Source organism: Myodes glareolus, chromosome 26 (genome assembly GCF_982192425.1).
Source record: "Myodes glareolus chromosome 26, mMyoGla1.1, whole genome shotgun sequence".
Taxonomy (NCBI): Eukaryota; Metazoa; Chordata; class Mammalia; order Rodentia; family Cricetidae; genus Myodes; species Myodes glareolus.
The window spans coordinates 11,269,768-11,404,299 of record NC_142051.1 but is presented as its reverse complement, the minus strand read 5'-3'; the positions used below and the strand labels follow the sequence as shown (position 1 = coordinate 11,404,299).

The 134,532-nt window shown below is 50.3% G+C and overlaps 9 protein-coding genes, 4 long non-coding RNA genes and 1 pseudogene across 35 annotated transcripts in view; 8 read left to right on the top strand and 6 right to left on the bottom strand.

The window, feature by feature from the left end:
- The window catches only part of Pip4k2c (phosphatidylinositol-5-phosphate 4-kinase type 2 gamma), a 15,155-nt gene extending 11,517 nt beyond the window's left edge, over positions 1-3,638 (top strand). Inside the window, exons 7-10 of the mRNA XM_048418107.3 lie at positions 304-417; positions 793-1,060; positions 1,294-1,397; positions 1,542-3,638. Of these exons, the coding sequence (XP_048274064.1) occupies positions 304-417; positions 793-1,060; positions 1,294-1,397; positions 1,542-1,622 (567 nt within the window). The 3' untranslated portion in view covers positions 1,623-3,638. The remainder of the gene's footprint in view (positions 1-303; positions 418-792; positions 1,061-1,293; positions 1,398-1,541) is intronic.
- LOC148117731 (uncharacterized) lies at positions 3,548-5,557 on the bottom strand. The gene is made up of 3 exons (XR_015736718.1): positions 5,351-5,557; positions 4,449-4,526; positions 3,548-4,309 (listed from the first exon to the last, which is right to left on the bottom strand). It is a non-coding gene; the product is annotated as an uncharacterized LOC148117731 (long non-coding RNA).
- Dtx3 (deltex E3 ubiquitin ligase 3) lies at positions 4,645-9,908 on the top strand. Of its 3 annotated transcripts, none has more exons than XM_048418105.3 (6): positions 4,645-5,121; positions 6,343-6,404; positions 6,562-6,632; positions 7,010-7,739; positions 8,685-8,902; positions 9,234-9,908. In XM_048418105.3, exons 3-6 carry the CDS (start codon positions 6,604-6,606, stop codon positions 9,307-9,309), a joined length of 1,053 nt encoding a protein of 350 aa, XP_048274062.1. In that variant the 5' UTR covers positions 4,645-5,121; positions 6,343-6,404; positions 6,562-6,603; the 3' UTR covers positions 9,310-9,908. The 3 variants fall into 3 exon arrangements, with proteins under 3 accessions (XP_048274062.1, XP_048274063.1, XP_087758071.1); XM_048418106.3 differs by having other exon boundaries at positions 4,650-5,121; positions 6,991-7,739; XM_087901945.1 differs by lacking the exon at positions 4,645-5,121 and adding an exon at positions 5,305-5,378.
- On the bottom strand, positions 8,347-18,805 carry LOC125389556 (uncharacterized). Of its 3 annotated transcripts, XR_014999821.2 has the most exons (4): positions 18,534-18,803; positions 16,036-18,020; positions 15,157-15,861; positions 8,347-8,486 (listed from the first exon to the last, which is right to left on the bottom strand). It is a non-coding gene; the product is annotated as an uncharacterized LOC125389556 (long non-coding RNA). The 3 variants fall into 3 exon arrangements; XR_015736719.1 differs by having other exon boundaries at positions 15,157-18,020; positions 18,534-18,805; XR_015736720.1 differs by lacking the exon at positions 8,347-8,486 and adding an exon at positions 12,387-12,525 and having other exon boundaries at positions 15,157-18,020; positions 18,534-18,805.
- On the top strand, positions 10,249-18,049 carry Arhgef25 (Rho guanine nucleotide exchange factor 25). Of its 6 annotated transcripts, none has more exons than XM_085683451.2 (17): positions 10,249-10,422; positions 10,680-10,794; positions 12,312-12,395; positions 12,989-13,203; positions 13,328-13,423; positions 14,001-14,077; positions 14,239-14,305; positions 14,485-14,588; positions 14,810-14,879; positions 14,985-15,074; positions 15,173-15,265; positions 15,934-15,984; positions 16,166-16,243; positions 16,430-16,630; positions 16,758-16,938; positions 17,204-17,319; positions 17,625-18,049. In XM_085683451.2, the coding sequence occupies exons 1-17, from the start codon at positions 10,324-10,326 to the stop codon at positions 17,730-17,732; spliced, it is 1,845 nt and encodes a 614-aa protein (XP_085539577.1). In that variant the 5' UTR covers positions 10,249-10,323; the 3' UTR covers positions 17,733-18,049. The 6 variants fall into 6 exon arrangements, with proteins under 6 accessions (XP_085539577.1, XP_085539575.1, XP_048274053.1 ...); XM_085683449.2 differs by having other exon boundaries at positions 10,250-10,422; positions 17,204-17,415; XM_085683450.1 differs by lacking the exon at positions 10,249-10,422 and adding an exon at positions 10,504-10,569 and having other exon boundaries at positions 17,204-17,415.
- Positions 18,806-19,915: 1,110 nt separating the features above from the next.
- LOC125389550 (solute carrier family 26 member 10) lies at positions 19,916-27,564 on the top strand. 7 transcript variants are annotated; one of them, XM_048418095.3, is made up of 18 exons: positions 19,916-20,294; positions 20,740-20,850; positions 21,512-21,669; positions 21,874-22,038; positions 22,255-22,407; positions 23,225-23,307; positions 23,437-23,584; positions 23,683-23,796; positions 25,185-25,262; positions 25,352-25,447; positions 25,861-25,967; positions 26,079-26,148; positions 26,215-26,331; positions 26,453-26,486; positions 26,564-26,646; positions 26,736-26,790; positions 26,888-26,994; positions 27,405-27,564. In XM_048418095.3, the coding sequence occupies exons 1-18, from the start codon at positions 19,931-19,933 to the stop codon at positions 27,441-27,443; spliced, it is 2,082 nt and encodes a 693-aa protein (XP_048274052.3). In that variant the 5' UTR covers positions 19,916-19,930; the 3' UTR covers positions 27,444-27,564. The 7 variants fall into 7 exon arrangements, with proteins under 7 accessions (XP_048274052.3, XP_085539574.2, XP_048274051.3 ...); XM_085683448.2 differs by having other exon boundaries at positions 26,456-26,486; positions 26,888-27,564; XM_048418094.3 differs by having other exon boundaries at positions 26,888-27,564.
- Positions 27,565-27,641: 77 nt separating this feature from the next.
- B4galnt1 (beta-1,4-N-acetyl-galactosaminyltransferase 1) lies at positions 27,642-34,908 on the bottom strand. 4 transcript variants are annotated; one of them, XM_087902112.1, is made up of 11 exons: positions 34,566-34,908; positions 33,859-34,077; positions 33,153-33,317; positions 32,944-33,050; positions 32,496-32,536; positions 32,164-32,344; positions 30,198-30,296; positions 29,890-30,080; positions 29,291-29,431; positions 28,869-29,109; positions 27,642-28,329 (listed from the first exon to the last, which is right to left on the bottom strand). In XM_087902112.1, the coding sequence occupies exons 2-11, from the start codon at positions 34,074-34,076 to the stop codon at positions 28,112-28,114; spliced, it is 1,602 nt and encodes a 533-aa protein (XP_087758238.1). In that variant the 5' UTR covers position 34,077; positions 34,566-34,908; the 3' UTR covers positions 27,642-28,111. The 4 variants fall into 4 exon arrangements, with proteins under 4 accessions (XP_087758238.1, XP_087758237.1, XP_087758239.1 ...); XM_087902111.1 differs by lacking the exon at positions 34,566-34,908 and having other exon boundaries at positions 33,859-34,313; XM_087902113.1 differs by lacking the exons at positions 33,153-33,317; positions 33,859-34,077; positions 34,566-34,908 and having other exon boundaries at positions 32,470-32,536; positions 32,944-33,007.
- Positions 34,909-54,624: 19,716 nt separating this feature from the next.
- On the top strand, positions 54,625-60,039 carry LOC125389880 (uncharacterized). The gene is made up of 2 exons (XR_007228554.3): positions 54,625-55,303; positions 58,477-60,039. It is a non-coding gene; the product is annotated as an uncharacterized LOC125389880 (long non-coding RNA).
- A 4,177-nt stretch (positions 60,040-64,216) lies between these two features.
- Positions 64,217-64,413, top strand: LOC148117730 (Nuclear RNase P; annotated as a pseudogene).
- A 9,668-nt stretch (positions 64,414-74,081) lies between these two features.
- Positions 74,082-102,040, top strand: Os9 (OS9 endoplasmic reticulum lectin). 2 transcript variants are annotated; one of them, XM_087901922.1, is made up of 15 exons: positions 74,083-74,285; positions 74,697-74,873; positions 75,559-75,622; positions 75,745-75,821; positions 76,050-76,148; positions 97,231-97,441; positions 97,536-97,637; positions 97,825-97,922; positions 98,079-98,133; positions 98,867-98,955; positions 99,138-99,419; positions 99,549-99,738; positions 100,624-100,788; positions 100,938-101,050; positions 101,318-102,040. In XM_087901922.1, the coding sequence occupies exons 1-15, from the start codon at positions 74,112-74,114 to the stop codon at positions 101,441-101,443; spliced, it is 2,022 nt and encodes a 673-aa protein (XP_087758048.1). In that variant the 5' UTR covers positions 74,083-74,111; the 3' UTR covers positions 101,444-102,040. The 2 variants fall into 2 exon arrangements, with proteins under 2 accessions (XP_087758049.1, XP_087758048.1); XM_087901923.1 differs by lacking the exon at positions 100,624-100,788 and having other exon boundaries at positions 74,082-74,285.
- Positions 102,041-105,878: 3,838 nt separating this feature from the next.
- On the bottom strand, positions 105,879-122,055 carry Agap2 (ArfGAP with GTPase domain, ankyrin repeat and PH domain 2). Of its 3 annotated transcripts, XM_048418568.3 has the most exons (19): positions 116,539-117,828; positions 114,875-114,933; positions 114,048-114,135; positions 113,804-113,889; positions 113,508-113,655; positions 111,978-112,112; positions 111,543-111,652; positions 110,930-111,088; positions 110,687-110,773; positions 110,499-110,603; positions 109,942-110,104; positions 109,681-109,800; positions 108,609-108,737; positions 107,759-107,818; positions 107,385-107,533; positions 107,209-107,299; positions 106,839-107,061; positions 106,487-106,742; positions 105,879-106,365 (listed from the first exon to the last, which is right to left on the bottom strand). In XM_048418568.3, the coding sequence occupies exons 1-19, from the start codon at positions 117,686-117,688 to the stop codon at positions 106,123-106,125; spliced, it is 3,561 nt and encodes a 1,186-aa protein (XP_048274525.3). In that variant the 5' UTR covers positions 117,689-117,828; the 3' UTR covers positions 105,879-106,122. The 3 variants fall into 3 exon arrangements, with proteins under 3 accessions (XP_048274525.3, XP_048274527.1, XP_048274526.3); XM_048418570.3 differs by lacking the exons at positions 107,759-107,818; positions 116,539-117,828 and adding an exon at positions 121,786-122,055; XM_048418569.3 differs by lacking the exon at positions 107,759-107,818 and having other exon boundaries at positions 116,539-117,829.
- A 3,314-nt stretch (positions 122,056-125,369) lies between these two features.
- On the bottom strand, positions 125,370-125,981 carry LOC148117729 (uncharacterized). Its single transcript, XR_015736779.1, has 2 exons — positions 125,843-125,981; positions 125,370-125,552 (listed from the first exon to the last, which is right to left on the bottom strand). It is a non-coding gene; the product is annotated as an uncharacterized LOC148117729 (long non-coding RNA).
- A 110-nt stretch (positions 125,982-126,091) lies between these two features.
- Positions 126,092-129,079, top strand: Tspan31 (tetraspanin 31). The gene is made up of 6 exons (XM_048418208.3): positions 126,092-126,282; positions 126,849-127,016; positions 127,355-127,435; positions 127,695-127,826; positions 128,005-128,118; positions 128,209-129,079. Exons 1-6 carry the CDS (start codon positions 126,220-126,222, stop codon positions 128,281-128,283), a joined length of 633 nt encoding a protein of 210 aa, XP_048274165.2. The 5' UTR covers positions 126,092-126,219; the 3' UTR covers positions 128,284-129,079.
- On the bottom strand, positions 129,080-132,450 carry Cdk4 (cyclin dependent kinase 4). Of its 2 annotated transcripts, XM_048418207.3 has the most exons (9): positions 132,248-132,450; positions 131,966-131,992; positions 131,566-131,802; positions 131,293-131,428; positions 131,012-131,179; positions 130,749-130,858; positions 130,167-130,217; positions 129,898-130,033; positions 129,080-129,443 (listed from the first exon to the last, which is right to left on the bottom strand). In XM_048418207.3, the coding sequence occupies exons 3-9, from the start codon at positions 131,781-131,783 to the stop codon at positions 129,351-129,353; spliced, it is 912 nt and encodes a 303-aa protein (XP_048274164.1). In that variant the 5' UTR covers positions 131,784-131,802; positions 131,966-131,992; positions 132,248-132,450; the 3' UTR covers positions 129,080-129,350. The 2 variants fall into 2 exon arrangements, with proteins under 2 accessions (XP_048274164.1, XP_048274163.1); XM_048418206.3 differs by lacking the exon at positions 131,966-131,992 and having other exon boundaries at positions 132,248-132,448.
- Between the last annotated feature and the right edge of the window lie 2,082 nt (positions 132,451-134,532).

Below are 134,532 nucleotides of genomic sequence, written 5' to 3'. Positions count from 1 at the left end.
CTTGTTCTGTGTTGAAGGTTCGGGGATGGGGGTACCAGGTGTGAAGAGCAAAATCCTCATCTCCGTCTCTCTCTGAGCTCTGTGCTCAGGTAGCTGTCTTTACTGAGAAGGAGGAGAAAAGTCAGTCTGGAGGGTGTTGACTGCAGTCCATGAGCAGACAGTGGTGGGCGTGATGGGAGGAACAGCTGGTGGAGTCCAGGCAAAGCTGTGGGCAGCTGCTCCCTTCGGAGCCTCCGAGCTAGAGAGTCCTGGGTGGGGCAGGGTTCTCTGAGACCTGGGTAAGGGGTATATTCCCTCTTCTAGGTTAAAGAACTGCCTACTCTTAAGGATATGGACTTCCTCAACAAGAACCAGAAAGTGTATATTGGTGAAGAAGAGAAGAAAGTATTTCTGGAGAAGCTGAAGCGCGATGTGGAGGTAAGGATTGGGTGCTTCGAAGTGCCTTACTTAATACAAGAAGAAGAAATGCCTATTGTTTTTTAGAACAGTTTGCTTTTTGTCTTCCATTCATAGTACAAGGTTTTTCTTGCCTTTATTTTTGGGTTCTCTGAATGGGGGTTGCAGATGAAATAGGGAAAATCCCTAGTGGTGGGGCAGCGAGTGGGATGGGGCACTGGCTGGGAGTTGTCCGAGGTGCTTCAGGACTGGGGCACTATTCGTGGTGGTATGCCGTGACCTCAGTTCATATGCTCCTTTCCCAGGAGGGCCCAGAGATTCAAGGAAGGAGATGCGTGGGTGGTAGCTGCAGCTGGGTGGGAAATCTGGGGTTTCTGATGTGTTCGTGGGTCTCAGTTTCTAGTGCAGCTGAAGATCATGGACTACAGCCTTCTGCTGGGCATCCACGACATCATCCGGGGCTCTGAGCCAGAGGAGGAGGGGCCCGCACGGGAGGACGAGTCAGAGTGGGATGGAGACTGTAACCTGGCTGGGCCTCCTGCTCTGGTGGGCTCCTATGGCACCTCCCCCGAGGGCATTGGAGGCTACATCCATTCCCACCGGCCCCTGGGCCCAGGAGAGTTTGAGTCCTTCATCGATGTCTATGCCATCCGGAGTGCTGAGGGTGAGAGAGACCCTGGAAATGTTAAGGGGGTGGTGGGGGTCCTTGGGGGACAGAGACCGGGGTGGTGAATGGAGAAGCTGATTAGCTTTTCATAACAAAACTGACTCCAGGGGGAAAGGAATTGGACTGTCTGTGCCCTGTCCTCATTGCTTCTCTCTCCCCGGGGCCCCCAGAAAGGAGGTGTATTTTTTGGGTCTCATTGACTCCTGTCTTCATTGCTTCTCTCTCCCTAGGGGCCCCCCAGAAGGAGGTTTATTTCATGGGTCTCATTGACATTCTAACACAGTATGATGCCAAGAAGAAAGCAGCTCATGCAGCCAAAACCGTCAAGCATGGGGTGAGAGTTCCCCTAAGCCTTTCCTTTCTTGGCCTGACTGTCCTCTGGAAAGAAGGCCTCTGGTGTGAGGCCAGCAGCTGAGGGAGGACAGAGGTGGGGAAGGTGGTGGGTACCTCACACATTGTTCCTTATTTCTTCTCACAGGCCGGGGCAGAGATCTCGACTGTCCATCCTGAGCAGTATGCTAAGCGATTCCTGGATTTTATTGCCAACATCTTTGCCTAAGAGCCTGCCTGACTCCGTGGTGATTGCTGCTTTATGTTGAAGGTGGCGGGTTCTGAGAGTCTTGGGGGAACTGAATTTGGCTACTACTCCTTCTCTTCTTTGCTAAATTCAGGCTGCAGGCTCCTTCCCTCCAAATCATTCCATCTTGGCGGATAGGCTTTTCCTGCCCGAGAAATACACTCTCCTTTCTCCCCTTGTCTGCTTTCCTGCCCGCTCTCCCTGCTCCCAGTAAGCCCTCTTGCTTCATTAGAGTGTTGTTGTTGACTCTCCTAAGTGCCTTGATCTTTGAAAAATATCTTGTTTCTATGAAATAGGAGGAGCTGGGGGTAGGGGTTGTTTGCCATCTCGGGACCTGACTGGACAGTGGACGTGACTCAAGCAACTACCCTGGACGCACTTTGCTGTGTGGAACAAACTGAATGTCTGGATTTTGCTAATACCTTTATAGGGCTCTTTGTGGCATGCTTCCTTCCTGTAGGCCCTGGAATGGAGGGCTTTCAGGAGACTCCAGATGTGGGTGCAGGCATTCACACATGGACAACCTGGCCTGGAGGTGAGGTGGGCAGTGGTCAGCAGGCTGGCACCTCACATAGGCAGGACCTAAGTGGACTTTTGTGACTATACAGAGAATGGAGAAGGTCCCGTCATCACTGCCCATTCTTTTCCTCCACCCCACCCCACTTTGACTTGTACCCATGAGTACTTCTGTGTCCAGAGCCCCACGTGGCCAGCAGTGCCCAAGCCTAGGGGCAGGTGTGGGGCCTCTGCTGCTGCACCTCCAGGAACCTTGCACCTTCTCTGGGGGTGGAGCCTTCGAAGGGGGGGCATCGGAGGCTGGGCGGACAGGCCAGAGTACAAGGTTCATTCCCTATTGAAGTTTTCCTTCTTCCTGTCCAGTTACTCCCAAGGTCCCTTTCTAGTTCCATGTGGGTCAGTTTCCATAATTTCAAGAGGTTAGAGATCTTGAGTATGGGAGCATCCCCAATCCCTGGACATAGGTACCTAGCACACTTTGTCCCCTCTTCTCAAACACTTTCTCTAGTTGGATTTGTTATTCTGTTCCCTTCTGCCCCATCTTTCACTGCTAATGTGTCTCCCAGGGGACAGATGGCCTCTTTGTCATCTTCAGTTCCCACCCCCAGAGAGGAGTCAGAGCCATAACTCAATCACCCAGTCCCTTCCAAAGATAGCTGAGTTAATGCGTGATATCCTCAGAATGCAGAGGAGCTTAGGCATGGCAGCTCATGCCTGTGAAACCCAGCACTCAGGAGGCTGTGGCAGAGTTGGTGAGAGTTCAAGGCTAGCGTGGGCAGCCTGGGCTACAGAGTGAGACATGGTCTCTGGAAAACTCAAAAAATGTATGGGTTTGAGCACTGGAGATTATAACTCAGTCGGTAGAGTGCTTGCCTAGTATATACAAAGCTCTGGGTTCCATCCCCAGCCTCGTAAACCAGGTGTGGTGGTGCACACCTACAATCTTAGCACTGGGAAATGAAGGCAGGGGAATCGGGTATTCAAGGTCATCCTCAGTTGCATAGCACGGTTGAGGCCAGCCAAGGATACACGAGACTGTCTTGGGGAAGAAAGATGATGAGATAGATTGTCTTTGTCTCTGGAACCAAGACAGACCTCCACACTCTGGGGTGGGGGTAGAGGTGGACAGTGCTGTGTAGCTGGCCTGACCAGTCAGTCTCATAAGCCATGAAGGTCCTCAGGGAGAAGCTCCCCTTTCTCCTTTACACCAAAGTAGGCAGCAAAAGGAATGCCCAGTCGGGTAGGAGGGACCTACCTGCTGGACCTCTTCCAGACCACAGTCACCCTTTTCCCTGTCGATGCAATAAAGCCCTGTGACACCAGCAGCCGTTCTTTAGAACTGGATTCTCTAACCTTGAGGTTGTGTATTATGGGCAGCGTGGTCATCTTCATTTATTGCTTCTGTTTTCCATCATTTTTATTTTATTAATAATATCTGTATTTACTCTCAATATCACAATAAAATAAATTATTCAGTCCTAATCATTCACAGAATTTTTTTTCCCTTTGAAAATGCTGAGGAATGGCCATGAGTTGGTGGCACACACCTTTAATTCCAGCACTCGGGAGGCAGAAGGCAGGTGGATCTCTGAGTGTTGGAGGCCAACCTGGTCTACAAGAGGACAGGCCCCAAAGCTACAGAGAAACCTTGTCTCGAAAAACAAACAAACAAAAAATAAAATATTGGTCTTTAAGGTGTTTTTGGGCTCCCTGGTTTGTGGGAGGTTTCTAAGGTGGCTGTGGATTTAGAGGTGTGGAGTGGAGACACGGGAGTGGGAAACATTCCTCAACTTCGTGGTGATTGAGAAGTAATGATGTCTAGGAAGGAGTGAGATGATGCGGCCCTCTTCCCCAGGGCTCTGATTACTGATTACTGGTACTTCGTACCAGCTATTTGGGAAGGAATTCTCTGCTCACCCAGGCTTCCTGGGAAAGCCGTGTACTTAGAGGGCAGGAAGAGTACAGCAGGGTCCTGGGAAAGTGAGGGAGTGACCAGTCCTCTAGTTCAGGGGGGAGGGGATGGAAAGGGGTGGATGACGTGGTTATTGCTGGTCTGGGAGATTCAGGACGTCTTGGCTGAGGTCTTTTGGCTGGTGGAAAAACCTGGCTTGATGTGGCCCCAGGGAAGCGAGTTGCAGGAGGCGGAGACTGTTCTGCTGGGAAACGGAGCAGAGCAGAGGTTTTTTTCTTTGGGAATTTTTAACTCTATTTGAGCCACGTACTTGACACCAACACCACCCCAAGCCATTTTTTTTTAATTAAGAAACTGTTTACTTCACATTTTGCACCAACCTGTGTCTCTATTTGTGGAAAACTAGTCACCAGTCCCCATCTGGCAACAGGCTGTGGGGGGTCACCGGAGGTAACGCTCTAGAAGGAGGCAGAGTTGAGGGAGGGATGGAAATAGTTTAGTCACAGGTTTTATTGTGTAGTACCAATGTTTTCTTTTTACTAAAACTCTTCCCATCCAACATCTTTCCTGTAAAGCTCTTACAGCGTAAGATCTCAAAAGATCGCCCTCCCCTCCAAATCCATATACCCGCCGGCATTGCTCACGCACCCATCCACTACTAGTTCCCAGAGGTGCCACGCAGTTGACTGGGAAAGGAAAGGGGAGAGGGCTCCTCCAGGAGGGGGGACGCCAAGAGAGTGGCGTTTCTCAGGGATTTAACCTCCTACCCTCGGTTACATGACGCCACCCCTCCCTCTGAAGACTGGATCTGCGCCTCCATTTTTGTTCTGGGGCAGAGAGGCAGGGGCTCCCGGGTAGGAGAGGTCAAAGGAAACGGTAACTATCACCCGCCGAGGGGAGAGGGTGCTGTCCTCCCTCCTCTCGCTCAGTCTGCACCCCGGCATCCCCTTCCACCCTCTCGGGGTCTTCCCCCGCCCCTTGTTGCTAAGGCCCGGACCGTCATCCCAGCAACAGCCTCAGTCATGTGACCCGCAATGGCGGCGCTGACGGGAGGTAGGTGAGCCCGGCGCCCCCACACCCACCGCGTGCCCCCCAGGCCCGGCCCGCAGTCGCACAAGCCCCCGGCTTCCCTCCGCCCCCTCCTCCGCCTTCGACCCCCGGGCGCGCGCGGCGCCGGGAGCGGGCGGCGCCGGGGCTGGGCCCATCGTCCTGCCGGCACCTCCAGCCCCGGCCTCCATTCGGGGGTTCGGAGGGCCGCAGTCGGGTGGACACACGCCCTCACCCAGCGCCGGGACTCGGGGCTTCCTCGAGTAGGAATGCGGGAGTCGGTTTCGGGTTGGATGGGTCTGGGGGCAGGCCTGGGGGAGAAGGGCGGGGGTGCCTCGGTGGACACCCCCAGGGGACCCTTGCCCTTCCTCGCCGTCCCTGCTGGTGGCCGCTGTCTGGCGGGAGAGATGGGTCTCGTGTCCGGCCTGGTTTGCCCCAGAGGAATGCTAGACCAGACTGAACTGTGGCCCCGCCTCCCTGTGCTGTGCCAGCAGGGCTTGGAGCTAGGACACCTAGATCCTGGGTCCTCTCTGCTGGGGTGGGGGCATTTCATCGTGCACAGACCATGCGGGCTGGGATTCTAGGGTTTCCTCTTAAGGGCCCTAGGATGGAGGCACAAACGGACAGCGGCTTCTTCTTTGGATGAGTCAAGGAATTGAGGTCACGTTAATGGCCCCACTTCCTAATTGAGCTGCACTTTGTGTAGTGGGAACAGCCCCGGAGCTGAATGTGACAGGACTCAGGGGGGAAGCGTGGGGTCCCTCTAGCTGAGCTCCTGCTTGAGACCCGCCCCTCCTAAATTCAGACCCAGGAGCTGACAACAGCTCTTGGGGCACTGGGTTTAAAGGTGACAGTGAGAACTTGTTATTGCAGGGACTTCTATCACTTTGCTGGCATCCCTAACAGACTTCGGCTCTCAAGGAAAGGTCCCCATCAACAACAGGGACTTGAGTTATTTGAGAATGCAGAGTAAAGCCGAGGAGCATAGGAAATATTTCTGTCAGTGCAATCTGAGGGAGGAGGCAACTACGACCTTCATCCCGAGGGTTTTATCTGCACCTAGACTATCTCTCTGCACTGGGGGGAAAAGGAGTTAAGATGAAGTTCCCTGAGTAACTCTGAGTAGCTCAGCATGGACTTCTACGGGGAGGCCAGGACACAGAAGTGTTTTGTTTCTGGGTTGACTGAGGAAATACTATCATAAGTCTTTACCTTCCTGGTCCCCAGCTCTGATCAGCTGAAAGTGGAAGTGGAGAGACTTCTGCCACCATCTTCCATGGTCTTTTCAGGTACCTGCACCCCAGTTCATGTTCCTCCCATGTTCCAAGGAATCCCATGCCTTGGAGCCCTACTCTAGGTTCCTGTCTGTTTCAAGGGCTCCTGATTGGGGGCCTGTGGGGGTCAGAGACAAGGTTTCTTATTTCGTTTTCTTTCTCATCCCCCTAGGCCACACAATCTCCAAGTAGCAGGGAAAAGGAGTGAGCCTGCATGCCAATTCTAAGCTCTTCCGGATCAAAGTGAGCAAAAATGGAGGGTGGGAAGTTTCCCTCCCTGTTTGAAGAGCCGGATTTTTTTTTTCCACCCCGAGGGGGAAGGGGAAGGGACAGGCTGTTGCAGTCAGGGGAGAAATGAAAGAAGCAAGCAAGGTTGGTGCTTGGCTTAGATAATGCTGACAATGGAAAGGCTTGTTTCCCAGCAGGTGCTGGGACTATGGGAGAGTAGGGGAGGTAGAAAACCAGTTTGCTGGAGGTGTTAGGGGTTGCCTTTGAGGAAAACAGGAGGTGATGTGGGGTTTGGGAGGAACCTGAAGTAGGAGGCACTTATATGTGCCAAATGGGGACTCCCCACTCTGAGTCCCTTTCACCCTGGGGGCAGTGTCGTTCGTCCTGTCCAGAATGGCAGCCTGTGGAGGCACCTGCAAGAACAAAGTGACTGTCTCCAAGCCTGTGTGGGACTTCCTGAGCAAGGAGACCCCAGCCCGGCTGGCCCGGCTTCGGGAGGAGCACCGAGTGTCCATCCTCATAGATGGCGAGACTTCTGACATCTACGTGCTCCAGCTTTCCCCACAGGGTCCTCCCCCAGTCCCTCCCAATGGGCTCTACCTGGCCCGGAAGGCTCTCAAGGGGCTACTGAAAGAGGCTGAGAAAGAGCTGAAGAAAGCTCAGAGGCAGGGGGAGCTCATGGGCTGCCTGGCTTTGGGGGGTGGTGGGGAGCACCCTGAGCTGCACCGCCCAGGTCCACCTCCTCTTCGAGCAGCCCCACTCCTGCCCCCAGGAGCAAGAGGGCTCCCCCCTCCTCCTCCTCCCCTGCCCCCTCCACTTCCTCCTCGTCTTCGGGAGGAGGCTGAAGAACAGGAAAGCACCTGCCCCATCTGCCTGGGGGAGATCCAGAATGCCAAGACATTGGAGAAGTGCCGGCACTCTTTCTGTGAGGGCTGCATCACGCGGGCCCTGCAGGTGAAAAAAGCCTGCCCCATGTGTGGCCGATTCTATGGGCAGCTGGTGGGCAACCAGCCCCAGAATGGGCGGATGCTGGTCTCCAAGGATGCCACCCTTCTGCTACCCAGCTATGAGAAGTACGGCACCATTGTCATCCAGTATGTCTTCCCGCCCGGTGTCCAGGGGGTAAGAAGACCACAGTTCCCCCTACCCACTGGTTTCCTCTAAGTTCACTTTTCTGGCCTCAGAAAAATAGGCGATGTGGGAAGTATGTTGTTAGACATGACGAACTCTTGCTATCTCCCAGCATGCCTTAGGAATTGGTGCTCTGGAGCCAGGGAGGGGGGTGTCTCCTTGAGGACCAGCTTTTTTATCATCATGACCCAAAGGCACATGTAAAACTTAAGTATGAGGGCTAGAGCATAGCTCAGTGGTAGCGCACATGTCTAGTATATGGGGAGCCCTGAGTTCAATCCCTGCCCCCAAGAAAACCAAATCAAACAAGGGGAAAAAAAACCCTGAGAACCAGGTATGACGGAAAGGCTTGACCGCTTGTACCCTGACAGAGTTTTGGCCGAGGGAACGTCTGGAGTTGGGGACCCAGGTACAGGCAGGCACAACAGAAGGAACTGGGCCATCCTAACAGCTGGGGTGCTACTGTGTTCTGAATTATGAGACAATAAAAGCTTGGTGACAGTTGAAGGTAAATGTCTTCCTGCTAGACAGAGTCATGTACAGCTGGTTCACAGAGGGACGGAGACTCTGAAAGGAAGAAACAGAAACGGAGACAAGAGGCAGTGGCAGAAGCATTAGGATTTTAGGTAGAGGAGGAGGGAATGGCAAAAAGATAAATTTTTTTGTCACATTTTTGCTGTGGTATCTGGAAAGTGATTTCCATCACTTCTGAGAGTCCATTTGCTCTTGAATTGAGACCTGAGGGATTAACAGTAAGAATCATGTCCAGAAACAGGCTTCCTGCCCAGGCCCCAAAGCCATCCTTTCCCTGGAAGGCTGGCGGCCTTGTTAGGATGCACAGACAAAGGTGGGCCAGAATGACCCTTGCCTGGTACCCAGGCCTTTGAGACCGCCCTGCCGGCTGCTTTCCATCCAGTCTGCCTCCCTTCTTCTCAGGCTGAACACCCGAACCCAGGAGTTCGGTATCCTGGTACCACACGGGTGGCCTACCTCCCGGACTGCCCCGAGGGCAACAAGGTGCTGACCCTGTTCCGAAAGGCATTTGACCAGCGTCTCACCTTCACTATCGGCACGTCCATGACTACAGGGAGACCCAATGTCATCACTTGGAACGACATCCACCACAAGACCAGCTGCACAGGGGGACCCCAGCTGTGCGACTCCTCCTCATTTCCCTCCCCCTGCCTCCTCCCCTTCTCTCCATTTCTACTCTGGGGAGTTCTCTATCCTCTCTTCCGGGAGTCTCCTAACTGGAGAAGACCACCCACCACTTCCTCATTCTGTTTTCATCCTGGTCCTGATGTGTTCAGCTTACCAAACAAAACAAAAACCAAAAAAAAACCCCTGCAGACTCTGGCTTATCTTGGTTTTGGAGAAGTGGGGACGGGTCTGAATTTGGCCTCTACCGAGTCTCTCGAAATGAGGGTGGGTAGTAATGAGCAAGTCCAAACAGCTAACTCTCACCCTCGTTTCTCTTTGCCCCAGGTTTGGGTATCCGGACCCCACCTACCTGACCAGGGTGCAAGAGGAACTGAGAGCCAAGGGTATCACAGATGACTGAAGGACATCCCCCTTGCCAAGGCCTCTGCTGTCCTCTTTACTAGGATCCAACGGAAGCCTCTCTCCTCCTCTCTCTCTGCCCCCACACACCCACGAGGGGATTTGTCTGACTGGGGTGGGAGTTCAGTGGGGAAAGGGACAGCCCCTTCCCCTGCCCCCCATTGGCCAAGTGCTTCTGTGCCCTTTGAGCCACTCCCCTCTGGCAGAGGCTGGTTTCCAAGACTCCCCTCCCTGCACTCCGTGTACATACTCTACGCCCCTGCTCCTCCAGTGTCCTAGGCTTCTCCTGGTATGTACTGTGCTCCAGTGACTAAGCTGAGAAAGGGCCTGGGTAGGGAGGATGGAGGTCTCTTGAGCTCCAGCCCCTGAATACTGTACTGTTTCATTGGACTGATATTAGCTGCCTCCCCCAGCCAGCTGTGTGTTAAGATAACAGTAGTCCTACCTTAACGGATCCTTTCTCTCCTGTGTCTGTCTCTGTCAGTCTGTCTTTCCCTCGCTCTTCCCTGCCTCTATAAGGAGCCTCCTCACCCTGTTCTGGAATTGCTGCCAGACTGTAGCTTTTAATTTAATAAAAATAAAGTAAAATATGCAACTCTATGCCACACCCGTTCTCTGCTCCTTGGACAGGGTGGGGGTGGGGAGCAGGACCCGCTGAGGAAGAGATGGGGGATTGGGGAATCCTTGCGTGCCCACACAGTCCCTTTACCTCCGGGGACCCTGGAGAACAGGATGGAGCTAGCGCTGGGCGCTGCAATAACCCTGCAAAGCCCCAGGCCGCACTTCGATGGATGGAATCGGGACTAAGAGGGGTTTGTTTGTTGTTCAACTCCGTTTGTGGAGAAAGGAACAACCCTACCCCTTTTGCGAAGTTTGGCTGCGGTGGGAGCGGGGGCGGAGCCGGGCAGGGGGGCGGATTCGGCAGTAGCAACTCCCCGGACGCGCGCAGGCCTCAGAGCCCCCCAGCTTCCGTAGCCCCTCGGCCCTGAAACCTGAGGCAGGGTAGGGGTCCAGCATGAAGCCCCCGGACCGCCCCACCCCTGGCCGCACTGACCGGATACTGGGGGTCATGGGGGGCATGCTGCGCGCATGCGCCGTACCCGGGCAGGAGGGGGTAAGAAGGAGGGACCGTGGGTGGGGTGGGGGGGTCTTTAGGGGACTTTAGGAGAATTGCACTCAACGACTCAGTTTACCCGCATACAAAAGTTGTATGGAGCAGTCACGGGGATCCATAAGTTCGGTTATAAAGGCCATAGACCAGGTTCATGTTGAACCTTTCAGAATAATGTGCTGTTTGACAGGAGGGAGAGGGAAAGGGGGAGGTCAAGGCAGCCTAAGAGGGGGTTCCTTACAGTGACTCTGTCTCGGCAGCCCCCGAAGAGAGATTCCTTAGGGCCTGGGAGTACCAAGACAGAGAGTGATTGTACCGAGGAGGAGCAAACAGGGGAGCGCGAACCTGAGGTCCGCGCTTGGGCTTTGCAGCCGGGTAAGAAGCTGGGCTTGGGTGGGGCACAGTTTGCCATCCTGCGCAAAGTGGTGACTTCAAATAGATGCTGTTCATATTAACATAAAGGTTTGTACCTAATTTGCATGGGACCATTTAATCGCAGACACCACGCTTCTCTTCGCCTTCTAGCCCGATGTGTGTCCTCACTTCGGCGGGTCCCAAGCCCCCGAAGGCGGAGTGGAGTGTCCCCGCGCCCCACCCCTGGCCCTCGGCCAGCTCAGGCGCCTGGACTTCGCCTTAATTGGTGATTAGTTTTAGCTTGGAGTTCTGGGGCCTGGAGGAAAAGAAGGGTCGGGGGAGAGGGCGGCACCTGGCTTGTGTTCCTCACAAAGTGTTCCCCAAACACGCATGCCCTGCGTGGGGCGGGGGGGGGGGGAGACAGCCAGAACCCCAGAACGTTTCACACAAGCCAAGGCCCCATCTAGTGAATCCTTCATCTCAGAGGCCAAGGGGAGACCGAGGCAGACCCCACCTCCAGGCTTCTCGCCTAACCCAGCGACCCGCAGTCGCAGCTGGGGTGCCAGAGGGAGCAGGATAGCGGGCGAGCGGGGGAACCCAGGCAGGGAGGAGGGGTGGAGGTCTCGGGACGTGGAGTGGGAGCACGGTGGTGCCTGGGGGAGGGGGCTGGAGGAGCGCGGGGGAGGCGGAGCTGGGCCCAGAGGCCCCTCCCCGCGGCTGCACCGCGGCCCGGCCTGTTATTCCGCTCGCCGCTCTGCCCGGACCCGCGCACCTCCAGTGGCTCCGGGAGTCGACCCCCGCACCACCCCGCCCGGGCCTAGAGCCACCTCTAAGCCGGGGCCGGAGACGGAGCTGGAGCTGCTGTCGCATCCCTACCGGGCCTCCCCCAGTGTCCCTCCCTCTGGCTGGACATCTGGACCCTGGGCCCCGCACCGCCAGGGTTCCGGAAACCCTCCCCGCCCAACTCCGCGGCCCAGCCCCGCACGGCCCTCCCTCCAGACTCCCCTGCCCCGACTTCCGTCTACTCCTGGACCCCCGCTTCCCATCCCTTTTCTCCCCCCTCCCCAAGCCTGGCCCCCGGTGGGAGGGAGGGGGGTGTGCGCCCTGCGCCGTCCCCGCCCCGCCCCCCGTGATTCCCCCTGCATGGCCGGCCCGGGTGGGGGGTGCGGGGGGCCCCGGGCGCCATGCGGGGGGGTCACAAAGGGGGTCGCTGTGCCTGTCCCCGTGTGATTCGAAAAGTGCTGGCAAAATGCGGCTGCTGCTTCGCCCGGGGGGGACGTGGTGAGTGCGAGGTCTTGGGGGGCAGCGTTGAGTTGGGGGGTGACTTGAGCTGGGGTTTGGGGCATCTGCTTGCTCCGGCCCTAGGGATTTAGGGATGGGACCTGTACGTGTGTTTTCCAGGAAAGTGATTTAACAGAGACTATCTAAGGCCCTTTCTACTCGGTTTCTACTCATTCAAGTTGAGGAAGGGTCCGAGGACTCATCTCTTTCCTATAATCCGCTGGTTAGGAGGAAACATTCTCTCACGGTCTTCTTAGGTCCAGAACCAAGCATTTACCCTCAAATCAGTTGGCTGAAAAGTCTCCAGAAAAGAGAGCAGAGGAAGGACGAACCGGGGGTGGGTGGGTAACTGTCTGTAAGCTTTATAAGAACTGGGGCTGCAGCTCTTCGTGGTTGTTGGCCAAAGATAACACTGCTGAGCTATCCTCTCTGCCCCCTCTGTTGCGTGTATGCGTGTGCTGGAAAGGTGGGCTGTCCAAAAAAAAAAAATTATATAGTAATTACTTCAGTTGGAGGAGGAGGGGTCTGGGGGTGGCAGACAGCTGAGCTCTTTTGTCCTCACCCCTCGCTGGGAGAATGGTCTGTACCTATTGGAAGGGGGAGTGTTGTAGGAAAGCAGATGGCTCCCCCCCAGTCTCCAGTATCTGCCCAGATGGCTGCCCCCACCCCCATATCTGTACTATGCTCAGGGTATGGGGACCTCCACATGGAACTGGGGGAGTACAGGCCCAGACTCAGGTGTTTACTGTCCTTCCACTCCAGGATGCCTTGCAAAGATTTCTCTCCTGGCCAATTCGAATGAGGGTTGGCAAAAGAGGGGACCCTGGAAAGCAGGGTCTGAACATCACGGAGAGGTCAGGCTGGAAGTTCCCCTAGCACCCTAAGTCTGGAGCTGGGGCCATGCCCATCAACTGCTGTCTTGTTCTCCCACTAGAATCCTATTCCATTGCTGGTAGTGAGGGGAGCAGATCAGCGTCCGCTGCCTCGGGTCTAGCTGCCCCGTCTGGCCTCAGCTCTGGCCTCAGCTCTCACCCCTGTTCTCCAGTCCCCCCTGGGCCAGTAAGTGGCCTGAGGAAGTGGTTGGATCATTCCAAACATTGTCTCAGTGTGGAAACTGAGGCAGACAGTGGTCAGACGGGACAATATGAGGTGAGCAGGGAGTGCCACGGAAGCAGGGCGTTGGACCCTGGGGAAGAGGGCAGCAGGTTGGGGTCACTGGTCACTGGGGAGCCCGCCTGCTGTTCATGACCTCAGGAACTCTGTCTGGCCTTAGAACTGGATGCTGGAACCAACGCTAGCCCCAGGAGAAGGGTTGCCAGAGCTAACCTTGTTGACTACATTGTTGGAGGGTCCTGGGGACAAGACACAGGTATGAAGAAATAGAACGGGTCACGGGGCATGCACCTGTTCAGGGCCAGCTTCAGCTACATTCAAGTTCCAGGCCCTCCTGGGCTATATGAGATCATGCTTCAAAGCCAATCAAACAACAGCTGGAGTATGGCTCAGTGGTTAAGCACACTGCTCTTCCTGAAGACCCAAGTTTTGGTCCTAGCACCCATGTGACTCACAAGTCCTGTATCTCTAAACCCAAAGGAAACAGCACCCTCTTCTGGTCTCTGTGGGTACCAGCACACAGTGATACCCCCAAAACCTATATAATAACAATAACAGTATAATAATAATAATAATAAAATCTTAAGCCAGGTATGGTGACCCACACCTGTAATCCCAGCTCTCAGGGGGCAGAAACCAGTGGATCTCTGTAGGTTCAAGGCCAACCTGGTTTATATAGTGAGTTCCAGGACGGCCAGAGCTACATAGAAAGACCCTGTCTCAAAACACAAATCTTCAAAACAAAACAAAACCAACAAATGAATATAGATCTGAGAAGGCTCTCCTCACTGAGAATGTATCCCCTTTTGCCCTGGGATGCTTTTACCTTCCAGGCACCTGAAGAGGAGACCTTGTCTCAAGCCCCCCAGAATGAGGAAGAGCAGAAGAGGGTAGCCCTGGAAAGGAGTATGTAAGTTCACAGCGCGCTCCAGTTGCTGAACACCCTCACATTTTGCGGCCCTTGGAGGGTGGCTGTGGTGATGAACAGTCATTTAGTCTAAGAAGAACTGGCTAGCTAAGAAGGTCTACATTCTTAAGTGACGGCATCCTCGTATTGCCTTGTACCCCTAGGTTTGTCCTGAGCGAGCTGGTAGAAACAGAAAAAATGTATGTGGATGACTTGGGACAGATTGTAGAGGTAGTTCTCTCTTCTCCTTCCCAGACACGGTCCACTTGCCCTTTCCCTCTGCCTGGGGCTGTTTGCAGGAGATGGTACTCTCTGGACCACCTTCCTGGCACCCTCCACTCTGGACTCTGTGTTAGGGCCACCGGGAGCTGAGGTCACGCACTCATAGTACCATCTCATCCTTCCTACAGGGTTACATGGCTACCATGGCTACCCAGGGGGTCCCGGAGAGTCTCCGAGGTCGTGACAGGATTGTGTTTGGAAACATTCAGCAGATCTATGAGTGGCACCGAGAGTGAGTGATGGAGCCCTGAGCCCGGTGCTGGGGAAGGGCCTTCATCTGGTAATCTCTCTGTCCTAGATTCTGTAACAGAACCAAGGGTTCACTGGGACTCAAGGAGCCTTTGGAGTTCTGTAGGGGGCGTGACCAGGGCTTGTAACTGAAGATCTGGATTGTAAGAAGGCAGAGGGGTTCTAGGAGGGTTTGATGTGTTGCCGGTCTCCCAACTCTTCCAGCTATTTCCTGCAGGAGCTGCAGCAGTGTTTGAAAGATCCTGATTGGCTGGCTCAGCTGTTCATCAAACATGTGAGGCTGGGCCCTAGCAGGGAAAGGGCTTGTGATGGGTCTGGGCTCAGTGGAGCTGTGGCCTCTTTTGTTACCATTTACTTTCTTCCACGTTATCCCTGTTAGGAGCGCCGGCTGCATATGTATGTGGTCTACTGTCAGAATAAGCCCAAGTCAGAACATGTGGTGTCAGAATTTGGGGACAGCTACTTTGAGGTCAGTGGGTGAGGCGTCTGAGGGTGGAGGGGACAAAAGCATAGAATCAGCATGAACAGGCTTTTCAGGCTACATAACTGACCTGTCCCTGTCTCCAGGACCTCAGGCAGCAGCTGGGACACCGTCTGCAGCTCAATGACCTCCTCATTAAACCTGTGCAGAGAATTATGAAATACCAGCTGTTGCTCAAGGTCAGGACCACCCTAGTCCCTGGGGACACCGCTGGCTGGGCAGGACCACCCTAGTCCCTGGGGACACCGCTGGCTGGGCAGGACCACCCTAGTCCCTGGGGACACCGCTGGCTGGGCAGGACCACCCTTCTCCCTGGGGACACCGCTGGCTGGGCAGGACCACCCTTCTCCCTGGGGACACCGCTGGCTGGGCAGGACCACCCTTCTCTCTGGGGACACGGCTGGCTGGGCAGGACCACCCTTCTCCCTGGGGACACAGCAGGCTGGGCAGTACCACCCTTCTCCCTGGGGACACTGCTGGCTGGGCAGGACCACCCTTCTCTCTGGGGACATGGCTGGCTGGGCAGGACCACCCTTCTCCCTGGGGACACAGCAGGCTGGGCAGGACCACCCTTCTCCCTGGGGACACCGCTGGCTGGGCAGGACCACCCTTCTCCCTGGGGACACAGCAGGCTGGGCAGGACCACCCTTCTCCCTGGGGACACCGCTGGCTGGGCAGGACCACCCTTCTCCCTGAGGACACGGCTGGCTGGGACGGGTGATTCCTCAGTCATCTTTGGGGTTCTGAATCCTCTCCAGAGGTCATCCCTCGTGCCCTGGGGATTGGAAACAAGTGCTTCCGTGGATGTGCTCACAGCCTCCCTAAGCGCCTCCTCTTTATGTCCTAGGATTTTCTGAAGTATTACAGCAGGGCTGGGATGGATACTGAAGAGCTGGAGGTGAGGTTCCCAGGACATCTACCCACCCTGTCCTCTTAGGCTTGTGGGTACCTCAGTCTCTGGGCGGCTCGGGATGTCTGGCTTTTAGGGAGAGGCCCCTGGGGTGGTGATGTGTGGAGAGGCCTTTTTGCCAGTAATGACTCTGCTTGTCCAACAATGCCGCTCTTCACCTGTATCCTAGCAAGCTGTGGAGGTCATGTGCTTCGTGCCCAAGCGCTGTGACGACATGATGTCGCTGGGGAGACTGCGGGGATTCGAGGTATGGGCACCGGCCGGAAACCACAGTTCTTGGGCTCAGGTCTTAGAACTCTGGATCCTTATAAGGAATTACCTTCTGAGCAGCTCCACCGGGGTTAGCTGGGAGTGTGGGGGTGGGGAGGGAGAAGCTGGTGCTCTTTTCAGACCCTTCTTGTGCTTTCTCAGAGGCCATGTCCTTTGGTTTCAGGGAAAACTGACAGCTCAGGGGAAGCTCTTGGGCCAGGACACATTTTTGGTGACAGAGCCTGAGGCTGGGGGTCTGCTTTCTTCCCGGGGTCGAGAGAGACGTGTCTTCCTGTTTGAGCAAATCGTCATCTTCAGTGAGGCACTGGGAGGAGGAGGTCGAGGTGGCACACAGCCTGGCTATGTGTACAAGAGCAGCATCAAGGTGGGGAGGGCCATCAGAAAGGGAGTAGGCTGGGACGGGTGAGGGAGGCCTCACGGTGGATGTCTGACTCTTGGGGTTGGTGGAGGGGCCTGCAGAATCTGAGGACTGTTTCTGATCGCGACTTTAGGTGAGCTGTCTAGGACTGGAGGGCAACCTCCAAGGCAACCCTTGCCGTTTTGCGCTGACCTCTAGGGGGCCAGAAGGTGGGATCCAGCGCTATGTTCTGCAGGCTTCAGACCCTGCAGTCAGTCAGGCCTGGATCAAGCAAGTGGCCCAGATCCTGGAAAGCCAGCGTGACTTTCTCAATGGTGAAGCTCCCATCATCCCTTTGCAGTAGGCTCACAAAGCCTTTTGACCTCCGGAAACCCCCTTCCCCCCCCGGACCAAATCCCAACCCTTGGTTCTTTGTGCCTGGCACTTCTCCCTCCTCCATCCACCCAGCATCCTCTAAAAAGTCCCAAGCATTTTACATTGGCTAACTTAGGAGGGCAGGCAAATGGGAGGAAGGGAGAAGAAACAGGGGGCTTAACCTGTCTCTCCTGTAATACATCTCTGTTCTTTGCCTTGCCCCAGCATTGCAGTCACCCATTGAGTACCAGAGACGGGAGAGCCAGACCAACAGCCTGGGGCGGTCAGGAGGGCCTGGGGTAGGGAGCCCTGGGAGGATACGGCCTGGAGACCTGGCCCAGGTCAGCATGCACACACCCATCAATGGCTCCCTCCCTTCCCTGCTGCTTTTGCCCAAAGGGGAGGTGCCCAGAGCACCCTTACCCCTGGATATACAGGTATGAGGAAGAGTTCACTACTAGGGTACAAGGGAGGGCCTTTGTTCCCCCACCTTCCTTTTGTGTGACTTTGCTACTTTACATCCTTAACTTCTTCACTTTAATTCTGGGGCAAGAGGAGGGTGACCTGGCTAGGAGCTTTACCTGGAAAGAGGGGTGAGGGTAGACTGGTGGCCTCTGTTGATTCTCTGGCTTGAATCTTCCTGCAGGCTCTCAGTGACAACCCCCAGACTCCTCGCCACCCTCCAGCCCTTCCAGCTCTGAGCACCCCTCCCTGCCAGGCCAGGCTGGCAAAACTGGATGAAGATGAGCTGTAGGTGATGAAGGCCTTGGGCATGGTGCTGATTCAGCCACTGGTTCCTCGAGGAACGGGAGGACAATCCTGGCGATGTGCCAGAGAGGATGGGCAAAACTGGGAGAGCTCAACACAGAGGGGCCTGCCTAGACCTGCAAGGCCTCTGCTCTGCACAAGGAATGCAGGATCCGTCAGCTCTACTCCATGCATGCATCCCTCAGATGGAGGATATGTAGGGGCTTGGAGGGAGGGCTCGGGCTGGGGCCAGATAGAAATGATTGGTTTCGTTGTGATTTTGTTTTCCAGTTTCCTGTGAATAAAAGTTTTGTTACATCGCTAGGCTGCAGTCTTGGTGGTGGGGAGATGGAGAGGCTGCAGTGCGAATGGATTGGTGAAGTACCCTAGGAGAGATCTGTGAGAAGGGCAGAGCCAGGACCCTCAGTCCCAGCACTCAGGAGGCAGAGGCAGGCAGATCTCTGTGAGTTCGAGGCCAGCCTGGTCTACAGAGTGAATAACTAAACAAGAGGATAGAAGGTCAAAAGAGCTTCTGTCTTTGTCTCCCACCTGCAATTAATTACAGCATCTCTCAGTCCACACCTGGGGCTTAGGGAAAACTCTGAAGTTATCTTAATGTATTCTCCCCTTTATTTGGTCCTTCTGGGTTCTATTTATTCTTTGGTTCAAACTCTGTACCAGAAGGCTCACTTCCTACTACCCTCCCCCAACATCTAGATACTAGTATATAAAATATCCAGTGTAAAAATAAATAATTAAATAATAGATAATAGATAGATTAAATAAATAAATAAATAGTTCAGGGTACCTTTGTCTGAGGCTTCCATGTCCTGCCGAAGACTGGGAATGTGGAGAGGATCGGGAGTCTCCTTCTCCCTCTTTGCAGGAAGGGGGAAGGTATGTCCACACTGAATAGGAATGGAGTCTTTAGGCCCAGAGCTAAGAGTGGCGCGCTGAAGAGGTCTTCACCCCTCCCATCTCCTGGCACAGCCCCTGGGACAGGGACAGCCAAGGGTACAGAGACCCAGATGGCTTTTGGGTCCCTATGTATCTGTGTCCACTGTGTCCACCGGTCCCCTGGGCTCAGTCACGTGAGCTGGGGCTTCCTCGGCAGACAATGGATTGCTGGGGTGTGAGGGTGTGGAGATGCTGGAGCCTCCCCATGGGCCCCAGGCCCCTTTGGCTGACAATGAGGGGAGGGATCTATAAGGGGGGGGACAGGACGTGAGGCCCAGATAAGATTTCTGGGGAACAATAGGAGGAATTGAAGAGGAGAGGCCCACCCTCTCTGTACCCCACCCTGGGCTTTGGGGTCAGGGACTGGGGGCATCAGACTGATGGGGGATGCTGAGATGTCTTTGAATGGGGGAGGGATGACAGCAAACAGCAGGAATTTGGGGCTCTTCAGGGACCACAGGGGTGCTTGCGGTGGGTACATGGCCCCTTTCTGCTCCTGGGACAGCCAGGCCCACCAATGCCAGCTGCAATGGCGCAGTTGAAGCAGCTGGGGACAGCCATGCCAGCAGCAAGTGCCATGCCCTTAATTTAAACATGTACTGTTGAATGCCTGCTTTGAGAATAAAACTGGATGTAAGGAACAGTATCTCAGGGCTTTGCTGCACCTAAGAAACAACACAAACATTTCTTACTAGTTCAATATTTCCTCTAACCCAGGTCCAGCCACCCCTAGCAGAGAGCTGGGTGGTTCTGTCTCTGTCCTTGCTCACTGAATATTGGCTTATAAGACCTGCTTTCTCGTTGTAAAACCCTTTCCTTAGGGTCAGTTTGCCATATGAGGAAAGGGATTTGGGTGGGGAATTCCAACTGGCGATAAACATTGTATTCCAGCCGTGCGAGTGTGCAGGGGCTCAGGAAAGACCACTGACCCAAAGAAACCAGCTAGCGTTGCTCAAAGTGCCGGTGTGGAAAGGGCCCCTGCTGAAGAGGCGAGGACCACTGGAAGTTGGTGTGGGTCTCTTATCTCTCTACCGTTCCTCATAGCAGGCCCCCAGGCTTCCAGGCGGTCAGATCCGGCTAAGGATGTCTGAGGAGGCGCCTAACATAGGGACTTTTTCCACCCAAGCCTGACCCAAGGACTCCAGAAAGTACTCTCGACAGGTCCGGATTGGACCCTGCTTTATGGAGGCGGGCTCAGGACTAGCGAGGGTGGGGTGGGGGGCGCAGAAGGGTATTTAAGACCGGGAGATGCTGCAGGGGGCCACGGACAAAATGAGTGGGTCACTTGTCTCTGGGACCTGCTCAGGTTCGGAAGAGGTTTCTGACCTTAAGTCTCCGCTGAGCTCTAGGTTCAGGGAACCTCTCACCCACGCTCGGTTCCAGGAGCTTTACGGGGGCGCAGAGGAGCCGGAAGTACCAGCCGAGCCCCGCTTACCCTGGCTGTGCGGGTTGTGGAGGAGGCGAGCTGGCTGTTGTTCAGGGCCGGGGGCGTGGCGCGTGCTGCTGGCACGGCTGCCTCCGCTGCGCTGGCTGCCCCATTACCGCTGGCGAGCGTGGCTGCTGGGAGATGCAGTGGCTGGAGTGACCGTGGGCGTTGTGCACGTGCCCCAGGGTGAGAGACCCCGACTACAGCCTATTGGGGTTCCATGCTATGGGGAGCTGAGAATTGAGCAGTGAGGTGGTGGGTTAGTAGCCCTGCCGGGTCAGAGAGGGGGCATTTGAGGTTCAGTTTGAGAGTAGGACTGTAGGACTCCATCATATTCCCACCCCTACCCGTCCTCATCTGTGCAATCCTGTGAGACATCTGGGACTCTGTTCCGCCTCAGAGAATTGAAGAGAGGCACAAAGCCTGCCACCCAGGACGTGGGCAAGGATCTGTGACCTTGTCAGCCTCACTACCTCCCACTGAGGCGCATTAACCTCTCAGTTCCCTTGGGTGTCCTGCTTTATAGTATCTGATGCCTGTCCAAGAGTGTGGGAAAGGGCAGTACCTGGAGGTTATAGCGCCCCCCCCACCCCCCCCCCCCGCTACACATACTTTTTCTTCTTCCCCCTAGGCATGGCTTTTGCCCTCCTGACCTCAGTGCCTCCCGTGTTTGGTCTCTACACTTCTTTCTTTCCGGTCCTCATCTACAGTTTGCTGGGCACTGGGAGACACCTGTCCACTGGTGAGTGGCCAGATATGACTTCTCTTTAAGATGAAAATAGAGGTTTGAAGCTCTGGGGGCTGGGCGGGGAGGGAACAGGATCTCACCGTATAGTCTTAGCTGGTCTGAGGCTCCCTAGAGATCTCAGAGATCTGCCTGCCTCTGCCTCCCTCTGGTTGGTATTAAAGGCATGAGCCAAACATACCTTGGCAAGACTGCCACTTGAAAGCTTTGGGATGCTATTCCCCCTGCCGCCTTCCCTCACCTACTTGCCGGCCATCCCTCTGAGGATATCCCATCCCATTCCCAGCCTCTTTGCACAAACGCTGTGACTCCCACAACCCCCACCCAACCCCCATCCCAAGCTTGTTGGAGTGGATACAGAGGCGGGAGTTTACACGAATCTCTTTGTCCCTGTGAAATTTGGTTATATTTGGCCTTGAAGGGAAAGATGTGCACAGTCTGAGGAGAGCCTGCGGAGGGGGCACTTTTTGCCAAGGGGCACACTCTTTTCCTCCCTGCCTGCCGGTTCCCGGCTGCAGTACCAGCCCCCGAGATCTTCACTTCTAAGAGAGTGGATCAGACAGCAGCACCCTAGGCTCTAGAACTGTGGGATTCTGGGTTGCTGCTCTGCCCCAGGCTGCACCGTTGCTAACCTCCGCGTCTGACCCCACGGCTGCAGGAACTTTCGCAGTCCTCAGTCTCATGACCGGCTCTGTTGTCGAGCGGCTGGTGCCCGATCCCCTCGCGGGGAACCTCAGTGAAATTGAAAGGGAGCAATTGGAAGCTCGGAGAGTTGGGGCGGCAGCGGCTGTGGCCTTCGGGAGTGGGGCGCTGATGGTAAGCGAGGACTCAGTGCTGACTTTAGGGGATGGATCCACCGAAGAGAACCAGAAACAACAATTGGGCCTGAGGATGGGGGGTGGAGGGAAGGGTAGGAACACGCCTCGGGTTCAGGTCCCGCGTGGCGGATATGCAGTGGGGAAGCTGGCTGGTCTGTTGGCGATCGCACGCCACTCCCTTCCCACTCTACCTTCTCCACAGCTAGCGATGTTCGCTCTGCAGCTTGGGGTCCTGTCTACCTTTTTATCTGAGCCTGTGGTCAAGGCGTTAACCAGCGGGGCCGCGTTACACGTGCTGGTGTCCCAGCTGCCAAGCCTCTTGGGTTTGTCTCTCCCACGCCAGATCGGCTGCTTTTCTCTCTTTAAGGTGGGAGTGGAAAAAGAGTCACGGGGAAAAGGACAACTCGAAAGGGAAGGCGTGGAGGGTGGAAAAACGGCATGCAGCAGGAAAAGAGTGTCAGGAACCACGGTGCTGCCTGAGGGCGCTGGGGAGAAGAGCTGCTTGGGTCTGGCGGGTTGGTGTTGAATCCGGCGGAGTCGGTTAACACTGGCACCTAGCCTTGCTCGTGGTCCCTGCCTGCAGACGCTGGCTGCGGTGCTCACCGCCCTGGCCCGGAGCAGTCCTGCAGAACTGACCATCTCAGCGCTCAGTCTGGCGTTGCTAGTGCCGGTCAAGGAGCTGAACGTGAGATTCCGGGACAGGCTACCCACTCCGATCCCTGGAGAAGTTGTCATGGTGAGGGCCATCCTAGGTCCCTGCCCTCTGCTGTGTCCCCACTTATTCGGCCAGCAGGATCTAGAGGCTGCCGCCCCCTCGTGGAATACACAGAAGTTACACAAGCACGCCGTCCTGTTGACACTTGGACTTTCCAAGAGTCTTCCAGACCAACTGACCCACCAGAACTGCTCGCCTATACTGTTTCTCTTCCCCGGTCGAGCTCGCTCCGGGCCTTTTTGCACGTCCACTTCCTTCCCATTTCACTTTCTCTGTTCTCCTCACCGGCCTCTCGCTCTGATCCACTGTCTCTCCCTTTCACTGCCCACCCAAATAACTCTCTTCCTGTGTAAATGTCAGCGCCTTCCACAGGTAACTCAGATAGACGTAGAACAGCTCAAGTGGATCGTTTGTGTCCATCTCTCCCAAAGAACCTCCTCTTAGATCCTTTGTCTCTCTATCTCTCCAGGCAAACATTACATCCTTTCTTCGCTGTCGGTGAGATAGAGTTGTTAGGCATCCATTTCAAACATTCTGAGACCACCCAGACCCACACTGGGATCCTCTTTCAGGCTGAGGTTCTTCTAGACTCTGCCAAAGGCCCCGTCTCTTTCTAGGTTCTAATGTGCTATTTTCTTTCTTTCTTTTTTCTAATTATGTATACAGTGTTCTGTCTGTCTGTATGCTTGCTGGCCAGAAGAGGGCGCCAGATCCCATTACAGATGGCTGGGAGCCACCATGTGGTTGCTGGGAATTGAACTCAGGACCTCTGGGAGAGTAGTCAGTGCTCTTAACCACTGAGTCATCTCTCCAGCCCCTAATGTGCTGTTTTCCTTAGGTGCTTCTGGCCTCTGTGCTGTGCTTCGCCTCTTCCCTGGACACAAGATACAACGTCCAGGTAGTGGGAGTATTGCCTGGAGGGTAAGCGAGAGAAAAGACACCTCTTCCTCCTCCCACCGACACCCTCCCTTGTCCCATTCCAGTTGCTTTTCCTACTCAGTTTTCCCGTAACAACCAACCCATCTTTAGCATGACTCCTTCGCTCTCTAGGTTCCCCCAGCCTCTCTTCCCCACCCTGGATGAGCTGCCCAGGATACTGGCCGACTCGCTGCCCATTGCCTTGGTTACTTTTGCCGTGTCCACCTCCCTGGCCTCCATCTATGCCGACAAGTACAGCTACACTATTGACCCCAATCAGGTGTGACTCTGGATGCCAGCCTTCTCCAGAAGTGACCCCTTAGCCTTGTTCTTCCATGCCTATGCATCTCTCTTCCTGACTTCACGGCATCCTTCCAGGAACTCTTGGCCCACGGTGTCTCCAACCTCATATCTTCTCTCTTCTCTTGCTTTCCCAACTCGGCCACATTGGCTACAACCAGCTTATTAGTGGATGCTGGTGGGAACACACAGGTAAGAGGGACCCCTTGGGTGAGGGAAAAAGATGGGATTTTTAGACAGGGATGGCAGCAGAGGGTGGGGAAACAGGCAGATACTCCAATAGCATCTATATATTAGAGGGTGGGCGTGAGAGAAGGGGTTGTAAGAAGGGGGATTAGACAACAATGAAGTCCCACAAGGACCTCTGCAGGCTGTAAGCTATGGAGCCTCAGATTAATTAACATAAACAACATGCCTCAAGGTGGGGGCACGTGTTTGATCCCAGCACTTGGGAGGCAGAGGCAGGTGGATCTCTGTGAGTTCGAGGCCAGCCTGGTTGGTCCAGAGCTGTTACACATAGAAACCCTGTTTCAAAAGCCCAATTTATGGGATGACTCAGTGAGTTCAATTCTCAGCAACCATGTGGTGGCCCACAGATCTGGTGCCCTCTTCTGGCCTGCGGCATACAATGTAGGCAGAACACTGAATACATAAGTAAACACAGCTTTTTTAAAAAAAAACATATATATGTGTGTGTACATATATGTGTGCATGTATATATACATATATGTGTATTTGTATGTATGTATATGTGTGTGTGTTGTATTACATACACAGAATTCTAGAAACTAGGAAGGCTGACTGAAGCAGGGGGACCTGGGGTTCAAGGCTGTCTTAGGTACACAGAGACTTTGAAAATGAAACTACTATGCTGGATGGGGAGATGGCTCAGTGGATAAAGTGCTCGCCGCAGAGCATGAGGGCAGGAGTTCAAATCCCCAGCTCCATGGGCCTGGTGACTTGTCCTGAAGACAGCCAGGGGATGGGGTGCCCTGGGCATCAATGAGCTCTGGGTTCAACGGAGAGACCCTGCCTCAGTGTGGCAGAGGAGTTAGAGAGGAAGACACCCAGTGTCAATGTCTACAAGAGCCGGGACACAGGTGTGTTGTCCCTACACACACTTACACTGCTACACACACACACACACACACACACACAACTATAAATGTAGGATATAAAATTCTGACATTTTCAATAAAGACCTCTAAAAAAGAGATATTGTGCCACGTGATTCTCCCCCAGTCTTTTTGTTTTCCTTACTTGTTGGTACCTAAGCAGATGACTAGCCTGCTTGTCATCGGCACCAAGAGGACATTTTAAGATGGAGATGGACTTCAATAGTGAGGCTGACCTGCACACATCTGGGCGCGGTCGGCAAATGACAGGCATTTAACTGGGGGGAGGGGCTAAGTGTGACTGACAGAACATGGAGAGGGTGGTGGGCAGGGCATATGTGTGGAAGGAGGTTTGGGAGGAGGGAGACTTCTGAGGGACAGGAGACGGGCTGGGCAGGGAGACCAGCTTCCACACAGGTGAGGAAGTTTCCCTTCCTCCCTTGTCGGCTCTTTCTTTCCCTGCAGCTGGCCGGCCTCTTCTCCTGTATGGTTGTCCTGGCAGTGCTGTTGTGGCTGGGGCCCTTCTTCTACTATCTGCCCAAGGTAGGGAGGAAAAGAGACACCGTGTGCTTGAGTGGGACTGGCTGAGTTCCAGAGCCTTTGGACAAAGGCCTCTTCTTCTCTGTCTCAAGGCTGTCCTGGCTTGCATCAATATCTCCAGCATGCGCCAGATGTTCTTCCAGATGCAGGAGCTGCCACGGCTATGGCACATCAGCCGCGTGGACTTTGTGAGAAATGGCATTACCCCAGGTTGCCGCTCCCCAGCATCCCTGGCTTCTGCCCTGGACCAAAGCTGACCATTCTGGTCCTACATTCTTTAACCCATACACCCACCAACACACAGACCTCATGCATATGTTAGAGAAAAGGAAAAGGACCTGAGTGTTTGGGGGCACTTTTTTGATGGTTCTGAAGATTAGACCCAGAGCCCCATGAATATTAACAGTGTTCCCTACCACTGTATTACAGCCCCAGTCCAGACCTCCTAATTCACGCAGGGTCTGACATTATATTTGGTGTGTATACTCTTAAGTAAGCCCCTCCCTCTGCCATGCCTCCTTTCTCCTGGGTCATCCTTACTCATGTTTGTCCATGAGCCTGTGTTTCTCCTGGGAAACCCACCCATACCCATGTTCTTCAGGCTGTGTGGATGGTCACGTGGGTGGCAGTAGTGACCCTGAATGTGGACCTGGGCCTGGCCGTGGGCGTGGTCATCTCTATGATGACAGTGGTCTGCCGCACTCAGAGGTGAGCGTAGAGATGGGTAGAGTTGAAATGAGGGGAGAGAGATAGATACTCTGGGGGTGACTACCGCCAAGCCAGGCAAGGCTGGGACTCTGACACTAGCTTCTTCCCTAGGGTGCAGTGCCTGGCACTTGGATTGGCTGAGGGGACCGAGCTCTACAGGCCACTCAGGGAGAGCCGTAAGGTGGGTGGGTCAGCCAAAGAAGGGAGGAGTGATTCACAGGACGCTCCTGACTCTCAGACCCTTCAGCTCCTCCAGGTCCCAGGTCTCTGCATCCTGAGCTATCCAACACCACTCTACTTCGCAACCCGTGGGCAGTTCCGCCACATCTTGGAGTGGCATCTGGGGCTTGGAGAAAGAAGCAAGGTGAGAACTTTGGTCAAGGGCGAGTGTGGACCCTCTAGGCTTGGGAACCTAGTATGTCTTTGAGATTGCAAGTTGGTGCCTGTGACTTGGAGTTGGTGACTTTGTTTTTCTCTGTTTAAAGCAGTCTCCAAAGCTGGGTAGTCTACCTGACAAAGGTGAGATGGGGTGAAAAGAGGGAGATTCGGTCGTGAGCCACACAGGTGTCTGGATGCTCCTGCCTTCTCCATCTTAGGTGCTGAGCCCATCAGAGTGGTGGTCCTAGACTTCAGCGGCATCAGCTTTGCGGATGCTGCAGGGGCCAGAGAAGTGGTACAGGTGAGGGAGCAGGGAAGCTGAGAAAAACTCCCTGTCATGCCACGCATGCCCTCGATTTGAGTTTTAACCCCTCTGTCTGGTTCCTGCAGCTCACCAGGCGATGCCAGGATGCTGGGATCTGTCTCCTCTTGGCTCAGTGCAATGGTGTGTGATGTGAAGGATGGTGGGGGGAAGGGAGGACTGTGACTGGACTCTTGTGGGAGGGATTGAGGGCCAAGTACCTGACACTTTTCCCACACAGCCTTGGTGCTGGAGACCTTGACCCGGGCAGGACTCCTGGAGAGAATGACCCCAGACCAACTCTTTGTGAGTGTCCAGGATGCAGCCGCACATGCGCTGGAGAGACTGGTGAGGCAGGAGCCAGGAGGTGCTGGGCTCAGGGAGGGAGGACCGGCTGAATGATGACAGCCTGGGAGGAGGGATGCGGAGAAGGGATGGGATGGAGGAAGCTCAAGAGGGAAGCAGGGAGAAACTGACTAGCGTTGAAGGGGGGGCATACCCTTAATCCCCCAGCACACAGAGGCAGGAGGATTTCTATGAGTTTGAGGCCAGCCTGCTCTACACAGGGAGTTCCAGAACAGCCAGGGATACATAGAAAGACCTTGTCTTGAAAAAAACAAACAAGTTAGGGAGTATGGACACCCTTCACCACTGGTGAAGACTAAGGTCTCCAAAGGGCTGAGATGCTCCCAGCGCACCGAGTCTCAGAGATGGACGGCTGTAACAAATATTCCTTAACTGTCTCTTTTCTTCCCCAGAAGCCCACTGGCCCAAAGATTTGTACAGTGTGGGTCTGACCAAGGTCACTTGGAATATGAGAGGTCCCAACAGTGTGTGTGTAAGGAAGGCCACAGCCCCTGAGCCCCCCACCCCAATACAACCAATAAAATGAAGCCGAGGGTGTCTGCAGCCCATGAAGTGTCTGCCTGTGGAACTCATCAGTCCCCCTCCCAAGCCCCACCATGCCCAAAGTACTGCAGAAACACAAGGAAAAATGGCGTTCACCATGTGTTCACCAGCTCCACACAACTCTGGTCACAGTGCTCCCTGTGGGGTATGTTGAAGCTGGGACACACGGTGCTGGATCCAGAGCTGGGTGGGGGTGTGTCCCTGGGGTTGCACATTAGGAGTTTCCCTGCCCCCTCAGGAGGCAAGCGTTGTTTCCACTTGAGGGTCTTAGAGTCCTTCTGGGCTCTTTGGCACTTGGAAAGTGAATCCTCCCATTTCCTGCCCCATAGGAATGGGGTTTGGGGAGGACTTGGCACTGGCTGTGGGGAAGGTTATGGCTCCATCAGGCCTCTGGTCACTCGCAGAAAGGAAGGGTTGTCACCAGGACAAGCCCCTGTTAGGGATCAGGGTGATGGACAGAGAGGGTCAGGGGTCAGGAGTTGGAGGGGTTGTTGGGAATTCCTGGCAGGGACCAGGAGGCAGGCCCAGCCTGACAATGGGAAGGCCCAGTCAGCTATCACTCAGCGATCATGCACTGTAGTCTGTGTTTGAAGAAGAGCAGACGATGTTTGGCCACCTGACTCTGGTCCAGCGATCCCGGGTAACGGTAGCGGGCGTAAGTGTCTGCCTGCGCATCCTTTGACACCCACGGCAATTTCACCTTCGAGGCATGATCCACAACAATATCAGAGCAGGAGCCAACACGAAGGGAACCAAGTCCGTCCAGGAAGAATTCTGGGGTGAGGGTGGAGAGAGCACACGGTTAAGTCTCCTGAGGGTCTAAAAAGCCAGTTCCTAGGGAGAACCGAACTCTGTGGCTCAGAGGGTGCTGTGCAAAAACTCGGTTGCTAAGGACGCTTTAGCGGCTTTCGGTCTCTTTAACTCTTGTGTAAAGTGGGGTTCATTTCAGTAAACACTGGATTCACTCCTCTGAGTAGGTCTGGACCTGAGGAAGCAGCCAGCAATAAGGGTGACCTTGGCAGCGGAAGGGAAGTTCAAGGCCGACCAGCTGCTGTGTTGTCTGAGACAAGTACACGGGATGTCAGGCAGAGAATAGTGAAGGAAGTTTCGAGTGGTTTTTTTTTTTTTGTTCTGTTTTGTTTTGTTTTTAAGCTCAGGTGCAGACCCCAGTAACACAGCTACCCCCTCCAAAACTGCTCTAGCATTCACCGGGAGGGGGGAGGGGGATGGGTGCTGCGGAGTGGCAGCTTGGCTCCCGGGCCAGAGCCGCACCGGGTCCTTCCCAGGCCTCGTCAGGAGGCGGCGCCACTCACCCAGATGTGCCACCCGGTTGAGGCGCGGGTCAAAGCCCACCTCGCGCACTTTGTCTGTGCGCGCTAGGAAGAAGTTGACCACGCCGTCGGTGACCACGCAGTTTGGGAAGCCAACGAGCTCGTGGTGGAAACCACGTTTATGCCGAAGGCAGTCCCCAAGGCCTGGGGCGCCCGGCTCCACGCTCAGCAGCTGCCGGTAGGTGGTAGAGAAACCCGAGATCTCCCGCACGGCGCCCCCAACCTGCCGGGGGTGAGAGGATGCTCCAGTGAGGACCAGGTCTCCCAGAGTAAGGTGCTTCCCAGCCCCGCCCCGCCCTCTCCCTGTAGGCGTCAGCACCACAGGACCCAGGATTGTCCCCCCCAGACTGGCATCACCCGAGGGCGCACCGCGCTCCCACCCCACATTCCGCGTCCCTCCCTACCAGATCCAGGGGCGTTCTCTCCAGCACGTCCACAAGCTTCTCCAGCCGCGTGCGTGCCGTGAAGACAAAGTCGTCGTCCACCCACAGCACGTATTTGGTGGTTACTTGGGACACCGCCAGGTTCCGACCTGCGAACCAGCCCTAGGAGAGTTGTATTATGGTTGAGGAGTCTGTAGAAGCAGGGAAACTCTGCCGTCTTTCTTCCTCTCCCCTGACCCTCGAAACAGCCTGTGCCCCTCTCTAGATTTTTGAGTGCTTACGCATGACTGGAAATTAAGTTGTTAAAAAAAAAAAAAAGCCCGCAGGTTTCCACCACTCTTTTTAAAGATCTTGAATCTTTTGGGGAAGGATCTTGAAATACATTTAATTTCATGCGTGCATCTACCAATTTATTCTATTATTATAGGTATTAAGCACCATTTCAAGAACGCAGAACGAATGAGCTAGCCAAAATTCCAGATCCGGGATCTCTTTCAATAGGCACACACTTATTTCTGAGGGAGGTGGTCCTCAATCACTACCCTGCAAGCTGCAGATTGAGGGCACGCCCCCTTCCCAGAGTCCTCTGGTGCCCGGGTTCAGTTCTGCAGGCAGCGCACCTTGCCGAAGGGCATGAAATAGTGCTCCACGTGGGGGTCGCTAATGCGCTCCGGTTTGTCGCTGTCGTCAGCGATGATTATGGTGACGGTGGGGTAAAAGCGTCGGATACTGGCAATGAGTGTCCGTAGACGCTCATAACGAAGAAAGGTCTTGGTGGCGATGGTAACCAGAGCACTGATGTTGTACTGGGCTGAAAGCAAGATGCAGGGTTGGGTGCAGAAAGGGCAAAAAAATGGGAAAGAGAAATGGGAAAGCAGCCCTTCCCAGGGCTAACCCTTCTTTACTTCCCTAATCCCGCGAGCCTCACCTCCCTGGGGTACAGATGAAGGTGGGTACAGCCGGGGTTGGGGAGGATATCTTATGCGGATGGTGAAGGCAGCTTCGTGTCCTTTGGTGGAGAACCGGACTGGGAAGAAAGGACGTGGAATTGGGCCCTTAAGGCTAGAAGAACATTCTCTTTTCAGCAAACCAATACTTAAATCCCTATTCTGTGTTCTGCCTTTCCAGACCTTGGTAGGCACGAACACACAGTTCTGACTTCTGTGGAACCTGTGTTTTGTTGTTCTGTGGTGATGGGAATTGACTCTAGAGCCTAGCATGCTCCAAAGCACTCTGCCACCAAGTTTATATCTCCAGCCCTATTCTTCTTCCGCTTGAATAAGATTACAGGTGTGACTGCCTCAGTGTCTCCTAATGAGACATCCTACAGAGTTCTGCACCATGCTGGGACTGACCCCAGCCAGACAAGCACACTACCCACCGAGACTGAGCTACACATCTGGCCGGAAGTTGACAGTTTAGGAGATGGAACAAAGACAATGGAACTTCTCTTCTTTTCTTTCCTTCCTTCCTCCCGTTCCCCCCCCCCCCCCCCGCCCTTTTTGGCTTCTTGAGGCTGGGTCCTGCTTATGGAGCCCTGACTGTGCTGGGCTGCACAGCACTGGCTGCCTTCAACACTGAGACAATTCTCCTACGTGCCTCAGATCCCAGAGGGCTGGGATTATAGGTGAGCATTGCCTAGATGAAAGCTAACTGTTTAAAAGTTAATTTTTTTTTTTCGAGACACGGTTTCTCTGTGGCTTTGGAGCCTGTCCTGGAACTAGCTCTTGTAGACCAGGCTGGCCTCGAACTCAGAGATCTGCCTGCCTCTGCCTCCCAAGTGCTGGGATTATAGGCGTGCACCATCACAGCTTGGCTTAAAAGTTAATCTTTACTAAAATTTTCTACATGCAATATATTGCGGGGGGGCACGTGGGTGTGTGTAGCCTAGGCTACCCTTGAACTTTCTACCCTCCTACTGTAGCTTCCCAAGCAGTAAGACTACAGGCATGGACCACTATACTTCACACACAACTTTAAATTCTTTCTGTCAGTTGGTGTGGTGGCACACACCTGTAAACCTGGAACTTGGGAGGTAGAAGCCCGAGGACCGGGAGTCAAAGTTGGCTGAATAATGAGTTTGAGGCCAGCCAAAGCTACGTGAAATGAGATGGCTTCAAAAAACAAAACAAAACAATTGAAAATGTGTTCTAAATCGATGAAGCCATTTAATTAACGTGATAATGCCACTACATAAATTCCTAGTACAGGAAATGAAAGGCACAGAAGAATAAAAGGCCTGTATTGCACAACGGCAAGGCTACAAGGATGTAACCATCCTGGCTTTAGGTTAAGTAAATAAGAAAGTCTACTGCGGCAATACTGGCATTAAAGAGAAGCCAAGGTCCGGAAAACTGCCGTAAGCAAAGCCGAGTCATCTCAGCACAGACACAAATGTCCAGAAGGAGCCAGTCATGAAAAAAAAAAAATCTTGGGGAAGAACATTCTAGGCAGAGAGGATGACAGATACAAAGGCCCTAAGGTAGGAGAAAACGCAGTAAACCAAATTTTGGAGAAAAACAGGAAGAGAAAAGGAGCCTGGCAAGGTAAGTGTTGGGCTAGAACCTGTGAGGGCAGTGCACCTTGCTGAAAGGTGCGAGAAGGTGGGATCCTGAGTCCTCTGGCTCCAGGAATAGGTCACTTCCTGGAGGCTCAGGGCTGGACTGGGAACTGAAGCGGGAACAGGCCCAAGGCTCTGGTTTCCCACTGGCCTGTTTTGGCCCCTGATAAACAAAGGCTCCTTTTCTCATCCCTGGCACCCTGGTCCGCTTGCTACATTCTCGACCATTGTAGCCACTGGCCCGAGGCCCTCCCACACCCTCTATCACCAGCTTTCTTCAGATTGGGTTCCTTCTGTTCTTTCAGCCCGCCCCTGCCCTACCCAGGCCTCGTACCTGTGTCTGCTGTGTTGGCCTGGTAACTTCGACTGCTGTAAGTGACCAGTTGCAGCTGCCGGTTGAGTCTGTCCAGGCCTGGGCTGGCAAGGGTGAGATTCGGCTGTCCCTCTCCAGTGAGAGTCACACCTTCCACGTCCCCTGCCACATCCCAGGTGCCTAGGGAAGCAATCAGGTTCACCTGGCAGAGAGAGAGAGAGAGAGAGAGAGAGAGAGAGAGAGAGAGAGAGATTAGATCCTGACTCCACCTCTTGCTCTTTCGATTCCTGCATCTCTCTGGGTGGATCTGTCCCCCTCCTTGCCCACCTGGCCTCTTTGCTGTTTCCTCTCACCTGATACACCTTCTGGGCAGCAGCTTCCTGCAGACTTAGCCCTGGGAGGAAGGATGAGGAGTCAAGATCACACAGACCTGCGTTCTTTCTTATTTTTTCTCCTCTTCCCACCATGCACTGCTTCATGCCATCTCTCCTGCGGAGGCCTAGTACAAAATACCCTAGAGGGACTTTTTTTTTTTCTCCTTCCCATCAAAGAGACATTTCTTCCATGGCTTGTCCTGCCTATTCCACAAGCCCTTGTTCAGCTATCAAAGAGGAGATTCCTCTCCACAAACTTCTCAGATTTTCTGAAATTCCTGGCAACCCTAGAGTCCTTCTGTCCACACTTCCTCCTCCTAAGCTCCCTTCTCAGAGATCTTCACCTTTCACCCCATGCTCCCCTCCTTCTACTTCATTCAGACTTCTAACCTGGCTCACCCCCGGGGGACCTTCCTTCCTTCCTTACCTGGCACCAAGATGCTCCTGAGAGGCTGAACCTCCAAGCCCTGCAGGGGATACTGTAAAGGGGAGTTGGCTGGAGCTATGAGTAGCTGGTCAGTCAGGGACTGGCTTCTGTGGTGGAGAGAGAGGGACAAAAGACAAAGAGAGATCTCTCTTCCCAAGGGGTCACTAACTTCTCCGCTGCCCGCACCCTGGGGAAGGTCTCACTGGTACCTTGCAAGGAAGGCCTGGTATTCCTGCTCCCTGGAGACAGAAACAGCCTTCAGCTCCTCAGCGTCAAAGGCTTTAGTGAGGTCAATGACTCGAACCTGTCTCTGGAACGGGAAGGCAAAGCTCCCTCCCCTAGCTTCACAACTGCAGTTATTCTGAGTCAGCTGCCTGAAGGGAGGAGAAAGGGTCTTCAGAGTTCCGTGCCCAGCTCCCTTGACCTCACAGAACGCATAGCACCCCCACACTTGGATCCCTCAACTCTTCCCATCTGGTATCTTTCCCCCTTAAACACTGCTCTTCAAATAGCCCCCAAGAGGGGACCACAGACCAGACAGCTCATCCCGTGTATCCGGGCTTTAGAGAGGTGTGGAGTAGGGCCAGTTCCTGGGCTGTCTACCTAGCCGCCACTCAGGAACCCTTCGGTAATCTCAAGTCTAAATCAAGAAGCCGGCCGTCGCTGGGTGCTCCGATGCCTGCACGCCTCCTCCCACACCCCAGTGGTGGTGACAAGGTTCAGGATAGATTTGCCGTCTCGCCCCCCCCCCCCAGTTTAAGCCTCGGCCACCCTCTCCACCTCCCGCTTACTGCACCCACCAGTCAGCGCAAAGCAGCTGGACCCTGAGCCCAGTACTGGAGGAAACAAAAGCTCCAGGCACCCCCACCCCGGCATGCTGTGCTCTGTCACCACCTCGCCCGGGTCAGCACTCACCCCACTACTTGCTCCTTGATCCTGACCGGGATGTGTGCGTAGCGGGGTTCAGGGGCAAGATCTAGCAGATCGGGCTTCGGGGGACCTTGTGGGGGCGACCACAGCGCCAGAGGGTTCGGGAGCCTGGGCGCGTCTCTGGTGCTGGCGTAGAGGAGCCCCAGCGAGGCGCAGGCGAGCAGAAGAACTAGCGCATAGAGGGCCCGGCGGCCCAGCCGCATCCTGAGATGGGGAAAGATGAGAGGTGACCAGGGGCCGAGGGAAGGTGAGGGCTGGGGCTCTTGATTTCTCTGCCTTGGAGGGCTGCGCAGGTTTCCGAGGCCACCCGTCTCCGGTCTGCACGGCGCACGCACATCCCTTCCTTCTTGCCCCACGCTGGGGTCTCCTGGCTTCCTCTCTTCTGCTTTTCTGTCACATCTGAGTTTCCGCATAGACCCGAGGCCCCAGCATCGGGACCCGCCACACCTTGGGCGCATGGCCCTCGGGGGCCCCACCCCCACCCCATCGCCACCCCTACGAGCATCAACCGGGCTGGGGTCCTGTTGGGTGGGGGGCGGGTCTACACCTGGTCTGTCAGGGGAAGAACAGTATCGCGCCCGCGCCCGCCAGGTACCCGGCCGCGGTGACCCTGGGGTGGCCTCGGTGCGCCACGGGGACGCCGCCGCTCCTGCCCACAGCTTGCCCGCTGACGGACGTGCCAGCGCACTGACCTGGCTAACGCTCTAAGGCCGCTGCCAGATCGCGGTCCGGGCGGCGCCCGGCACTCCGCCCCGGCCGGGGGGTCCTCATGAGGCCGGGACGGCCTGATGCGGGAGCTGGGCGGGAGGCTGACAGTGTGGGGGATCCGACTCCTCCCGCCTGCGGACTCCCGGGCTTTGTAGACCGCGGCGTGGGGGCGGTTCGGGACGTTTCCTGCCTGGGAGAACTGAATCGTAGATCCGCCGCAATCCAGCTCCAACAACAAAGCCGGGGAGCCCTGGCACCGCGTCGCCCTCGCAGGCAGCGGAGGGCTCAGGCCCCCGCCCGGCTCGTACACCGCAGCGCCGCTCCCGGGGTGGATGCGGCAGAGGCTCCGGCTCTGCGCGTGGAAGGCGAGCGCCGCGGCGCCTTCTGGCGGGCGCAGAGGAGATTACTCCGGCGAGGAGCCCTCGCTGGAAGGTCCCTGCATCCCTTCGCCCCCAGGCCGTTAACGGTCCCCGCCATTTCCCAACTCGTTCAGTTTGTAGCCTAGGGGAGATGATTGGGCGCAATAGGCAGGGGGCGGACAGTACGTGGTCTAACCTCAAGGCAAGGAAAACTTGAGCAGGTAGGATGGGATTAAGGAAACCAGCCAGCCCTGGAGATAAACACTGCCTAAATTAACAAAGACGGTTACCTCCCTCCGCCCCTCTTCTCCGAACTCCCAGCAATCAACTGAGGTAAGCCAACTGAGGTAAGCCGTTACTGAAAGGCCTACTTCCCCTGTTGTGAAGAGGAACCGCAGGAATCATTAGGTAGCAAGTGGTTCTTTCAAACATAGGCCATAGGTGGCTTGACTCCTGACCCTGACCAGAATTAAAGTCCTATGCTTCTCAGAAGGATCCAAATTTAAGAGAAAAACAACTAGAATACGATGGAGATTGAGAATGGAGGGGAGGATTGGGACCACTGGACGAACTGCGTGCGTCTGCTGGGGGAAAAGGGGAATTCCACCCTGAAAGCGAAATTTCCAGACCAAATATTAAAAGTAAAATTAATGAAACCTTTAAAATAAATCAAGCAATTTTTTTGTTACCAGTTGGAAGACCTCCGTAAGCAAGAGGTAAAGGGAAATATTAATAAACCTGCCTATATAAAAATACTTGATAGTCGTCAGGTGTGAGAACCAAAATTAGGTTTGAATAAGAGATCCATGAAACAAAAATGTCCATAACCTGTAAGCCCCTTGCCGGACAGATACTTCCCAAGATGCTGGAGGCTGTTGTTCTGTAAGATAACAAGTTACCTGTTTTCATTTCCCCAAAGAAGCTTAGTTCACACCCAACTGCACTGGAAGTGCTTGAGAGCCACACTTAGGTAGGCGGTACATAGAAACTACATCAGGAGGTAAGCTTGTCTCTGAGTGCGTTTGCCATTATAAGTATCTGGCCAATGTAGGCCATTTTCTGGGAGCCCTGGAATGGACTAAGGCCGGGTCCATCATCCTGGTCAGTATTTAATCAAAGCTTGCTTTAAATTTGGTTCAAAAATTGTGGTAGTGGTCTTATTCTCAACCAGTGGGATTAGCATTTTCTGGAGGCCCCGACCCAAATTCTAAAGCCAAGCCAGACCTTCACTCCAGAACTCTGAGCCTGTGGGGAGGACACTCGGGAGACACATACCTTCAGGCTTTGCGAGACTCCAAGGCTGCCTTCAGTTTTCTGGAATATCGGTGAACTGTGTGCTGAGAAAAGCAGCAAGCGTCTGCTACGGAGGCCTCCTGAGATCTGCTGAATATGGCACTGGAAATATTTAATGGAAAAAGGTTACTATGACAGACGAGACCACAGCTTCTAGCAGTGACCCCAGGGTCCCCAAAGAAACGATGGCACATGATGGCTTCGTCTGAACTGTGGTAATGCTAACCACTGAGAGAAACTGCCCTACACCCCACTTGCCGCCGAGGCTCTGCCCAGACTATGTATGGACACTGTTGTCTTGACTGTTGTACACTCTGCCTGGTCAGTCCCCCTAAATTCCTCACTGGATCGTCTCTCAGAACTTGGCCATTTTCTGGGAATCCTGGAATGGACCTGGCCTGATCCATCATCCTGACTAGTATTTAATTAAAGCTTGCTTTAAATTTGGTTCAAAAATTGTGGTGATCTTATTCTCAACCAGTGGGATTAACACAGGTTTAGTGGCACATGCCTGTAATCCTAACACTGTGGAGGCAGAAGCTGGAGGACTGGATTTTTTTTTGGTCTGGGTTATGTTAATGAGATTCCTCTCAGTGGGGGCTGGAGAAATGATGCAGTGATTAAGAGCCTTTCTTCCCCATCCAGAGGACCCAAGTTTGATTCCCAGCACTCATGTTGGGTGGCTCACAACTTTCTGTTAGCTCCAACACCAGGGGATTGGATGCCCTGTTCTGGTCTCAGGCACTCACAGACACAAGTAGCATACACTCACGGAGATAAACACGGAGATACTCACTCAGAAGGGCTGGGGATTAAGCTGAGCAATAGGATGCTTGTTCTTCTGAGATTTTTTTCATATGTTGCTTTCCCTACATGTGAAAATCTCATATAAAACACACACACACACGTATGTTCTTCATAATATGCATGCACAGGTGTCAAAACAATTTGTTAGGATGTGGTGGTTTGGATGAGGAATGTCTTCCATTGGCTCAGGTATTGAAAACTTGGTCTCCAGTTGATGACCCTGTTTGGGGAGGTGGTGCAGCCTCGCAGGAGGACGCTCTCATTGGGCGTGAGCATTTGCGAGTTCATAGTCAGGCCACACCTGCAGTCACTCTCTCTGCTTCATTTTTGTCAGCCGAGGTGTGATCTCTCATATTACCGCTGTTGCCATGCCTCCCACCACAATGGACTTAGATTTCCCAGAAGCCACAAGCACAAATAAACCCTTTCTTCCTTAAGTCATCTTTAGTAATGGATCTTACCATGGCAACAGAAAAGGAACAAATCCATAGGCTAGCCTAGATTCAAGGAGTCATTAAATATCATCTTTGGGGCCAGCACAGACTAGCCTAGATTTAAGGGGCCATTAACTATTACCTTTGGGGCCAGCGACATAGTGCAGCCAGTAAAAGCGCTTGCTACTCAAGTTTGAGCACATGATTAGATGTCCGTGTAAACACACACACTCATGATAAAAATAAACTTCTCGATCAGTGTGACAATTTCTAATCTTCCATGATCACTAGTGACCAAAATCTTTTCTTTAAAACTTACCTTGTACTCAGTAAATATTATACATTTATATTTAGTAATTAAATATATATTGGAAAACACTTTAGCAATATCAAATTACATGCCTCCTTGCTTTCTGGAAGGATCATATACAACCTAATATAGTCTTATATTTACTGTAAAAAAAGTAGGATTCAGCTAACACAAGATGCCCTGGGATGATATCACAGGCCTATAATACCAGCTTCTTGGGAGGTTGAAGCAACAGGATCAGAAGTTTGAGGTTAGCTTGGGCAGCACAATGAATTTAAGGCACACACCCATCCATAATGCCAGTTCTAGGGGTGCTGACACCTCTTCTGATCTCCATGGGCACCAGGCAAACAAATGGTGAGCAAACATACACGCAGGCAAAACATTCCTGCACTAATGCAAAATAAAATAAAACCTCTTAGACTAACGAGACAGCATGGTATACAAAGACACTTCCGCCCAAGCCTGAGTTCCATCCAGGGAACTCAGAAGGGCAGAGCAGACATTCTCAGCTTGTCCTCTGACCTCCATATTGGTGTGTGGCACCCTCACCAGTGTGCACACATGAAAGCACACACTAATTAGTGTAAAAACAATTAAGTTCCCTTTAGAAAGCCTGTTTATGAGAATTTATCACCTACAGAAGGAAGTCTAATAGTTACAAAAAAAAGGTGCCAGTCTTTATAATCTTGTGTCCAGCCTGTGTTTACATCTCTTAGTTCAAATAATTTCTCATCTCTGTGACTAAATCTTCAACTCCAGAGACTATTGCTCCATTCCGTTGTTTAGAAAGGAAGACTGTGCGTGTCACTGACTTTACCAGTACAAGCAGCAACATTTTTTTTTTTCGAGACAGGGTTTCTCTGTAGCTTTGGAGCCTGTCTTGGAGCTGGCTCTTGTAGACCAGGCTGGCCTCGAACTCACAGAGATCCTCTTGACTCTGCCTCCCAAGCGCTGGGATTAAAGGCGTGCGCCACCACCACCTTGTAGCTGGAGCATCTGGATCTCAGGTTCCTAGAATAGAGTGGCGTAATTTTTCCTTAAGGAGATCAAATTCTCTGGGCAAACCTAAAATGGCTCAGCAAGAATAGAGGATGGATGTGTCTCCACAGGGTCTTGTCCTGCCACTGGGCACCTCAGCAGAACACGTACCTAGCATGGGTGGTGCTGAATAGAGAATCAGCTGAAAAAGCTTTAATTGCTTTTGCAAAATCCACTCAAGCAAACGGCCTAAATCAGCATCTGAACAACTGAGAGCCCCACTTTCCCAAGCAGACGCACCAATCATTTATTTCAAAATTATATAGATGGTAGAAGATTCCATGTCAGATTGTCTTCCCTGGCTAATAATTAGTTTATCATCACAAAAATTGGTAAATTCCTATAAAAAGTAGGAAGGAGAATTAGAAAAGGGGGATTGTCTGTGGGAGAGGGAAACAGGGAAGGACAGTCAGAGGGGATGGAATAAACAAGGACAAAGTCTAAGGACACAAATGTATGAAAATGCCGCGATGCATGGCGGTGCTGCATGGTGGTGCACATCTTTAATCCCAGCACTCGGGAGGCAGAGGCTGCAAATCTCCGAGTCTGAGGTCAGTCTGGTCTACAGAGAGTTCCAGGACAGCCAGGGCTACCCAGCGATACTGGAGAAAAAAAAAAAAAAAGTGGGGGAAAAGAGGAAGAAAATGACACAAACTAGTTGTTTTATGTGCTCACCCTAAAAAAAAAAAGCGGAAAAGGAAGAAACAGCAGCAGATTCTGCCTTCGTTGCCTCCGTTTTGCTGCGAGCAAGAGTTGAGCATTGCTAGAGGCCGGGAGCTGTCTCCAGAATGTCTGCCTGCTGTGTTTCTCGGCTGAGTTCTGCTGCTGTCTGGAAAAAGGTAAGCCTTGCTGCCAGGGTGTGTTCTAGTCATTGGCCGATGTGCAGCTGGCCCACACCTGCCCACCCCCTAGGTGGCCTTCCCTGCAGTCATCCCCCTGCCTCACCTCTGGAGGGCATCTCCACACCCAGAGAGGAGTGACTTAGAAATAATTTCAAACTGAGTAATTGGAAGAAGAATACAGAGCAGATTTAATATCTAAAAGGAACGTGTTCTATGGGATGGTTGCTCGGTGAGGAAGAGGCCGACGTTTGGAAGGAAAGCTATGACTTGAAAATAGAAATGTCCAACTTTATCGCCGTGTAGATATTTGCGCAGAAGCTGTGAACAGAATGGACTGCCTAGCAGCACCTCTGTCCTGTGGAATTTTTCTCTCAGCGCCATAACAAGATCAAGTCCGGTTGGTGACAGCAACGTCTTCCCGAATCACGTTGGCCAAACTTTGCTCAATTCCTCTGTTTTGCAACCCCCTGCTTCTGTCTAGTTTCACTAGCTTTTGCCAGTTTTCACATTTGTTTTATCATTTTCTCTATAATTTTGTGTAATTTATAGTACGATATTAACAATCACCAAGTTGTCAATGAAATATAAAATGTGGTTGTTATAGTTGACATGCAGATATTCTCCATGTTGCACACATGACTAGTTTTTCTGAACATTTTCTTAAAATATTATTTTTTTAAAAATTTTTTTTTAGATTTATTTATCTATTATGTATACAGTGTTCTGTCTGCATGTATGCTAGGAGGCCAGAAGAGGGGAACCAGATCTCATTACAGAGGATTGTGAGCCACTATATGGTTGCTGGGAATTGAACTCAGGACCTCTGAAAGAGCAGTCAATGCTCCTATCCTCTGAACCATCTCTCCAGCCCTTATTTTTATGTGTATGGGTCTCACCTGCACGGATGTATACTACTCATGTGCCTGGTGCCCTCAGAGCCAGAAGACAGCACGAGGTCCTTGTGGCTAGCGTTACCAATGGTTGTGAGCCACCATGTGGGCGCTGGGCATTGAACCCAGGCCCTCTGGAAGAGCCTCGTGCTCTGAACTGCCGAGCAGTCTCTCCAGTCCTTTGCTGAGCAGCTCGAGAGCAGGCCGCCACATTGCCCACCTTAGTGGTTTGCATTCCAGGGTTTGCCTTTAAAAACAAGGTTCTCAGATACCAGTTATCAACTTCAAGAAACCTAACATTACCTTTTAATATTTATCTTTTAACCAAATTAAAAATTAACTTTTACTAATCTACCATCCTTCTTCCAGCTTTCTCAACTGCCCTCAGAGTTTTCATTATAGCCTTTTCCCCAACTGAGGACCAGGATTCAATCCTGGATCGCGTTATATCTCATTCTCACTTCTCTTGTTACAGGACTCTTTTCTTTCCTTTCCTTTTCTTTTCTTTTCTTTCCTTTTGTTTCTCTGTAACTTTGGAGCCTGTCCTGGAACTCTCTCTGTACAGCAGGCTGGCCTCAAACTCACAGGTTGGACACATCTCTCAATGGTGAACCCCCTGAGCCATAAAACATACTTAATAATATCAAAGACAATATACACATTTTAAATTTTACTATAAACATGCTCTTAGGGGCTGGAGAGATGGCTCAGTGGTTAAGAGCACTGCCTGCTCTTCCAAAGGTCCTGAGTTCAATTCCCAGCAACCACATGGTGGCTCACAACCATCTGTAATGGGGTATGGTGCCCTCTTCTGCCCTGCAGGCATACACATGGACAGAATATTGTATACAAAATAAATAAATAAATATTTTAAAAAATGTTCTTAGCTGGGTATATTGTTTGTATTCTTAGCTACTCAAGAGGGTAAGGCAGGAGGATCACTTGAGTCTGAGAGCTTAGAAACTGCCTGGCCAACTAGAAGCTTAAAATACTCTTGAAGGTGCTGGAAAGATGGCCCAATGGTTAGGACCCCTGGCTGGTCTCCCAGAGGACCCGAGTTTGATTCCCAGCACCCACACTGTCATTCATAACTGTCTGCAATTCCAGTCCCAGGAAATCCAGTGCCCTTATCTGTTCTCAGATACCAAGCTGCATATGGTGCACAGCCACACATGTAGGCAAATCATTTGCACACATCAAATAAAATGAATAATTTTTTTCTTTGTGTGTATTCTTGACTGTCCTTTAATTCATTCTGTAGATCAGGCTGACCTCGTGGGCCACCAACCCTGGCAGAATTATTTTTTTAAAGAATGAGGAGATTGTCAGGCAGTGGTGACACATGTCTTTAATCCCAGCACTTGGGAGGCAGAGGCAGGCAGAACTCTGAATTCAAGGCCAGCCTGGTCTACAAGGTCTAGTTCCAGGGGAGCCAGGGCTGTTACACAGAGAAACTCTGTCTCAAAAAAAGCAAGCAAACAAACAAACAGAAACAAAATAAAAAACCAAGGGGATTTATATTACATACAAAGTTTTTATCAAGTAAGATAAAGCAAGCAGAAGATCTGTAGTGGCCATTATTCCTGGAATGATTTTATTTTTAGGGTTCTATGATATTTAAAAATATTCCTGCACTGGGCAGTGCTGGTGCATGCCTTTAACCCCAGCACTCGGGAGGTAGGGACAGGTGGATCTCTGTGAGTTCGAGGCCAGCCTGGTCTGCAGAGAGAGTTCCAGGACAGGTTCCAAAGCTACAGAGAAACCCTGTTTCGAAAACAAAAGAAAAGAAAAGAATCTAACTGGGCTTCCAGACAGGAAGCAGAATTTTCTAGATGGCTCTGGTCTATATCTACTTGGGCACTGGGTTTCTTCTTAGTTTTCATCCCCCATGACTAGGGCTGAATTTCAACCGCAGTGGAGCCCATGTTGACACCTGTCCCCACCAACAGGGGAATGAGAACAGGGACCAGCTCGCTGTGTGCAGGGAAGTCTGGAACCAGGTCTAGGTGGGCCCTGGTCTCGTTTTTATTATAGATGAACACCTGTGGTGTAACATGTATGAGGACACAAAGGGATGGCTTCTCTTCCAGTGTAGACAATTCAGAAGACGCACACTTGGTTAAGTCACTAGAGCAAAAAAGTCTCAGGTAGTCTCTGAGGCCTGGAAATACATTTGACCAACACTCTTAGAATTAGCCTGCTGTGTATAACTACAGGAACCTGCATAGGGGGAACAGTTTAGAGGGTATTTTGGTGACATTAAACAGGCTCAGGTTGGGCCCAACTGCTGTTAGGGTTGGAAGGGCAGCTTATTGTTTGACTGAAACTTTCCAATTCCGACGAAATCTGCGGGCTTGGGGTCCAGACATAGTCAGCAGTTCTGACCTATGTCAGGTGAGAGCGGTTAAGGAATGGATATACCCCTTCTAGCATCCTGAACCCTGAGGGGCTGGCTTCCGCTGCCTCCTGGAGGTTACCAAAGGAATTCCTAGGGAAATTGGAGTTTTGGGGTTTGCCTTCTTAGAGCACTCACTCGTATTACAGGGGTACAAAAGGGTCAGTTTGGGCCATGGGCTGAACCGCTTTAAGTTCACGTTTCTTTTGGGTGGGGAAATTGCTGCCTGGACCTGGACAATTTTCGGGGGGGGGGGATCTGGACTACGTAAGTATAATTTGACTCCCCAGGTTCTACCAATTCTCCAGAGATGATTTTGGCTTCCTACCAGGCCCTAACCTGTATGGTCGTGGGATTTCATTGCTGCGATCACAGTAGGTACTATGAAGGCATTGGTGTGTCCCCCAGGAGGACTCTGTTGGTAACCCCACTGAATGCAATGGTTTTCACCTAGCTTCTTGCAGCTCCGGAGGCTGTCGGGTAGGCAGGTATGGTACAGGATAGATTGGAGCCCCTTCCCTTCACTGGTGGACCCATAACCCCAGGGGCACAGTGCTGTGGGACAATGATCTGTACCCTGCCACTTGTATTTTGAATAAACGCTGATTGGCCAGTATCCAGGCAGGAAGTAGAGGTGGGGCAATGAGAATTCTGGGAAGAGGGAAGTTTCAGTCTGCAGCTGTCACCCAGACAGGGAGGAAGCCAGACACAGAGCAAGCAAGATGCGATTGCCTCACTGAGAAAGGTACCAAGCCACATGGCTAACACAGACAAGAATTATGGGTTAATATAAATTATAAGAGTTAATAAGAAGCCTGAGCTAATAGGCCAATCAGTTTACAATAATGTATGCCTCTGTGTGTTTTATGGGACTAAATGAATGTGGGACCTGGTGGGACAGAAACCTTGGGCAACAGCATGGTCTTCCCCAGCAGGGAGCAAATCATACCCCAGGAGCCCCTGGATGTAATGTTTTGCAGAATTCTACTTGGAAGGTGGATTGGGTCTCAGTAAACAAATTGGCTGTGAGCTCTGTGGTTCCGGTTTTTCTTAGTTCTCATACCTAAGGTCCTGGCTTATGGGGGTTTAGGACCCTTTCTAGGTGGAGACAATAGGACAGCCATATTTATATGGTCTGTGTCAATCTTATCCTAGGGGGACTAGGGGACCCTGGTGACAACCCATCTGTCATTATTTCTCAGCTGGGTGTGCTGAGTCCACAGGGTGACATCAGTGATTGTCACTGTTGCTTTGGGTAGGGATTTTCTTTGCCCATAAAAGGTCACAGACTGGAACCCGTGGGTAAGTTCAGCCTCTTGAACCATCTGATGGATATCCCTGGGTCTGTGGTACAGCTTGTAAGGACTCGAGGAGGGAATAGTTAATCACCCATATGAATATCTCTATATGAGGTGCCGCTGGTCCTTCGGAGGGCCAAAGGTTGGCCCCAGTTTTACCTGTCTCAAAGGCATATTTTAAAGTTTCCTTTTACATATATATATATATATATATATATATATATATATATATATATATAGAGAGAGAGAGAGAGAGAGAGAGAGAGAGAGAGAGAGAATTTATCCTTTAACCCAGTCTGAGCTTTGTGGCCAAAAGGTATAGTGCAGTTTTCAATCAACAGTCAGAGCTTTTGTCAGACTTAGGAAGACCTTGACCATGAAGGCTGGGCCATTGTCGGATCCCAAATCTAGAAGTAACGTCCGGGTCTGAGCAACTCAGAGGCTTTAATTGCTCCCAGAAGGGTGGCCTGGTGGAGTTTGGCGACTATCTTCTGATAACGGCAAGAACTACCAGCCCTTTGCCTCCTGTTTGGAATCTTTCCTTTTCGTATACTTGGTTTCTCTGTGTAGGTTAGGTTCTGGGGCCCAGCTTTGGACAGTGTAGCCCGTGTCTGGAGAGGGCCTACTGGTCCTAGGGCTGCCTTCCGGGTGGCCAAAACTGTTGTCCTGTCCCTTGTGCCTGTGGTGATTCCTTTTTTGATATTTTTTTTTTTCTGACTGAAACTAAGGAGCCATCCATTACACCACCAGGGCATTACCTCTGCCTTGGCCCCCGTCTGGCTGATAACACTAGCTTAGCTGCTGCCTTGAAGGTGCTCTGTTGGCTTATCGTTCGGCGGCAGACTAGCTGGCTGGGCAGATGGTTGAAGCTTTACAGAATCAGATATGAGGCTGGTTCAGAAGTGTCTGACCGTTATTTGGCTCAGCATTTAAGAGACCTAGCTGCTTTTGCAGAGGACCTAAATTCAATTCCAATCCTTTTTAAAATTTAATTTTAGAATTATTTATTTTATTTTATAGTATGAGTGTTCTGTCTGAATGTATATCTGTGTTCCATATGCACGCCTGGAGTAGACCTGTGTACCATGCGCATGCCTGGAGTAGACCTGCGCTCCTTGCGCATGCCTGGTGTAGGCCTGTGCTCCATGCGCATGCCTAGTCTAGACCTGTGCTCCATATTCATGCTTGGTGCCAACAAGTTCAAATGAGTGTGTCGAATCCCTGGGACGGGAGTTACAGACGTTCTTAGCCACCATGTATGTTCAGGGTTCTCTGCAAGAGAACAAGTGTTCTTAAATGCTGAGCCTCCTCTCCAGCCCACTCTTCTTTAATAACGTCAGACCTAGTAACTGGAGCAAAAATATTTACCAATTTACTTGGAGACACTTATTCTTCATGATCAGCCATGTAAATTTCCTGAGACTGATCCTATTGACTGCTGGGTTGTCCACTGGGAACAAGAACCAACAAGAGACTGAAAACAATCCTATTCCAAAACATCTGACTTTGAAGGCTCTCCCTCGGATAGCTTTCATGATCTCAGGGGAATATAAGTTCTCTTTAGAACACAGTGGGTGCATTCTGTAAAATACACCTCAAAAGGACCCATCATGGGCATCTAGTATCAACTCCATAGTCTGATACAGGAGATGCACTGTAGCCTAAGACTATACACATGGGGCAGAAGGAAGTACCCCAAAACAAGTGGACCCCAAATGGCAAAGAAAGGATAGAGGAAGTAACTTCATTGTCTCTTCACAAGAAGTGTTTCTATCTTACCACCAGACAAAGAGGAAGAAATCCAGCTGTAGCCAGAAACACCAAAAAGATGGCACCTGGATCCCCTCTCGCCAGCCCTTCACCACCCTGCAGTGGCCACTGTTGTGGGGCACTGTTGCCATCCCGTGTTAGGGTAGAACACGTGACGTTTTGGCTTATGAGAACCTTTCAGTTCCTAGGTCCAAGCATTTCTGAGGAGTCACAGAAAAGGCAGATCCCTAACTGAGTGGCCCTGCTTGTGAGGGGCTGTGGACAGGGAGAGGGCTGACTCTACTTACCATCTTTAAGGAGCCCACAGTAAAGCTGGCAGGGAATTGCTCCACAGGGTGTCTTAGGGTTCCTGTGGCTGTGGTGAAGCACCAAGACTAAAAGCAAGCTGGAGAGGAAAGGATTTGTTTAGCTTACACTTCCTATCATAGACGGCAAAGGCAGGAGGGCAGGAACTCAAAACCTGCCAGGAACCTGCTTGCTGGCCTTTGGGCTTGGTCAGCCTGCTTTCTGAAACACCAAGGGCCACAAACCCAGACACGACCCCACCCACAGTCACCTGGGCGCTCCCGCATTAATCGCCAATTAAGAAAATGCCCTACAGGGGCTGGAGAGATGGCTCAGCGGTTAAGAGAATTGCCTGCTCTTCCAAAGGTCCTGAGTTCAATTCCCAGCAACCACATGGTGGCTCACAACCACCTGTATTAAGGTCTGGTGCCCTCTTCTGGCCTGCAGGCATACATGCAGACAAAATATTGTATACATAATAAATAAATAAATATTTAAAAACAAAAGAAAAAAAAAAGAAAATGCCCTACAGGTTTGCCTATAGCCTGATCTTACGGAAGCATTTTCTCAAGTTGAGAGTACCTTCTCTCAGAAGACTCCGGCTTGTGTCAAGTTGATGGCACGTGACCAGAAAGGAGTTTCTAGATGACAGAGAAAACCCTCAACGCTTATCTATGTCGAGTCAGCCAGTGGTGATTGCACGAAAGCGATGGAGATGGTACTTTCTGGTGGTGCTCAAAGCAAAAGGAAGTGGGGGGAGGGGCTCCTAGGAGGGTCCACATCCCAAACAGTGAGGAGAGAAGAGGGGCCTTGGAGTGAGTTACGCACAGACAGCACAGGCTTTGGTTTGGAAAAGAGCCTGCACAGGGGCCTCCAGCGTAAGCACAGTCTGTTGTCTGTTCACAGCGAGGGCTAAGGGCTAGAAAGGGGCAGAAGACAGGGAGCTGAAGGTTTCCCCTTGGTTTGCAGTTGATCGTAGCTAAGGGTAGGTAGGCAGGAAGGTGTGTGGGGGACTGAAAAGTGTTTGGTTACCGGTAAGCCCTGCTTGTGGACAGCCGTCACAGTGTAGGGAGGACGAGGATCCAGCAGAACGAGCCACTTACGTTTGGGAATTGTCATTGTTCCGCCAGGATGGAAGGAACTTTACAAAATGCCGTGGCTGTAGCTAACATTCCCTCTCAGGGTCTTCCCGCCACTCCCAGCTTAAGGCCTTCCCCAATCCAGGATCTCTTGGGTTGACACACGGCTGACAGAAGAGAATTTGGTACATCGAGTTTTTTCTGCCACAGATGTACAAGACTGAGCCAAGCAACCGCCATCACGGGGAGTTCAGCTGTGATCACATGTCACCATAGCTGATGTAAACAGCTTACATCCTTTCATAGATGGGTAGGGAGGGTCACGGGACCCTCACCTGTGTGTCTTAGGGAGGAGCTAGACTATAGGGTGGGAAAAAACAGTGGAAAGGCCTCCATCCTACAGCTATGGAAAGCCATCTCCTCCGCCCCCAGCAGAGACTTTGTGGGGTGTCCTTTTGGGTAGGGGAAGCACCTATACTCCAGTGAGTCATCCCTCATCTGTGTTCTTGGCTCCCCAGAGTGCCCTTTGGTGGGTTTGTGACTCAGTTTTCCGTTCACTGGGCCCACGAGAGGAGCAGTAGGCGTTGCTTACCCCTGAGAAAGAGCTTTAGTTAACACCAGGAGAGAGAAAAGAGATCACTAGGAAAAGGCTGCAATGGTTACTAAGTAGATTGGTGCACTTCGAAGCTGGAGGGTCCCTTGTTCCTCTGCCGTGTCCTTTCTACTGAACGAGTAGTATCAATATTGACAGTGTATCAGTAGTCTATAACAACAACTTGCATTCAAAGTGCCAGGGAGATTTGAAAAAAAAAATTGCTTTTGACTTTGACAGGGAACGTTGCTGATCTGTTCCCCAGTCTGCTGCCACATGCTGTCTGCTGTATTCAGCATGGGAGCCTTGCAGGCTGACTAGCCTGGTCTTCAGCCAACCTTTTACTAAGTTCAGGCGAGTACACTCATTAATGGAAAGAACCCAGCTAGATGTCATAATGTCACACAGCCCCCTGTCAAGTCACAGAACATCCTGTTAGTTTCAGATCTCATTTCAGATGGGTGTGAGCCACCATGTGGTTGCTGGGAATTGAACTCGGGACCTTTGGAAGAGCAGGCAGTGCTCTTAACCGCTGAGCCATCTCTCCAGTCCCCTCTTGTTAGTTTCAGAACGGGCCGATTCTGGCAGCTGCTTGCTCTATGACCCACTGAGTTGTGGCTTCAGCCCTGAGCTGTTGATTTTCTCAATTCCCTCAAAGAGGTATTACTTCGTTTTTGTGTTTTAAACAAGGCGGGCCTATTTCATAGGTATCTGAAATATTTTTTTTAAATATTTATTTATTCATTTATTTATTATGTATACAATATTCTGTCTGTGTGTATGTCTGCAGGCCAGAAGAGGGAACCAGACCTCATTACAGATGGTTGTGAGCCACCATGTGGTTGCCGGGAATTGAACTCAGGACCTTTGGAAGAGCAGGCAATGCTCTTAACCTCTGAGCCATCTCTCCAGCCCCCTATCTGAAATATTTTAATTGCAACTTTCTCTTCTTGGAGTATGGAGAAGTTTTCTTTTGGATACAATCATTTTCATTTTAAACTAAGCCTCCATTTAGAAACTTTTTTTTTAACAGAAAAGGAAGTAACCAAGGCTAGAGACGGCTGAGCAGGTAAAGGTACATGCTGAGCAAATCTGGACCTCAATCTGTGGAGCCCACGTAAAGGTGGAAACAGAAAGAGAAGCTGAAGGGATGGTTCAGTGATCAGAAGCACTCAGTGCCCTTCCAGAGGATCAAGATTCAGCCCCACATGCCAGCTAACTACTGTCTATAACATCCGGCCCCAGGAACCTGATGCCCCGTTCTGGCTTCCTTGGGTGCTGTATGCAAAGTCATACGTGCAGACAAAACACCTATACATATAAAATGAAAATTAAAAAGGAGAAAAATTAAAGAAGGAAAGAGAGAACCAACTCTACAAAGTTGTCCTCTGACCTCCACATGTATACTGAGACACACACATGCCCACACACATACAAATAAATAATTTTTTAAATATTTATTTATTTGTTATGTCTACAATATTCTGTCCATGTGTATGCCTGCAGGCCAGAAGAGGGCACCAGACCCCATTACAGATGGTTGTGAGCCACCATGTGGTTGCTGGGAATTGAACTCAGGACCTTTGGAAGAGCAGGCAATGCTCTTAACCTCTGAGCCATCTCTCCAGCCCCCCAAATAAATAATTTTTAAAAGAAAAAGGATTTTATTTTACTCATGTAAACACAGACCACCTTCTTACAAGACACATATAGCTTGGAGTTCTTTTAATAAGAACATGTGACAACATGCCATTTAAAGTTTGTGTACAATCCTCATTTAATTCCAGCATAGAAGCAGAGGCGGGGGGATCTCTGAGTTTGAGGCCAGCCTGGTCTACAGAGTGAGTTCCAGGACAGCCAGGACTACACAGAGAAATTCTGTCTCAAAAGAAGAAAGAAATTGAAAGCAGATACTGCATGTTCGAATCCTAGCAAGAGGGAAGATACTCAGGATTATTAGTAACTTGACTTCCAGGGGGCCCAATGCTCCCTTTTGGTAAGCCACCATGTGAGTTCTGGTCCTTTCCAGAGAAGTAAGTACTCTTAATAACTGAGCTACCTCTCTAGCACCTCTCCTCTCCTCTGCTATCCATCTATCCATCTATCATCTATCTATCAATCATCTATCAATCTATCATCTCCATCATCTCCCTCCCTCCTTCCTTCTCTATCCCTCTCTATCTCCCTCATCTTCACCCCCCCCCCCGCATCAGGAGCCTGTGCTGGTCACACATAACTTTAATTACATCTCTTTCCATCCATCCATATGTCCTTCCGTCCATCTACTTGAGGGCTTCTTGAGGGCCACAGCACATATGTGGATGTCAGAGAATAACTTGAAAGAGTTTTTTTCCGTTTTGCCACCTTAAGGGTGTTAGGGTGTGTCGCCTCACTAGCCCACAGGCTTAACCTTTCTTCAAACTTGTGGGTTGGGTGTGTTCTTTCAACCTCTTGATTTCCTGGATCATATCACATAGGTGTCTAGGGTTTTGACTGGTGGGGTGTGTAAAGTAACCACAGGACTGACACTGGTACAGGATTTGGCTTAGAACTTTAATGGCCTCCTGACTACTAGTCACCACACTGGAGGCCGCCGCTACGACTCCTGGGACGTCAGAGTTTTTAGACTCCACGTGCACCAAAAGATGAACAGGCAACACTGATCCCACAGGGCTCAGACCAGGCTCTCAACCTCCGGTGTTGTTCAGAGTCGATGATCTCAGCTTCCAACCACCATGGGCATGGCTGCCTTTCCCACATGCTTCTTAGCCTCAGCTGAGCCTCCACAACTGCCTTCCTTCACCCAGAGGCTGTGATAGGTCAAACTGAGGCACATGACTTGTGATTGTCTCATGCCCCTGTGGTAGGTCAGAGTTTGGTCTGTTTAAGAGTCATTATGTTTTAAATTCTGTGTGTGTGTGTGTGTGTGTGTGTGTGTGTATAAAATGTGTGAGTATTGTGTGTTTATGTGTGCCGTGTGCCTGCAAGAGCCCATGGAGGTCAAAAGCAGGCATCGGGTATTCTGGAACTGAGGTTGTGGGAGGCCATGTGCCTAACTTGGATTCTGGGGCGTGTACATGGGTCTTTCTGCGAGAGCATTAGGTGTTCTTAACTACTGAGTCATCCCCGGAACTCTGTTTTTAAAGATGTATTTCTTTGCTTTATGTGTATGGGTGTTTTCCCTGAATATATGTCTGTGTGCCACATTTGTGCCTAGAGGTTAGAAGGGGTAGTCGGATCCCCAGGGATTGGAGTCACACAAATGTGAGCCACCATGTGATTGTTGGGAATCAAACCCATGTCCTCTGGAAAAACAACCAGGGATCTTAACCGCTGATCTGTCTCTCCAGCCCAGCTCAGCTTTTAAAAGTTGGTCCTGGTGACTGGCCCCTGAGTCATATGAAGTGATTAACATTGGATTTTTTTTCCCCGATGCTTGTCTGCATTAATCATAGCTCAGTAAAATCTACAAGGGAGTTAGAGAACTGTAAGGACCTTGGCTTGTGCTGGAATGGGCTGTCTATCTTCTGTCTTTTCTTCCTTTTTCCTTCTGTGATCAGCATTTCTCTGCTTCCCCTCTCCCCCGTCTCGAATACACACACACACACACACACACACACACACACACACAAAACTGAATCTGAACACAATGGCATAGGTTTTTAATTCCAGCACTGAGAAGCCTCCTGCTTTTGCTGGTCTTTCATCTCCACCAAGGTCAAATGCACCCTCTCAAATTATAGGCCAAAACCAGTCTTCTCTTCCTTAATTATATGTTGTTCAGGTGGTCACAGCAATGAGAAAATTAACTAGCACCAAAAACTGAAATTAAGAAGTGGACCCATGGGCTGGAGAGATGGCTCAGCGGTTAAGAGCATTGCCTGCCCTTCTAAAGGTCCTGAGTTCAATTCCCAGCTACCACATGATGGCTCACAGCCATCTGTGGTGAGATCTGGTGTCCCCTTCTGGTGCGCAGGCATACATGCAGATAGAACACTGTATACACAATTAATAAATAAATCTATCTTTTTTTTTAAAAAAAAAAAAAGTGTACTTATTGACTCACCATGTAGCTCTTACGCATTTGGAACTGCTTGCTGGAAGGAATGTGGAGGGTTGCAAACTGAGTTAGAAAATCTCCAGAACTCTGTGTGTAGCGTTTAATGAGCTGTTCTTGTGGCAGTCTGGAAGATCAGAACGCTGAGAGAAAGGTGAGCACCGGGGCCTGGCCCAAGTAAGGGTTTAGGATGTGTCTTAGCAGCCGAGCACTGACCTTCACTCATGGGACTCTGTGTGCGACCTCTAGCAAAAGCTCTTTTTAAGGTTCCACAATTAAGTGAGAACATATGATATTTGTTATTCTGTATCTGGCTTATTTCATTTAACATGATATCTTCCAGTTCCCTCCATGCATCTGTAAATGACAAACTATCCTTTATTCTTTTTCTTGAAAAAGTTTTCATAATACATACTATATAAATATATTTAGTATTATATATGAATATATATATTGAGATATGGTCTCTCGATACATCCCTGACTGTCTTGGTATTTGCTATGTAGAGCAAGATGGTCTAGAACTGACAGAGATCCACCTTCTTCTGCTTCCAGAGTTCTGGGATCTAAAATGTCTTTCACCACCCCCACCTCATACAATATATTTGCTCATGCTTTCCCCTCCCCCATACTTCCATTATTTTCGTTGAACAAATACCGCGCAGTAAATTTTCCACCGCCTTCTCATTGGTTGATAGATATGCAGTTTAACTTAGTGTCTTGGCTGTGGTTAACAGTGCCACAATCACCATGTGAAGGTTAGTACCGTCATTGCTTTTCCCGTACAAACCAAGCAGTGGGATTTCCGGGTCATATTCTAGTTAGTAATTTAAAATACTTACCAAAATAGCTAGGTATGAATTATACTTATGACAGGGTGAAACTGATTATAATTACTTGCTCATGTGCCTCAACTTTGACATTTTTAAAAGAGATTTAAAGTGTGCGTGTGTATGTGTGTGTGGCCTGCATGTATGTGTGTGTTCCACAAAAGTGCCTGGTGTTCTAGGAGGTCAGGAGAGGGCGTTAGTTCCTCTGGAACTGATCATAGGTGGTTGTGAACCATCTGGCTGCTGAGAACTGAATGAATCTGGGCCCTCAGCAAGAGCAACAAGTGCTCTTAACCACTGAGCCAGCTCTCCAGCACCCGCAACCCCCTTCCTTTTCTTTCCCTCATTCTGAGCGAAACAGAGACAGAGACGGACAGACAGAGACGAGGAAGTGGAGAGGGAGAGGTAAGTGTTGGAGGGTAGTTAGGAGGAATTTGTTTTGGCTTTAGCTTTTCCCAGGATTTTGAAATCACTTCACTTAGTGTGAAAAAAAAATATGGAGCCAACTTCAATTGTTTTCAGAGATAACAGTACTCTTTGCCGCTCTTGGTGACAGCCAGGGCTTCTGAGCGGGAGCAGACACGATAAACCAGTTTGGGAACACAGAGGAGGTTTGCATTCAATCTTACTTAAACATTTAAAAGGCAGTCAATATTGATTCAGGGCCTATTTTGTTCCAAGTATAGAACATGAACTTTCCATAAATATTTAATTTAGTTTTCACAACTTCATGGATCAGAGACTTTTGAAAAAAATGTTTGTTTATAGAGTGGGGAAATATCAAGGAGAGAGAGAGAGAGAGAGTCTCACCATGATGGCTGGCTGACGTTGAGCAGGTTGGCCTTCCCGCTCACAGAGATCTTCCTGCCTCTGCCCCTGCCTCCTGAGTGCCCGGAGTAAAGGCTGCACCAACACACCCAGCTCCTTTCCTCTCTTCCTGTGTGTTACTCTGTTTCTTCACCCTTCCTCCTTTGCCATTCTCCATTGCACTTGGGACAGCTTTCTCTGACTCTTATTTCAATGAGCTTTCCTTCAACAAAACCTAAACTACTCTTGGTGTTGTTCGAAAGGAAACATAAAAGAAATTGTGATCGAGAGCAGGTGGCTCACACCAGTAATACCAGCGCTCAGGCGGCTGACCTCAAAAATATTTACATCAAAAGATTACCTCAAATTTGATGCCAGCCTGGGCTACACTGGGAATTCCACGACAGCTTGGGCTACAGAGTAAGAAAGGGTCGGAACAAAGTTCCGCAGTAAAGTATAGTGAACCCCTACCTCCTGTCACCCTGCTTTAACAATGGAGATAGTTTAATTTTGTTTCGTCTGTTCTCCAACACTTCCTGACGTGCCTATTCTTCCCCTGACGGCCCCTCCCAGTCTCAGGAGTTCTTTCCTTAATAATGAATGCATTCCCTCTGCTCAAAACAGTGGAACGACATGTTCCAGGCCTCACACCATTTCACAGGCAACCCCTATGTACCACGAAGGGTTACGGCCATAATAACCAGTATTACAGTATCAACTGCTGGTTGATATTGGTATCCAATCTGTGTCCAGAGCTCCCCAGTTAACTCATGAAGGTGCCGTCATAGACTCAAGATCTGGTGGTTGTCAGCAAAATTCTTTATCTGTAACAATTGTTCTTTCTTTTTTCTTTTTTTAAAGGATTTATTTATTTATTTATTTATTTATTTATTTATTTATTTATTATGTATACAATGTTCCCTGTATACATGTGTCCCTGCAGACAGAAGTTGGCACCAGATCTTATTACAGGTGGTTGTGAGTCACCATATGATTGCTGGGAATTGAACTCAGGACCTCTAGAAGAGCAGTCAATGCTCTTAACCACGGAGCCATCTCTCCAGCCCCAACAATTGTTCTTGCTTGTCCCTGATTACGTCCTTGTGTTGCTGTTTGGCACAGACATCTATTTCTCATGTTTCCTGTAAACTGGTGTTACTTTTAGAAGGTTTTTTTTTTTTTAAGAATTCTTTGCTGACAACCCTAACTTCCTCTCAGATCACATATTATGGTGGAACCCCGGCTGTTGCTTTCCTGGTGTTCTGTTGTTTAATACATTTATGCAAACAGTATCTTTACACAGCGGTCACAGGCCCTTGAACCTCTTACTCAGTACGTCTGGCAGGCAGTGGCAACTGTTGCGAGGTCAATTCTTTCATTAGGACTGGAAAAGTACAGGTAAAGTATAATGAATTCCTGTGTCTGAAATCCGAGATGCCCTGAGATTCAAAACTTTCTGGCACTAAGTTGTCAAACTGAAAAAATTTTGCAGATAGTGATTCAGTGGTTAAGAGTGCTGACTGCTCGTGTAGAGGATGTAGGTTTGATTTCCAACACCCACATGACCATTTACAGCTGGTCCAGGATCCCCCAAGCCCACTGGGACGACCACCCATAGGACCGTCAATCAGCCGGTAAGTTTTCTTTGTTTTGTTTCATGTCTTCTGTCTGTGTCTCATGTCTTTCTGTGAGCAGGCCCACGAACCGTAAGTCCTATAGATGATCTAGGTGGAAGCAGGGAAAGATCGTAGGCGGAGCGCCTGGAGGAGACGTCCCCAGGGCCCTTCCGCAGAGGGTGGTTCCCTATGGTGAGACACCCGGGTAGCAGTCTCGGGTCTGTGTAGAGACAAGCAGGTAGCAAGCAATCTCATTTCGATAGAGGGGCAGGTCACACCCACAAAATTGATTGAAACTGTCGTCTTTGGTTTGATTTGGCGCCATAGTCCTGTGTCTGTGTGTCGTGTTTTTGTCCTGACTTATAGAACGACGCTGACAATATGGAACAGACTCAAATCATGACTTCTTTGACTTTGATATTGTGATCACTTACAGGACTTTAGAGATAGGGCCATACGAATAGGGGTATAGTTTCCTTGACGCCTTAAACATTTCTTTTTTTTTATTTTTTTTATTTTTTTGATTTTTGAGACAGGGTTTCTCTGTAGTTTTTGGTGCCTGTCCTGGAACTAGCTCTTGTAGACCAGGCTGGCCTCGAACTCACAGAGATCCGCCTGCCTCTGCCTCCCGAGTGCTGGGATTAAAGGTGTGAGCCACCACCGCCCGGCTTAAACATTTCATGAAAAGGAGTCAGCCTTGGCCCCAAGCACGGGACTACAGGCAGCACGCTAATATGGATGGGTGGCTGGGTTATACACCCTGTTGCTACAATGTAACAAGGCTGCCAACCACAGCTGTAGGGGGCAGACGTGCCCCAATAGAATTTCAAACATTGAACAAAGAATCTAGGGTTAATTGCCGTGACTGGAGAGGTTAACAATCTCCCCCACCTCCTGCAATGCCGCATACCACCCTGCCCCCTCCCTCTGCCCGCCCTGTGGGCTGCATAACTCAACTTCTGGTCAAACCTGACCAAGGTTAAGCTCTGCGGGTCAAGGACTCTGGCTATAGAAGTTGCTGCAATGGCCGTGTTGTGACACTGTAGCCAGACTTCCTTCCACCAGATGCTTTGATCATTCAGAACCAATGTGTCACAAATATCTGTCATCTTTTATAGGGGTTGGTTACAAATTATTTGTTAATGTATGAAAAAAACTACTCTTGGTCTCAACTGTTTCACGCTGGTACAAGATTTTATATGATGTAAATTTAAAGGTTTTTTTTTGTTATAGTATATGCATGTTTCTGTTTCTGTTTAAAATATTTATAGCCATACAATATATCATATACCACTGAGGGAAATCACAAGAAAGACTTTGGTAAGAATTTTTATGTAGTCTGTAAAGCGAGGGAGAAAGGAGGAGACTGAAAGAAGGAAGAGAGGAACACGGATTGAAGGTATATAAAAAGTTATAGAAGGTCAGAAGGGGATGTGAACTATGTTTGCTGTGGTTTCTTATACCTGCAAATACTGAATGTGCTTGTTTTGCTGAAAAGGTTGTCTACTAAAGTTTCCTTGCAAGCATGAAGCTGAGACAGAAATGGTCTATTTTTGCTGTCTCTGCCACCCATCACTGCTGTGGCCACATTTACGGGCCTTACTTCAGAAATTTATCACTGATTTCTGATTCCTGAATTTGGGTTAGCAAAAATTCAGATGACTTTTTGGTTTAGATAATGTTAAAAGTGCTATATAATGGTTTGTTGTTGTTGTTGAAAAGTTGGCTCTAGAATTGAATTATGGCTCTTCCTTTGTTAGATCTATGTTTTATTTACTTAAAATCTATGCATGAGTAATTTATAAGAATCTATAAGACATAATTCCATTTTAAATTTTGGATTGCCATTTTGCTAGAGTTAATATTTAAACTTCAAATAAAAGGCTAAAAATTAGGGTCAAAGCCATAAGCACCAAAAGCTAACCAGAAACAGAATTCTTCTTTTCTTGTGATGCAGAAGACAATGACCTAAGCAGTTTGATAGAGGGCTTGGAACAGCGTCCAAGCCTGTGAATCTCAATCTTTTGGGGGTTGTACAGGGGTAGTCTGGGACCACCTGCATGTCAGATGTTTAAATTAAGATTCACAGCATAGGCAAAACTGCAGTTGTAAAATAACTATGGGAAAAATTCTGTAATGGGAGGATCACTATAACATAAAAAACTATATTAAAAGATAAAAGCATTTTAAAAATATTAACTAATGGTTTAAAATTATATTTCCTTGTTCAAGGTCTATTCAGGCTTAAAAATGTATGTTTAGTCTCCTTATCTTTGCTGACTTTGTTGGGTTTAAGCTATTTGGATAGATTGAGTCATAGATTTTTGTGTTGATACTAAGAGGTTTGGGCCTCCTCTTCTGGGGAAAAAAAATGTCTCTAAATCACTCCAGGGTAATTAGAGATTCAGTGGCCTTGTTAATGATAGAGAACAGAATGCTCATGCAAAATCTGGATGGTATGAAAACTTGTTCAACTGGTCTCCTTGGTTAACCATCTACTTTCAGCTCTAACGGGCCCCTAATGATCTTGCTTCTTCTTATCAACAGACTTGATGGCTTTTGTTCCAGAATGGGTCAATACTGTTTGACTGATGGTACTGAGGTCCCAGTATCACCCCCTCGAGCCCCTGAACAGACAGGACCCATGATTGAGTTCTGTCATAAGTACTTGTGAAGGGGGAAAAATGTAGGGCCCAGGGCAGCTTTCCCAGGGCAACTTGATACACACCTGTCAAGATGGGTTCTATAGCTGAGCAGAAAAAGTAGACCTGAGTCTCAGTTTGCCCTAGGGCAGTGCCAGCTCTTAGACTCCCTCCTGTTCCCATTTCTCCCTGGGACCCCCTTCTTTGCCTTTGCAGGAGACAGCATTAACAGCTAGATACAAACTTGTTCTGTGTTTACCCTCGGAATGACTAATTCAGTTTCTTTATTAGTTTCAACTCAAAATCATTACAGTGTGGAGTTCTAGTCTTGTGAAAGCTGCTAACGTATTATAGACTGTTAGGAAGTACAAGATGGTCAATCATCTTTAAAGTACTGATATAATTAGTTACAAAAATAAACCTTATTTAAAACAAGTAATGAAAAACAAAGTTTGTCTAATCAGACATACCTAGGCAGCACTCATACTTCAGAGATCTGCAGAATACGGCATTTAAAATAATAATTAAAAAGTTTATTATATTTGACAGAGACTCCGAGATCCTAGCAGTAACCTGAGGTCTCCAGAGAAGATTATGAGACACCAGATGTTTCCACCTGGATTATGACGACGCTGACCACTGGGCGAGGTGCCCCAGTGCAACACCTGCTGCCAGGACCTGGTCCAGACTGTGGACAGACAGCAGGACCTTGGAGAATTGATTGCACCTCTTTTTCCTAGACAAAATAAAGTCAGTATTTTCCATGCCCCTCTTCCACAGGAAAAAAAAAATTCACCTTATGGGTCTGGCTTAGACAGTAAGCCTGGATATTTCTGCCTCCAATGCTATGGAGACCTGGGTATGGCTAACTGTATATGGACTCTGGTCCCTGTAGTTTTTAATAGATTTGAAACTATTTGGTCTGTACTCAGATATACTTTATCCTTCTGAGATCTCTGATAGTATTAATGGCTAGGGCAGTAATAATGTCAGTTTAATAGCAAAAGGTATCCAGATTCTTCCACAAAGCTATAGCCAACTTGTTAGCTAGTACTCAAAGGTGTGAGTCTATACCTCCTGTTTACAGACATCTGTTATCTGCTCTTTTTCTAAGTTTTAACTTCTGTTCCCAGTTTAAACTTATCTCAATAGGCTTCCACTTGACTGACAGACGCATCTAAGCATCAGCTGCTGACTACAACCTGCTCTGAAGGACGGCGAGCCCTGGGCTTCCTGAAAGCTGATGTGGACCAGTCCAGCTGATATGAACACTTCCTGTTCCTTCAACGAAGTCTGATGAGTGCCCCATTGCCTAAATTCCCTCCCCAGCTTTGGCTAGCCTTTCAACCTGCTTGGGCTCTGATAACAACACACTAACGTCAGGTTGAAGTAGTTGCGGAAAGGAACACATTGTCCCATGCTCCTTGCCCAAGATAGATTGGAAGGCTGAGACAAGAGGGAACTCCCTGGCATGGGGGACAAGATAATCACCTATAGTGCCTGTTAATATACTAAAAAAAAAAAATAGGCTCAAAGTTGTCAATTAATGGATTTATTAATTTAAATAGTTCCATACCTCCTTAAAACCAGGGGCAAGCAGTACCCAATATTGGGTCCTGTCATTGGTGCTTGTGAAGAGGGAAATGTAGGAGCCAGCCTTGATAATCTAAATATGAACAGATCACTCAAAGGAAGTTCTTTACTTCCAACCATTAACACCTGCCAGAGTAGGACTGGGCCATCAATAAAATTAAATGGAGGCTTGAGTCTCAGTAGTTTACCCTGAAATTATACCTGGTTTCAGGAAGAACCACAAGCTGAGATTACCCGACAACCACCCCAAAACAGACCATCCAAAGGAAATGCCTAACATTCTAACTGCTGTAGATAGGATCACCTGCCAGCACACTCACCAGGACACCCCTAGACAAATGTCAGCCAATCAGGGGTCCCGAACCTCAGAAACCCCTCACCCCCACATTTACTACTATAAAAAACCTCCTCCTACTACTGAGCTTGGGGCTCTCTTTTTATTCTAATACATTGGACAGGCGGAGAGACCGCGTTTGCAAACTTGCATAAAATAAAGGCTGTTTGCTTTTACATACAGGACTTGGTCTTGGTCTCCTTGTTGGCTTTAGGGGGACTTTGCGGATTTGGGCATAACAATTCTCACTATGTGTTATGGGAGTTCCCTACGCCTTTCCCTCTGGAAATGCTGGGTGGGCTTTGGTGGCAGATGAAGATGTACCCAATCGCAGTCTCTTAAAATAATTCTTGGGGGAAAAAAAATTCCTGCCACCGTGGAACCATCCAGTGTGATAACTCTGCCTACTCCCACACTAGTCACCACCAAGCTGCTAGGACATCTGGAGGAGTGATACAAGCTTGATAAATAAGGTATATTTGGTAATCAAGATTTATAAATCCCTATGGTCTACTCAGGCTCACGCTAATATTTCCTTAGCTTCCTCTGTGCCCACTCCAAGCTGTATCTATTTGGACAAACTAAATCATACAAGAAAGTACAATATTCTATAATGGAATGTCTGAACCCCCACCCCACCCCCACCCCCTGAGAAAATCCTTTTCCCAAGGTCAGGCATTTAGTCGAAAGCCTCCATCCCTTCAGGGGCTTGAAGAAAGTTCCTGAACGATTAAAAAGGGAGTCCTGTGGTACTTCTATTAACCCAGGACTGGTGCCTATTAACTTGTCAAGGTCAATGCTAGCTTCCTCAACCCCTCCCCCATGACTCCACAAGTTCTCTTTGGAACCTGTTGTGGGATATTTGTACACTGTGTGAAAGCAGGGGCATAGACGGGATTTCTGAGGCAAGAAAGAAAGAGGAGAAGGAGCCTAGGTTCACAGGAGATAACAGAAGACATGGAGAGGAAGCAGGGGGTGCAGGATGGAAGAGAGGTAACGCCATGGGATATGATAGACCGTAGACTAATAGAAATGAGTTTATTTAAGTCATAACAACTAGTTAGACCAGGCGGTGGTGGCGCACGCCTTTAATCCCAGCACTCAGGAGGCAGAGGCAGGCGGATCTCTGTGAGTTCAAGGCCAGCCTGGTCTACAGAGCTAGTTCCGGGGAAGGCTCCAAAGCTACAGAGAAATCCCTCTCAGAAACAAACAAACAAACAAGCAACTCGTTTCTGCATCATTATTTGGGAGCTGACTGCAATACAGAAATAGGCTCATTATAGGGACCTATGCTCTCAGGCACCTGAACTGATATATTCACACACACACACACACACACACACACACATATATACATAATTTAAAAAAATAAAAACAGGGTAGAGGGGCCTTGGAGTTGGCACAGAACACATTCAGACACCAAAGTCTCAGCACAAAGGAGGTTTATTTATTAAGCAAGATAGAGAGGCAAGGTGGCTGAACCTGAACTGGGCAGAAACAGCAAGTGACTCAGCAGGAGGGATTTTAAAGGAGAAAAACGGGAAGTCGGGGCTAGGACAGGTTGGTAGGTTTTGATTGGGCTTGTCAATTAGGGTAGTCAAATGGGGGGCTTTGATTAGGCATGTTAATTATGATAGCCAAATGGGAGACTTTGGCATGCTAATTAGGGTAGTCAAAGAGGAATTTTGATGCTGGCCCTTGGTATTTTGATAAGTAGACCTCAGGAATGAGTTATGCATGAGGAAGTGGTCAAACAGGACTTTAGGGGTTTAGCCCAAGAGAGAAGGGAAGGGAAGGATCTGCAGTCAGCCTGTTTGGGCCGGTTAGAGCCCTTCACACAGGATGCTGGGGATATGGCTCAACAACTAAGAACACATACCGAGTTAAGTTCCCAGCTCCCATACCAGATGGCTCACAACCACCTGCAACTCCCGCTCCATGCGAGCTCATGCTTCTGGCGTGAGCACATATGAACACAGACCCACACATATACACATAATCAAAATACTAAAGCAAATTCTAAACAAAGCTTAAAACATCTTTAAAAAGAAAGCAAAACATAGGTGCAGAAAAATATTGTAGAAAATTACCTCAAGACAAGTGAATAAAACATGTAACACATAGGGGACTTCATGTTTAGACTCTTCTCTCACACCCAGAATATCTCAATCTTCAAACATTTCAAAGTCTGTAATCTGTAATACAGCTATCCCAAGCATCTCAGACAAGGGACGCTCACCCCCCTTTGCCAGTAATTGCCTGTAAATGTCCCTTTCCTATGAAAAATAATTGCCTCTTGGACTAATACAGTTACTTAAACCAGTCTTCTCTGTTTGCTGTTGTTGCTACTGCCTTTTTGTTTGTGTATTGGGACAAAATCTCATGTAGCCCAGGTTAGCCTCCAACTAATATGTAGCCGTCTTCGTTAGGGTTTACTATTACTGTGGAAAGACACCATAACCACGGCAACTCTTATAAAGAAAGCATTCAATTGCAGCAATGGCTTACAGTTTCAGAGGTTCAGTCCATTTTCATCATGGCGGCGAGCATGGCGGCACCCAGACAGACACGTCACGGGAGGACTAACTGAGCTTCCTGGATCTTGCAGGCAACAGAAGTCAACTGAGATACTGGGCAGGTTTCCCACCATAGAAACCCTCAAAGCCCGCCCCACAGTGACACACTTCCTCCAACAAGGCCAAACCCCCTCCAACAAAGCCACATATCCTAATAATGCCCCTCCCTATGAGATTACGGGTGGGGGGCCCCGATTCAATTCAAACTACCAGAGTCCACTCCCTGGCCCCCATAAACTTGTAACAGTATAAGAATGCAAAAACGTATTTAGTCCAACTTCAAAAGTCCCATAGTCTATCACAGTCTCAACAATGTTTTAAAGTCCAAAATTCGAAGTCTCTTCTGCGATAAATGCAGTTTCTTTACTGTAACTCCCTATAAAATCAAAAAGAAAAAGTAGATCACATACTTCCTGTTGCAGCGGGAAGGCAACCTTGGTGGGTTGGAGTCAAGGGGCCCCACGAAGTCATACCATACTGTTGGGAGCCACCTGGAGGCACAGGTGGTCCTGCAGTTTGGAGGTAGCCACGTGGGGCTGAGCACCCCTGCCTGCACCCTTGCCTGCACATGCTCAGACCAGCAGAGTGGCATTGACCAATCGGGACAGCGTTCAGGCTGCTCCGCCGTTTAAAAGCAGCTGCCTCGGGGCCCAACGCTCTCTCTCTAAGCTTTCTCTCGTCCCTGCTCTATCTTCCCTTCCCCCAATTTTCCTCAAGGAAATGCTCCAAATAAAGATGTGACCAGAGAAGGAATTCTCGTTTTTGGTGGCGTTCATTCCTGCGGGACAGGATGGCCCCCCGCAACTGGTGCTCGAAACTCCGGGACGCTGAGGGACCCTGACAACTACGCCGGGGGACCCTGAGAAAGCCCGGGAGAAAAAGCCAAGATCAGACACCAGCACAGAGAGCCTTGAATTTCAGAACTCTGAGAACATGGAGCGGTGAGTGACGTCGGTTGAAATCCCCAGAAAGGGGAGGAAAAGAAATGTAAAAAGGAATTTCAAAGGATAGGCCTAAATAGAAAAGAAAATACAAAAAAAAATCAAAGTTAAGGTATCTGAAAGAAGGTACAGAAAGCAACGGGGAAGAAAAATCCCTTAAGTTCAGTGCAGGAGGAATGTAAACAGCAGCAAAAAAGGCGAGGTAACTAAGGCGGGACTTTGAGGACGATGGGGTACGGGAGACCGCGGCTTCCGCTCCCTCTCCGTCCACCTGCGTACTCGCTGATAGAGACTGGAGGCAACAGTCTCGTAGGGAGGCAAACTTGATCACTGCCTTCCCTGTTCTTAAAGAGCCACAGAGCTTTTGGAGGTGATTTTCGCCTAATTTTGTTAAGAGAGCTCAGTCTCTGGCTCTCACGTACAAAAAACTTTAATTTTTTGACTGAGAAAGACAAGCTGCTTGATCGTGCTGAGAGTGCTGGCGGCAGCCGGCCCGCCTTTGAGCGGTAATGCCTGATTAGAAACACGGAAGTGGGCCAGGCACGGTGGTGCACACCTGTAATCCCAGCTACTCAGGAGGGAGACGCAAAATTGCACTCTCCAGTGCTAGCTCGTTCGGGAGGCGTGGCCATGCTAACCAGTTGCTGGCGGGAAATTTGCTGGAGTCCGCAGAGGCCTGCGAATAGCCAGGTCGCGGGCGGGCTAAAGTCCGTGTGACATCAGAGGCCTTCTGGCGGGGCTATGGTTTTTGGAGGACTTTTTCAGCACCTGAGCGGACTCGCCTGACTGAGGCGGAAGCTGCGTGGTGAGCAGCGGCGCCATAGAAGGCAAAGAGGAGCTGAATCGGCTCTGCGGAAAAACTGTGTTTCCATAGCAACATGGGCGAGCGGGGAGGTGAGTTCCCAGAGAACGGGGCTCTGCGCGCGGGCGGACCGGGCAGGAGAAGCCCCTCCACGGGTGGGCGGATGCCCCCCCTCGCCGGAGCTTGGAAAAGGCTCACAGCCGGCGGTGCGAGTTCATTGCCTGAGGTGAAAGAGTTCATTGCCTGAGGTGAAACGGCGAGCCCGCGCACGGCCCGGGGCGGAGCCATGCCTTTGGGCCATGCGGAGCGCGCCATTATGGGCTTCAGAGGCGGAGCTGTGGCAGCCGCCGCTGTCCGCTGCTGCCGCCGCCCTCAGCCAAGGTCGCCAAGAATTTAGTCAGATAAAAACATTTGTCGCCAAAAATTCAGTCAGATAAAAACATTTATCCCCCCAAACATCGCCCCTTTGTCAGCAGGAAGTAGCCAGATGATCGAAGTCCATTCTCCCTCAAAGAACTGGTCCTAATTATCATAATAAAGGCGCGTCAACCTGGTTATCATTACCTATTGCCCCTGGCAACGGATGAAATAAACAATGTTACCTAGAGGTTTTTCCATCTAAATAGGGGAGCTGGAGAGATGGCTCAGCGGTTAAGGGCATTGCCTGCTCTTCCAAAGGTTATGAGTTCAATTCCCAATGACAACTGCTTTGGTTTTTAAACAATAGAGGGGGACTACACTACCAGTGACAGCTTCCCCCAGAGAAAGGATTTCTCTTGCATTCTATACACTTAATTTTTAATTCAAAATTTTGCTGGTACAGGCAAACAAGATTTGCTTTTTGAAGCAGAGACCTGCAGATCTCTAAGTTCAAAACCAGCCTACTTCCAGTACTGATTGTGCTGAATTTTTACACTGAGAGTTTTTAATACTCTTAAATGTTTATTTGGGAGGAGAGTTTTGTTTATGTTTTTCTAGGAATGCTGACATACATCTGGATGCCAGCGAGACCGACCAGAGAGATAAAGAAGACGACCCAGTGGATGCTGAGTGTCCTGCTGTGGAAGATTCGTGCGGAGACAGCAGAGATGACCTTCTGGGCGGTGCCAAGAGCAGCTGTTTCACACCATCGACTTGAGCAACACCCTGTGCAACCTCTTATCTCTTACTCTACTTTGCCTTTTCCTTCCTTAGGAATGGGTGGGAGCAGAGATATCCTTGGCATGCTGCGTCTAGGTGGGGACCAGATTGGAAAATAGTTTTGCCTTATTGCTCTTAAAGACAATAATTAGGGGGAGATGTTGGGAGCCACCTGGAGGCACAGGTGGTCCTGCAGTTTGGAGGTAGCCACGTGGGGCTGAGCACCCCTGCCTGCACCCTTGCCTGCACATGCTCAGACCAGCAGAGTGGCATTGACCAATCGGGACAGCGTTCAGGCTGCTCCGCCGTTTAAAAGCAGCTGCCTCGGGGCCCAACGCTCTCTCTCTAAGCTTTCTCTCGTCCCTGCTCTATCTTCCCTTCCCCCAATTTTCCTCAAGGAAATGCTCCAAATAAAGATGTGACCAGAGAAGGAATTCTCGTTTTTGGTGGCGTTCATTCCTGCGGGACAGGATGGCCCCCCGCACCATACAACAGAACTCATGTGGGAGGTGTATTGAGGGAGGGAGGCTGCAGAGGCTGCCTCTGGGAGTGAGCAGATGGAGAGAGACAAAAGGGTGACATGGTCTTGCCTTTTATGCCGGGGATATAGTGCATGCACACAGGGATTGGCTGACGCACAGAAGGAGTGGATGCGGCAGATGATGTATACTGCCAGGTCCCTGAGAGCACACCAGCACAAATGCCTGAATACTAACACTTCCAACATGTAAAGGCACAGGATATACCTCACCATTCCCAATGTAGGAAAGAGAGCATAGTGCGGAAATGCTGGACCAAAGCAAGATTGCAAACCAGCTGGGCAAACTCCAAACCCTGCATCTCCATGCTCAATGTCTGAATTGCACTTCTGATCTCCAAATCCATTCAGCTTTGCTCACTACAACACACTTCTTTTTCTTGGGTTGTTTCCACTCCCTGTTCGCAGCTCTCCTGGACAGGTATCCCATGACTCTGTCATCTCTAAGATCTTGGGTTCTCCAAGGCAACCCAGGGTTCAAGTGAACAACTTCATGCAATGACCTCAGGGACACCCCTGACATGTGCCTGGCCTTAGCAGCTTCCTTTAGGCATGGAGGCAAATTCCATAACTCGTTTCTTTTATTCTTAACTTGAAACCCAGAATCACATGGCTGAAGCTGCCAAGTCTTGCTGCTTACTGGGGCTGAAACTCATTTGATGACATCTTCATCAGCTTTCTGTTCTTCACTGCCTAAGCTTGGCTGTCCTGAAACTTGCTCTGTAGACACTAAGCTGGCCTCAGATTCAGATCTACCTGCTTCTGTCTTCCTAGTACTAAAATTAAAGATGAGCCCCACCATACCAGGCTCAAAGTTTTTCTTTACTTCCTTTTCAGGAGTTGGAAATGTGTCTGGGTGGGACCTTGCCCGGAGGTCACCACTCATTTTACCCCTTTTGTTTTGTTTTGTTTTGTTCTTTGAGACAGGGTTCCCCTGGGTTAACAGCTCTGGCTGTCCTGGAACTCGCTCTGTAGACGAGGCTGATCTCGAACTCACAGAGATCCACCTACCTCTGCCTCACCAAAGCTGGGGTTAAAGGTATCTCCTACCACTGCCTGGCTTATTCCATTTCTTAATGCTCTTTTTCTCCTCAAAATTTACATTTTGTAATTTACCCTGCCCAGCTTGCTCCTTTCCGTAATAAGTCTTTCTAGACATGAACACTAGTAACCACACGGCAGAGTCTGTAGTAGGCTGTTCTGAGATTTCCTCTGCCTACAGAATTAATCACAAACCTTTCACTTTAGCCTCCAGACTCTTCGGACGAGGACAAAAGGCAGCCACTGTCCACACCAAAATATCACAAGAAGGATCTCTAGGGACCATACTAAACTTCTTCTTCTCTGAAACCCCTTGAGTGAGCCCCATCAGTTCAAATAACTCTTAGCATCTCTGTCTTCCATGCTCCTATTAGTATGCCCCATTAAGCAGTGCTTAAAGCATTCCACTGCTTTCATAACCCAGTGTAGCAAAGACCATATTCCTTCACACAAAAACACGGTCAGGCCTATAACAGTAATAGACCAGTCCCTGGTACCAACTTCTGTCTTAGTTAGGATTTCTATTGCTGTGAAAAGACCCCATAACCACGGCAACAACAACAACAATTTAATTGGGGCATCTCAATTATAGTTTCATAGAAATTGTTTCAACAGGAAATTGACAGAGATACTGGGTGGTATCCTGAGTCTAATGGTCTGTCGTGTCCCTTTAAGAGACAAGCCCCACCCACTTCCTCCTCTGAGGCAAGTGGATCTTCCTTTGCTTCTAGCCTGAACTTCCTCTTTTCTGTCTCTCTCCAGAAGAGGTCGCTTCTCCTCTCCTCTCTTCTCCTCTCTGTCTCTCTCTGTCTCTGTCTCTGTCTCTGTCTCTCTCTCTCTCTCTCTCTCTCTGTTTTTCTTTCTCTCTCTCCCCTCCTGTCTCTTTTCAGAAGAGGTGGCGGCTGCCATGACTCCTCTCCTCTCCCCCCCTCTTTCTCTGTTTCTCTCTCTCTCTGCCTCTCTCTGCTCTTCCCCTTCTCCCCTTCCCCCTTCTCCCTTTCCCCTCAATAACCCACTAAATAAATACCCACTTTCTCCACATGGCATGCCTATCTGTCTCTGTCTCTCACCTGCCATGGCTCCTCATGGGTGCAGTCTCCCACTAGCTGCCTCCCACCCACCCGGAACCCACAGAAGCCTTGGGAGGTAGGCCCCTCGTGGTCCTCTGTGGCCTCCCACCCGCTGCTGCCCTAAACCACCCACAGTGGCCTGCTGCTGCCCCTCGGGGAACTGCAGCTTTTACCATTACACTGAGCATAGGAAACCTCAAAGCCCAGTGACACACTTCCTCCAACACGGTCACACCCACTCCAACAAAGTCACAGCTCCTAATAGTGTCACACTCCCTACAAGATTGTGGGGGCCAATTACAAGTAAACTTGCACTTTGAGCTTCTGAGTCCCCTGCCTCTACTTTGAGAGTAGTGGGGTAACAGGTATATGTGTGCATGGCTACGTTTACCATGCTTTGTTTTGTGATATCTTATACTTAGAAATTCTTTTCTGTTGTTATTGTCTTTTGTTTTTTGAGACAAGGTTTCTCTGTGTAGCTTTGGAGCCTGTCCTTGAACATGCTCTGTACACCAGGCTGGCCTTGAACTCACAAAGATCCACCTGCCTCTGCCTCCTAGGTGCGGGTGCTGGGATTAAAGGTGTGTGCCACCACTGCGTGACTATACTTAGAAATTCTTTTTTTTAAAATATTTATTTATTATGTACAATATTCAGTCTGCATGTATGCCTGAAGGCCAGAAGAGGTCACCAGACCTCATTAGAGATGGTTGTGAGCCACCATGTGGTTGCTGGGAATTGAACTCAGGACCTTTGGAAGAGCAGGCAATGCTCTTAACCTCTGAGCCATCTCTCCAGCCCCTATACTTAGAAATTCTTGAAAAAGAAATATACCCATAAAATAAATAAAACAAGCTGGGCAGTAGTGGCACATGCCTTTGATCCCAGCAGGAACCTGGTGGCAGGTGTTAATGCAGAGACCCCAATGGGGTGCTTTGGTGCGGGAGAATTGTCTGTATTCTGTCAATCGTGTATTTTAATAAAACGCTGATTGGCCAGGCAGGAAGTATAGGTGGGTCAACCAGACAGGAAGTAGAGGTGATGCAATGAGAACAGGAGAATTCTGTGAAGCAGGAAGCTTCCTCTGCCACTTCTGCCCAGGCCACCGAAGAGGCAACATGTAAGATACCACACTGAGAAAGGTACTGAGCCCTGTGCCTAACATAGATGAGGATAATGGGGTTACAAAAGTTGTAAGAGCTAATAAGTAGCCTGACCTAATGGGCCAATCAGTTTATAATCTTATAGAGTCCTGTGTGTGATTTTCATTGGGAGTTGCGGCTGTTGGGTACCAGGCGGGACAGAAACCCCAACAAGCTGGCCCTCATGTTACATATGGCGCCCAAGTGGATAACTGAATCCACAGAAAGCTTGAGAAAGCTTGGGAAAGAATAGAGTAAAGCATGTTTTCTTGGTAGCAGCAATTTCTCAGGTCTGCTCTGCTTGCTAGAGGCAAGCAAATGCTCTCATCTAAGAGAGGCTTCCTGACTCAGCTTTAGCTGCAAAACTTTGTAGCTCATTAAGAGGTCCTGCCACGAAATACTTAAAAGGTGTTGGTGAAAAACTGAATGCATGCTTTTCAGTTTTCAGCCGTAGCAGGAAAAAAGCTGCGCTGTTTTAAAATGCCGGTTTTCTGGGCTGTCCTGCCAGGGCAAACTCTGACTCTTTTAGGCAGGCAGTCGACTGAGTGTGGTCTGTGAGCAGAATACTACAGCTTGCTTGCTAGCAAGGACCTTGAAATGCCATAGAGTTGTGGCAGTGAACACAGCTCTGGCTGGTACCTCAGCCACGAGGCTGGAAAGCTAAGTAATGGGCTGGATCTAGCTGTCAAAGCTACGGCTTTAGTCCTACTGATATTGCTTAGTAAATTAAAGACTCCTGTAGTCAGAAAAAGAGAGATATACAGTAAAAGAAAGATTCAAAGTTGAAGAAAACCTCTAAATGGTTTACAGTGTATTAAAAATATATGCAGGTTAAAGTCATTAAAAATAAAAAAGAAAGAAAGAGAGAAGTAGGGTGTGGTGGTACACACCTTTAATCCCAATGCCTGAGAGGCAGAGGTAGATTGACCTCTGTGACTTCAAGGGGGCAGAGGTAGGTTGACCTCTGTGAGTTTAAGGTGTGGTAGTACACGACTTTAATCCCAGTGCCTGGGAGGCAGAGACAGACAGATCTCTGTGAGTTCAAGGTGTGGTAGCAAGCACATTTTATTCCAGCACTGGGGAGGCAGAGACAGGAGGATCTCTGTGAGTTCAAGGACAGCCTGGTCACAGAGTTATTCCAGGACAAAGATATATACAGAGAACCTGTCTCAAAAAACCAAAAGTTAAAAGTAAAAATAAAAGAAATAGAGGTTAAAATAAAGCCACATAAAGATGGAAAATACACAGAGAATCTTGATACTGTATGCTATTATGCTCTCTTTGAATTGTTTGAATGATGAGGAAGGAGCAACAGCTGCTAAAGGACTTTTGTTTATAAATGTTGCTGAACTAACCCAAGATAGGTATTTTGAAAATACCTTGGCTTCAAAACTGAAGTCAACAGGTATGTTACTTTGGAGAAGAGATTTTGCTTTTGTTTCCACAGAAAATGAGAGGCTATGGATTCATTCTGAGTTAAGAAAAATCAGCTTTGATCAAGGGAGGCCACCTGAGAAATCTCCGACAGGAACAGATGGCCCAAATGTCTGAGTTCTTCATCCAGAACAGGTTCAAGACTGCTGCCTGAGATGATCAAGACTCACAGGATACTCCAGTCAGGACTTGATTATAACTCTAAATTTTCTTTAGGTCCCCATAAGATCATCAGCGCCCCCAACCAGCAGGAAGTAGCCTGAAATACTACGCCCACATTCCCAACAAATGGACTATGGGTATTTTCCTTTGTTTAAAAAAAAAAAAAAAGAGGGAAATGGTGCAGTAGAATTGTCTGTATTCTGTCAATCGTGTATTTTAATAAAACGCTGATTGGCCAGGCAGGAAGTATAGGTGGGTCAACCAGACAGGAAGTAGAGGTGATGCAATGAGAACAGGAGAATTCTGTGAAGCAGGAAGCTTCCTCTGCCACTCCTGCGCAGACCACCGAAGAGACAGGATGTAACCTGCCCAGCTGAGAAAGGTACTGAGCCCTGTGGCTAACGTAGATAAGGATAATGGGGTTACAAAAGTTGTAAGAGCTAATAAGTAGCCTGACCTAATGGGCCAATCAGTTTATAATCTTATGGAGTCCTGTGTGTGATTTTCGTTGGGAGTTGCCGGCTGTTGGGTACCGGGCGGGACAGAAACCCCAACAAGCCGGCCCTCATGTTACAGTGCTTCTTACTGGCTTGCTCCCCATGGCTTACTTAGCATGCTTTCTTATAGAACCCAGGACCACCAGCCCAGGGGTGTCCCCACCCACAATGGGCTGGGCCCTCCCACATCAATCACTAATTTAAAAAATCCCCAGTTGAGACTGGAGAAATTGCTCAGTGTTTAAGATCACTGGCTGCTCTTCCCAGAGTCCTGAGTTCAATTCCCAACATCCATATGGTGACTCACAATCATCTGCAATGAGATCTGGTGCCCTCTTCTGGCCTGTAGGCATACATGCAGGCAGAACACTGGATAAATAATAACTAAATCAAAAAGAAAGAAAGAAAGAGAGAGAGAGGGAGGGAGGGAAGGAAGGAAGAGAAAGAAGGAAGGAAGAGAAAGAGAGAGAGAAAGTGAGAGAGAAAGAAAGAAAGAAAGAAAGAAAGAAAAAAGAAAGAGAGAAAGAAAGAGAGAGAGAGAGAGGAAGGAAGGAAGGAAGGAAGGCAGGCCCGTGGAGGCATTTTCTCAATTGAGACCCCCCTCCTCTGATGGCTGTAGCTTGTGCAGGTGGAGGTAAAACCAGCCAGCATTCTGCCCTTCTGAGCTGAAGCTCCAGACTCTGTGGGTTGAGCCTGACTTCTCTGAGTGCTGGGTGTCGAACTCAGGTCCTCATGCTTATACAGAATGCACTTTTCCATCTCCCTTACCCACAGTCATCTCTCCAGACTTGCTTTCGCTTTTTTCTTTCAGTAAGTAATGCTTGCTTTCGTTTCTTTCTTATATACTAAAGATTATCCTTAAATAGATAACAATGTGGGCTGGAGAGATGACTCAGAGGTTAAGAGCACTAACTATTCTTCCAGAAGCACTAAATTCAATTCCCAGCAACCCCAGAATGGTTCACAATCATTTGTAATGAGATCTGGCGCCCTCTTCTGGCCTACAGACATACATGCAGGCAGAATACTGTATACATAACGAATAAATCTTTTCTAAAACTACATAACGATGCTTGATTTTCTGTGTATTTAAGAGTGAGGGCTTGCCAGGCGGTGGTGGCACACACCTTTAACCCCAGCAGAGACAGGTGAATTTCTGTGAGCTTGACGCCAGCCTGGTCTACAGAGTGAGTTCCAGGACAGCCCAGGGTAATTGTAATAGCAGAATTCGTGTCTATTTCATTAACAGAAGTCTGACGAGAATATCTTTGGGATTTCTTCCCTCGAAGGCTTATAATTGTTCTCATTTGTCATTGTTTAGGAATTAATATTTGCAGGGTTGCTAAGCCAGGTACCGTTCTGTTTGTCTTTCTAAAATATCTCTATTCCAGTCTCATTCTTTTTGGCTTTGTTCTCACGGATTTTTCCCTCACGGTCTGGACAGCTTTAACTGGAGTCCCCCTTTATTTTTCTCCTCTCTTCTGCTCTCCTTCCTCACCCAAGCCTGCTTTGATTGTTTTTCGTTTTCTTCAGGATTTTGCTATGTATAAGCTGGGCTGGCCTCCAACTGTCCGTCATTCCGCCTCAGCCTGTAATTATAGGCTTCCGACTCTTGGCTCCACTATTATGTCTTCTTCTCCTTTTGAGACGGGGTTCTCATGTATTCCAGGCTTGGACCGAACTCTGTGTAGCCATGGACAATGACTGCTTGGAATCCAGGTGTACACCAGCATGTTTGGTTTATACTGTGCAGGGGTGGGGGTGGGGGTGGTATTGAACCCGGGGCTGAACAAGTCATCTACCAACATATCTATGTGTATTTGAGACAGGGTCTCAAATATCCCAGGCTAGCCTCGAACTCATCACATGGAGGAGGATGACCCTGAATTATTGATCATCTGCCTCTGCTTCACAAGTGCTGAGATTCTAGGCATGCACTATACACTCAGCCCATTAAGATAATTTTATTGAAGGACAAATTCCGGCTTTGATACAGATTATTTGGTTGCCCTAAATTAGTATATGTGTGTGTGTTTGTGTATATATGTATGTATATATGCATATATATATGCATATATATATAATATATATATATATATCTATCTCAGTGGTTAAGACCACTGGCTGCTCTTCCCAGAGTCCTAGTCCTGAGTTCAATTCCCAGCATTCATATGGTGACTCACAATCATCTGTAATGAGATCTGGTGCCCTCTTCTGGCAGACAGAACACACTGAATACATAATAACTAAATCTTTAAAAAGGAAGGAAGAAGGAAAAGAAAGAAAGAAAGAAAGAGAGAGAGGGAGAGAGGGAGGGAGGGAGGGAAGAAGGAGGAAGGGAGGAAATGCTATAGGCTTGCCCACAGCCAGATCCTGTGGGGGTATTTTCTCAATTGAGACTCTCCTCTGATGACTCTAGCTTGTGCCAGACTGAGGTAAAACTACTCAGCATTCTGCTCTGCTGAGTTTCTGTATAGTAATTGTTTTGAAAAGGGAATTAAGTTACTTAAAAAAATATCCCCTACCCCACCATCTGCCTCAATACCCTGCCCGATGGGGGCGTCATACATTGCAAGAAATACATGAAAAAATAATCAGAAGCGCTACGCTGGGCGGGGGCGGAGACAACCGGCAAAGAACACAGGCATAGACTACGCCTCTCGGGAATAAAGAGCGAGGGGGCGGGGGTTTGATCTCGTTGATGATTGGTTGTTATCCCTGGCCAATCATGAGCAGCGATTGATTTTTTTACTAACCGTGGTGATCCGCCTCCCTGGAGGCTTTGACGCCACGTTTACAAATGAGGATAGGTTACGTAAGAGAGATGGGCCGGGCAGCCAATGAGAGCTTGTGGCGCTAATGAGCGGGTGAGGCCGCTGCCAGGTTTGGGGCGGAAGGAATATCTCCAACTAAGATGGAACGAAAGATGGCGACGGAAACGCTGCTGTCCAGGCTCCTGGGATTGCTATTGCTGGGGCTCCTGTTACCTGCGCATCTGACGGGGGGTGTCGGGAGCCTGAATTTGGAGGAGCTGAGTGAGATGCGTTATGGGATCCAGATCCTGCCGTTGCCTGTCATGGGAGGGCAGGTGAGGGGTGTGGGGGCGAGGGTGCTGTTCAGGAGGAAGGGGCACACGGCAGAGGAGGAAGGGCAGCTGCAAGCCCCTTCCTCCTCCCGGAGACTAGGGGGATGGAGCAGATTAGGTGATGTTCATACGTCCTGCTGCGAATCGCAGGCAGACCCATTCCCTGGGGACCAGGCACCGGCAGGGGTGGGGCTTCCCGCTGTGGCCCTCGGGTCCCAGGTCACGTTGAAAGCACCCAACTCCCTGGTGGGGAAGTGAGAGCGCCCTTCCCTCCGCTCACCGAAACCAGCTGGAGAGGACTTGTGGCTTATTCTCTCTTCGACTGGGCACTTCCCCAGGGTCTGAAGAGGGATCTCGTTGTTCTTGATCCCAGCCTCTGCCTCCCTGCCCCCCTTCCCGACCCTTCTTTCCCAGAGCCAAGCTTCAGACGTAGTGATTGTGTCTTCGAAGTATAAACAGCGCTATGAGTGCCGCCTACCAGCCGGAGCTATTCACTTCCAGCGCGAGCGGGAGGAAGAGGCACCTGCTTACCAAGGGCCCGGGATTCCCGAATTGTTGAGCCCCATGAGAGATGCTCCCTGTCTGTTGAAGGTGAAAGACCTAGGGTGGGTGGAATGTAGTCTTGAATTGGAGTGGTAGGAAAGAAGTGGGACCTAAGGGACTGTGGGAGTTAAGGGGCCACTGGTGTACTAGTTCTATTTACGGGGTGGGGGCAGGGGAGCAAAGTCTCTTGCATCCACAGATGATCCCTTGCTGAATGTAGGGAAGGGTTGTGATAGATCTCAGAACAGGTTAAACCAAGATCAAAGAAAATAAAGAGAGACAGAGGTGGGACTGGGGAGCAGGACCTACCCAGAATGTCACTGTCTCAGGATCCCATTGTATTTGAAGTTCAATTAATTCTTGAGCCTGTACTTGAACCTGCGGAGTCTTCAAAGATACCATGATTTCTTATCTTTATGGGGGGCAAGGGAGTGGTTCATGTCTGCCACTCCAGGCTAGACCACATAGCTTGGTTTTGTCTCACTCCTCTCTTGACCAAAAAGAAAGAAAAAAGAAAGAAAAAGGGACCCATGTGGAAAGTAGTCATACCTGGATGTGTGTCTCCAGCCATGAGAGGGAGACAGCTGTCATTTCTCACAGAGTCTGGGGAAGGAAGGAGAGGACAGAGGGAGAAGAGAACGAAATGACAGTTTCTGTATTTCAGAGTCAGGAGACTCTGGTTTCTAAAAGAAGGATTTTCATGTCCCCTGATTGTGCATTTTCCAATTGTCAGACCAAGGACTGGTGGACGTATGAATTCTGTTATGGACGTCATATCCAACAGTACCATATGGAAGGTGAGGCGGCTTACGTTTCTCCCAGGCCTTTGCTGGTGTGACAAGCAACCTCCCTCCCAGTCGCCTTCCCTCTAGACCTCAGAACGACAATGATGTGTTCTGCCATATGCCTTCTCTTACAGACTCAGAGGTCAAAGGTGACGTCCTCTATCTCGGCTACTACCAGTCAGCCTTCAACTGGGATGATGAAACCGCCAAGGTGACAGGAGTGTGGGGTCAGAACGGGCCGGGGTCGGAACGGGCCGAGCTCGGGCTACAGGGGAGGGTCAGGTTTAGCTGGTGTGTTTCCCGGGGTTTGGTGCCCATCAAGACCTCGTGCCGTGGGACCCAGATCACTGTGCACCCCAGGTTCCTGCGGGAGGCTGGCGTCGTTCTACCTCACTTCTTTTCCTCACACCTTCTCCCTTCCGCCCGATGTTTTCTCCAGGCCTCCAAGCAGCATCGGCTAAAGCGCTACCACAGCCAGACCTACAGCAACGGGTCCAAATGTGATCTCAACGGGAGGCCCCGAGAAGCCGAAGTTCGGGTGAGTCTTCCAAGAAGGAAGGAAAATGGTCCCCAAATAACAGTCTCTGGGAGGAGGGCAGATCTAGCTGGCGGCTGGATGTCATTGTCTGGATTTTCAGAGGTAATTTAACGCTGCGCTTCCCATATGCTACCCTCAGTATTCTCAGCCCTATTCTATCTGCCCAGTGTCTCTCCTGACTTCACCTGAGCTGTTATTAATGCGTCTGCCTTTGACTTTCCGCTCTCCGGCTGGAGCATTGAGGCATTGGTCTCAACTCTTCTGGTGAAGCGGCAGCAAACAGGAAGTTCCCACTTGGGTGGAAGGCCTGGTGTAGGCGAAGACAGATGCTAACAAAGCAACGGAGTATAAATAAAGCCAGGAAGGCAGGGGTTCTCAACCTGTGGGTCAACACCCCCTTTAAAGGCTGAATGGCCCTTTCACAGGGTCACAGATCAGATATTTTTGTTACAGTCAGAACCGCAACAAAATTACAGTTACGAAGTAGCAACAAAAATAATTTTATGGTGGAGGGGGGGTCACCACAACATGAGGAACTGCGTTAAAGGGTCTCAGCGTTAGACAGGCTGAGGACCACTGCTTAAGAGTGAGCATGAGGAGGAACGAGGTCCAGTTTTCTCTTCTAAGGATCTAGCAAAAATCGAATCTGGGTCCTCTGCAAGAGCAATATGTTCTCTTAACTACTGAGCCATCTCTCCAGCCCCTCGTGACGTTTTCATACGTGTATATCACTATAGTTTGCTTACTTCAGCCCTCCACCATGGGAAGACATAGTCTGTCGGTAAAAGAATGAGGTTTGTTGTTGGACTGGACATGGGGCAGAGTTAAGGGTGATGGATTATGACTGTGTTAGCTTCAGTGGCTGCAGACGATGGACTGTCATTCACTGCAGTGTGAAGAAGCAGGTTGCAGGAAGAGGGGTTGGGTTTGTGCGTATGGAGGTCAAGGGACCGTCAGCCCTCCCACTGGTAATCTGCCGTCAGCAATTAGCTCTGCGATTCGGAATGAAATCTAGGCTGGAGATAAAAATACTCATCATGTTTCTGTCACAGTGACCCGTCCCTCTGCCAGGGATGTTGTAGCGCGCTTCAAATGGCTCTGTGTGTCCCTTCATTCAGGTCATACTCAAGTGATACCTTGTGTGGACGCACTAACACAGGTCCCCTTTCACCATGGTAAACACTTAAAGTGTTTTATAGTCTTCGAAGTCAGTATCATAAACTGGCCATGGGTTGGCTCAGCCCTATAATCTCAGCACTTAGGAGTCTGAGGCAAGGGATGACTGCCATGTTTGGGGCCAGCCTGGCCTCCATAGTGAGTTCTAGGCCATTCTAGGTTATGGAATGAGAGCCTGTCTCAAAAACAAATACAAGCAAAAACATGTATCATTGCCTGAACTGATCTCTCATTTTGTTTTTTTTGTTTTTTTTTTTTTCTGAGAGAGGGTTTCTCTGTAGCTTTGGAGCCAGTCCTGGAACTCACTCTGTAGACCAGGCTGGCCTTAAATTCACAGAGATCCATCTGTCTCTGCCTCCAGAGTACTGGAATTAAAGGCATGTGTCAGTACTACTACCTGGCTTTTTGTTTATTTTATTTTATTGTTGAGACAGGGTCTCTATGTAGCTCTGGCTATCCTGGAACTCTCTATGTAGACCAGGCTGGCCTTCAATTCAGATTTTCCTGCCTCTGCTTCTCAAGTGCTGGGATTAAAGGTGCATACCACCATACCTGACCTCAAATGTTACCGTGGTTGACTCATCCCGAAAGTTAGTCTTGTTCCTTCAGTGCAGATAGCCACATCCATGTGTGAAATCTATTACCACACCCCGTTGTATTCTAACATTTGGCTGTATAGCATCTTCCCCTACCTACTGAACATATGCCCTGCACCTTGGGATAAAAAGGTGCCTGCATCTTAGTCTTTGCCGTTGGGAGGCAGGTGTTCAGTAACCAGGGTGAAGCAGGATGAGTTTCTTTCCAGGTGAGGCTCCATAGGAAAGCAGGCAGGAGAGCTCAGTGGAAGGTAAGAGGAAAGCCTACTAAGAAAGTGACCTTTGACCTGCAGATGTAGGGGGCAGGAGAGAGGAGGGGGCAATGGCGGTGGGAAGGGCAGTCCAGTGCAGAAGGAAGGCTTTGGAGTCAAAGGCAATGGTGTGACTCAGGCTCTGAGGCTCAGGGAAGAGCTATGTGGGAGATGGAGGTGGCAGCTGCTAGGGACAGAGTACAGGTTGTAAACAGGGTGATTACGTGCTCACTCTTGACTCTGGAGACTCACTGTGGCCTATAGCCAATAATTGAGAGATCAGTTAGGTAATCCAAATGAGAAATAAAGGTGACCCGGGGTGGAAAGTGATCTTCTGGAGAGGGCTTTGGAGAGGAGAGGCAATGGCATAAGATTTAAGACTGATTCTTGGGTTGGTGGTGGGCGGAGAGGAAGCGTGGCGGAGGGGATTGGTGAATTTGGTTTTCCATACTTTTAGTGACTTTCAGGCATGGATGGGAGCAGAGATTTCCAAAGAAAGAAAGATCTGCAGAGCTGAAGTCACAGCCAGGGACGGATCCTCATCTGAGGCTGTAGAAGCCATGGGTGTGGATCAAATACTCTGAGGGAAACGTGGAGTTGGGAAAGTAAGCTAAAAGTTGGGTGTGTTGGCTCGCTTCTGGAATCCCAGCATTTAGAAAGCTGAGGAGACTAGCCCGGGATGGATAACTGAGGAAGCTATCACAGCATTCGAGAGAGCAAGTCGAGAGGGAAACTTTCCTAAGGAGTGGTCACAGAAAGTGTTACCGGAAAGGACAGGGCCGTGGTGTTGAGTACATCTTTTTTGTTGTTGCTGTTGTTTTGTTTTGTTTTGTTTTGTTTTTGAGACAGGGTTTCTCTGTGTAACAGTTCTAACTGTCCTGGAACTTGCTCTTGTAGACCAGGCTGGCCTCGAACTCACAGAGATTCGCTGGCCTCTGCCTCCCGAGTGCTGGGATTAAAGGCGTGTGCCACCACCGCCCAGCAGAACATATTTTTTTTATTGTTATTTATTGAGCTCTACATTTTTCTCTGCTCCCCTCCCTGCCTCTCCCCTCCGCCTTCAATCCTCCCCCAAGGTCCCCATGCTCCCAATTTACTCAGGAGATCTTGTCTTTTTCTACTTTCTACTTCCCATGTAGATTAGATCTATGTGAGTCTTTCTTAGTGTCCTCATTGTTGTCTAAATTCTTTGGGATTGTGGTTTGTAGGCTGGTTTTCTTTGCTTTAAAACACCTATGAGTGAGTACATGTGATCATTGTCTTTCTGTGTCTGGGTTACCTCACTCAAAATAATGTTTTTTAACTCCATCCATTTTCCTGCAAAATTCAAGATGTCGGTTTTTTTCTGCTGTGTAGTACTCCATTGTGTAAATGTACCATATTTTCCTTATCCATTCTTTGGTCGAGGGGCATTTAGGTTGTTTCCAGGTTCTGGCTATGACAAATAAAGCTGCTATGAACATAGTTGAGCACATGTCCTTGTGGCACGATTGAGCATCCTTTGGATATACACCCAAAAGCGGTATTACTGGGTCTTGAGGAAGGTTGTTTCCTGATTTTCTGAGAAATCGCCACATTGACATCCAAAGGGGCTGTACCAGCTTGCATTCCCACCAGCAATGCAGGAGTGTTCCCTTTTCCCCACAACCTCCCCAGCATAAGTTGTCATCAGTGTTTTTGATCTTGGCCATTCTTACAGGTGTAAGATGGAATCTCAGAGTTGTTTTGGATTTGCATTTCTCTGATGACTAAGGATGTTGAACATTTTCTTAAGTGTCTTTCAGTCACTTTAGATTCCTCTGTTGAGAGTTCTCTGTTTAGGTTTGTACTCCCTTTTTTTTTTAATTGGATTATGTGATCTTTTGGTGTCCAATTTCTTGAATTCTTTGTATATTTTGGAGGTCAGACCTCTGTCTGATGTGGGGTTAGTGAAGATCTTTTCCCATTCTGTAAGTTGTCGTCTTGTCTTGTTGACCGTGGCCTTTGCTTTACAGAAGGTTTTCAGTTTCAGGAGGTCCCATTTATTAATTGTTTCTCTCAGTGTCTGTGTTGCTGGGGTTCTATTTAGGAAGTGGCTCCCTGTGCCAATACGTTCAAGTGTACTTCCCACTTTCTCTTCTATAAGGTTCAGTGTGGGTGGCTTTATGTTGAGGACTTTGGTCCATTTGGACTTGAGTTTAGTGCATGGAGATAGATATATGTCTAATTTCATTTTTCTACATGTTGATATCTAGTTATGCCAGCACCACTTGTTAAATATGCTTTCTTTTTTCCATTTGATATTTTTTGCTTCCTTGTCAAAAATTAGGTGTTCGAAGATGTGTGGATTGATATCCGGGTCTTCTATTTGATTCCATTGGTCCTCCTGTCTGTTCTTTGCCAATACCAGGCTGTTTTCATTACTGTACTTTGTAGTAGAGTTTGAAGTTGGGGATTGTGATGCCAGAACATATGTTTTATGAATGAGTCACAGCCATGGCCCTTTGTCCAGTGACCTCCCTTTCGGATGTAGAGACATCCTTTTAATTTTGTATTATTTTTATCGTGGGAAAGAAGATCATACTGCCTAAGTTACCAATCTTACACTCAGGTGTACAGTTTGGTGGCACTGGGTATATCCTCCGAGGTTGTGTGCCCCGTTATTGTTTCCAGAACCTTCTCATTGTTCTAAACAGAAATACCTCTCCATAAGCGGCACTTCCCCGTTTCTTGCTCCCCAGCTTCCTTCTGCTTTTCTCTGTATGGATATACCAATCCCAGGTACCTCGTGTGTCTTAGTTGGGGCCACTGTTGCCGTGAGGAAACACCATGGCCGAAAGCAGGGTTGTCCTATGCTTCCACAGCCCTGTTATCACTAAAGAGGTCAGAACAGCACCCAAGCAGGGCAGGAACCCGGAGGCAGGAGCTGATACAGAGGCCATGGTAGGGGGGTGCTTATGAGCTTGCTCACCATGACTTGCTCAGCCCCAGGATGGCACCTCCTACCATGGTCTGGGCCCTCTGCCATCAATCACTAAGAAAATGCCCTACAGGTTTGCCTACAACCTGATCTTATAGAAGCATTTTCTCAATTGTGCCCCTCCTCTCACCTGACTTTAGCTTGAGTCGAGTTGACATAAAACTATCCAGCACATCTTGTAAGAAGGTTTATAAGGTATTTGTCCCCATGTATTGTTTTCAGCCATGACATAGTATTTATGGGAGATCTGTTCCTTTTATGGCTTCATAGTCCGCCTTCTGTCACTATCCCATGTGTGTGCTTGTTCATCTGTTGCTGGGTGCACACCCAACTGTGACCACCTTTGAGCTACTGTGAATGATGCAGCCAGTGAAAGCATACACACTGCTTGACGGTGTTTGCAGGGTTTCATTTGATCTCTGCCTGGGAGTAGAGTCTGGCTGAGTGCGGTTTGTTCAGTGTTCAATTCCGCGGCAGCTGCCTGTTCACATTCCCACTGCCAATCCCAAGGGGCTGGGCTCCACTGTACTTTCTGTGATATTTTTTTAATTTAAAACATGATTGTGCAAGGTCAGCCTGGTCTACAAAGTGAGTTCCAGAGCAGCCAAGGCTGTTACACAAAAGAAACCCTGTCTCAAAAAACAAAAACTATTACGATTGTGTATATATGTAAGATACATATTGTACTTACGGATAGTGCAGGCCATGGTGTGTGTGTGGTCAGTGGACACTTTGAGGAGCCACAGGGATTAAACTCAGGCTGCCGGGCTTGTGCGTCAAGGGCTTTCAAGTGCCCAGTATTCCTGTGTTCTTTTGCTGTGAGGACACCGTGACCACGGCAACTCTGATAAAGGAAAGCATCTAGTTGGGGCCTGATTACAGTTTCAGTGACACACTTCCTTCAACAAGGCCACACCTCCTAATCCTTCTAATCCTTCTAACACTTCTACTCCATGGTGACTAAGCATTCCAACATGTGGGCCTTTGGGAGCCATTCTTATTCAAACCAGCACACCTTCTGACATCTCTCTATCCCAAATGTTAGGGGTTTTTTTTTCTTTATGTGTAGGAGTGTTTTGCTTGCATGTATATCTGTGTACCACGTGCATGCAATGCTCACAGAAGTCAGAAGAGGGTGTCAGATTCCCTGGAACTGGAGTTACAGAGGGTTATAAACCACCATGTGGCTGCTGGGAATCAAACCTATGTCCTCTGCAAGAGCAGCTAATGCATTTAACCCCTCTCCAGCTACCCCTTTGTTTCTTGAGATAGTCTCACTATGTAGTTGAGCTAGGCTTGTAATTATATCCCCCTGCCTCAGCCCACTGAGTGCTGGGTTACAGGCATGGTCACCACACCTAAATGTGTTTCGTTTCTGTCAGTTGTAGATACTTGAGGGGTTTTGTTTGTTTGTTTTGTTTTGTTTTTAATGAACAAGTCTCACTATGTAGACCAGGCTAGCCTCAGATACAGAGAGATCTATCTATCTCAGTCTCTGAAGTGCTGGGATTAAAGGTGTGCACCCTAAATTAAAGGCCACCATCCCTGGCCTGGGTTTCTTTTTAACCATTACACATTTTGTTTTCTGTGTGCCTCTGGAGTAGTTCCTGGTGGGCACCTTTGACTTGTTCCTGATTTATTATTTTTGTGGATTTGTGTGTGTGCTGTATGTATGCAGATGTTTGTGTGTGCGCGAGCATGCACAGACACTAGAGGTTGACGTCAGGTGTCTGTCTCTATCACTGCCCGCGCTAATCTTTTGAGCAGGGTCTCACACCAAGCCCAAAGCTCACCAGGTTGGCCGGCCAGTGCTCCTGCTCGGGTGTCTACCTGTGTCTGCCTCCCCAGGGCTGGGATCGCAGGGCCGTGCTGCTGTGCCAGCTCCTCACGTGAGAGATGGGGTCTTACTCAGGCCCTCGTGCCTGCAGGACTGCCTTCCCAGCTCTTCCGTGACTTCATAGATTTACTTGTCATTCTTTATGTGTATGAGTGTTTTGTCTGCATGTGTGTATGTGTACCACACTCATGCCCAGTAAGAAGAGGACACTGGACACCCTGGAGGCAGAGTTATGGATGGTGATGAGCTACCCTGTGGATGCTGGAACAAAATCCAGGTCTTCTGCAAGAGCAACAAGTGCTTATGACTGCCAAGCCGCCTCTCTAACCGCCCTGTTCCCAACTTTAGGGGACATTCATTCTTAGCGTGTTTTCCTGTAGGTTTGTTTTGTTTGTTTGTTTGTTTGTTTTGTTTTGTTTTGTTTTTTGCTGTTTTTGTTAGGTTTTTAAGCTTCCCTTTGTCAGGAGAATGAAATTTGTTGCTATTCATAGTTGGCTGGTCATTTTCATGTTGGATAGTATGGAATTTTCTCATGTATGTCTCCTGTAACCAGCAAATGTTCACGTGTCACGTGTGTTTTGTTTCGTTTTTTCATCTTTGATTTTTTTTTATATAGTGAGTTGAGTTGTATTCTAAAGCTCTTTGTTTATTTGTTACATTTCTGTAGTAATGTACAGCCATAATCATGTTTAAATACACATAAAGGGTCAGGCATGGCGGTGCACATCTTTAATCCTATCACTCAGGAGGTAAAGGCGGCAGATATCTGTGAGTTCAAGGCCATCCTGGAGTACATTGGGGTCAGTTTTTAAATTGACATCTTCACTGTCCATGGTAGGTTCATAAGGCCATTATTGTAAGCATATAATATACTTTAAAGTCCCTCCCTCCACTTCCTCCTCCCTCTCCTTCCACACCCGCCTTTCTCTCTGTAGCCGGCTTTGTCCCCTTGACAGTTTGACTCCTTTCGTATCCTGTATGTGTGTGTGCCAGCTCATGTATCTGTATAAAAGTCCACGATCCACAGATATGAGAAAAATGGGTATTTGTCTTTTTGAGGCTGACTTAGTTCACTTAATATGATTACTTTCAGTTGAATACATTTTCTTATAAACAGCTTGGGGTTGTTTGAATAAGATAGCCAGCTAGGCTGTGGTGGCTGCATGTGCCTCTAATCTAGGAGGCAGCCGCAGGCAGATCTCTGAGTTTGAGGCCAACCTGGTCTACAGAGCTAGTTCCAGGACAGCCAGGACGACACAGAGAAGCCGTGTCTTGGGTAGTAGGGGAGAATGGTTCCAGAGAGAGGCTCGTGTATTTGAATGCTTAGTCACCATGGAGTAAAACTATTTGAAAGGATTAGAAGAGTTAAGAGGAGTGGCCTTGGAGGGAGTGGGGATGGGCTTTGAGGCCCAAGGTCTGGCTGCCTGTGTGGACCTGTTGCCCCATTCCCCCCACCCCCACGTCACCCCCACCGTGATGGACTAAGCCTCCGAGACTGTGAACAAGCCCCCAGCTAATTACTTTCTGTAGTGAGAGTTTCCCTGGCCATGGTATCTCTTCACAGCAATAGGACAATGACAAAGGCATAGCATATCTGTGTTTTTTTATGGCTGAAAGAGTAGTTCAATTGTGTGTGTATAAACCACATGGTTTTTTAAAAATCTATTCTATTCCTCTGGCTTTTTTGACACCTGGACTTAGCTGTTGTGAATAGACCTGAAGCAAATCTCGTGGTGTGCGGCCTTAGAGTCCTGATCAGGCCCAGCAGGGTCATTTGATGAACATATTTTTTTTTATATGTTTTGTTTGTTGTGATAAGGGTCTGACTGGCCCAGGACTCACTGTGTAGACCAGGCTGGCCTCGAACTCACAGATCTGCCTCTCTTTGCCTCCTGAGTTCTGAGGCTCACGGCATGTTTTTAGTGTTTGAGTAGCCTCCGACCTGACTTCATTCCCACCAGCATCGACATCTTTGCGGCATCTGGAGGAGCTTGCTTCTTTATGGCCACCATTCCGCTTAGGGTTAGATGGAGGCTTAGTGTGGTTTGTTTGTAGCCTCGAAGGCTGCTGGGGTCGGTGTTTTCCGTGATCACTGGGCAGTTAGGCCTTATCTTTCAAGGACTGTCCCCTCCTTTCATTAGCCCCTTTGTCAGTTGTCTTTAAAGTTTTAGTGCGCCCTTGAGTCCTTTGTAGACTCCTCTGTCGGATATTTAGCTGGTGAGGATTTTCTCCTCTTCCATGGGCTGTTTCTTCGCTCGTTGTTTCTTCTGCTGTGTGGAAACATTTTAGACGCAGGTGGCCCAATGTGAACTCTTTTTTTTAAATATATATATATTGTATGTATGGGTGTTCTGCCTGCGTGCGTATCTATGTCTGAGTGAGGAAGCGAGCAGTAGACATGCAACCACGCGGCGAAACTCTGTCTCAGAATAAGAGAACAGAAGCAGATGCAGGGCACTGCTGCCGCCCGTGTTGTCTGCCACACAGTGGGACCACATGCGTGGTTCTCCTCACTGTAAAGCCGTGTCAGCTACTCCGCTTCTTTCCCTGCCTCTGCCCTACTCCACCCCCGCCTCTGCCCTACTCCCCCGCCTCTGCCCTACTCCCCCCACCTCTGAAAACCACTCTCATATGCTCACCTCTATAAGATCAGCTTCAAGCATTTTTTTCTTTGTTTGTCTATTATTTTTTATGAGGTGCCTGTCTTTCTGTGTCTGGTTTATTTTACGTAGGAGAATAATTAACTTGAGTCCATCCAGAATGTCACCATGACAAGATTTTATTCTTTTATGACAGGATAGCATTCTCTTATACAATTAAGCCACGCTGTGTGTATGAGATATATAATATATGTACATGTTCTTGGATGTGTGCGTGTATTTGTAGGGTGTCTTTTTTTTTTTTTTTTTTTGAGACGGGGTTTCTCTGTGCAACCCTGGCTGTCCTCGAACTCACAGAGATCTGCCAGCCTCTGCTTCCTGAGAGCTAGGGTTAAAAGTGTGTGCCACCACCGCCCAGCTTCTACCTTGCTTATCCATTCTAGAACTCTACACCGTTTTTTAATGTTTATTTTTGTGTATATGTTTTGGCTTACACGTATGTCTGGGTACCGTGTGTGCCTGGTTCCCGAGGAGGTCAGAAGAGGGCATCAGGTCCCGTGGGACTGGAGTTACAGATGGTTGTGACCACTGTGTGGGTGCTGGGAACCAAACCCAGGTCCTCTGCCACAGTTCTCTTTTTCCACTGTTGGTGTCTTGGGGCTCAAAGGCTTGGTTACAGGTACCTTTGCCTGTGGAGCCATCTCACCCGCCTTCTGCATGTTCCTATTAGGGTCTCTCGCTGTCCCGGCTGGTCAGCAAATCCTCAGGCTATGTTCACTCTTCCAGGTGAGCCATCTCCCCAGCCCCAGTGCCAGACATTTTGTCCATCTATCATGTGATAGGCACTTATCTTGACTGTCATGGCTGTGTAACACTATGTCCCTTCAGCGTGTTTTCTCTCTCATTTATTTGTTATTTATTTGAGATAGGTCTCACATAGCGTAGACTGGCCTCAAAGCCTCAAACTTACTATATAGCTGAGAATCTTTTTTTTTTTCCAAAGATTTATTTAGTATGTATATAGTGTTCTGACTGCATATATTCCTGCACGCCAGAGAGGGCACCAGACCCCATTACAGATGATGTGAGCCACCACATGGTTGCTGGGAACTGAACTCAGGACCTCTGGAGCAGCAGTCAGTTCTAACCTCTGAGCCGTCTCCCCAGCCCTGAGGGGGACCTGAACATTGAGTTCTCCTGCATTCACCTCCCAGGTGTGTGGGCCGTGGTGCCTTTTTACGTGGGCCGGGGCATTAAATGTACGCTCTGTGTGTGCTAGGCGAGCATTCTACCCCTGTGGTACATCGTCAGCCCGTCGTCAGCATGTCTTCATGGGATTACTAGGTCATACGATAGTCTTATTCTTAAGTTGTGGAGGAATCTCCACACTATTTTCCAGAGTGGCTACCGTTAACCTCCATTCCCATCAGCAGTGGGTAAGGACCCTGTCGTCCACAGCCTTGCCAGCTGGTGGTGTCGCTTCTTCTGTTAAAACTGTTCCGTTCGGAGTGAGGGGATAGCTCGCTGTGGTTCCAGTTTGCATTTCCCTGATAACTAAAGATGATAAACATTAAAAAAATAAATAAATACTTGCTGGCCGTTTTATGTTTGCTTTCATGAAATAGACAGTTTGGTATGTTGCCCCTTTCTCCTCTTTTAGTTCAGGAATGCTGCTAGATTCGTTGCCCATTTTTAACCAAGTCATCCGGTTTGACTGTTGCGTTCTGTGGCTTCCTTGTCTGTTAGGAGATCAGCCTCTTGGCAGATATCAAGTCTGCAAACACTCTCCTGGTCCGAAGATAGTCTTTCACTCTCTCTTTTTTTTTTTTAATAGAGTTTCTCTGTGTAACTCTGACTGTCCTGGAACTCACTCTGTAGACCAGGCTGGCCTTGAACTCACAGAGATCCACCTACCTCTGCCTCCCGAGTGCTGGGATTAAAGGTGTGCACCACCACCGCCCAGCTCTACATTTTATTTATTGTGTGTATACATATTGTGTGCCTCATGTGGAGATCAGAGGAGACAACTGCTGCTGCTCTCTGGATCCCTGGGGATTGAGCTCAGGTGGTTGGGCCTGGATCACGTGCCCCTCGCCGGCCCCACCACAGGCACATGCTTCCATGTAACGTCATGCTGTATTTTAGCCCAATGCCTACTCAGTCCATAATATTTTAATTGACTTTATGTAATTTTCATGAGTAAATTGGTCTTTAATTTTCTTTTTTTTTGTTTCATCCTTATTTTGTTTTGGCATCGATGTATGTTAACTTCATAAACTCTCCTGAGGAGCACGCCTGGTTTTTAAAAACTAATTAATTGATTAATTTAGCGTAAGCATGCATGTGGGTGTCTGAGGACAGCTCTTAGGAGTTGGCTCTTGTCCATTTTCTTGAGGCTCAGTGGTTAAGAGCTTTACTGCTTTTGCAGGGGCCTGGGATTTGACCTTAGCTCCCACATAGGAGCTCACAACCACCTGTAACTCCGAGTTCAGTGAGACTGGCGCCCTCTTCTGGCCTCCTCAGGCACTAGGCACTCATGTGGCACACATGTAAAAATGCAGTCAAAAACATACACGTAAACTAAAAATACTTTTAAACCTTTTTATTTATCAAAAGGAGTGTGTGTGAGTGCACACACATGTGCCACAGTGTGAGTGTGGAAGTTAGGGGACTTTTGGAAATCTGTTCCAGGGATCAAATTCAAGTCATCAGGCATGCGTAGCGAGAACTTGCCCCCACTGAGCCATCCTGCCAGCCCACATATATGCTTATAGGCATATATCAGTGATTCTTCCCACGTGGATAGATCAGAAGCCCTCTTCTCTTATACAGATGCTGTTTTTCTGGTGCACATCTGCACGACCACGTATCTGGACGATTCCCTACAGGTGGATATGCAGGCTGTCTTACCGCCTTTATTAACACTTTGACCTGCAGCAGTGCGCCGTCTTCACGTACCTATAGAGTATGTGCAGATTATATTCCTGGAAGTAGATGTGTGTGATTTGGATATGTGCTGCCAAATTACCCTGCTTGGGAACACTGCTCCCCTCAGTGTGTGAGAACGCCAGTGTCTGTCGGTACAGCCCTGCCAGCCTGCTATATTTTTAAACTTCTGGAACTTGGCTAATCATTGGCTATGCATCAGATAAAGAATTCTTTCTTAGAGTGGTTTTATTTTGCATTTCTCCCAAGAAAAGATGGGTAAGCTTCCTTGTCTATAAGAGTCTCCTGTCATCCCAGCACTTAGGAGGGAGAGGCAGGAGGATCACTGGTAGCCAGGGCTTACCTGTGAGGTGCTGTCCCAAAACAAGCAAACAAGAGTCCTTTATCCCCTTTTGTTTGTTTGTTTGTTTGTTTGTTTTTCCAAGATAGGATTTCTCTGTGTAACAGCTCTGACTGTCCTGGAACTCGCTCTGTAGACCAGGCTGGCCTTGAACTTACAGAGACCTGGTCTTCTTCTGCCTCCCAAGTGCTGGGATTAATGGCGTGCGCTGCGGCCCGGCTCCTGTACACGTGTCTTTAACCGTCGTCGTTGTCTTTGCCTGTTTCCTAGTGACTTTTCTGTCTGTGCGTCAGCAGCCGTCCTGCTGGCCTCGTAGCTTTGCTTGTAACTCCCCCCCCCCTTAGTCCTGAGGTTTGACTTCCTATCCGTCTGGTAACTCCCTGAGCAGAATGCCTATCTCACTGATTTCCAGGCTCTTCCCTGATCTCACTCTCAGAGCTATTCATTTTGCTCAGAATCCTATTGCTCGCATCCCTCCAGTTTTAATGTGTTGTGTGTGTGCATTTTCAGTGCGATCTATAGCTCGCTCCACAACTACATGGCGTGTCTAAATACATGTGTTTTACTTTTGTTGTCTTTGGTTTGGTTTGAGAGACTGTTGTTGTTTTGTTTTTGTTTCTTTGAGACAGGATCTCACTGTGTAGCCTTAACCTCCCAATGCTGGGATCAAAGGCATGAATGCTTTTTTTTTTTTTTTCTGAGCCTCCTTTTGGTATTTGTTTAGTTTAGGGTTTAGTTATGGTCTTTTGCTTCCTTTTGTTTAAAATATAAGTTGTTTGTTCCCTACGGTAAGCCACAATGACAAGGAACTGGCCACTTCCTGTCGGTCCTCAGAAACTGCATTGGGTGCTGCTGTTGAGGCCAGGTGTGTCTTACTCTTTGGCCTCTTTTTTTTTTTTAACCTTCCTTCACCGGTTCAGGAGGCTGTCTTACTCTTACATGTTTCTTTGCTCAATCTGCAGGTTCATTCTCCTGGCGAGAAGCTTGCCTGTAACTGACTTGCTAGTTAGAGCTCCAACAGCATGCCCGTGGCACAGTAGACTCCGGGTTCGCCATGGTGTTTTTGTGGGGTGTTCCTTGCTGAACAGTACTGTTCCCTTTGTGTCTGCATCACCTTGTAGGTTCCCACGTATGTTCTGAAAAGCCTGGAGAACTTGTGTGGGTGCCTCTCCTCTTTCCCTTTGTTTGCCCTCTGGTGAATTACCAGGCAGCCCAGCAGGGACCCAAGTCCAGGCTTGAACCTCGTGGCCTCACTAGAGAACCTAAGGCCACACCAGACACCACGAGCTTGGATTTTAGGTTGCATGGACAGACACACGTTCGCTTCAGTGTGACACATATTCACCGCAGTGTGAGACCCAAGACACACAGTGGGTGCCCTGAGACTCAGTCTGATTGTAGCCAGGTGGGCCTGGGTAAGACCAGACTTCCTGGGTGGTCCATGCAGTGGTTTTAAGCATAGGGTCTCCTGTAACTCAGGCTGGTCTTGAACTTGTTATGAAGCTAAAGATGACTTTGAACTCCTAATCTTCCTCCTACCTCCCAAGTGCTGGGATTATAGATGCGTGCCAACATAGAGTTGTGTTTTAAAGGATGTTCGCGTTTGAAGTGTGGTTTCTCTGGTTACTCACTTGGGTATTCTCACCAATGCTGGGCATGGTGTTGCACTTGTGTTTCCTGGTTCGGAAGGCTGAGGCAGGAGGATCACTGGATCCTAGGAGTGCAGGGTCAGACTGGGCAACATAATGAGATGTTGTGCAGTGTTGGAGCTCAAACCCGTGCAGACTTGGCCTGCATTCCTAGTCTGTGTCCATCTCGAGTCACCACCCGCATCCCTGGTCTGCTTCCCATCTCGAGTCACTGCCCACATCCCTAGTCTGCTTCCCATCTTGAGTCACTGCCCACATCCCTAGTCTGCTTCCCATCTCGAGTCACTGCCCACATCCCTAGTCTGCGTCCCATCTCGAGTCACTACTCACATCATTCACGCTTCCTAATCTCATACCAAGTTAGCCAAACGGTATTCAAAATATAAAATTCCCACACAGTATCAGCCCTGGCCACTTCAATTCCCCCTTCTTAATGTTTTAAGACTATTTTAGTTTGAACTTATGTGATTTATCAGTTTTCAATACTGAACCAACTTTTCATTCCTGAGGCACAATCAGTATGTAGCCGAGGCTGGCCTTGCACTAGAGCCTTCAACTGCAGCCTCCCAAACAGATGACAGATGGGCATCTCAATCTGTCGATCCGAATGTGGGTGTCACTTGCCATGGCGTGTGTGGAGGTCAGAGGACAAACCCAGGTCTTGATCCTCGTTTTTTACCTTGTTTGAAATAGGGTATTGTAAAGGCTTTCTTTTGAGCCACCAACCAGCTCCCAAATCATGACGCGGAGACTTCTTATTAGCACTGAATGCTTGGCCTTATGTTAGCTCTTATTTCTTGCTAACTCTTATCACTTACATTATTCTGTTTCTCTTCGTTTACCTTTTGCCTAGGGGATTTTTTTTCAAAGTTTATTAAATTATGAAAGTTTCCATTTCCGCCCCTCCTCCCAACACCCTCCCACTCCTCCCCTCCCCCTCCTCCTCCCTTTCCATCCCTAAGAGCAGTCAGGGCTTCCAGCCCTGTGGGAAGTTCAAGTTCCTCCCCCCTCCCTCCAGGTCCAGGCAGGTGAGTATCCAAACAGACTGGATCCCAAAAATCCAGTATATGCAGAGGAAACAAGTCCCAGTGTCATTGTCAATGGCTTTTCAGAAAGGCTCAGGGCCAGCCACCTGGAGATTGGAAATAGACAAGAGTGCCAGGTAACCTCAGGTGCATGGGGGGGGTGGGGGCTTGTTGGAAGAGGAGAGGGTTAGAGAGAAGGGAGTAGGGGAGGATTGGGGAAAGCTCGGGGGACTGGGATGAGGGGGAGGGAGGAAGGATGGATATGGGATCAGGGAAGTATATATCTCAACTCGGGGATTTTTTTTAAAGATTTATTTATTTATTATATATACAGCATTCTGCCTCCATGTATGCCCACATGCCAGAAGAGGGAGCCAAAGATCTCATTACAGATGGTTGTAAGCCACCATGTGGTTGCTGGGAATTGAACTCATGACCTCTGGAAGAACTGAGCCATCTTTCCAGTCCCTGCCTCGGGGATTTTTAACCTACCTACCTTCCTTCCTTCTTTCTTTTTCTTTCTTCTGTATGTCTTACTTTTGTGCTTCTCGTGTCTGGCTGGCTGGTGGCTGCTTGGCTTCTGTCCCCAGGCGGGTCCCTCTCCTCCTTTTCCCTTGGTCTCTCTAGCCTAGAGTCCTCCTATTTATTTCCTCTGCCTGCCAGCCTGGCCTATCCCTCTCCTGTCTAGCTATTGGTGGCTCAGCTTTTTATTGACCTGTCAGAGGCCTTAGGCAGACAAGGTGAAACAAATGTAACAATCTTTACAACCGGTAACAAAGGCGGCATAAACAATGTAACAAGTCTTTGCCTAGTTAAAATACTCTTACACAGCAGGCTTTCACTTTGGCTTTGCCTGTGGGACTCGAAGACTCACAAGCTTCTAGAGGTTCTCTCCACCTCCCATCTCCCTGTAGCAGCTTTGCGTGGGTTTTGGAGATTTCAGTGGAGGTGCTCACCTGGTGTGGTAGATGCTTTACTCACTGAACCATTGCATCAGGGCGTTTGTATGTTTGCTCATGAGTAATTCTGACCTGTAACAGTCCTTAGGGACTGGACCGCCTTGGAACTTCCCAGGTGTCCCTCTACCATTCTGTTGATAAAGTCATGCTAACCTCAGAAAATTAAAAAAAAGGGGGGGGGCAGGGTTGTGAAATGGTTCAGTGGTTAAAAGTTCTTGTTGCTGAACCTGACAGCTGGGTTCACTCCCCGAGCTCCACACTGACAAAGGTGATCAGCTCCCACACACAGTCTGTCCTCTGACCTGCACACACCCACCTACCCACATGCATACAACAGTAAATTATGCACACACAGTAAATAACTTAAGATTTTATAATTAAAAAATAATTAAGAGTTTTTTTAAACAAAATAAAAGATAGCCTTGCTTTTTCTATACTCAAGATCATATATACTTAGAATTTTTTATTCTTTGAATGTTTTCTAGAATCAATCTGTAAAGTCTTGACCTAGGATTTTTGATGTTTTGTCTTTTGTTTTGAAATTGGGTTTCACTATATAGTGCTGGCTAGCCTCGAACTCACACAGATCTGCCTCCTGATGGGACTAACAGTGTTTGTGATGTGCTTCTTGCCTTAGGTTTTCTTTGTAGGGAGGCTTTTGGCTAGAGGGTTGGGTTCCCATCCCCACCCCCAGCCCCACCACGAGCTGGGTCCTATGCATGCCTGCCTGCAGCCCAAGCAAATGCTTTACCTCTGAGCCATGCCTCCAGCCCTTGATTCATTTTATATATATATATATAAAGAAACTCAAACTCACTATGTAGGAGACGATGGCCTTGAACTCCTGATCCCTGGCCTCCACCTCCTAGATCAGTTGCCTGGCAACTGGGGTAACTGGTGTGTGCCACCACATTGTCTTCTGTAATTGGACTCCTCTCTCCATCCCTCTTGGGTCACGTTGGCTTCTCTGTAATTCTCATACCTGGGCATCACTGTGTCGTCTGCCCCGTGGGAAATCCCTTTCCACCTTCCTCTTTCTTTTTAACTGTGAAGATTCTTCTTTCCTTTATCTGTCCACAAGTTACAGTAAACAAATCCCGATCCCTTTGTTTTGCTTAGGATATTTGTTGGCTTGTTTTTTGAGACAGGCTGGCTTTGCATTCTGGACCCTCCTGTCCCTCATCCCGAGTGTTGTGTTTGCGGGTGTGAGCCTACACCTGCCTCTCTTCCTTACAGCTCTTTCTAAGGCAGTGTGTCCAGCTGTGTAGTAAATACCCCAGAGCACAAATGCCCACCGTCTCACTGCCACTGCTGTGCTACCTGACGTTGCTTGCCCCAGCCTTTGTTATGACAAAAGGTTGTTTTATATATATATGTTTCCTATAACTACTTATGATCTGACTTATTTGAATTTTTATGATTTATTTACTTATTTTTGAAACAGGGTCTTTTAGGCCAGTCTGGCCTCAAACTCACAGAGATCCACCTACCTCTGCCTTCCGAGTGCTGGGATTAAAGGTGTGCGCCACCACCACCCAGCTACCACCATTTTTTAATCTTCCTTTTTAGTTTCCCTAGAAAGACTTCTCCCCCCTTCTCCTCTGCCCCTCCCTCTCCCCTTGTCGTCACCCCCTCCCCCCCCTTCCTTTCTTGTCCTGGCAGTCAAACCAGCGCCTTGTGCTTGGCAGGCAAAATTCGACCACCAGTAATACCCAGCTCTGCCAGAAGTTTCTTCTTTTTCTGATGTCTGGGTCTACTGTATATCTGTTTGGGGGACGTGGAGAGCCTTTTAAGACACTGTTTCCTGTAACCCAAACTCTCTTTGATCTCCTGATCATCCGGCCTCCACTTCCTAAATGCTGGGATTACACAGGTGTGGTTTAGCCTTTATCGATTTCTTGTTAATTACATTGCAACCAGAAAAGTGCACCACCATTTAATTTCGAGTCCTGTTAGGTTTGTAGTGTCTGGTTCCGTGGTCCAGTATACATCAGTGTTTGGACATGCACGCAGAGAACACGTGCTCACGTCGCCTACTATCTTAGATCATGATTTTCAATTGAATTGTGTTGCCCAGATCTTCTGTATCCATATTGGCTGGTCTCCTGCTGTCGATATCAACTTGTTTATTGTTTTTAATTAGTCTTTTATCTGTGGGCTCTTTATTAATTTAGTTCACCAATATTTATGAAGCCTTCAATGCCACGTCTTTTTCTAGCTGCTAGTGATATTTCCGTAGACAACAGGTAAAGATGTGGTCAGTGAGCTGTGAGAGAGAGGCAATGGCAAGATAAAGAAGTATGATGCTAAAATTAATTTCATCCCCAGACTTTGTGTTTTAAGTGACATCCATAGCATTTCACCTGCATGATATCGATAGAGCACAGTTGCTTTCCTGAGCCTCTGTTTATTCACCTTTCACACCCCAGCCTCCCACCTGCTCCTGTGTTTTCAGCCGTTCATCTTTTGTAACTACTCTGACAGTGTCTTTAAGTGAAGAGTTGGCACTGTTGTGTGATGTTTCACTTTGACTCCTTTGTCTTTTTGAGGGGCCCACCACCCAGCTCCCAAATAAATACACACAGGGGTTTATTCTTAGTTATGAATGCTTGGCCATAGCTTGGCTATTTCTAGCCAGCTTTTCTTATTTTTAGTTATCCCCACCACCTTTTGCCTCTTTCTTAGTTCGTGTATCTTATTTTCCTTCCTGCCCCATAGCTGGCTGGTGGCTGGTCCCTAGTTTCCTCCTCCTCTTGTTTCTCATTATTTTTCTTCTATTTATCCTCTCTGCCTACCAGCCCTGCCTATCCTTGCTCCTGCCTCGCTACTGACTGTTCAGCTCCTTTTTCTTAAAAGATTTATTTATTTTTATATGCACAGGTGTTTTGCTTGCGTTTATGTCTGTGTGAGGGTGTCAGGTTCCCTGGAACTGAAACTGCCATGTGGGCATTGGGAAATGAACCCTGGTTCTCTGGAGGAACAGCCAGTGCTCTCAACCCGAGCCATCATCTCTCCAGCTCTTATCAGGACCATTGGGTGTTTTAACAGGCAAAGAATCACAGCTCCAGTTAATCCAATGCAGCATAAACAAAAGTAAATATACCTTTAAATAATATTCCCAACATGGGACTTTCTTTTTTTTATTTATTTATTTGTTATGTGCATAGTGTTCTGCCTGTGGGCCAGAAGAAGGCATCAGATCTCATTACAGATGGTTGTGAGCCACCATATGGTTGCTGGGAATTGAACTCAGGACCTCTGGAAGAGCAACCAGTGCTCTTAACCTCAGAGCCATCTCTCCAGCCCCACATGGGACTTCCTTTTTCTCCATGCTCGGGACTGAACACTGATCTTGTGCATGCCGGCCAGGGCTTTCCCAGGAACCACATACCTCCCTGTTTAACCTTCGAGGTTGAACCGTTTTCCCAGTTAGCAGCTCCATTTCCCAATCCCACCAGTGGTTTGTAAGGTTTTCAATTTCTATGTCTTGGCCAGGGCTTGGTATTACCTTCCTTACCATAGCCTTTGTGGTGAGTGTAGAGTGGCATCTCCTTATGGTTTTGGTTGGCACTTCCTTGACAGTGTATTTTCATCTGTTTATTGATCATTTCTCTTCCCTAAGGCAATGTCTATTTAACTCTTAACAGTTTTAAATTGGGTTATTTATCTTTTTATTATCAGAGTGTAAATGTTCTTTTTCTTTCCTTCTCTTTTTCCTTTTTGTGACAAGATCTTACACTGTGGCCCAGGCTGACCTTGAACTTGCTGGGTAGCCCAGGCTAGCCTTGAACCTCAGATTCTTCCGCCTCAGCCTCCCCGTCTATGAGTGAAGCAGCCAACTCACTCGGTTGATTAGTTTTTACTGTAGCCCAGGCTGGCCTTGAACTTGCTAAGTAGCCCAGGTTGGTCTTGAGATCACAACAATTGTCCTACTTAGTCTCCTAAGTGATGGGATTACAGGTTTGCTCCACCATGTTTAAACACACTCAAAAAAAAAAAAAATGAGGGAAACTTCCTGAACATGCACATCATTCCTGCGACACTTCCTGAGTATGCATGGCATTCTCGCGCAGGGGCCATGCTCATATCTGTGCCGCTGCAATCTCAAGTGTATGTGGTGCTGAATTATTGTGTGTGAGAGCGCATGCCACAACACATGTATGGGTGTCAGAGAGCTGTCTGTGGGAGTTGGTTCTCTCCTTCCACCATGTGGAACCCTGGGGATCAAACCCAGATCATTAGTTGATTTCAAGTACCTTGACTGGCCGAGCCCCCTCCCCAGCCGCCACACATTGTTTGCACAAAGCAAGGAAGCGATACAAAGATTGATTGTCTATCTACAGTTAAGTTGCCTAATTTCTCTTCTGTTTTTGCCTCTTACCAAATGGTCGCCTGAGCAAGTGGGGCAAGTTTGGTTTTTTTTGTGGTGGTTGTTTTTTGTTTTTTTTTTGAGACAGGGTTTCTTTGTGTAACAGCGCTGGATGGCCTGGAACTAGCTCTGTGGACCAGGCTGGCCTCAAACTCACAAGAGATCTGCCTTCCTCTATCTCTACCTGCTGGGATGAAAGGCGTGCACTGTCACTGCCTGGCATGCTAATGCCTTTCTTACTGGGTCTCTGAGACAACCAAATAATCAAATCTGTTTAGTCTGGCATAAGAACTGCTTAGCACCAGCCAGCCGCTCTGAGAACCAAAGGTATTTTGGTGGTTTTACCACTGACTCTCCCTCCCTGCCCTGCCGCAGTTCCTTTGTGATGAAGGCGCGGGTATATCTGGGGACTACATCGATCGCGTGGATGAGCCCTTGTCCTGCTCCTATGTCCTGACCGTTCGGACCTCGCGGCTCTGCCCCCACCCTCTCCTTCGGCCCCCAGCCAGCGCTGCTCCACAGGCCATTCTTTGTCACCCAGCCCTGCAGCCCGAGGAGTACAGGGCCTACCTCCAGAGGCAAGCTGGTAAGTCATCCAGGAGAGAGGTGGGGATGGGACAGGCGGGCGCAGTAGCGTTGGAGCCGGTCCTTATCCTGTCTGCACACTGTTTTTCTGGTAGAGTCAAAACAACTTGAAGAGAAAATCACAGAGGAGGTTCAAGACACAGACCACCAAGTTGGGAGTGAGGCCAAGTCTGCTGGAGTAGCCCCAAAGATGGAAGGTAGGGTGTGCTTTTGGCCATTCCGTGGAACGGCCACCACTGCCTTCCTTCCCCCATTTTACTGTCCCGTGTTGGCAGCTGTGGGTGGTCTCTAACCCAGTGGCAACACAAGGGAGTTTGTCTCCTCCTTTGCTCCCTTCTTCGCCCCCCTTTTCTTCACATTGCCTTTGTCCTTTGTCCCCCCCAGAGGTCAGCCCAGCCAAGGAAGATAAGGAGTCAGAGCTTTGGAAAATGCTACATGAGCCGGAGGAGCAGGCAGCAGGAGGAGAGGAGGCACAGGCAGGGGTGAGAATGGCCTCTCAGCTGTCTCTCTGATGAGCCTGGGCAGGCTCTGGGATGGGTAGGGTCCCTAAAGTGTCTCGGAATGAAGGGATATTGCTTGAGGAGCAGGGAGGGCATCAACAAGCCTTCATGCCTGAGTCTGCCCTCTCTCCTCTTCAGGAGCAAGACTTGAACCCTGAGGCTGCAGCAGATCCAGCTCCCAACCCTCGCGATGGTTAGTCAACTCTGTCTCCTTTAGTCCTCAGGTGAGGTAGAGTAGCGCTGAACACTCAGAGGTCAACATTCCTCCCCCACCTCCTCCATTTCTCATGGTGCCAAGAACTGAACCCAGATCCTTGCACATTGATGCTCTACCACTTAGCCATCCCTCTGCCCCTGTGACCTCACTTTTACAGCATTACCTCTTCCTGAGCAGCAGGACCACTTAAGGAGGTCAAAGGGCACTGGGGCTCTACCATTTACTAACTCTGCACTCCCAGGAAATATCATGTAATGTCAGTTTGCCCACCTATGAAATGTGAGTGGAGCCACACCCTCGAGAGTTGAGAGGGTAAACGGAAAGGGATCTGTACTTCACAGAATGCCTAGAGCTGAGACAATGCCAAGTCTCTGCAGAAAGCAAGATCCAGTACAAAGGAACTCCTTAACCCTGAATCTCCTCTATGGTTCTAAAAACTAGAGTGTTGACTGCCCCACCCCTGCCCCCGCCCCCGCCTCCGCCAAAAAAAAAAAAAAAGATTCAGGTGTTCATGGAGAAGGAGGGGACTTAGTGCTTTGGCATTCATGTGCCCGCCATGAAACCGAGGGGTTTGTTTGCCTTCTCTCAGCTGCCAGCCAGCCAGCTGCCCGAGGCAGAGACCTTGCCCATCTGCCCATCGTTCCTCTCCTCCAGCGTCAAGAGAGGACTTAAAATGCAAAACGCCCATACCTGCTCTTTCCCCCCTCAGATTTTCAGAACAACGTGCAGGTCAAAGTCATTCGGAGCCCTGCAGACCTGATTCGCTTGATAGAGGAACTGAAAGGTGGCGCAAAGAAGGTAGGGCCCAGCCCGAGGGCGGGCAGGACCTGCCTCCCGGCTGTGAGCATCCAAGAGAGATCTGAACCTGGGACAACCTGGGCCCAATAGAGCTGGCCCCACCACCACGCCCTGTCACTGCTCAGTTGTGCTACACACACCTGTTGTGACTGAAGCCTCCGTCTCCTTCCCACCCGATCCAGGAGAAGTCAAGCACAGAGCAGCAGCATCCCGGAGATGATACCACGGGGGCCCCTCCGGGGGAAGCGGAGCTGAAGGAAAAGGGTGAGGGACCTCAGGCTGTTGTGGAAGACGAGGACAATGAAGAAGAGGAGGAAGAGGAGGAGGAAGATGAGGAGGAGCGGCAGCTATTGGGAGAATTCGAGAAGGAGCTGGAAGGGATGCTGCTTCCCTCAGACCGAGAGCGGCTCCGCTCGGAGGTTAAGGCTGGCATGGAGCGGGAGCTGGAAAACATTATCCAGGAGGTGAGCAGATGCGTGTGTCTGTGGCGGAGGACAGGATGAAGGAAAGGAAGACGGCTGGCTCTCCTACCGAGCATGCCCCTGATCTCTGTCCCCCAGAGCATTAACTACCACCTTCTTTGGGCCTTCCAGACAGAGAAGGAACTAGACCCAGATGGGCTGAGGAAGGAGTCAGAACGTGAACAGGCAATATTGGCTCTGACATCCACTCTCGACAAGCTTATCAAGAGGCTGCAGGAAAACCAGAGTCCGGATCTGGTTCAGAAGCACAAGAAAAAGAGAGTGGTCCCTCAGAAGCCTCCCCCGTCACGGCCTCCTACAGGTGAGGGCAGGCCATGGGAACAACCTTCCCAAAGGTGGGAGCATTGTTCTCAGTGCTGACTCCTCCCTCTATGGTCTTCCCTGCATGGACACCTCAGAATCACCCTTCTGGAGGAGTCGGCCTTGGTCTCTGGTTTGCTCTTTCTGCCCGCTGTCTAGCGTGCTGCCTAGCACACAGGCAGTAACTAATGCCCACAAACCTAGATGCTGAAGAGCACTCATTCACGAAGGGGTTCTTCGCCACCCTCCTTGTGGGTGGGGGTTGGGGAAGAGACAGACAGTTTGGGGGTTTCCATAGTGAAACGGTGGAAGGTGGACCAACAGTGGCAGGTGTGGTCGGTGTGAAAGGTTTTAGCTGTCAGTGCGGCCGCCAGGCAAGCCCATTGGCACCAGCCCCCAGCCCCCAGCCCGGACACACTTCAGTTATTCCTTCTTGCATCTCCTTAGGTTCATTTCATGGAATGTTTCTGGTGTGGAGAGAGAAGGCATTCCAAATAGAATATTCCAGTTTCAAACCTTCCCTCCCACCCTTTGGGTAGACACTGAAGACTTGATTGTTAAGTCTCAGCATGTGGAAAACCGAGCCATGGCTTTCCAGCCTGCTCCTGAAAGCAAAGCACCTCTGCCGATGCAGGAGGCTTGATCTGGCTTTCAGAGAGCAGCTGTTTTCCTATAGAAGATGGGAGAGTTAAGGGGAGGGCTGCTACTGGGGAAGGGTGTGAGTTACAGGGTAGGAAGCGGGGGTGGGGGCTGCTACTGGATCACATTCATGGCAGGAAGAGCCACCACCCAAACCAGCCCGTGGCTTAGAGAGGAGCCCCCACAGCCCTTCCCCCTGGGGTCACGATGGCTCTGCTTTGTGTCTCCCTGTGTCTTCCCCTGGAAGAGGAGGAGCCTGAGCACAGAGTCCGGGTTCGAGTCACCAAGCTCCGTCATGGAGGCCCGAATCGGGATCTGACTGTCCTGGAGATGAAACGGGAAAACCCACAGCTGAGACAGATCGAGGGGCTGGTGGAAGAAGTGCTGGAGAGGGAGGGGCTCGCCGCCCAAGGTGGGCCCTGAAGGGAGGGGCTTAGAGCGCCGGAGTGGCAGGGCTGGGTCAAGGTGGACTGGTGACCTCCGGCTTGGGACCTGGAGGGCAGGGGACCCTCTAAAGCTCCAAGCCTTTCCTGTCCTCACTGCCCGTGTTGCACCTTCCAGGCAAGATTGAAATCAAAATCGTGCGACCTGGGGCTGAAGGTAATGAGGAGGACACACGTTGGCTGACTGATGAAGACACAAAAAACCTTAAGGAGATCTTCTTCAATATCTTGGTGAGGCATCCCACCCAAGTCCTGGGCCCTCAGCTCACCCCACTGTGCTGCTGAAATCAAGGCCTGGTTACACCAGCCGTCCACTGCGAGCCATCCTGCTGTCTGAGGTGAAGCTACGCTTCAGCTGCTACTCAGGGAGAACTCCTTTGGAGGCCATATCCCCCGTCCCTACCTCCCACCACCGTCTCAGGACCCCCCAGATTCCGCAGCTCAGGACTTCCCTTGGCTACAGGCAGTCCTTCCGGCTCAACCCCCCTTTCCTCCCAGGTGCAGGGAGCTGAAGAGGCCAGTAAGGAACGGCAACGTCAGAAAGAGCTGGAGAGCAATTACCGCCGGGTGTGGGGCTCTCCAGGTGGTGAGGACACTGGGGACCTGGATGAGTTTGACTTCTGAAACCAGCATTGCCGGTCCTTCCAAGGATTCCAGAATCTTCCTGACTGGCTCTGCCTCCTCATCTCCCACCTTGGGGCCCCGGAGGCAAAAGGTCAGGTTGAAGCCAAGCTCTGGACTTGAGGGTCCCAGCCCAGAAGGTGTGTGTGGGCCCATGAGGAAGGGCTGTTCCAGCTCCAGGGAGCCTCAGCCAGGCCTATGGGCTCCACTCCCCAAACATGCCTTTCTTTGCCCCTTTGAGTTTCCCTGCCCCTGATTTCTTGGCGCGTACCCCATTTTACCCAGAGACATGGTAAGATCTTGTGAGTGGGACATGATGGGAAAAGCAGGCGAGCTGGACAGACTTCAAGAAAGCAGACCCCACCCCCACCCCACCTTGATGCCCTGTTGCTGTTGAGAGCTGCTTGCCCCTCCCTCGGTCTTCCTCCTTCCTGTTCCTGCTGTCCTGTTGTCTGTGATTCTGAGTCAGAAGCCCTCACCTCTGTCGCTGAGGGAATAGGAGACCTTACACATCACCTCACACACAATCCCAGCAAGTGGGTTGGATATGGAGCCACCCGCCATGTTCTTCAGGTTTCTAAATAAAGAACTGGACCATCAGTGCATCGGCCTTTGTGTGGGGAGGGCTGGTCCGTCTTTTTAGGTTGGGGACATGTCCTCTGGTCCTGTTTGCTCTACCCTCCCAGAATGTACCGGTGTGCCTGGGGTACTCGGGCAGAGGTCAGGCCAGCTGAACAAAGTCCACCGGTCTGGAGAGAAATGCTGCCCTCCTCTTGGTAGACTGGCCAGACACTGGCCAGAGGACGGAAGGGGGGTCCCTGAGGGACACAAGTGTCTTATAAACCAGCGTCTGTGCTCTGAAGGGATGAGAATCCTGAGAGCAGCGGCACAGCTACAGGAGGCTTTTGATCCCTCCTTCCACCATCTCTTCCTAGCCCTTAGTTCTAGGGGGAAAAAAAGATTGCCATGTTGGGGGACCAACCCAGGGCTGCACCCAACCAGCCTTTGCACTTGAGAATTCTTTCCCAATCCTCACCCCCTTTACACCCTGAAAGTCAAGAGGTGTCCTGCAGAGACCCTCCCACGCCCACACTGGGCCTCTTCCTTCCTACAGCGTGCTCCGGATTCCACTTGCTAGCCCCTCCCCCTGTTATTTACCATTCCCTGGGAAACTCCACCTACAACCATGGCAGGGCTGCTGCCTACACTCCGGCTCCAGAGTATTCCAGAGACAGGTGTCTCCATCTCCTTCTGACTGCCTAGGACAACTGTGGGCCCCTCTTACCCTGTTTTCTCTCCCAGGTGGAGGACCCTGAGGATAATAAAGGGGTGGTCTCTCCTTTGGGTCCCCAGCTAAGAGAATCCCTTTGTCTCCAGAAGAGCCCCTTCTGGAGACAAAGGGGGCTCCCAAGAGGAAAGGACTGAAGGTGTGCTGCTATGCCATTCCCAGAAGTGGAAGCCGAGAGCTCTGGTTACTAAGGAACTCATGGGGCTGGAGGAGTGCTAATTGTGTGTGTTATGCTTAAGTTGTGTGGAAATGTGGACCAGAACAGTTTCCCACATCCACGTGACCTTCTCAAGGGGACAGATGCCACAGCTGCGTGAGAACTTGGGAGTTGTGAGTGGCCATAGGCAGGCCACTGGGTTCAATTAGCACCCCCTTCACCAGGAAATCCTGTAGAGCCTGAAAGAAGCAGTTTCCCTTCTGATGCTGACCAAGCACCGTCCTCCAGGGGGCAGTAATGAGGAAGGGGGGGGTGACAGTCTGAACAGGACAGTCTTGAAAACTGAGCAGCTGAGCTCTGAAGAGATAGGAGATGGAGGGCGTCTTAGAGGATCCTAAAAGCTGCTGTCCAGTTATGGGAGACACCCTTGGACTGATCAGGAAGCTGGGCAGGCTACCTTTAGTGCCTCGGCGTGGTCAGAAAACACAGAACCCATTGAATCAGTTTGTTCTCTTTTCCTGTCTGTCGACTTTTGGCAGAGTTCCCATGAAGGTCAGGCAGTCTCAGCTGTGCTAAGGCAAATAATAGGAAGAGCGCAGCAGGTGTGTGGCAGATGGCACCCAGAAGAGGGTAGGGAGGGTCAGGGACAAGAACCCAAGTGTAGAAGCACATGGCTGCTTGTGGGGCATGGGTATGAAGGGAGCAGCTTGCCTGTGCCCATGCAGAGGCGCCCTTTCTATTCTGCCACAGCCTGGACCTCATCCCACAAGACTAACGTAACTCATTAAAAGAAATCAATTACTGGGCAGTGGTTTGCCAAACTTCTCACCATTTTCCACTGGTCTACGGATCTCTTGACAAGTGACTTCCTTCTGTCCAGGGCCCTTGTTCCTCCCCGTATCTAACACCCTGAGCTTCTGAGGAAGATGAAGAGGAAGACAACCAACAGACTCAGCTGATAGGCAGTGGGACCTGCCTGTCTTCCGGTCTTTCCCCAGACCACACAACTCCCTATGAGTCTGTCCCCGCCCTCAAGTCCATTCCTCCCTGGGTCATCCTGATGTGTGAGGCTCTGCAGAACAGCTTCCAGAGCTATGACCAGATCCTATCAGTTCCTACACTTCCAAAGATGAAGACTTACGGAGGACACCCAAGGGTCAGAGTGAACTCTACCCAAAGACACTAATACCACCAACCAAGTCCTTATGATGCACTACAGCATGTGGGACCAAACCTGCATTTGCTACTACCCTAGCCTTTATCAGGCCTGATGCTTATACTTCTACACCCCCCGAAACAGCAGGGTTGACTATGCAACAGGCTGTGGTGTTTCCATGACCTGTGGTGACCTCATAATGAAGTGGGCAAATGCCTACATCAACTGGCATGAATCTTGTGGACATGTGGGAACTGCAAATGGTTGAGAAAGCTCTTACCCCTGCAGTCCCTGGCACCCTCTATTGGCTCTGATACCTATGATCAAGGTAACCTACTGAGCAGGCTAACCTAGGGCAGTGCCTCCTCCGGATCACAGCACTTACAGGCACCCTCTCAACATATGTCCCTGAAGTCACTTGTCCAGCATCCCCTAAGGAACGTGGGCCAGGTTTTGAAACTAAATCTCATTCTTGAACCCAAACAAGCCCACTGTTTCAGACCTCAACTCCCCAGGTCTGTGTTTCTCCAAACACATGCTCCAACTCTGCGAAGTTTGGCATCAATCCCCTACCATTGCCCCTACCTCACAAACCCAGGATTGCACAAAGCTGAGACTACCTCTGTGCCTGTGGGTACTGCCCTGACCCCAGCCCAGAAGGGACCTCTGCCTGGCCCTTTCCCGTCTCCAGTGCCCCAACCAATACCATACCCTCGCCTGCCTCTTCAATAACAAACCAGCAGCTCACCCCCTAGACAAAACCACTTCCTCTTTAATTGCTGTTAAAGATTCACATAACCTGCTTTGGAGGTGAGGGGGGCAACCCCTGCCCCCTCCTCACTCCACTCTCTGATTACCTGGTCTTTTGCAAAATATTTTAGCCAGGAAGAAAAAAAAAAAAAAAAGACCGGAAACCACTGACACAGACGGCCCAAAGCCTGGGTTGACTAAGGGAGCAGGGCTGGGCTAGGTAAATCCATTCCAATTCCCCCTTTCTGGGATGGGGCCAGGACCTGGACACCTTCCCAACCACTGCACACCCTCTCAGCCCTGGCTGGGAGGGAGCAAAGGATAGAAACACAGATCAGGAGCTGCTCCAGTAAGAGAGGGGCTGGACAGAAAGGATTGTGGGGGAGGGGCCCCATTGTAGGGGTGCCCCCTTCCCCAGATCACCACGGGCGCTGCACAATCACACGTACGCAGTCACAGTCACAGACACAACCCGAGAGCACCCCCACCCCACCCCACCCCTGCCCACCCTTGGCTTCCCCTACCCTGAAATGCCCTCCCCTCGCCCCTACCCACCCCATCCCCATATTGGGGAACAAAGCAATAAATTACAAGGCCCCTCTCTAGCCCCCTCCTGTTCCAATCCTTCTCCCCCACCCCAAGATCGTAAGGGGAAGAACCCAGGCTCTCGGCTCCCCCTGGCTCTTTAGCTTCCATTCATAGACAGGTAGAGGGGGATTCTGATTTCCACTCCTCGTGGACCCTTTCACAGAAAGGGTTGGGGACCCCTCCACCTCCACGGGCAGCAGGGGTCCTGCCCCTCGCCGCCCTTCCCCCTCACTGGGCAGTGAGATCAGCATGGAAGGGGTGGGGTCCCCATATTGGTCCCAAGTCCCAGGACTAGTCCTCCACCTACTAACCCCTCCCCTCTGGCGTGGCGTTGCCCCAGGAGCCAGCCTGGGTTTTGGGCTTCGGCCACCAGATTGTAGAACGCAGGCAGGACTGGATCTTTTACCCGCCCCTAGGTGGGGACGAGCCAGTAAGTCCGAGCGCCCTGGAGCCGTACAGCTGCAAAGGCAGCAAGTAGACAGACCCAGGGTAATCCAAGTATGGAAACAGTGGAGTAGGGGCGTGTTGAGCTAGGGTCTCCATGCCTCGTGGGGAGAGGGAGGTGAGTTTGTGTCTCCTGGGAGGCGTGTGGGGCTGTGCCCTCGTGGGGGGGTAGGAAGTGCTCCAGTGGGACGGGGTGCGGACTGGAGAGGTGAGTGGGTGCATCTGTCCAGCGGTCCACCCGGTGTGGTCGTGCCCGGCCCGCGCAGGGGTGGGAGGGTGTCTCTCCCGTTGCTGAGCAACTATACCAGCGCTATCGTGGTATCCACGCGGCCCAAGCTGGCAGCGCTGCTCCGGCGCCTCGGGCTGGGCGTGGCGGTAATGCTGGGGGTGGTGGCCGCGCTCGGTGTGGTGGCTGTGCTGCCGCCTTCTCCCGGGCAACCGTGCTGGAGGAGGATGTCTGCACACAGCTGGCTGCCAGCCTGGCGGGCGTAGAACAGGGCCGTGCGGCCCTGCGCATCACGGGCCGCCACATCTGCGCCGTACTGCAGGAGGAAAGAGTCGTATGACCACGCGCCATCCAGGGTACCTCCACCCGCACACCTCCCACTCTACGCCTCCAAGCCCACCTCCGAGCTCCCTTTCCCTACCTCTCCGCTCACGTACCCACAACAGCAGCTGCGTGATGACAACGTGGGCGAGCTCAGCCGCCAAGTGGAGCGGCGAACGGAGCTGCGGGTCCTCCACGCTGGTGTCGAGTGGCCCATGTCGAGCGTGGGCCAGAAGCAGCAGAACAGTGGCCACGTCCTGGGCCTGCACAGCGGCCCACAGCTGGCGGCCCAACGGCTCCTCTGTGGTACCCAGAGGCGCCAGGAACAGCAGCTGCTCGTACTTGGCGCGAATCCACGACTCACGCTCCTCCCTGCAGTACCAGGGACCAAGGGAAAGAGTTGTAGGGAACCTCTAATCAGGACCTCCCAGGAACCGTACCCTCTCCACACTGATGCTCTATCCTTACCGCGAAGAGTCCCGCGTGGGCTTGGCACGGCCCCGAGTGTCGCTCTCCCACACGCGGTTGGCCGTGTCGTTGCCAATAGCCATCAGCACCAGGGTCAGCTCCCGCGGCCAGTCGTCCAAGTCCAACGAACGCACGCGGGACAGGTGTGTGCCCAGGTTCCGGTGGATGCCAGAACACTCAATGCAGATGAGCGCACCCAGATTCAAACTGGCCCACGTGGGGTCTGGGGAAAGGATGCAACACAAGCGGTAAATTCCGGTTGGCAGCATGTCAACAAGACACTCCACATTTCCGCCAGACTCCAGCTAACGCCCCTAGTCTGGGATCCTGCTTCCCAGTTCCCTTAGCAGTGCCCTCGCCTCGCACTCACTGGGAGCTCCACAGTCCACGCAGGTAGAGTTTCCCTTTGCGTTTCGGATTGCCTGGATGGCCACAGCTTCGCTTTGGCTGTCAGTGCGCAGCTGCAGAAAAAAGTGAGGTCGGAGCTGCACCTCTGATCCCCAGCCACTGTTGCTAGTTTCCATCAATAGCCTCAAAAGCGTTTACCTTGACCTTGCTGCTTTCACAGCACTGCAGACTGGCCAGAATCTGACTCTCGATGGCCTGAACCCAGGCATCCCGCTCCTCGAAGCTGGCTGCCTCAAAGTGCCACGTCTGCCCAGTGCTGGACACGATCAGGAACTCAAAGTTTTCCTCTGGGTAGGTGGATGGGAGAAGTCATGAGGGACAGAGTTCAAGCAGGAGGCCTTCCCCAAACCCTTCCTCCCTGATGTCCTTGGAGCCCCTAGGAGTGGGACAGTGGGGGGAGGGGAAGCAGAGGGTGGGAAACAGCAGGAAGCCCGAGCACATGCAGGGAGAAGCAGGGCACCCCATCCCTCTGCACCCCCAGCTTAGCACCCCTCCCGGCTCCCGCTTGTTACCTGCTTTATAAATATTTCTTAAACTACCAAAGGATTTTAGTTTCCACATTTTGCGCTTGGCTGGTTTCCCGAAGCGAAGGAGATAGAGACAGAATGGAAAGTCCGACAGAGAAAGAGACCAAGAAAGGAGGAAGAGGCAGATGGAGAGATGGAGAGACAGTGACAGAGAGAGCCAGAGACGAAGCAGGACAGACAGATGGGGAGAGAAAGCAGAACCAAAGTCAGTGGCCCCAGAGCAGAGTGGAGCGGAAGCCAAGAGCCAGGAGAGTCGGCAGATCTGGAACCCGGGTCTCAGCACCCGGCAAAGAACGGGGCGGCAGGGGGTGGGGAGGCCAGGCAGGTTTTGTGACTAGAGAGAAATCTGGTCTCTGTAGGGGGAGGGATGTCAGACTTTGTGTGAACAGTAGGAAAGGGGCAGAGATAAGGGGCCCGGGGCTCAGAAGGCAGTAGAACTGGGAGCAGGGATTGTTATTGGGGGGTGGGGTGGGGACGAGGACAGGTATGGGGTGAACGCCCAAGGCCTCTTGGATGAACCTGCCAACTGTGGGTTATTGAGAGCAGGGGCTGGGGAGTCAATAGGGGTTGCAGTACCAAATATGGGTGCAAAGGATGGGGTCAGAGGTGCAGATGAGGGCGGGAACTAGGAGAAAAGAGCAGGAGCTGGGAGCAGTGGGGTGGACAGGAGCTGGGTGGTGTCCATCCATTTCCCCACTGAGTTGTGTGCAGTGGTGATGACAGTCAGACACTCAGTTCACACACTTTTCCTGCTCTGCGAGAGCTAGGTCAGGGGTTCGGATACGGGATGAGGGTCCGAAGTGGGAGTGGAACCCCGCCCCCACCACAGCCTCACCTTCAGCCTGCACGGTTGAGCCTTCAGTCTTGGATGGTGTGCTCAATTTCTTCCTCCTCTGCTTCTTTACCATGGGAGATGGTGGGGGTTCCCGACTCAGGGGGCTCAGGTCTCCAGATGGGGTACAGTCTTAGGGAAGGGGACACAGTGCCTCGGTTGCCCTTCCATAGACTTCCCTATAACTTGTATCCTGCCCTGAACTTCCATTTTAGGATATTCCTCCTCAGCTGTCCCTGTCCAAGAGCCCCCCCTTCTGCATCATTCCTGGGAGGAGGGCAGGGGAGGGTTTTAGAATCAGATCTGCATTCAGCTCTTTTTAAAAATAATTTATTTTCATTTTATGTGCATTGGTGTTTTGTGTACATGGATGTCTATGTGGAGGGGGGGGATTGGATCCCCTGGAACTGGAGATACAGTTGTAAGCTGCCATATGGATGCTGGGGATTGAACCCAGGTCCTCCGGCAGAGCAGCTGGTACCCTTAACTGCTGAGCCACCTTTCCAGCCCGTGTTCAACTCTTGGCTGTGCAACTTACTAGCCTTGAGACCTTGAACAAGTTAATTTATTTTCTGAGCCTCAGATTTTTTTTCATCCCTAAAATGGGGATAGTAACGTTGACCTGATAAGTTGCTGTGAGAAACATTTACTAAGGTGTTACTTCCTATTCATGTCTATATTTGTATACTCTACAAATGGAATACAATTTATAGATATAATTTCCAAACACTTCCAACACTGATGGCTGACTATGTGCTGGTTGGTTGGTCAAGGTCCACAGCTTGTTAAACTAAACCTCGGTGAAACTTCCTATAGGGCAGACACTGAGGCATGGCGAGGTCACGTGGCATGGCAAACTAAGGATCTGAGCTCAGACAGGCAGACTAGCTCCAGAGTCTTGCTGTCTTCTGTGCCATGACAGACACAGCATATGAACTCAGCGCCAGTCACCCAGCAGGCAGCCCTTGTGTTCCCTCGAACATTTGTTCCTGCACCAAGCCTCCACTTTACTTCACTTCCCACCCAGATCCCATTTGGATTTGGAAGCCAGTAGATGGAGGATGGTCCCACTAACCGGTGCTAAGGGCCCGGGCCAAATTCCGATCTGGCTTCAGCAGGTGCTTGGATGTCTGGTCCGGTGGAAGCTGCAGGGAGCTGGGGCTGGGGCTGGGGCTGGGCATAGGAGTAGTGGCTTCTGGGGGAAGGAGAGGGAGAAATATCAGTGAGCCTGTCCCTGAGTCAGTCGCCACCCCACACAGCCAGGGTAGCACCAACTCCTCTCGCCACCTTCCTCTGTCCCTGTCTCCTTCCCTGTGCACTCCTGGACCCCACTCACCAGGACCTTCGCCCATCTGGACGGTGCTCATGTCCTTGACCAACCCGTTGATGCTGGCTGAGGGGCCGAAAGCAGAGATAGCCCTTGGGGGCCGCTTGCCTGGGACTTTGACAGTTGTCCGTAGCAAGTCCATCTCTTTGCCGTGTGTACTGTGGATGTAATCCTGTAGAGGTACAGGACTCAGAGTGGCATGCGGGCGGGGGGGGGGGGGGCTTTCAGCTTTTGTGCTGGAAAGTAAACAGTATTAACAGGATACAGAGGGGCTCTGAGAGCTGACTGGACTGGGAAGAGTTCGTAGGGGGCAGTCCTGTCAGACTTGGCCAGGAAGCATTCCTTAAATGGCAGGCCTCCCTGGGGCCTGTCCATGGTACTCTCCCACTGACTGCAAGTCCTTGGGGCAAGGAGTTTACCTTCCTATGCCCATTACAGACAAGCTTCATAAGCCTAAGAGAACAGAACTAAAGGCCCCTGGAAATGATGCCAGGATTTGTCAGAGGCACAGAAAGAACTAGAAGGACATCCAGAGTTTTCTGGTGTGAACCATCTCGGCTACTTACATTAATGCTGGGGTGGTAGAGTAGAAAGCCATTACTAGAAAGAGTCACGTATTTCTTCTTCCATTCTTTGTTCAAGGAATTGCCACTTCTCTTTAGCAAGAAGCTCTGGAAGAGCGAGAAGATGTGTGGGAGAAAAGTCAGCTAAGAACGGCTGCTTCCGACCCTTCTTCAGCTCCCAAACCCCTTACCTGTTTAATGGGGATGGCTCGCCCACTCCCTGTTGTCTCTCCCCGACTGTCTAAGCTCCGCTTCTCAGAGTCACTGCCCCGACGGTTCTGGAATGGTTACTGGAATTAGCCAGAGGATGGGTAGGATACGAGGATGGGAAGTAGTGAAAAGGAAAAGAGGGAGAGCCAACAGAGACATGCAGAGACTAAGGACAACAGGCAGGCAACGGGACAGGAGGAAAAGGGGGCCGGTATGTCTAATACCGCAAAAAGGCTGGTCCTTCGCTTGGCTGCTCGGTGTAGGGACCCTGGGGTGCTTAACCCAGCCACAGTGGCCGCCTCAGCTCGGAGCTCCCGGTGTCCAACATTAGGTGAAGATGGAAGTGAAGAAGAGTAGTCGCTAGTGTGGCCCCCGTTGCTAGCCTGGAGGCAGACAGAGGAGTCAGCAGAGCGTAGCACCTATACCCACCAAGCCAAGCTGACGCCCAGTATGAGACATTCCCTACTGCCATCCTAATTCACCCAGTGCCATCGGCAACACGAATCTTCCCTAGCTCTGTCACACCACTTCAAGTGTTGCAAAGTCTGGTTTCCTGATAAGGGAGGGTGGCTGGCTTAGAGGCGTTGCAAAGGGCTCCTCATGCCTGGCTGATTGCTGGTCCACATTACTTTCTTTTCTTTCTTGCGCAGCCCTGGCCCTCCTGGAGCTCACCATGTAGATCAGGTTGTCCTCAAACTCAGAGGTCCACCTGCCCCTGTCTCTGAAGTGCTGGGATTCAAGTCGTGTGCCACCACCACCCAGCCACAATGTTGCTCTCGAAGCCCACTCATTTTCCCACTTCTGGAGTTGACATCAGTCTCCGACACCCAAACTCACCTGCCCGGCTACAGGAGTCGAAGCGGCTGAATGGCTTGGTGAGCTGGGCAGGGACTTGCAGGCAGCCAGGAGTTGCTGCTGTTTGCGCAAAGTCACCACCTTCTGGGCCACTGGAGGGGAGAGGCGTTGGGGGAGTCGTGAGCAGGAAAGATACCCAAGATCACTTTCCTAGGTCCTCTTCTGAGAAGCCCCAGGAGATAAGATAGTCCCAAGCTCCTTGTCTCTAGACCCCCTTGCCATCTATGGCCTAGCCAGATTCTCCTGCCCAGGAAGAATCTGTGAATTAACCGAGCCTTCCATAGGCTCCCAGACCCCTCCTCGCTCCCAGAGACCAATTTCCTGTCACTGGAAAACACAGAACAGGAAACTGGGAACCTGAAATATCACAGGACCTCCAGCTTTCCACGCTCATGTGCTGGGGACGACCGCACTCACCCTCCTGGAAGACCCGGTCCACATTGAGCCCATAGGTTGCACAGGTCTCATAGTAGCTGCAACGTTTCATGTCTGTGCAGAGAGCCCGGGCTCGAGCGTCACCCACCACTCGCGGAGAGGAGGCACTGATCCTGTCTGAGGAGACAGGCAAAGGGGTAGGATGGGTGAGGTGCCCTCCCGCCAGTGTTGATGATTCCCTTTACCATGTGTCTGGAGCCCAGGTTAGACCTCCTAGAGTTAGGGTGTGGGAGAACATCTGTCCTCAAGTAGACTGTTAAGTGTATAAGCACCTTTGTGAGTGCCAGGCCCAGTAAAGTCTGTATGTATGTGTGTTTTTCTCTCTCTCTGTGTGTGTGTGTGTCTGTATGTGTCTGTCTTTCACTCTCTGTGCATGTGTCTTTCTGTGTGTCTCTGTGTGTGTGTCTAACTTTCTGTATGTGTGTCTTTCTGTCTGTCTGTCTCTGTGTGTGGTTTTCTGTCTCTGTGTGTCTGTATGTCTCTGCATGTGTTTGTCTTTCTCTCTGTGTGTATGTGTCTTTCTTTATGTCTCTCTGTGTGTGTCTGACTTTCTTTCTGTATGTGTGTCTTTCTGTCTGTCTGTCTGTCTGTCTCTCTGTGTGTTTTTCTGTCTCTGTGTGTCTGTATGTCTCTGCATGTGTCTGTCTTTCTCTGTGTGTGTATGTGTCTTTCTTTATGTCTCTGTGTGTGTGTCTGACTTTCTTTCTGTATGTGTGTCTTTCTGTCTGTCCGTCTGTGTGTGTGTGTGTGTGTGTGTGTGTGTCTATTTTTCCAGGCCATACTCCTGAAGCTGAGTGGAGGTTCCTGACAATGGCTCAGACAAACACCCTGAGAATCACTGAACCTGAGACCTGAGTGAGAGGAAAAGTTCAATGCCAGATGTAACAGGTGGGCTACTCATTCTACAAGTCAGAAGCTAGGAGGCAAGGGACAGGCGGAGGCTTGAACCTGCAACAGCATCAGCACCAATATCAGCACCAGCACAGAGTGCCCTGGACAGCTGGACAGCGATGGCAGAGACAATGCTCCTCCTGCCATGCACGGTACAATCTGAGTGATTCTGAGCTCCTACTAGGAGAACTGAAAGTTTTCTGCTCTCCTTATTTCTCCAGTATCTCCATGTTTCCTCTCTGTAGAGAAATTCCTTTCTAACAGTGTCAGCCTGACCCAGCTGACGAGAAAGGCTTTTCAGCCACACTAGGACTTGACATTTCTGTGTGTCCCACGGCAATGGCGTCAGAAATGGCAGAGAGAACACAAGGTAGGCAACATCTCCAGAGATGGTCATTACAGCGGTCCTCTCCTCCCAGGCTGTCCTCATTTCTCTGCAGAGACCTTGGGAGGTTTGTTTGGTTCATTATTTCCTTATTTGGACATCAGGCTCCCTCTAGAGGGTTGCTGGACTCTAAATAGCCAGTTTGACACCTTGCCAAATTATCAGCCATGGTGGGCAATATTTTATAGGTACCCCCACCCTCCTCTAAAAGCAAGGTTTCCATATCCCCTCCTTACCTTGGGTCCCAACCAGAGCCAGGGCCAGACCTCCTCGTCCTTCCCCACGAAGGGAGCTCAGCTGCCCATGGAGACGGCTCACAGCCTGGAAGCTGCTCTCATCCTCCAGGCTGAAGACGAAGATCACAGCATCCGCCCAGCCTGAGAACTTACAGGGGATGAGAGGGCAAACACAGGGTCATACAGGCCCCATCCCCTCTGGGTACCATTCAGAGGCTGTCCTAGCAAGACAGAACGCTTCCATGTCCAATACTGATCCCAGCCAGCCTACTACAGCCACCGCCTCCATTCCTCACCTTGGCATCGGGCGCTCCCGCTTCCTCTCGGATCAGCACCAGATGAGTCTGCCCGTCCACCAGCATCTCTTTCTTGTACTGTTCACCTGTCCAGAAGAGTTGAGTCAAGTCACCGAACCTTCTCACATCCCCTCAACTTTAGTTCTTGTGCCTCAAGTCCCATCTTGGTACCTGCCCAGGCCCGGATCTTACTGGTGGATCCCTGGCCCCCAGTCTTAGCTTACTGTGGTTCCTGGGCACTCACTCTCTGTCTTCTCCAGCACCTGGTATGAACCTGTGAGGAATCTGTGGATGAGGGAGGACTTCCCACTTCTGACATCACCCAGCACACCCTAAAGGAGAGATGTGGAACAAGATGCCGGGTCTGCTCATGCCAGAGAACCCACAGGGACTGGCTACCCAAAAAAGGCCCTCCAGGGCCTCCGGTCAGCTGGGAAGAGCAGGCAAGAAATGACCCCAAAGTTTAAACAGACCACAAGCTAAGCAATACCCTTTTGTGTGTGTGGGGGGGGCGCACACACGTGTGAGCTATTCACTGAACACATTAAACCGCGTGTGTAGTAGGGTATACTACTACAAGGCATTAGCTGAAAGTTTTTACTCTGTTTATTACTGTTTAAAGCAAAAGAACACTAAGCGTTTTTTTTTAAAAAAAAAAAAAAGTGCGGGACTGTAGAGATGGCTCAGCGGTTAAAAGCAGTAGCTGCTCTTTCAGAGGTCCTGAGTTCAATTCCCAGCAACTCATGGTGGCTCACAACCATATATAGTGGGAATCTGACGCCCTCTTATGGAATAAAGGCGTACAGGCATATAGAACACTTATACATAAAATAAATTAATAAAATCTTAAGAAAAATGCTAGAAAGAAGAAGACTGGACAAATGGGAAGAGACAAAACGAAGACAAGTTGTGAGGATGTTCTGAGCAGCCAGCCCCTTCAAGAAGGCTATGCTGCTCAACTCAATTCGGAGCGTTCTTGGTTCTCAAAGAGAGGAGAGGGGCAAAGGGAGAGAATGGGGCATGCCTGGGGAAGTAAAGCTCGCCTGCAAGTCAAGGACCTGGGCTACCTACCAGGCGCAGTTCAGGAATTGAGCGGCTCAGAGTCCATTCCTGGCTATTGACCACAGCCTCTGCAAAGGGAAAAGTGCAGTAAGAAGGAAGACTGTGGCCTAGGAGGACTTCCAGCCCACAGGCGTTCTCTTTTCTGAGGGCTTCACCTAACCCCTCAGACCCTGCCTGCACTGGAGAGTGGTCCCCAGTCCTCCCATCCCAGCCACTCTCTCCACAGCTGTTGCCGCCGCTCAGTGGTTGCTTAGCAACAGAGCTGGCAAGACGAAAATACTTCAGTTGGCATCTCCCTTAAAACACATCCTCAAACGTGGGTCCCTGCCCCAGACCAGATTAGGACGACTTTACTAGTGATGAGTCTCCTCCCACCACATAGAATAGAGGGTTCCGTCCCCCCCCCCCCGACATTCTCAGAGCAGACCTAAGGCGGAAGGCCTGAGTCCTAGAATGGAGTGGGTCTCCCTCAATCTCCATTTCACAGGAGCGAAGAGGTGGTGAGGGCTTTCCTGCCCTTTTTCAAGGTCAGTGGCACAGGTAGTTCTAACTCCTGTTCACCGCCCAAGGGAGACAGAACTTTGATTTTTCCTTTGCCTAGATCTCCATAGCCTCCGAAAGAACCGTGTGGGGACGGTAAGGCTCCGTTCCCAGGCAGAGAGAAACCACAGGCCTGGGGAGAAAAGATTCTCCTTGCACCCGCCGGGTCCAACCCCCGCGCCTGACACTGGCCGGACGTTCCCGGGGCGCCGCAGCTGCGGCGGGAACTCGGGGATCCGGAGCCATCTGCTCCCACCCGCTCAGGAGCCAAACCCCCCGGGGCCGCCCCCGCTTCCAGACCCGCCTCCCCTCCAGGGAATGTGAGCGGAACCGAGTCGTGGGTCGCTACCCACCCCCCCCACCCCCGCGCGCCTGTCTCTACTATTTAGAAAATAATAAAAGCACCCCTTGGGAGGAAAAAAAATTAAAAATTAAATAAATAAAGCTACCTCCTTGTATGGCTTCCCAAGTCTCCTGGGCTAAGAATTGTCTTTACAGCAGTTCCGCCCCCTGACTCACTCCGGGGTCAGCCCTGAGCTGGTTTCGACGCCGCTGTGGGGCGGGGGTGGGTAGTGCGGGAAGCCAGGCTTCCTATCTGCCCCCTTTCAGTTCACATTTAAATCTGCACGTTCCAGCCCCCGCTCACTCAAGAACCGCCCAATCCACCTTCAGTGCCTGGAAAAACCGCCAGCCGGCTCTCAACCCAGGAAACCTGTCTCTGGCGAGGAACCGGCGGCAAGGTCACTGCCACACCACCTGTGTCAATTACTCTGGGGAAACTGAGGCTCCTAGCTTCCCTGCATCTCCAGTGTCCCTCAACACAAGGCAAAGTCCCTATCGCCTGACTTCTAGACTCCAACCAGGGCTGAGATTGGGGTCTGAGGCTTCTGTGGGATGCTTTCCTACAGTAAGCATTGACCAAGGCCACGGTTCTCCAGGAAGCACCAAAACACTCCTGTCACGTCTCCTCGCTTCAGGACCTCTTCCTAGTCTTTGCCCCAGCCCTTGGTGGAGAAGCGAACCTAACTCCTCCATCCACTCAAGAGAAAAGCTTCCCTCGTTCTTGCACAGCGTTCCCCCAACCCCAAATAAGCCTTCAGGTATCTCCGGCCCTGACCCTTCTTCCTACTCACTAGGGGAGGCGCGTAGCTCTGCGCCCAGCAGCTCCCTGGACCCGCTGCTGGAAGACAAGCCTGGGGGTCCGGGAAGGGGACCGGGGCCAGGAGGCCCCCCTGTGCTCTTGGTGAAGATACCGCTGATAAACTTGAGCATCTTGCGGTCACGAGTGGACGCTCGGCCGCCCTCCCGGCCCCTTTTCAGCCCTGGAGCTGGTGGCTCCAGAGTGATAGGGGGTGCAGGCCCGAGGGGCTGCGTGGAGGTGGCGGTGACAGAAGTGGCTGGAACTGGGGTTGCTGGCACGGTGAGCGGAGGAGAGCCGGCAGTGGGTCCTGGATGCAAGTCACTATTGTCCAAGGTCTTACTCTTGCCTTTCCGTGGGGATAGCTTCCCTCTCGCTCCAGCCCCAGCCCCGACCCCACCAGAGGTCGTGACTGCAGCTCCCCCTCCCCCGCCGGTCGCAGTGGCAGAAGCTCCAGTTCCAGCGCTGCTCTTTGACCCCTTGACCCTGGGCTTGCCCTCGCTTTCGGGCCATGACAGGCGGCTACCCGCGCCCTTGCCCCCGCCGGCTTTGGCTCCACTAGTTGTCACGGTCTTGAAAGGCTTGGGAGCCGGTGGAGGAGGCGCCACCTTGAGCCTTCGGCTGCCGGTGCCAGGATGCGGGGAGGACGAGCCCGGGACGCCGCCTCCCGTCCGGCCTTCAGGTTCCGGACCCCCCCAGCTTGGGCTGCTGAGTAGAGGGCGTCGGGAGGAAGAGGGGGCGCCCCCCGGTTTGGAGTCTGGACTCAGCCCCCCGGAGAGCGGGGGTCCCGGAGGGGCGGCCCAGAGGGACAGTCGGCGGCCCGGAGCCGGGGAGACCGGGCGAGCCGGACTGGCCGGAGCCGGGGACAGCGTTGGGGGCTCCGCGCCCCCGGCGCCCGCGCTACTGGTGCTGATCCACAGCGCATCCTGCCGGTGGAAGAGACGCTCGTGCCGCTTCTTGCCGGGTTCCTCCGCGCCTCGGGGGCTGCCAGGATCTCGGGGCTCGGAGCTTCTGGCCCCGGGGGCGCTGGCCGCCGCTGCAGACGGAGAAGGCGGCGGCGGAGGTACCGACTCGAGCTTGACCAGGGTCAGCGAGATGAGGTAGGTCGTTGTCCGGCGCTGAAGCGCGCCCGCGCCCCGGCTCATGGGGCCCGGAGACCCCCGAGCTGGGGAGGGGAGGGAACTCCCCGGGACTGCCTCAGGGGGGCCCGGCCATGGGGCCGCCCTGCTCGCTGCCCCCAGTCCCCGGACCCCACTGAGCCCCCAGCCCGGCTCCGCTGTCGCCGCCGCCTCCGCCGCCTCCTCTTGCGCCCCCCTCCCATCACATGGGGCGCCCCCTCCCCATGCTCCCCGCCCTGCGCTCCCACCCCCTTGGAGCCCCGGGACCTTGGTGCTGCTCCAGGGAGGCGCGCCGGACCCTGCACCCCGGCCTGGGTGGGGGCGCTGAGATGGGCGGAGGAGGGTGGGGAGGACAGTAGTGGGGGCAAATGGGTAAGAAGAAAAAAGGGGCAGAAAAAGGGGACAGGGGACTGGGGGAGAAGCACGGGTGCGGGGAAGGCAGGGGCGGGAATGCGGACTCAATGGGCAGAGGCCACGGATGCAGTGGGAAAAGGGGGGTCTTGAGGATAGGAGACTAGTAGGGCTGTCTGTGCGGGGGATTCGCTGGAGCACGGGGAGGATGCTAGGGATGGAGAGATTGGAGGCGGTGGGGGAGGAAAGAAGGAACGGGAGGGGTAGGAACCCAAGGGTCTGGGGTCTGGGAGGGGAGGGGCGTGGATCCTGGCGAAGAGTCCGGGGGGCCTCGCCCGGGATCGGCTCGGTCCGGATGCGCGTTGTGTCCGGGCGCTCCCCTCACATTGAGGAGGAGGCGGCCCGCGGGCCCCCCCATCTCATCTCCCCCCCCCCCAGCACCGCTGTCTGCTAGGGCGGTACAAAATCCAGGACTGGATTTCCCTTCCAAAACCTGGACTGGATTTCCTGGGTCTTGGATTCACCTCCGCCAACTACCTGGCACCCTCCTTTCTCACACCAAGGTTAGGGAACACGAATGTGGAGTGTGACATTTAGGGGCAAAAGTAAAAACACTGATCTATTGGCTGGACAGGTACAGGAAACAAAACTCTTTTGGTCTCTGTCAATTCTGGGGAACTGAAACCGGAATATTGTGAGCCCTAACATTCCTTCCCAGGACCCCTGTTCTTTCCTTTCTCGGGGTACCTGGATGAATTTCCTTTCTCATCACCCAGCCCCCTCTTCCACCCCAACTCCCACCCCATACTGAATACTTTTACGGCACTGCGGCTTGGACTGATTGTCCCAAAGTGAACTTGGAAAGTGTTCCCCAGGGATGGGGACAAACAAGGAACTTAGTAGGGTAGAAGCGAGGGGGGGGGGGGTGCCTCTCTCTAGAGGAGAGAGACTTGAGGACTCCTGAGCCCAAGCTGCAGCGTGAGTCAAAGGCCCCAGCTCAAGGTGGAAGAAATACATCTACCAATTGACACCCCCCTATTCCAAAATGCATCTAGTCTCCATAGCAACCGTAGCTCCAAGAGTGCCTCAGAAGCTGTGGCGGGGATAAGCGGAGAGGAGGGATCAGTGTGTAGAATGGGTGGGGGACCAATCAAGGGACGCTGGGTTAGTGAAGGCACTATCTCACACCTGGTTACCCACCTACGGGAGATTTTTGCTCCCTGAACACAAGGAACCCCCTCAGTTGAGGTAGTGGGAGCCGGCCTCTTAGGTTTTTGCCTTCAGTCTCCTGAGGTCTATGTAGCCGGGCTCTTAGAGCAGGTTAAAGGGAGCGGCATAGTGAATGGACACCATTTGCGCTGTGTCCCCACCCCTTTAGGGGCTTTGGAGTTCAAGGCTTTGTCCTCCAGAGGGGCAGAGAAACATGAGCAGTTAAATCCATGCAGAAGATAGGCTGAGTCCCCATGGAGGGGGGCGGTGGGCAGGAAGGAAGAAAGTCTCCCTGAAGCCTTGGAGACCCCTGCCCAGGATTTAGAGTCTCGGCGGTCCTTTGATTTGGCTTTCCACCCTCTTGACGCAACCGAGACTATAATAAGTGAGGGCCGTGGGCGGCTCTTGGAAGCAAGAGCCAGCAGTGTGTTCGGCCTGATGCGGGGTAAGGGTTGGGGGCCGAACCGGGTTGTGGGGAGCCCTTTGTCCTCCAGAGGCCCGTACCCACTCTCTCCCAGATCCTATCTTGGAGGTCAATTTCTTAGGGAGTTCTCTTCAGAACTAGGATGACACCCGAGGCAGGAGACACTATCATGAAGGAGAGGATAAGGGGGAATTGTCAGCTTCTTAATATTGGGGGGGGGGCATCTCAGTTTTCCTTTGTGTTCAGTGGGAACAGATTGCTGTCTCACCCAGGGTAGAGCAAGTTACCTATGAAGAGTATATCCTTGACAGGTGAGGTGGTGTACCCTTTTGAGGATGCTGAGGCAGGAAGATTGCTGGGAGTTCAAGGCCAGCCTGAGCTACACAGTGAGTTCAAGGCTAGCCTGAGATAGACAGTGAGTTCAAGGCTAGCCTGAGCTACACAGTGAGTTCAAGGCTAGCCTGAGATAGACAGTGAGTTCAAGGCTAGCCTGAGCTACACAGTGAGTTCAAGGCTAGCCAGAGACAGACAGTAGGATCCAAACCCAGTCTCAAAAAGGAAAAACAAAACAAAAGCTAGTGTGGGGCTGAGGTGTAGAGGGGTGGAGCTTGCCTGGCACACAGGACGCATGGAGGCCCTGGGTTCCGACACACACCTCACACAGAAGTATGGGGTAAAGGTCTACTCTGCCTCCCACTAGTCTCTCTTTGCCCCTCCTTCTTGTGACTTTTTTTTTTCCCAATAGTTGTTCATTATGTAGTTGAGTTTGAGGCTGGTTTAGGATTTGCTATGTAATCCAGGCTGCCCTAGAACTCTTAATCCTGCTCTGTTCACCCGAGTCTTGAGGCTATAGTGCTAGGAATACTGGTGTACCCTATCTCACTAGTTCTCCCCTTTTCTAGAACTAAGGGAGTGTCTTTGCCTGGTCCCAACCCCACTCTACTTCCGACGAAGGTAGGATCTAGAGTTCTTCCCTGGGTGGTCCTACTAGGTCCCCTTTTCCATTACCTGGGATATCAGAGGAGACACAGCTGTTGTCCTGTCAAAGGGTTGGGTGCAGGCAGAAGCTGAATGATACTAGCTTCAGAAGAGCAAGGAGGAGAGAGAGGCATGAGAAGGGAATGGGACTATCCCACCACATCCTAAACCATCCCATCCTTCCTCTAAACTGTACCCTGGTGTCAGGAGGTGTCCTTGATGGAATGTTTTTTTTTAACATCTCCTTCATGGAAAAGTTGCTGAGAATGGAGAGGACTGATAACTGGAATGGCCAGGGTATGATAAATACGGGTTTCTGCCAGGCACACTTCACAGGCAAGGAAGCTTGCTTTTGTGAGTTCCTGGGCATCCACAGATGGATGAAATATAAACAGATCCCCCAGTTCCTCCACAGTGGCCCTTGGTGGAGGGAGAACAGGCTTGCCAGGGCCCCACCACAGGATCCAAGGCTACAGTGGGCAAGGAGGATGTGGCGGATGGTGTTGCCATGACAGCACTTCCTCCCTGTGTTGTCATCACTTACTCTAATGGCACTAAGGAGGTAGAACGGAAGGCACCAAGGAGGTGAGGGGAAGACAAAAAAGGGAACACAGGAGGAGAGGGACTGAGTCAAGTCCTGGGGACCTCACCACACTGCAGCTATACAAAGCATGCAGCTTAAGTGTTGGTGTGTCCCTGACATATCACACCCCCTCCCTTCTGCGTGTGTGTTTCTCTCCGCTGGAAAGAAGAGGTCCCTGATCTTTAGTGGGTCCTGGGAATGAATACATTATCAAGTCCCAGAACCTCCTGCCCCTGAGTGCCTCCCGTTCTGGACTCCCCAGACAGGGACTACATCTATCTAATGGGTCTGTTACAGCCTGTCTCCCCAACGCTTATCCACTCTCTACTGCCAAGAAGGTCAACTCCACAATGACTATTATTTTGTTCAGAGGCGATTTTGGAAAGGGGAATAATGAGGCTCCCCTCCACATCTTTTTCCATCCTCCCCAAACGTCCTCTTCCCGAGTCCCAGCTCCATCTTACAAACTAGGAAGTGACGGCTTGAACAGCAAGCAGTTATGATATGACACGGTTAAGCCTTTCTGTGTCCCCTGCTGGTCCCCCAAACAGTCACGTTAGGGATTGATGCATCTCTTACCTCGTATGCTGTCCAGTGAGGCCTGGATGCCATCTCGGAGATCAGGGTCACCCACTCTCTCTGCTAGCTTCCTGAGTCGGCTTAGAGCCTGCTTGGCCACCTCATGTCGTCTGACTTCTGCTCTTACTGTGGCTAGAGCCAACTGCCTCTGGGCATGCATGTTGCACAGACCTGGCTCGCCAGACTAACAACCACCCCTGGCCCTGAAACCCATGACCTCCCAGCCCCCAAACTTCAGAAGGCCCCTTCTGCTGTGCCCCAGAACTCCTCAACCCTGCCCGCCCTTCCGTCTGTCGGCCTCACTTCCTGACTGGTGAGTTTCAAACCCACAACCCACACAGTACTTACTACCTCTTACACCTCCTGCCCCCTCTAGCGTTGGCCCTTCAGCTCTGACAGTCAATCCCGGCTATGGCTCCTGTCAGGTGACGGGAGCTACCTTAATCAGAGTTCTCACAGCCTCTGTGGGAGGTAGCTAATTAAGATGGGTGTTGGTTCTGGGAGAATGTGGCCCGCGAGATCACAGGTAGGATCTTGTATTCTTGGCGATCTGCAGATTTGTCTGAGAATCACACAGAAATCCACATGCCTTGGTCTGTCACCACAGAGGCCTGTCTGCTAGTGTCCAGCTATTCATTACTGGATGCCCAGCCATTCAAGCCAAGACTCATCCTGCGGATCATCAAGAGTTCAAGTCCCAGTTATTCACCCCTCTGTCTACATGTTCTTATTGGCTTCCCTTAGTCAGCTATTCACTAGAACCATCTCCTGTTTATAGGACCCAAATAGTTATGAAAAAAAATGGGTTGTAGGGGAGGAAAATCACCTATAACCAGAAAAAACTATGTGCTCCAAGTCCAGCTTCTGTCCTAATAATTAGCATGTGTATAACATGTCCAGCTTCTGTCCTAATAATTAGCATGTGTATGACATTTAACCATTTACAACATGTTTTCATATATATTAACGACAAGCCCAAAGGGTAGGATAATTTACCACCATTATGCAGAAGCGCAAACTGTTGCTCAGAAAGGCCCATATCCGGTGAACAAAGATCCAATTGTACTTTTAATTTAATACACACACAGCTGAGATACTCGCCAGCTAGTCCCTCAGAACCATTGTTCTGCTCTTGGGTCATGGCCTGATACAGAAGAAGAAAGAGGAATTGAAAGAGAAAATGGAGATAAAGAGAGTTGGGAGGTTGTAGGTAATGGGTAATTGGCTCAATTTTTTTTTTGACAGGTGTATGGTGCACACAGTGTGTGTGTTCCCATATGTTCTGGTTTCATCTCTTTTACTGTGATACAGTTCCCTGGCAAAAAACGAACTTAGTCAAGAAGGGTTTATTTCAGCTTAGGGTTCTGCGTTACAGCCCATTGCTGTGGGGTGTCATATGCTCACCTGTTTGTGTTCGGTTCTATTGCCACTCTTGTATAGTTCATAACTTTCTGCCTAGGGAATGGGGCCACCCACTGTGGACCGGTTCTTTTTCACATCAGTTAACTAAATTAAGACACCCCACAGAGACTTGCCCACAAGCCAATCCCGTGTAGAAAAAACTCATTGAGCCTCTCCCCCCAGATGATCCTAAACCCTATCAACACTGTTAGAGCTGCCCGTCACAGCAGGTGTGAGCGGGTGCACATGGTCATGTGTGCCTTTGTGTGTGTGTGTGGGGAGGGTTAGTTCAAACTTGTCATTGTGTCTTCCTTGATTGCTCTCCTGACGTGAGAATTTACAAAGGTATTTATTATGGGGATTCAAAGGGTAATGCAGGCTCACAAAATACAGGACAAGGTGGAAACCGCTTTGGGTCCAGCCGCTGTGTCCCTCTGCTCTGCCTCAGGGAGATGTGAACAACCGCACAAGCTTGTTTCTATTCCGACCTCCCAAGAGAGCAAGAGAGACCCCTCCTCTTCCTAATAAAAGCTCACATCTGCATACAGAAGCCACATCCTAAGACCAGTACCCCAAAGCTACTGGTGGAAATGAATTCCCACAACACTCTCCACTGTATTCATTGAGGCAAGGTCTCTCAGCAAGTCCAGAACTTCCTGACAGGATAAACTAGCTAGCCAGCTTTCCCCGAAGACCCTGTCTCCACCTCTAGAGTGCCAGAGTTACAGCAAGCAGCCTGCTTGGCCTTTATGTACACTCTGGGATCCAAGTTCTGGTCTGTATACTTGCAGAATAAGCCCTTTATCTTCACAGCTTTGGCCTAATTATTTTGTTTCAAAGACATTTTGAACCTATCTGGACACACCAAATTATTTAATTTTGTATCACTTCTTTTAAAAAAACTATTTTAAAAGTATTTTATTTTATTTTATTTTACTGTTTTTCGAGACAGGGTGTCTCTGTGTAGCCCTAGCTGTCCTGGAACTCACTCTGTAGACCAGGCTGGCCTTGAACTCACAGAGATCTGCCTGCCTCTGTCCTCCAAGTGTTGGGATTAAAGGCGAGTGCTACTATGGATCAGCCATTTTTTATTTTAAAAAATTATTTCTGTGTATGAGTGTGCCTGCACATATGTATGTGTGCTACGTGTGTGCTTAGTACCTCCATAGGTAAGAAGGTATTGGGTCCTGTGGAAATGAAGCTATGGATGGCTGTGGGTCACCATGTGGGTTCTGGGAACTGAACTCGAGTACCAACTCTCTAGATTTTCATACATATTTTCTTGAGGATAGTTTATGAAGGGTAACTCTCAACGTCTTTATATTTGGAAAGAAAGGGGTTGAGTTGGGAATCATTTACTGGACTCCATAAAAATGGGCTAGACAGTAATAACTGAGTGGCTAGGTACTGGGTAGCGACTGAGGCATTTTATATATTCTAGCTCCCCCAGTGCTCATAGCAATCTGGGAGTTGCCAGAGTAGCATTGTTAGAGGTAGGTGCATCACCATCTATCCCCATTTTATGGCTGAAGTAGAGAGGGCTTAAGTACTTGGCACACACAGTCACAAAGTTAAAACCCTGCAGTTTGACTCCCCCATTAGGACTAGCCTGTAGGCAGTTCAGGATGTGAGCACACAGAGACTCCAGTCACTGTGTGGAGTTGATGGGGGGGGCGATTTTTCTAAGTTATTTCCCTCCAAGGCCACGAGGAAGGGAAGAATTGTGCCATCTCTCACTTCTATTCAAAGGGTACTATGTCCAAGCGCTTATACAATAACGTTATTGACCCATTATACCCCATCTGGAGTGAAAATATGGAAAATCGGGGTTGGAGAGATGGCTCAGTGGTTAAGAACATTGGCTGCACCCCCCAAAGGACCCGGATTAAATTCCCAGCATCCACATCACAGCTCACAACTGTCTGTAGCTCCAGTTCCCCAGGGATCTGACACCCTCGCACAGACGTACATGCAGGCAAAATACCAATGTACTAAAGTAAAAAAAAAAAAAAAAAAAAGTATGGCCGGGCGGTGGTGGCACACGCCTTAATCCCAGCACTCGGGAGGCAGAGGCAGGCGAATCCTGTGAGTTTGGGGCCAGCCTGGTCTACAAGAGCTAGTTCCAGGACAGCTAGGATTCTTATACAAGAAATCACTATCTCAAAAAACAAAACAAACAAACAAAAAGTATGGATACTCTTTATTTATTCATATTCCGGTCCCGCCCCCACACCTGTGTCATTTTGTGCCAGTCAAGTGTTCTAAAGATGTAGAGGACACCAGTGTCTGCGCCTGTGATTTTGTCAGGAATAGGAATGCACCGGCTTCAAGTCACTGTTTCCACTTGAATTTCTGGCATGGTCACACTGCAGAGGAAGGAATGCAGAACAGGACATGCGTACTAGCAGACACATTTAACAAATGCGTGAGGATTTGCCGGCTGTTGCTATGCCTGACTTGGATCCTCTCTAGCTGGGCTGCACACTTCAATATTTGTCTCCTCTTGCTGTTCCAGAGTGTGACGCACGAACAACAAAACGATGGCATCATCGTGAGATTACCGTGAAACACGGGATAAACGGCGGGGAAGGGTTATCCTTGGAGGGGCGGAGCCCCTTCCTCCCACCTCTACAAGTCCCTTTTATTTTCTGTTCACCTGAGTCCTCGGATTCCTAATGTCGCACCTTGGAGCACAGGAATCCAGGGTTTTGAAGTTTAGGCTCTGTTCCCTAAGAAATTGTCTAGAAACCCAGTCTTCAGCTTTTTTAAGTTTCGTCCAATGAAGAAACTGAGGGAAGGACTAGGAGGCGGGCTGGTGACGTAATGCAGATTGATTGGCACTGAAATCCTGGATGTCCTGGATTAGCCACGAGTTTCGCCAATCCAGAGGCAGGGGTGGGACGGTGCAGGCGCAGAGAGTTGATTTGGCTGGCTTGGATTTAAAGCGATAGAAGCTGTTGGAGTCCTACAAGACGGTCCCCTATACCCTCTCCTCAAGTCCTTGGGACCATTTGGGTCCCCAGAACTGGGGAGATGGTTTGCGGCGGATTTGCCTGTTCCAAGAATGCGTTATGTGCTCTCAACGTGGTTTATATGGTGAGGTTTTGGAGGTGGGGAAAGCTCCGGGACGGAAAGAAGGGAAGAATTTCTAGGGTACTTCCGGTGGGAAGAGGGGTTTACTGGGGGTTCTGGGAAGCTTCCCAGAAACTTCCGGCGAAGAGGGAATTCCTGGGGACTTCTGTGGAAGAGAAGAGACTTCCGGTGATGAGGGGGTTTGTTTGGTGGTGGGGAGGGGTGGATCGAAGACTGCGGGCCTATAGTCCCAGTCTTCACTTAATGCTCCAGTTTCTTCCCAGATTAGAGATGCTGGACAACCCTAAGGTGTTGGTATCTCGAGACGCTACTGCCATTGCCCCACGATCCCAGCTATTCCCAGTTACTTGCCAAGAGCGCCCAGAAAGCACACCTCAGTTGGTTACCCTCTTTATTACAAGGGGTCGTGGACTAGCCTTTGGCTGTGCTAGAGTTCTTTGGCGATGACAGGGTCTCACTATGTAGCTAGTACAGGTTAAGCTGGAACTTTGTTGTGCTGCAGTTGCATGTGTCACAGGTGTGAGCCACCACATCAGGCTGAAGTGTTCTCTACTTTCTGTTTCTTGCAGCTTGTGGGCTTATTGCTCATTGGCGTGGCTGCCTGGGGCAAGGGCCTGGGTCTGGTGTCCAGCATTCACATCATTGGCGGAGTCATTGCTGTGGGAGTCTTCCTTCTCCTGATTGCAGTGGCTGGGCTCGTGGGGGCTGTTAACCATCACCAAGTGCTGCTCTTCTTTGTATCCTGACCTGGAGTAATTGGGGTCCCTGGGTTGGCTTTTCCTAAAAGGGCAGGGGACCTCAGATGTGTCTCTTTGTTCTTATTCTGTAATTCACGGAAATTGACGTTTTTGTTCTCAGTTCGATAAAACTACGGCTTTATGGACAGAGAAGGGCCTTGAACTCTGCCCTCTCATCTGCCACATTGCAGTTACAAATTACACTGAGATTTTTAAAGACAAAAAGTGGGATTGTGCTACATAGCCCTGCTAGCCTGGAACCTACACCAGGCTGGCGGCCTTCACACTGAGATATTTTCAATGGAAACCAGATCTTTTTTGCCATAACTTCCTCTCAGTACATGATCATCCTTGGCTTGGTCTTCATCTTCCAGTTTGGAATCTCTTGCTCATGTCTGGCTATTAACCGCAGCAAACAGGTAAGGTGATGCCTTCTCAAATGTGTGCTTTCCCCACCTTTAAAGCAGTTAATCTGACCCTTTCATACCTTCATCCTCTGACATGTATGGCTATTTCCCCAAGATGTAGAATCTGAGAAAGACACTTGACATTGTCTGTGATCATGACATGCGTCCTGTTTCTGTGGGAGTCTGTGTGCTGATTGCCCTTGCTAGAGCAATTGGAGCACTTGGAGTGCAGGGGTAGGGAGATTGATGTTCCTCTGCCTATATGCTCTAGACAGATGTCATCAATGCGTCTTGGTGGGTCATGAGCAACAGTACCCGGCATGAACTGGAGAAAAGCTTTGACTGCTGTGGTTTGTTCAACCTTACAGCTCCGTACCCACAAGACGATACCGCCTGCAGTGCCGTAAGTTGAAGGATGGGGGCACAGCTAGGAAGAAGTGGGCAAGGGGCATAGGTGGCCTCAGGGTGAGGTGTTGGTCTTTACTGAGTGATGCTAAAGAAATAGAGGCCGCAAGGATTTAGCCCAGTGGGACTCCAGGCTGGGAATGACACTCATTGTAGCTACTTTTGTCTGTCCTCAGATGTGCAAGACCAGGAGTTCTGTGTGCCAGATGTGTGGGGAGAAATTCCTTAAACACTCAGACAAAGCCCTGAAAATCCTAGGTGGTGTTGGGCTCTTCTTTAGCTTCACAGAGGTAATGATTCCCATTTCCTTCATGTAGACACCTATAAGCCTTAAAACCCAAGATTCAAAAATAATTTGCTTTCTCTCTCCCTTTCTGTAGATCCTTGGTGTTTGGCTGGCAATGAGATTCCGGAATCAAAAGGACCCCCGAGCCAACCCCAGTGCCTTTCTATAGACTTGGTCTTCCAGATAGGATCTTTGAAGCCTAGGCTGGCTTCCAACTTTCTATGTAGCCAAGGATGACCTTGGGTTCTGGATCCCCTGCCACAGCCCCCAGGTGGTAGGATCACAGGTGTCACCACACTCAGCAGCCTCTGGATCCTCCTGACTTGGTTTTGCGCTCTCCCAGCTTTTTAGACCACCCCCCCAACCTAAATTTTTGAAAACCTAGGGTGGGGACTGCCATCTGGTTTTTAAGGTCCCTTGCCTCATTCCCTAAAAACCCATCAAGTGATAGACAATTTTGTCTTTACATATTTTGATGGGAACAGGATATAGGGACCTCTCCCCAGAGAATACAGTATACTTCTAGAAGCATGGGTGGGGGCTGCACGCCCTTGATAACCGTTTTCCCTCCTTTCGACTCCTTAGGTTGGCTCCAAGGACAAATCAGAAAGTACCAGGGGGAAACAACTTTCTTGAGGGGTGGGGGTGCTGGGGCTTTAGCCCAGGGCCTCACACATGCTAGGCAAGTGTTTCCACCACTGAACTACAGTCCCAGCCCCACCCAGAAGTCTTGCCAAGGCAGGACCCAGAATGAAGCAGTGAACTCAAAACTAAAGCCATTTTAACTGAGTATTCAGAGAAAGGAATTGATTCTTTCCAACCTTGTCAGCCAAAGAGCTGGGCTGCTCATCTGGGTCCTGTGTAACTGTCTACAGATGTTACAGAGAACCTTCTTCCCATGGGGCCCTCAAATCTCCCAAAGGCAAAGCCAATCAGAAAAACATTAAAGAAAAAAAAAGACCGTATTTCCATATTTCTTTGTCTCGTTTTGCTGTATAAAAAAGATCCCAATATAAATCAGGGAGGGGAGAAGACAGATACACCCACCCTTTAGTGTAGAGAATGGGAGGGCAAGAGGGTAAACTTCCTAAGGAGAAGTGGGGAAGGGAATGTCATTTAAGGCTTAAAATATTCTCTGTAAAAAACTGGAGGAGTCTCCACAGCCCTAGAGGAAGGCAGAGGTTGAGTCTCGTGCTCAGGTGTCCAGAGATGAGGAAAGGCAGCCAGCCACTCTTCTCACTCTGGGTCACTTTCTTCCTTGTGCAGGTAAGAGTGCTGCAGGGCCCGGAAGGCAGAGATCCGCTTATGTGGGTTAAAAGTCAGCATCTCCTAAGGGGAGAGGCAAAGGTCAGAAAGCGGAAGAGGGGGTGCCCACCCTAGAGAAGCTGCAAGGGGTTTCCTTCTCCCTACTCTGCCGCCCACTCACAGCAGCAACAAAAAACACAGCCTGTCCATTAACCAGACCTGGGTTCCACGCTGGTCTTTGTGTGTGCGTGTTCATGTGTGAAAGAGTATGGGTGTGGGCATGTCAGGATAGTCTGGGGTGTCAGTCCTTCCCTTCCATGGTGCTTCAGACGTTCTTGTCAGTGCTGTATTCACCAGGCTCTCTGGCCCGTGAGCTTCCAGGGAATTCTGCCCCCCTCCCATCTTGCTGTAGTGACAACTATAGAAGCTAGCTGCCACACATAGCTTCTACATGGGTTCTGGGGATTCGAACTCAGGTCCACACTTATGCCCTAAGAGTTTCATCGGCAGAGCCACCTCCCCAGCCCAGGCCCTGTACCAGCAGCAGCTGTGCTCCGGATTCCTCCATCTCCGGCACCACCGACTGCACTGGCCGAGGCCCTCTCGGGGAAAAGGCTCCTCGGGGCAGAGAGACCTCGCGAGGCCAGTCCTCTTCTGGAGGCAATCCAATGAGACTGTAGGGACAGGACAACCTGCTCAGGGGGCCTTTCCGCTTCTCATCTCCAGGGCGAGAGCCAGTTGCCCACCGGAGCTGAGCAGAAGTGGAACTCAGAAAGGGAATTTCCTTCCTCCTGACTGGATACTTACTCAAAGATTTTGCCCAACTGGTCGGCTTCCGAGTTTCCACAGAAGAGAGGCCTAAGGTAGAAAAATATCCCAAGTGTTTATTATTTGAAGAATAGGAGTGTGCCAACCATGAAGGCTCAGATAAGAGAGGATGAAGGGGTGTGACGGTCCCAACTCCAAGGCATTTCAGGAGATTCACCTGCATCATTTCCAGTTTTAGGCAAGGCTTCCAACACCAACAGGGGAGGTTGGGACGATAGCTGGGTGGCAGGGCACGCACCTAACACATGCCAGAGCCTAGGTTGGGGGTCCAGCACCATATGTACAAGAACGGTCAAGAACAGACACGTCTTGTAAAAAGACGCGGGTGGGGACTGTGGTTTGGTGCAATAGAGCATTTGCCCCGTGTACGTCCGGTTCTGATTTCAGCCTCCAACACCATAAATAATAATGGGCTCATAGAACTGGTGGCTTAAGAGTTCCAAGTCCTGAGCCAGGCAGATCTGAGTTCAAGGCTAGCCTGGTCTACAGAGGGAGTCTACAGGACAGCCAAGGCTACAGAGAGAAACCCTGTCTCAATAACAAGAGTTTCTAGTCCCATACTTTCGACGGAACATCTCCGCAAAGATACAGCCAACGCTCCACATGTCCACAGGCGTGGCGTAGGTGGACTGCAGGAGGACCTCAGGGGCGCGGTACCAGAGTGTGACAACCTGAACAGAAGAGAAGACACCAGTGAAGGCCTGTCTCGTGAATCCTAGCTGCCTGGCTTGGGAAGCATCAAGTCTAGGATGGTCTCAGTCACTATGGGCCATCATGTCCTACCCACCATCCCATTGCATTTGGGTGGCCATCTTTCTACTGACCACAGGGGTGAGGGCCATCTGGTAGCTGTAGATTCGGGCTAAGCCAAAGTCAGCCAGCTTGACGGTCCCATTGCTTGTCACCAGGATGTTCTCCGGTTTCAGGTCTCGATGAACAATGCAATTTGCATGAAGAAAATCTAGGCCGCTTAGAAACTGCCGCATCAGATCCTGGTTTTGAAGGAGAAAGCACAGACCACTGAAAACTATGGAACATGGCCAAAAATCCCAACAAGTTCTACTGCAAAGATCCCAATCCACTTCTCAGAGTTCACCCCACTCACCTTGATGGTCTCAACTGGCAAGCCTGGTGGTGGGGCTTTGTCCAGGTATGTCCTTAGGTCCTGGTCTATGTGCTCAAATACTAGGGTAACCTTGATGTCTCGGTCAGTTCGGGAAGTAGCACAGACATCCATTAGCCTGACAAAAATAGTCACCAGTGGGTCACTCTCCTTTGATCCAACGCGGCCCTCAGATTTTTACGGTCCCATTCCTGACCACACACCCGAATTACAGACACTATTCTTTCCTCCCCATTCCCAATCCAACCTTCTCACCGTACAACATTGGGATGTTCAAAGGCCTCCAGCCTCCTCAGTAAGGCCACCTCACGAACTGTGCTGATGGGAAGGCCCCCTCCAGCTCCTCCTCCGTTAGGAACTCTCACACTCTTGAGGGCCACAAAGTGGCCACTGTGGGGATCCCGGGCCTTGTACACCGTCCCATAGGCGCCGACACCGATTTCAGCCACTGGTTCATACCGAGAGGTTGCCATTCTCGGAGCAGGGGATCTCCTACAATCACAGAGGCTTCAAATACCAAACTCTCTTTCACAGCTAGGAGGGGGGGATGTCCCAGCAGTAACAAAGGAATTCCTGCCCGCGACCGCACCAACTCAGCAGCCCTGCCCCTCCACACTTCCAGAGCCCGCGCCTCAGGTAACACAAAAGGCTCTACCAGCAAGCCCTCCAGCCACGTGATGTCCTGGAGAAAAAAGAAGAATGCTTTTCTCTCGGAGGACACCGTACTGGGCACAAAGAAGATCCACACAGTGCACAGGGCGGGCATCGAAGATTCCACACCTCATTCTCTAAAATCACACCCTCGCCCGCGACCACAAAGGCCCCACTTCCCGCCCTTGGGCCACCCTTCCATAAGCAGCCAGCGACACGCACCCAAGGGGAGCGAGGCGGTGGTGGCGGGGACTGGCACCCCATCCCTGGAAGGGACTGCACTCACCTTACGCCCGGCCGAGAGCTGGGGAGGTGGCCCTTTATCTGGGCCCGGGAGCCGGTTCCTGCGGCGCCATACACCGGGGATCGGTCCCGGGCAGCTGGACGCTACGGGCCAGACCATAGACACAGGCCGCAAGCTAGAGAGGCCCCCTCACCCCCACCCTCACCATGTGACCAGCTGCCAGAGAGGCGCGCGGAAACTGGGGGGGCGGGGCGAACGCCGGACGTTCGGGGCACGTGACCTCCATCCGTCCTGCGCACTGGGTGACCGGGGCGGCCTTGATGGGAGGGGTGTGGTGGAGAAAGGGGGCGGGGACCGGGACGACCACGTGACCTGTTGCTATCCCACGTGACCCTTGCCTTTGCTCTGAGAAGTAGAGGTGTGGTTACACTGTGTGGCACGTGACTGGCTGCCGTTCCCTGACTGCCGAGGGGGGGGTGTGGGGGCGAGAGAGGGTGGAGCACCAGGCGGTGCCATGGCAACCGGGCCAACCAGCGCTCAACACTCGGCTCAAGGCCGAGCCTGAGCGCATCTTTAGTCCCACTACACGTCTGTACGTGGGCGGGAGGTCGGGGTGCTAGTGGGAGATCCTGGTACCAGAGATGGTGCTGTCACATTTCCACTCCACCGCCATAGGGAAACATTCGTATTTGTGTCTTTGTTTTACTCATTCATTCAACAAAATTTTACTAAGTGCTTCCTTTCACTTGGTATGCAATGTTTTTGTTTTGGTGTTTCAGTCATTCGCCCTTTAAAGTAACGATAAGGACAGCTAATGTAGGCGAGTGTGGTCTTATGAAACGGGGAGGAGACACTTTCTATCTGAGGGAAAACTAGAATTAAAAGATGGACGGAAGAAAAGATTAATATAGTTAGCCACTGTATGGGAAGAATGCCTCCCCTTTTCCAACTTGTAAACCTCCCTGGGAATATTCAAAGCAGCAAGGAGTTATTGGAAATAAGGACACTTGCTCTTTAAAGGCTCTTAATACTAAGGTTCTGTATTCTGTTACATATGTATGTGATTGCACATATGAACAGACAACAGCATGCACAAACACGGTCACCAGCGTCACTGCAGACCACCACATTGCCTGAGAATCTCGTGTCTCTGCAAACCTGGGACTCTTCATTGGTGTCACGTTCCTTTTAGTTTTCAGGGCAGCCTTCTTAGTGCTACTCTTGCCTAAATGGCATTTCTTAAGTGGTGTCTGCCCACAGAAATCTAGGTAGACAGGTATATTTAACTTTCGTTGTCTTATGGGCTCCAACTCCCTTATTGTTTCCCATCATTAAGGTATATGGGAATAAAGAACCATGTACTCATTTGTGGGAAACAACCTAAAATCTCGAGCTAATTTAAAATTGTTTTTTAGCCAGGCAATGGTGGTGCATGTCTTTAATCCCAGAACTCCAAACACAGAAGGAGGTGGATCTCTGTGAGTTTGAGGCCAGCCTGGTCTACAGAGAGAGTTCCAGGACAGCCCGGGGCTACACCGAGAAACCCTGCCTCAAAATAAATAAATAAACAAATAAAATTGGTTTTTAGTGCTAGGAATTGGAGTCAGTGTTTTTAATTTTTTAATGTGGTAAGCATGTGTTCAGTCACTGTGCTATACCCCGAAACCCTAAACTGAAATCATATTTGAGACGTATAGCCGAGGCTGACCTTAAATCCACAGCAATTGTTGTGCCTTAGCCTCCTAAATGCTGTTTTTACAGACGTGAGCAGCGACTATGGCTCTGCTTTATTTATTTATTTACTTATTGTGGAATTTTGTTTTAATGAGATAAGGTCAACTCAGGTTGACCTTGAAACAGACAGGAAGCTAGGCTAGTCTCAAATGTTTGATTGCTTGGTCCTACTGCTCCATCTCCCCAGTAGAAGGTTATTGGCATGCACTACGATCAATTTTGTTGCTTTCTTTCTGTCTTGTCTTTTCTTCTTTTTCTTTTTTTTTTCTTGACAAGAGTCTTTTCCTTGTAGCCCAGGCTGGCTCTGAAATCCAAGTGCTTGAATTCCAGACCTGAGCCACAACTAACCTGAAATCATTTTAGCATCTGGTTTGCCATTCTAACTTTTATCCTTACTTTCCTGGTTGAGAATGTAACAGTGGTGGGTCGTGGTGGGACATGGTGGGGCATAGTGGCACACATCTTTAATCCCAGGAGAAGACTGGGAGGTAGAGGCAGAGGCAAGTGGATGGCCAGCCTGATCTAGTTAGTGAGTTCCAGGTTAGCCAGACCACACAAGCAAACCTTGTCTGAGAGGGGAGTGGGGAGTAGAT

Excerpts from the sequence above, each read along its gene's own strand:
- Os9 (XM_087901922.1), top strand. The coding sequence starts at position 74,112 with ATGGAACGAAAGATGGCGACGGAAACGCTGCTGTCCAGGCTCCTGGGA. Across the intron at positions 97,442-97,535 it reads CTACCTCCAGAGGCAAGCTG|AGTCAAAACAACTTGAAGAG; the intron begins GTAAGTCATCCA and ends TTTTTCTGGTAG. Across the intron at positions 97,638-97,824 it reads AGTAGCCCCAAAGATGGAAG|AGGTCAGCCCAGCCAAGGAA; the intron begins GTAGGGTGTGCT and ends TGTCCCCCCCAG.
- B4galnt1 (XM_087902111.1), bottom strand. The coding sequence starts at position 34,286 with ATGCGGAAACTCAGATGTGACAGAAAAGCAGAAGAGAGGAAGCCAGGA. Across the intron at positions 32,537-32,943 it reads CAGGAGCATCTTGGTGCCAG|GGCTAAGTCTGCAGGAAGCT; the intron begins GTAAGGAAGGAA and ends CCTTCCTCCCAG. Across the intron at positions 30,081-30,197 it reads TTCATCTGTACCCCAGGGAG|CCCAGTACAACATCAGTGCT; the intron begins GTGAGGCTCGCG and ends TCTTGCTTTCAG.
- Cdk4 (XM_048418207.3), bottom strand. The coding sequence starts at position 131,783 with ATGGCAACCTCTCGGTATGAACCAGTGGCTGAAATCGGTGTCGGCGCC. Across the intron at positions 130,034-130,166 it reads CAGTTGGGCAAAATCTTTGA|TCTCATTGGATTGCCTCCAG; the intron begins GTAAGTATCCAG and ends CTGTCCCTACAG. Across the intron at positions 129,444-129,897 it reads CCGGAGCACAGCTGCTGCTG|GAGATGCTGACTTTTAACCC; the intron begins GTACAGGGCCTG and ends CTCTCCCCTTAG.
- LOC125389550 (XM_048418090.3), top strand. The coding sequence starts at position 19,931 with ATGCTGCAGGGGGCCACGGACAAAATGAGTGGGTCACTTGTCTCTGGG. Across the intron at positions 25,263-25,351 it reads TCTTCTACTATCTGCCCAAG|GCTGTCCTGGCTTGCATCAA; the intron begins GTAGGGAGGAAA and ends CTCTGTCTCAAG. Across the intron at positions 26,791-26,887 it reads CCTCTTGGCTCAGTGCAATG|CCTTGGTGCTGGAGACCTTG; the intron begins GTGTGTGATGTG and ends TTTCCCACACAG.
- Arhgef25 (XM_085683449.2), top strand. The coding sequence starts at position 10,324 with ATGAAGCCCCCGGACCGCCCCACCCCTGGCCGCACTGACCGGATACTG. Across the intron at positions 13,424-14,000 it reads GTCCTGGGGACAAGACACAG|GCACCTGAAGAGGAGACCTT; the intron begins GTATGAAGAAAT and ends TTTACCTTCCAG. Across the intron at positions 15,075-15,172 it reads TTGGGGACAGCTACTTTGAG|GACCTCAGGCAGCAGCTGGG; the intron begins GTCAGTGGGTGA and ends CCCTGTCTCCAG.
- Agap2 (XM_048418568.3), bottom strand. The coding sequence starts at position 117,688 with ATGAGCCGGGGCGCGGGCGCGCTTCAGCGCCGGACAACGACCTACCTC. Across the intron at positions 110,774-110,929 it reads GAAGGACCAGCCTTTTTGCG|AACCGTCGGGGCAGTGACTC; the intron begins GTATTAGACATA and ends TAACCATTCCAG. Across the intron at positions 107,062-107,208 it reads CGTGGACTGTGGAGCTCCCA|ACCCCACGTGGGCCAGTTTG; the intron begins GTGAGTGCGAGG and ends TCCTTTCCCCAG.
- Dtx3 (XM_048418105.3), top strand. The coding sequence starts at position 6,604 with ATGCCAATTCTAAGCTCTTCCGGATCAAA. Across the intron at positions 7,740-8,684 it reads TCCCGCCCGGTGTCCAGGGG|GCTGAACACCCGAACCCAGG; the intron begins GTAAGAAGACCA and ends CCTTCTTCTCAG. Across the intron at positions 8,903-9,233 it reads TGCACAGGGGGACCCCAGCT|GTTTGGGTATCCGGACCCCA; the intron begins GTGCGACTCCTC and ends TCTTTGCCCCAG.
- Tspan31 (XM_048418208.3), top strand. The coding sequence starts at position 126,220 with ATGGTTTGCGGCGGATTTGCCTGTTCCAAGAATGCGTTATGTGCTCTC. Across the intron at positions 127,436-127,694 it reads CTATTAACCGCAGCAAACAG|ACAGATGTCATCAATGCGTC; the intron begins GTAAGGTGATGC and ends TATATGCTCTAG. Across the intron at positions 128,119-128,208 it reads TCTTCTTTAGCTTCACAGAG|ATCCTTGGTGTTTGGCTGGC; the intron begins GTAATGATTCCC and ends CCCTTTCTGTAG.